The sequence below is a fragment of the Nymphalis io genome, chromosome 8 (assembly GCF_905147045.1).
Source record: "Nymphalis io chromosome 8, ilAglIoxx1.1, whole genome shotgun sequence".
Lineage (NCBI taxonomy): Eukaryota > Metazoa > Arthropoda > Insecta > Lepidoptera > Nymphalidae > Nymphalis > Nymphalis io.
Genome location: NC_065895.1, coordinates 6394220 through 6512308, shown reverse-complemented (window position 1 = coordinate 6512308; position 118089 = coordinate 6394220). Strand labels below are relative to the sequence as shown.

General features: G+C 34.1%; 1 protein-coding gene across 4 annotated transcripts; it reads left to right on the top strand.

The window, feature by feature from the left end:
* Positions 1 to 6385: 6385 nt before the first annotated feature.
* Positions 6386 to 90116, top strand: LOC126769910 (ecdysone-inducible protein E75). Of its 4 annotated transcripts, none has more exons than XM_050488884.1 (5): positions 6386 to 6880; positions 79241 to 79329; positions 84534 to 84678; positions 87885 to 88120; positions 88220 to 90116. In XM_050488884.1, exons 1-5 carry the CDS (start codon positions 6610 to 6612, stop codon positions 89774 to 89776), a joined length of 2298 nt encoding a protein of 765 aa, XP_050344841.1. In that variant the 5' UTR covers positions 6386 to 6609; the 3' UTR covers positions 89777 to 90116. The 4 variants fall into 4 exon arrangements, with proteins under 4 accessions (XP_050344841.1, XP_050344842.1, XP_050344843.1 ...); XM_050488885.1 differs by lacking the exon at positions 6386 to 6880 and adding an exon at positions 47791 to 47921; XM_050488886.1 differs by lacking the exon at positions 6386 to 6880 and adding an exon at positions 75900 to 76207.
* The last annotated feature ends 27973 nt before the right edge of the window (positions 90117 to 118089 follow it).

Sequence of the window (118089 nt, the reverse complement as noted above, 5' to 3'; positions counted from 1 at the left end):
TCGGAACATCATATCATGTAGTTATTTCTTGTAAAACAACATACCAAATAAATCTTATTAGAAATTTAGAAAATAATATAATATATAGGACTGTAGGTATCTACATAAATTAAAAAAAAGGAAAGGCAATGTACATACTTACCTAAATTGTTTTGTACTTTATACGATAGCTTGAATGAAATAAACCAACGCAACTGGCTAAACATTTACCTAGGTAATAAATATTTAATCCTCACTAATATTAGTAAAGGTGAGTTTGTTTGTTTACTCAACCGATCAGCATGATTTTTTGTCAGGGGTACAGAATGAGGACATATCCTACCCAACGCCTCTCCTTCACCAACCGTCGAAGCCATGGGCGGAAAGTAGATAAGTCTATCATCACAGCATTCATCTTATAAAACTCTTTTAAGTCGAAATATTGATAAATAATATGTACGAAATGAAATAAAAATTCACCAATAACAACAAGAACTACGACAATCAACAAATACTCTTTTATTGTACACCACAAACATATATATTATATAAGATTTACATACATAGGTACAGATTAGCAGAGGAAAATGTATAAAGGCGAATTGTGTATTATAAAAAGTATTCTTTATTTAAAGTCCTAAGACTCTAAACTTAAATAAGATTTATTTTAAAGTAAAGATCTCAAAAATTTAAGCGCCGTCGTAAGGTATAATATATATTACCTTTTTTAATACATTTTATAATCATGTATAAAAACATAAATTTATAAAAAATACAAAAAATATATCTCATTGTAATCAAATTATTAAATAGACTTTCATAAGCACATTTGAATCATTAAGCTTCCAGTTCCACCACTTCTTCGGAATGTAGATTTTAGCAAAAAGAACCGGCAAGAAACTGAATAGTCACTATTTTATTAAAAAATTACAAACTATGTAATGTAACAATATATTTACTACATGTCTTGAACTGTACACATGTCGTGGCAACCTGTAAGTGAGACAACACTTAGCTTTAAGCTTATCATAATTTAAACGACCTTCTTTCAGTGTATGTTTTATTTTATTAGCATCTCCAATAAGGAATATACATCACAAGCTTCCATTACATGATTACACTACTAAAATGTATATGTTCTCCATCAATTATAGGAAAACACAGCATCCATCTTATATAATTAAGTAACAGCTAATATTACTAATATTAAAACTTAAATTAAAAACTTTAGGAGTTAAAAATAATGCTTAATGGTCTAAAACAAAATCTTTTGTTGGTTGTCCTAAAATTTAATAAATATTTAAATAACATTCGGCTAATATATATTTTATTTTATTTTAATTAATTACAATTTTATTCTAACTTTATTCGTGTTTATTAGTTACAATATATAAGAGTCCGATAAATATTAAACCGAAATCTTTAAAAACAGAATCTAAATAGAAGTCATAATACTGCTTACCCGTTTGTAATAATTAATTTTAATTTGTTTAATTAGTTTTACATGAGATTGAGCAATTCGTTCGTCCAGCGTTTGTTTCAATCTATTTATTTTACTTGTCATATTATTTTTAATGACATTTTGTGATTTATTTAGTTCTTGTAATGTTAGTTTTTAAGACCCTACCTTTTTTGGCGTACTAATTATATTGAGTTTTGATGGAGGTTGGTACATGAAGCCCGTTCAATGTAAATATTACTTTAGCTAAATTAATGGTGCAGTTATCAAAATTTAGCGGCGTCCGAAAATACCATATTTGTAAGATTAAATATTTTTATATGTAATAATAATTGTAATGGCAATTATATAGATATATAATATATCTATATAAATTATTTTTCGGATTAACATATCTATGTTAATACGAAAAATAATGCTTTTTTTGTTTATATTTCTATCGACCACCCATCGTTTATCCGATTCTGTTGAAACATTGTACAACAGAATCTTGAAAGCTGTTGTCATAGTACTCAATGTATCGTAGGTAGCGAGCAAGATAATTGATTACAACAAAAAAATATACATTGCAAGACACGTCTGACATAAAATTATTTGCCTTAGATTGCGGGGATAATGCACTCTGTAAAAAGCACTAGGTATACTCCACAGCTTTTTTATGCAGTGTTACGTAAAAACATACAGCGTACTATTTACTTATTATAAGTAGGTGTATAAATAATGGTCGTCATTTATAATGTAAAAAAGGGCATACGTTTTACGAATTTACAGATTTAGATGTATGATATATCGTTAGAATCTTTTCATCATCCCGAGTGACACTGGCTATAAATTCATTCATTCAATCAAGACAGTCTTGTTTCAAATTAATCAGTTATTTTTATATTTTTATATTTGTTATGTTTTTTCATTATATCTTAAATCTTATTATCCTTCTTAAAAAACAACCATGAGTTATGGTATAAAACCTACCTTTGTTGGCTATAAAAATGTTTGGCTCTGGGTTATTATATTAACATGCTTTTATAGACTGGTTTTTATCTAAATAATATTGCCATAAAAGCTTGCTTACTAAAACTATTTACATACATACTAAGATCCAAGTAAATGTATTTTTATACGATTAAAACGTAACTATTATTTATTGTGAGCTTATCATTATGGTATATTTAAATATTACGTACCATTTATTAAAATTTGGCAGTAGGCTTCTCCTCCTCGTGATTAGTAATTACATATTTACTCAGTTGCATTCGGTTAAAAGAACCGTGCTGGAATGGGTTGTGGAGGAGCGAAGGAGGCAGGGTAGTGCGAGGGCGACGACTGGCACCTAAAGTCCGACATTGAAATACCCTTGCAAGGGCATTCCACTACAGTCTTCAAGGCTTGTAGGGTCGAAACACTTGCGATCTATATTCTGAACTGACTCGCAGGTTGCATCGATTCATTGTATTGTAATATATACCGTTTATATATAAATATTACTGTCTGTTTATTTTCCATACATTTTGAAATCTAATGTAGGTATTTAATTATTTTCAATTTCTGCTTTTTGTATTTGCTTGCTTAGAATATTATTTTTAACATTTACCTAAAATTCAGTTATGAACAAGTAACAACACATATGGCACTCAAGATAAACTGTCGTGGTATTTTTAGTGCCATCATTTAAATGTTATTTGGTAGTTTATATTGCCAATAAATAAATAAATAAATGTAGTGCTAATATCATAGTTACGCGGATAGCGTTTGCAGTTAATGTATTAACAACAATTTAAATTACAATTTTCATAATTTGTCATGTTTTATGTAAATGACAAACAAAACATAATATATTCTTAATTTCTAACCAAGACGTGACACTATTATGTACGATTTGATATCATTTATATGAATTATTTATTATTTTAAATTCTGAAATTAGAAAAATTATCAAATAGGTTTCATGTGATATATGAAAAAATTGAGATTGCCATTTCACACCGCCTCTGTTTCAATATTCGCAACGAACAGAAATAATTGAGCTATAGGGTTTTATCGGTATTCCTTGTATCCAGGGGAAGAAGTACACGTCTAGCCGGTGCATATTGATCGGCTGAGGTCGCGACGGCGGCTACGCCAGGCGAAGTAGGATGCACTTACACCGATACTGCAGGATAACAGAAATTCTTTATTTATTCCGTATGTCATCGACAGATTTTGGAAAAAAATAATTATGTACTAATATTTGATGAAAATATATTTTGTCACAATAAACATTACTTCTCATTATCTCCCTGATTTATTAAAAACTGATCAATTGAAAAAATCAATATTTGATTCATATGATTAGAGATGATCAGATGTAAGAGATTTTATTTTTAAGAATAAAATGGCTTTGGGAAATTTTGAGCAACATTTAATTTTAATAAAATGCATGTAAACTACTACTTATCCAAATCCTCAATTACATTTTTCGTCCATACCTTCTAAAATTCTGTAAAAATATATATATTAATGTTGAATAAAAATGAATTTATTTATATTGATGTATTTAGTACCACAAATGTTTTTAAACTTTTATATTTTGGAATGCTTATAAGTTTTAGAAATCAAATATGGGCTAGTTTTATAGACACCGAGTTCTGTCATTAAAAGTTAAATAAAAATAAACGAATCATTAATCTTTAGATATTATTAACAGAAACTATATAAACAAAATGTATGTGATGTTTACATTGCTTATATTATTATATTATCGATATTTAAATACATATGTAAATGTTGAAGATATTTCATATTTTGTAGTATGATATACAGAAATAAAAGCAATTTTTAAGTGAGCATTAAAATAACGATGAATTTAAGAAATAAATAAATTTTAGGCATGTACGGTGTTACAGCGGTGTAATGCACAATCGTGCATGCGTCGCGCATGCGGACTGCGCCGGATTAGATCGGGAGTCGGGACACCCTCCAACGAGCCCGTGTCCTCGTGCCCTTCCCGGGACAACCGACTTTCACTCTTTCAACCTTATTATATTAGTGAAATGTAATGTACCTACCTTTATTCCTAAAGCTTCTTCAAATATCATTTATTATAAACAAAAATTAATGCATATTAACAATGCATAACATTTCGTATACAATATTGTATACATATTTACTATGTATCAATTTAATACTTTGTCAAGGGCATAAAATAAATCTTAAAGATTACTCAAATAAAGTATAAATGATTAAGGTAACAAATCTAAAAAAAAACTCTTTATTAAAAAGTTTACAAATGTATTGTCTAATGGATTTATAAAAATAATTTTATTTTGGTTTCACTGAAATCTGTCATCAAAATAGACGCGAACATCAGAGGCGGCCGTGAGCCGCTGGTGGCAGTGACCCGATCGCGTCGCTGCACGTCCCCCCAGCCACCACCGCTCACCTTACCCCAGTAGACCTACCACGCTGCGCCCACTTGTCCAAATTGATAAATCCTAATTCATTTTTTCGGGAATATTTGGAAATGTTTATATTTAAGTCAAGTCTAAAATAAAACTTAAAATAAAGTTCTTTACATTTTGACCAAGTCGATTTTATCAGGGTTTTCAGTTTGTCGAAACATTCACTAATAACCGTTACATGAATTAAATAGTATGACACGTTGTTCATTACAATTATAAATATATTATATTTCTGTATTACATAAAAATTGCGAGTTCAGGGTCAAATAAAATTCTGTGTAGGCATCATTGCATGTAGATGAAGATAAGAATATCGTGTATTATCTTCTTTGAGCGATAAAAATTAATTACGGTTAGAGCACATATTTGATACATTCATGTCCAGTTGCTGTGCTATCTGTTAGATGCTTATCAACTGTTATCAGAGAGCGTGCCCTAACGTTCATTAGACATCGATCGCATATCACTAGTTTCTTTGCGGAAGCGATAGATTTGTAATGTTAATTTTGGTTTAATTTAAAATTATAGTTAAGATTCTTATAACCTTAAACCTAATTTCTCTACGCTAGTTTATAAAGCTTCAGATCTTAAAGTCGTAGGTTCAAAGTCTTTGTCAGGCCAATAAATTATTGATTTTTTTCCATAGTAAAATGTTCAGTAACTCCATATAGTTAGAAGTTGGCCGTATCTACATAACAAGGTACGGGAACCTTAGATAACACGAAAAGTGTTGTGTCTGACATAAGAACAGAGAGTTCACTTTCTCCGGCCATGTGATTACGATAGACTAAATGCCACCTGTTCTGTTGAGGAGTTAATGCTAGAAGCTTCTTCCATCAATCTACTCCACAGCGCATTGGTGGATGTTTCTGTTGCAAAATAATGCACATAGGCTGGTTTACACGCGACAAGTACGCGTTAAACATGAAACGACAAGTGTATATAACCTCTATTGTAAGGAATTATATACTATTTATTGTGTATATACCTTATTTATTAATTTATACTAATAAGGCAAAAACAGGTCAAACTATTAAGCACTTGTAAGGAAAATGAAAATGTTAAAATAATTATATATTTGATTTAATTTGTCAAATCACCAATAATCAGTAGTTTTTTTTTTTTGTTTAATTAATAGGTGTTCTAGACATGACCAGTATTTAAAATTTTATTTTACACATAACAGTAAAAAAAAAACAATATGGAATTAAATAGATGAAGCAAAGTTAGCAAATAATAAGGTAAAGATCAAAAGCATTTTAAGGTCAAATACACTCCTAAGGTACTTATTATAATAAATTAAGTAATGCTATACTATTAGAATTAACGTAGGAACTTTAAGAGCATTGCACTGAAGAGGTCAGAATATAAGGTTAAAGTTGACGTTGGGTATGGGTATGTTGCAGGCAACGTGGTGTTGAGTGTTGGGCGGGCGGTGCAGGACACCTGAGGGCGAGGGCGCGCGGGGACGCTGCAGATTCACTTTCGTCCGGCCGCGACCGCCGCCACGCCAGTGAGAGAAAGTTGGCCGCGGCGAGCGAACGAGTCCCGCGAGTGGAGCGGCGCGCGCCGCACCGACCCAGTACGCGCGATACATCGCCGCCCTTGTAAACATACATTGATATACACTTGTTAGAAAAAAATCGTGAGGCTGATGCATTGTGAAGATTTGTTGAAATTTTAGAAAAAGTAGACTTTATTTTTAAAAAAAAAACTATTCAGTATTATACAAAGATGCAGTGCTATGCAAAATTATCGCCGAAGCGCGAACCCTCGGACCATGGATATGAAATAGAGATTGTGGGTGGTGCTCGAAGACTTGAACTGCCGGCGCCGCCTGGCAAGGAGTTTCGCGCCCCGTGCTTGTTGCCGGCGCCGGCGCTGCCTCCTCCGCCAACGCACTCGGTTATTCAATGCATGCGACCGCCACCGCCACCACCACCACCGCAGCGTCTTCACAAGCCACCACCTTTCGAGGAACCTTCAAGCTCCATTCCAGATCTAGGTTAGTTCTCATTATTTTTTTTATTTAAATAAGTAAATACATAAGAGATAAAAATGATATTTTAACTTTTTGATTTGTAAATAATAGTTTTCACTAGGTTTTTATATTATTTATGATTTATTAATTCACAATTGATTTGGTTTATTCACGATAATTTATAACAAACTATTTCATTATTATACATTAGATACTTACTATACGTTTGGGATTTGGTGCCGGAATGTAGCATGTGCGAAAACATAACACGCGTAATGTAAAATCTGTTATTTGTCTATTTTAATATAACTATTCATTGAAGATTTGAAAGCTGTATTAAGAATTCGTTTAAAAGTTTCTATAATTTAAAAAGTGTAGTAACCATATTGAAATCACATTCCTATATTAGACCACAATTTTACTTTGCCTTGACCATTTCATACTTCCTGTTTAGGAAAATTGTAATACCGCGTTACAGTTACATATTAATTTCCGGGTGATGACGACGATTGATGAAGGTCATGTTTATTACAATTACATGTACATATACCGCATTGATTACTCTTGTTATACATATTTATGTAAACAAAGCAAAGTTATGTATTTCCACAAAGATAATGTCGATATGCGAAGATATCGAATGCGGATGCACTATTAAAGAATTTTTGCGTTTTAATTAAGGTATTAATTAAATTCTTAACATGCATAAGTTGTATAATAATATTATTAATAGGTCAGTTACATTTCGACTATTGACTCCATCCTTGATTTAGTGGCAAGATTATAGAGAAGAGAGCCGAGATGGCCGAGAGTGGTTTGAACGCGTGAATCTTCTTAACGGATAATCGTGAGTTCAAATCTGAGCAAGTACCACTGAATTGTCATGTGCTTAATTTGTGTTTTTTAATTCATCTCGTGCTCGATGGTGAAGGAAAACATCGTGAAGAAACTTGTATTTGTCAAATTTCATTGAAATTCTACCACATGCGTATTTCACCATCATGCGTCATGCATGCATTGGCCCAGCGTGGTGGAATAAGCTCCAAACCTTCTCCTCAAAAAAGGAGAGGATGCCTTAGCCCAGCAGTGGGACATTCACAGGCTGTTCTGTTAATTGGTTTATTGGTTAGCTTTTAATGCTGCAGATGCTGATGACCGGGATAGTAGGCTTGTCCCGGGTAAGTAAAATCAGGAGTTATTCAGTTTTTCTGACAATAAATTCTGAGTAGCTCGGAGTTCACCGTTTGTCAACTTCCAAACTCCGAAACTTTAGGAAGCACAGACATGCGCCTGAATTCTTTCCGGTGGTATCGGATTGACCGTCTTATCGGATTATGCGAGTGGAGGAATAGAGTGCTTGCGCACGCACTTGTTCCTAATTTTTACGGTTGACTATTTCTCTTGAAAATGGCCGCCATGACCATTCGGCCCTTATCAGGACATTTTGATTTTTTTATATTAAATACGAACTCGCCCCGCCCTAACTAAAATAATAAAGAAGTTTCATATATGAGATATGAAACTTCATTTCACGCTAAAACTACTAATGCTATGAAAAGCCCTTAGAAAAACGAAACAAATGAAACTCTTAACTTATCTTTATTATATAATATGAATATCTGATATATGAATATCTTTATAATATGAATACCTATATTGTGAATTATTTTGAAATGAAGTACTAACTTATTTGATCCATATGACTAAATATTTATGTATTTTAAGAGGAAGTTTTGTTTGTTTTTTTTTTTTTGACGATGTGATTTGATGATATTAAGATATATTAATATGTCATATGTCATAGTCTAAGCGGCGACCGCATTATAAGCTTAGCTTAGCTTTTGAATAAAATTGGTCTGACACGTTAATAAACGTTCTTCAACAAAATTAAAAAATATATTAAAAGGTAGTAGAGTGTATTTTTGTACTTATATTTTATAAACACCCTTTTTGCGGTCTCCTCTTAGCCTACCAACTTAAATGGCTCGATGTTATTTAAAAGATGGACTAGTAATGGCAGTAAAATAAAAAAATATCTAAAGACAAAAGAATTTTGATCATAAGTTATTTGCGCTAGAATTTTATGTGTCAGGAAAATGCTGGTGAATGAAATTATTGTGATTAGTGAAAATCGTTTTACGAAGAACAATATGTTAAACAAATTGTATCATAAAAAATTAGCAAAAGGCACTTTAAACAAACTTAAAATGGTACTTTCTTTATATATATTTTTTACAAATAGTAAATATGCAATAATAAGTTGCAATAGATAAGGTTGAAATCAGTTTATGTAAAATATCTACAGAACTCCATTTCTTTTACTAGCGATTTCATTCATATTTATGTAATAATTTTGTTAATAAGTTAATAGCTTTACTATTTTGGATAGTTACGTACTTAAACAAGAAGTAAAACATGAAACTAATTCTCGAAATATTTCCCGTGACCAATTTTGGCCACGGCGGTTTATATCAGAAAGCCTTAGCACAAGCTTGCACAGGATATATTACAGTGTACAAATGTATGAGCAAACACAGCTTCAATTTATCTTACTTTACATTTATAATGCAAAGACCAAATAATGTCTATATACATATTTTTCGAACACGGATGGATGTATCGCCAACTTCTCAAGCTTGAGCCTCTAATCGAGAATTTCTTGACGGAATAACTAAATCTTTTTTGGTCCGACCCTTAAATTTAAACTCAGAACATTAGATTCTGCAAGCTTATAAGTGGACTATATGATACTAGACCAAAGAGACAATTTAAGGGGCCTAAGGTACTTATAGGGTACTTGGTTGTCAATATTTTTATGTCACGATAACTAACTCTAAATTGTGTTTACCGCAATTTGTACAATTAGACATTTTTTATCTACTAGAAAAACACGTGGAAAAGATTAATAATACACATAATGTGCTGAAACATGATAAAGATTCGTCACATTATTTTGATTTTATTTAACGTTATATTTAATACCAAACGTTTTCATCGCGCAACTGTTCTAAAAAAGCCACTTGTAGTTTGGTGAAAATTACATGTTTTTTATTTCGATTCCTAAATTGTAAGTTCTAATAATGATATTATAATAATGCGATTGTATACTTGGGATAACCAAAGTAACCGTTAAGTTAAATCAATAAATAAATTATAAGCCATTCCACTTATAAAATTAATAAGTATTTCTCATTTACGATAAATAAAACAGTAGCGAGTAAAGATCGGGATTTTATGGAAACTTACTATTTTGAGATCAAAAATTTTAGTGCACTGTACAATGGTGTTCTTTTCTAATGTAGTTATCGGGTATGAAAATCTTTTTCGATAATTATGCCAATATTTACTTATTGAAATTTAATTTTTTTTTTTTTGTTGATCGGATTCCCCACTTCTGCGGCAATGGTACTTGACTGTTTATTTGGTGTACGTACTAAACACTGACGTGTATAATAAATTATTATACTAACAAAGTTTTGCGAATAAAAGATTAAATAAATATCGCAAGGTCAGAGCGACGAACGCGTGGTGACGGCGCGTCATTCGGTGTCATTAAGGTCACAGTGACATTGGTTCGATAGCAGTGACAAAATAATAGTCCTATCTTATCTGGCAAAGTCAGCAGCGCAAGCGCAGGTGCGCGCGACCCCTGCACCCTTATTGCACGGTAATGCTTATTGTTTCATTTCTCCCAACGTAACTTTTCTTTAAAAAATAGGAAATATGTTTTTGCGATTGGCACAAACCCTTAAAATTTCATATTATATAAAAATATTCCAATATAAATAAATTACTTACTATAAAATAAACACATACAATAAATTACTTATTTTTCAAAAAAAAATTAATCATAATGTAACTACATTTTATAAATAAATTGAAAAGCGTATTGTATGTAAGCAATCAGTACATATTTGTTGATTAATATTGTTTAAATATAAATAATTCATTCATAAATTTTTACTTTTGCAATAATTTACAACCCGGCTATATATAGATTAAGCCACTTATATGGCAAGTTTCAACGGTGGTATATAAAACGTTATCACCATAACCTTCGGTAAGAGAAAATTACTTCCTGCTGATATAAACGATCTATATCTATATAACATTTGATATTTTGAAGATAATAATATTATACATAAGCAAATAGTAAGTAGGTTTTATTTTGCAAAAACAACCCAAATAGGAAGAATTAGATATTAAACTAAATAAAAAAACGTTATATAAGTCTAACATTAGTAATAAATAAAATAAATTTCGCCGAAAGAAACCAAGTTACCCAAAATGGATGGGTTTATCAGTAGCCACTGGTGATTTCTGCTCTCCACTTACTGTCTGCCATCACCAGATCAGCTCCATGTACCAAATAATCGTATTGGCGACCTATATAAACTTGCAAAGTTTCAAACCGATACAGTTTGAAGAAGGTTAATGTCAACTTCTTAGATTTGTTTACATAATTATTTTTAGTTACGTCCAAGTAATGCGTGGAAAAATAATATCCAAAGCGTATTTTGCATTTATATTCTAATAATGGATGGTTTGCCCTTGACTCTAATAAGGACAACAATTTATATATTATTTAAAAACGAAATTATCTTTAAGAAATATGATACTAAAAACATTTATTTAGCAGTAGTATTTATTCGTAACAAATACTTGATTAATATAATGAATTGCGACTTCTCTATTTTCTCGTTCTAATTGTCGAATTCCTACGATGTAGAACAATCGTTAAAGGGCAAGAACAAATTAATAATAATTACTGTATATTTACCTTAGTCAGAAATATTTCAAATAAAAAAAAAATCTATTACTTTATTCCACTGCTAGCAAATAAAAATACAACCAATATTCAAATATTATATGATTGGATATATCGAATATCAAATACCTACTTAAAGTATGAAGGTTAAATATAAAATTATAGCTATAACATAGCTATATAAATATAATATGTTTAATACCTTGAGAGAATTGTCATAAATTACTAGATCTTCTTGTTACCATTATTTTAGTACTTTACTTAAATTAAATCACCAACAAAAGTTAAATGTAAATAAGATTTTAAAAACAATGTAAATTGTTAACGTGATGTATATATTATGTGTAATTACCTACGCATATTTAATATAACGCAAAATAACATACGAACGTAATAAACGATAGAATACACAGGGAAGTGTCGGCTCACAACCTTGCCGGAGGTCACCTCGCGTCACTCGCTACACTTATAATACATAAATTGCTTCATAACGCAAACAGTTACATCAAATCAAATTAATTGCTTATATAGGGTTTTAAAACGGTTAAAAGTGTATTGGGTCGGCCAGCAACAAATGAATTCGACGAGTTGTGTTCAATCCATCGACCCTGCCCCAGTCGGCCTTCACTTTGATCCCCGCGCCACCCCTTATTAATTTGACCGAGCAGAGGTCATGGCCAAAATTATTTAACGTTAGTGTTATTGAAATCATAGAATATAAAACAAATGGTACAATTTTACATAAAACTTTATATTTGAAAATTAATTTATAAAAATAGCGCTAACAACATTATGTAATAATGAATTAAACCGTTTGTAAGTATATGTAATATTCCAACACGATACTTTGATTTCAATCAAATTTATTTTTAGATTTGCGCATCCGTCATTGGAACGAATCCGTTACTCTCACGGTCAAAGAACGCGAATCATAGATACTGCCACTCTGTATAGGAAGTAAAATTAATCTATCATTCATACAACTCTGCAACAAACAAGGTCCAGGAACAATTGTAACTTCGTCACACGTTCGGCTAACTGTTGCTATTGTCACATAGGCCAAAACCCAGTATGAATACTGTGAATAGATGTATTTATTATCGTTTAATTGTTATATACCTACATATTTTAAACTAGCGTATGTAATATTGTAATTTTATACAATTATTGCTATGAATAGTATCTAATTTTTTTAAAACAAAAATCTTCATAAATTATCTTAAATAACAATAACGTAATTATTTATTTATTATAATATCAACACCAACAAGAAGTACACTAATAAATACAATTGAGTCTTTAAACGTGACGTTATACAAATCAAGCGTCCCCTAAATTTAGGTGTTGCAAAATATTTCAACATTTCGAGTTAACAAGAATAATAATTAAAAAAATTAAAATATTTATAACAAATAGAAAAGATATTAACAATTAAATTATTATAAAATTATCACATGATTGGTATAAAATGAATAAAATATCTTATATCTAATTTAAAGTCGTTTAATATTTCTAAAAATGCATCGTGTATTTCAAAAATTTTTTACTTGCAGTAAGTACCTACTCTTAAGTAATTTTGATTATATTTATTATTATTTTAAGACAATTCAAACTATTTTGTATTAAATATAATAATAATTATTTATAAAGCACAATTATGCTGTTTAAAATTCAATCGATACATTCTACCTATTTTAATTTGAAATAAAAAAAAGTTGTATATCTCTTTTAATATACTCTTCTAATATCTATAAAATTCTATTGCTTTTTATTTAAAGCCGATTTAATATCACTAGCAATGGAATTGGAAAATAGAAATATATCTTCTTATAAATCGGAATTGAACACAAGTATGAAAAGTATTATTGAATAAAATTGGTTATTACTAAAAATATTGTTTTTACATCTGCGTTGTTGCTGCTGGCGTTGCATTGAAGGTCACTGATAAGAAAACTCTTATATTGCAAACTGCATTCAGGTTATGCACGCTACAAGTGTAAGACTACATATGTATATTTTTTAATTTAATTGAATTATCTTAGAAATGACTCACATAGTAAGAAAATATTAAATAAGGGATAAAAGTTTAATCGTATTAACCATAGAAAAACAATTAGGTACGTTTGTAAAAACAGTTTACGTACATATTAAAACACGAACTGATAAATATACTAACATTTCCAAATCGTTCCTCTATTAGAATACATTAATTAATACAATTACATTTAGTACAATAATTGTCATTGCGACTTAACAGAAGGATAAAAATTATCCTTCAATTTTCGATTATTGAAACTGATAATTATTTTATGGTAACCAAATGAAATTAAAACAATTAATAAATCGCGGTCTAGAATGTCCAATTCGGAAAATGGTTATAGCACAAAGCGATCACGCCCATGACCCACGCACTCCGCGCGCGTCTCCATGGTCACGGTCGATCGATGCAGGGATGCAACCGGAAGGCTCTTTTACTCTGGATATTTGTTTATTTCGCTTTATGTAATTGTTATAACTAGCGAGCAAAACTTCGCAAACTTAATAAAAAATATATAATCTTTTTGTTAAAGTTAATCAAAGATCTATATACTAGACGTACAACAACTAAATTGTAAATAAGATGCAATGATGATTGTTTCCACTAGTTTCTATAGGCGTTGTTTACGAATACACCATATTTAGATTTCTCTTTATTTTTACCCGCGCGTCCATTGACCCATTCAAGAGTGAACATGTTATGTGAATAAAAACATCGTTTGAAATATCCAGATAACTTCATTCTTCAGCATATTAGTATAAAATAATTATAATTACTTTTGTGTATCTAATTCAGATGATTAATTTTCAAATTTGCATTTTAAAGGATATGTTTATTTAATTATTGATTTACATTATATCTTACTTTTTTTATAAATGATTCAAAATAATCTTGTCCGACCTTCTTAAACTGAGATAAAATTTTAGTCACGTAACAAATACCTGAAGCGTTTAGTCGTTAAATAAATTATTTCTTATGCACATTGCTGTTTTATAGTGCATTGTTAAATACACTGTTAACAAGGTTAAAAATGTGTTCATTACATAAAAATAAAATCGAAAATTCAGTCTGTGTGAAAGAAATGTTCAGTACTAGGACTATATAAACTACAAGGTGTTGATCGGTAAAGTGACGTTCTCGTCCCGGTTACGTCATTACAACTGCGCACTTAGTGGGGTCACTACACAGTGGTTTAATGTCAAATAGTATTAAGTTAAATTTGATCTTGAAAAACCGTTTGATATTCTGTGCGACATAATGTGATAAAATACACAAATATTCAATTAAATACTTGAAAAACAATGAAATTTACAACAAAAATATAAGAGAATCTAAATTATAATTTTTTTGTATAGAAATATGCAATGGAGAGCATACGTAGCTATTAATTCACATGCAAAACAACGTCATAGTTACAGCAGTCACACGTGTATGTTATACGACTATCTCTCCCTCTCGTTCACTATGATAACTCGGCTAAAATGCATACAATGCATCATGGCATTTTCTTGCCGTGTTGAGACTCCTCACTATTTCAGCTATCCTGGTTGATCATAATGACTTAAAGTTTTAAAAGTATATATTATTTTTAAATTTCATCGTTCGAAAAAAAAACACGCTTGCCCAATCCCAAAACCAAAGAGTATTTATTAATTTGCCCTGGAGTGGTAGAAAGTATATAAGTAGTATCTACGGATTTTTGTATTGAATGTGTCGGCTTATATGAATTTACCTTCAACATTGACAGGGTGCAGCGCTCCCCTTAAAATCAACATTTTAGCATAAACTTTCTTAGTTCGTCGCTCTCCATTACGAAACGAATGTCGCAAAATTTCAATATAGACCAAGTCTTAAAGATATTGCTGTGTTTATAGTTAGTCAGCCTTACACGAATCTGTATAAATAAGATATATTATATTATATATGTTTATTTAATTCATAATACTTTATAATAAACAAACAATTAATTTAATTTGCTTTGCAACCTCAAAGAGCAAAAAAGTTAATAATAAATGCACTTCGGTGCAACAATGTACCAGGCGAACATAAGACGAAAGTGATATGTATGCACATTAATGATATTCATTTCTGACAAGTGTATTTCAAAATCAGCAAATGTGTAAATATGTATGACAATATTATATAAATACACAATTATATACAAATATTGTATATTAATTTAATAATTATTATAGAGCATCATTTAAATATTTTATAAAAACCAACGGTCATGCACCTTGAATTAGTTATGCAAAATATTGTTGTTGATTTCACCAGACAAAATAAAAACTTTCAAGCCGAAGTAGTATTTTCAAAACTATTCATTGAGTATTGAATCGAAATGCTGTACATACATTTCGATTTGATTGATATGTCATAACAATGTCGCTTAAATAATATTTTCTTTGTGCACATTAAGATAACATAGTCATTGTATTGCCGCTATATAAAATCGTGAGAATATCTACTAAGGATCAGAGTGTTGTGTCTTATAATTGAATGATTTAAAGAGCGAGTAATTATGACATCTGAAAGCAAGATATTCCTCTCGCTTTTACTTGATTACCAACTGCACGCAGCACGCAGTGGTTACGTGTAGCATATCGTTGTATACTAAATGCAATAGATGTTGCTTTCTAAGCAGTGAAGGTGAGGTGCACGCTCGCTGCACTTGTAGTTCAAGTTTAGTGCAGCGCGGGCGCAGGCGCAGCGATAATAGAGATCGTTGCATCTAACGCCCTATGAAGGGGCAACGAACGCGCGCAGCTGCCCGGGAAATGGATCCCGTCTTGACTATTTCAGAACGCACTTGCTTAGATACCAGTCCCTTCACTGCTTGTCCTGCACCACCCGTAATACACGAAGCAAAAAATACACGTAATAAATTATAACAACACACTGATATTTCTAGCAAATATAAATGGTACCATAGTATGTACCTTTTATAGCGCTAGTCATTGGAGTCGAATAAATAATAATAAATTATCTTTTTTACAAATATCGAACTATATTTAAAAGCAACAATAAATTAATGTTTTAAAGTAAAAAGCATTTTTTATTCTTTATATTAAATTAATTTATTATAGTTTATCTCATTGATAAATACTTATAAATAAAATAAAATGAGCAGAATTAGTATGGATCCAATGTCACTATTCATATGTGTAACTCTTCTATTTACTACTGCGCTACCCACCCACTTAGCGAAGTTCAGCAGGACATTGCACTTTCGATGCGAATCTAATGCGCTCGCGTCGAAAGTGATTCACATACTCTCTCTCCGTGAGATGAGATTTCAAATCACGCTCAAATGTTTAATAACGAAGAATTTATATTACTAGTGTTAATGTGAAATCTAGATGTTGTTCAGGCTATTAAATAATTTAATTAGTCAACTATCATCAATGTTCATGCTATAGTAAGTATAGTTCATCTAAAACTTGTTATGTTGGTTTCTTACATAAATAAAGATATTAAAAGATTTATTTTAATATATAGAGAAATTTTCTTCCACATAACTTAGTGGTTATTATATTCATAAAATAATAATTAATTATGTACTGATAAATAAAAATAACATACATCTTATTCACAACATTGAATACGTTATATAGGGGCACACTATACTTTTTAAGGGCTATTTTGCAAATTCCGTTTGACTTTAATCTAAAGTATTAAATTGACATTTTAATAGTTGTTGTATGTATATGATTGTTTAGGTCTCAATTTCATTCACCCGATAAAAGCTATCTGCTGTTATTTACTAATTCAAAGTCGGCCAAATGAAAAAATTGTGATTTAGCCTAAGAGGTCGATTAAAAATCGACCGAAAACTATTTTCAAAATATAAATACAACTCAAAACGATATCTCCTTCTCAATAAATATATTTCTTTTTAGGTCTATTTCATTTTATAATAATGGTTAAACAAAAAACTAATCCACAAGCTTGTTGTTTAACCGTTTGCGCGCACAGCGTGGTCTTACGTGGCTAGTTAACTTGTTATTACTAGGTATAAAAGTGGCATGAACCCAGATGACTGGGCTGGGAATGTGGCGATAGAAAAAAAACTGCAATGTTAGAAGTATCTAAGTAAGCTGAGTGCAGTGGCCGAGCAGTGCCAGTGACCCGGCTGCTCGTGCAATGCACGCGCGTAGAGGCGCTACGGAGTAAGCTACAAATATATGTTGCGCGACAAAGCTTAATATGGCTATAAAAGGCTATAAACATAATAGTTCTCATACGAGCAATTTGATTTTATCGCTTGAATTTTTTTTAAGAGTATTAGTATAGTCCGTACATCATGCTATTTATTCAGTTATTCAAATACCTACTTCAGGGTAAAAATTTAAAAAATTACAACTTTAAGCGCTTTATTTATTAGTGTTCTTTTGTATTATTGTTCTGTATTATTCAGCCGTCGTAGACTAACTTTTATACAAATTAAGCAACGAGTCTTAGAAATAGACAAAAAGCCTATATCGTCCTCTTGGGAGAGCCCATGACGTGTCTCCAAGATCAATAGTACTGGGAATCCCTTCGGAGTGTCCTGAAATAGCTGTGACTCAGTGCTGCATTGTCGTCATACAAGCGTCACCTAATATTCATACGCGACACTTGAATAATTGCAATAATTATAAAATTCAATTTCAATAGAAAAGAACATTTATTCGTAAATAAAATAGTTGTAACTGAAATAAACAAACTTATACCGATTTCACACGGATAAAATTGATGTTTTCTTGATATTGATATTTTTTAAAATAATGAGATATAAACAAATCGTATAATGCAATCAATAGGCATCGAGCCAAGCTATCTATCCGACCCGATAATGTGAAATTTTACCGCAAAACCAAATTCTTTTCCACGCATTAATTCAAATATCTTTTGATTCGGTATATCAAATAGTCCAAATTGAAAACGAAACGGTTATCTTTAACGCTTAAACTAAAACGCTTTAAACTCATACGTGATTTATTTTGATAAGGATTTATACTGTGTGACAATATAATGAACTAAATTATAGTTTATTTCTAAGAAGAAGATGCTGTGATGTTTTTTTTCTGTTTTCGTGAATCTATAGTTGTGACAGTATTTGTTTGAAAACCAACCATTGACAATCGATAATTTTTTCTCCGACGACTTTGACATTGACATAACAAGCTACATAAAACATATAAATATATATTATTAATTATATTATAATGCGACAGTTACGTATTATTTACTGCGTAAATCCGGAAACAAATAAACAAACAAACAGTACGTACCTCTGCAATATTAATATGATTTTAAGTAGACAATTGTACGCTATGCTATTGATATTAATGGTAAATTTGTCTAACTTTTTATTTGTGATAAATTGTGATATATTGTAGAAATAATGACGTTGCTTGCAAATAATCTCATCTGATGTTATGATGAGCATCGGCTGATTAGAAGTTAGTTACATAAAAAGTTTTTATTCAATATAATTCAATACATTTTTATTAAGAATATACTACATAAAAGTTTGTAAAAACATGCATGCTTGTAAAACAATTACTTAAAGTTTTTTCAAAACAATGTTTTTATTATATTTATTTGCTATTCTAAAATTAAATATATGAATTGAGTTTTGATAATGTATCCAAAATAATTAATTAACCGTTGACTTTTAAGTGATAGATAGAGACGGCCATGTGATATTATAGTATATAATAAATTAAAGCAAATATATAAAATATAAAATAAATCTGTAGTAATATTATTGGAAATCGAATCACATATGGATAAATTATATGCACGGAAACACTAAACTCATAGCTCAAATAAAGAAGGAAAATCTACGATGCTATTTCGTTACATTAGGTAACATTAGCATTATTATATGTCACTTAATAATTAAAACTATATAAAAATTATTTCGTGTAATTTCGAAAAAAATCTTCTTTAACCTTTGGATATGGTTTGTCAGAAGAACGATGATAATTCATATTCAGTGAGAGCGAACACGAGCAGTTTTTGCTTTTCGCTGGAGTTCGCATACGAAATTAGCGATGCGATGCGACCGCGGCGCCGCGACCCGGCCGACGACCCGGCCCGACGCGCGGCGTTTGACCTCCGTTGAGCTGCCCTCTGCCACTTGATGCAAGCCGCCTGCCTGCCCTTGCTATGTTCTAGCCTTAAAAGTTAATTCCTCAGGACCGAATTACAACTAAAATTTCCTGAATTCAAATAAAAATATAATATACAATAATTGTTGTTGATTACAAGAAGAATAAATTCTGAATGTTTGTATCTTTTATTTAGTATTACGAGAAATATTTATTTTTAATTAAAATTACTCGTTGTATTAATATTAAATACAATCGCAAGCGAAACAAGTCTGCACATGGTATGAATTATTTACATTCTCGTTTCATTGCACCTTAGTGTAAAGGCTATATTTATTATTTTCTATTCAATAAACAAGTCAATGAGACAACGACTGCTCTTACTCAATATGAGAAGTTTTATATATCAATAGCATGAGAATAATCAAGGGAGGTACAAGGTAGTTAGTATGCGAATCGAAATCTCAGTTGTTTATCCCTTTTTTCCCGCTACAGAGCAAGTGAGAGGCAGACTGATGTATCTTGACTTCGTAATGTAGCGAAGAATCGTAATAGGGGCGCAGCACGGGCGATCAAGTCGACGGCCCCGGCCAAGGCCCTCGCGGTCAGGGACGCGCTATCTAACTCGATTGCAATTACCATAGCAGCTTCGCGTTAGAAATATGTATGCATACTTTTTAGCCGTGAATGTAAACATTATATTTGTATGAACTTTAGCTACTTGTCACGCTAAATTTTAATAAGAATAGGCAGTATTTAGATAAATTACTTTAAATTAGGTTTGTAAGAATAATATATGCACACAAAAACTAAATGCAGTTTGGGCCTTACTTGTTTAGTGGATCATTAGTTAAACAATGTTATGTCTTCTTCTTTCAAATGTCAAATCAATAATGACACAAAGATCTAAATCAGTGTTTAATAAAAAAGCTGCTAAGCAACGTTTATAAGTAAGGCCGTTTATGTTTTCGCATAAAAACGCTTACATAAAATGAAAAATCAGACGGTTATACCTAAAATGTACGAGAGCATTCATTTGTATCTTGAAACTTCGCCAAAAATGAAGCATTCATCCCGTCTTATTAAAGTACTAATGACAGGAAAAAACGTTCTTTTTACGAGGCATCTTAGGGACTCCGTTCAAATAAGCCCTTTAGGGTTTTGTAGTCGCACGTAGTACAGCCGTAACAGACGGCATTGTGATGTGTAATCACACAGCGTGTGTAATGCAAGTCTGGATGTATGTCGACACGTCGGTGCGGAAACGAGGTGCGTCAGGCTTCTCCCGTCTGGCCTCACACCCTCGCCCGCCCTGTCTGTAAGCCCCCCTTCGCCTTCTTTGCACCCGGCCCCCTGTAATTCACTCTCACTAACCCACTGCAGCACAGTCAATCATGCATATCGCACAGTCTAATTCAAGGCAATCGTCATGTCGTGAACAAATACAGTAAAGATACTGACACTATTGACTTACGATTTGTGGCTGTACTGGCGAAGTTCATAATTCGTTTACTATGCTCTTCATCAGCTTACCCAGTTAGTAACTTTAATACTTATATACATATTAATTCATCATTTGGATATTATAGTCAATTACAAAAATACTTGAATACTAATATTTTGATAGTACAGTTAGATAGTATTAAATAGGTTTTGTTTTTAATTTACTCTGCATCAATTACATTAATGTTAAAATATTACGCAACTCGACACTAGTGCCTTCTGTTTTTATAATATTGCATTTTCTCTATAAGTATTTTTTGTAAAATCTATTAACCAGTAGAAAATTAAATAATATTTATTGTTATTATAAATCCTGTGTTTCAAATTTGATAGTAAAAAATCTGTAGCAATTAAACCTGAAATGGGGTTTAATTCTTTATTCTTAAGGGTTTTTCATGTGACACACTACATAACTCTAAAGCGTCAATGCATTCTGTTTTTATAATGTCTGCAAGTCGTCGGTGAAAGCGTGAGGGTGGCAGCGGGGTGCGATGCGCGGAGGGCGGACAGGGGAAGTGCCCCCATGTCTAGACTGGGTCGGTAGTTTTCCGGGATTCAGCCTGCTTTAACTGCAGTCTGTTCACCCACTCACTGCACCATTATACATGTACGTGTACATTAAACCGTCTGAGGACCCTCGTCGCATCAGACGCAGTTTTTGTATTACTTTTTCTTTATGTAAGCGGCTGGCATATTCAGGGTGTAGGAATGAATGCTCTTGTCTAGAAGGGATCCTTGGGGCGGTAGGACAAAAAGAAGCCATGTCGCTCGCCAATATTTGCTATCTGTGCCATAAAAGGGGTAAATATCCAAGGAATGTTAAAGTAGGATGTACTTAGTAGACGTCTATAACGACGATCTATCTACTCTCAGACACATTTGTTTGTTCTCTTACTAAATAATGTCTTTCATATTAAGAATCAATACTATCTACAATGACTCTTTATGCAAAACTTCTTTTAAGCAATCGTCAAAGAAGTGCATATTAAAAATGTGTATATGTATATTTTTGCCTACTTCTGTAGAAAAAAATAAAAAAATTATTGTAGTTTACTTTTTTAATTCCATAAATATAATGCTTTGTGTTAAAAATAAACAGCCACGTGCCAATATGATTACATTATGCATTTTAAAAAAATATATCGAAGTTTTAACTTAACGTATAATGTGTTCATTCGATTTTATACATTCGCGCGAAGTTGGTTTCCATGAATTTTCAGTCACTAGAGTTACTACCGGATCTGTTAATTTCGTTGTAATGAGGTTTCTAGTTGCAGGCTAAACAATTCATAGTAATTTCATAAATAGACAGGTCCCATGAAATAGAAACAATAGCTCATTTACTCCTAATACACCTTTGTGATAATGAAACTGAGAATGCTATTCACTAAACTATTACTGCGGACATATGATACTACTGGCCTATAGATAAAGATTTTGAAATACTCTGTATATAAACAGCACAGATACTGTTTTTTTTATAATTGATTTATAATTCAGTTTGTATTATAATATAAAGTATATATTATTTGTACTTAGCAAACAATATCCATTAACGAATACACTTTAAATAGTTTTAAAGATTACTCCGGCGTGTTGATCCACTTATAGATTCGAAGATCGAACAGTTGCTTAGTCTTCCTGCCAACGTCGAACGATTACAGTCTTGAAATAGTCAGGCTAATTGTGTTTCATAACAGCGGTCTGAAGGGTCGTAGGAAGTATATTTAGACGTGCGGTGCGGTGAGGCGGGGGAGAGACGCAGGGGGTGACGCGGAAGCGTAGGGCGGGCGGAGGGCGTTGACCGTGAACGTGGGGCGGCATCGATCGGGCGGCCATACCCTCGCGCAACGGGAAAGTGTGCCCTCCTCGCGTCTCGATGCGTCTTCTAACATCACGTGATTGTTGCAACCGCTCCGTCATCAACTAATGATGTAATGAATGATATACAATATCGTGTAGAATGGATTAGACGTGTCGCCCATAAAGCTCTTGCGATATATATTTAATTATAAATGCCAAGTAATCGTCTACGTTTTAAGATTCCACAATTTCATAATAAAGCGCTTATGTCACTTGTCATTTCATTTTGTGTGCGCTTTCTTAAGGTTAAAATAAAATCTAATTTCTTAAAAATCATTTAAGATCGAGTCCCAATATGCTGTTATTGTTCATTCATAATATGTTATTTTTTTTGTAAATATATATAGACGAAATAGATATTTTTATAAAAACAAGAAACAACATTTCATAAGTTATCTTAGTTTGCAAGACGGCACCCTCTTGCCTTCCTTCCCTCAATGTAATAACGAAATTAAAGTAAGTAGGGTGCGTTGGTCACGGGGGTACGTAGTGGCTGTCTCTGTCTGTTTGTAGTCTAAGAATTGTATTTATAAAAACACGTTTTGGAACGAATATTTTAAATTTACCTGAGAATATTTAAAAAATCGTATTTTAACGTCTTGTTTTATTGTTTGAAATGTTAAAATAACTTAGTAAACTTAATATATTCATACTGATTAAAATATATAATAATCACAAATGTATTTAATAATTTTAAAACATGAAATATTTATAAAATCTTTAATGTACTAATAATATAGAGCGTTCTCAGTCGAAGCGGGGTGACAGGCGGACGACTGACCTCACTACCGCATCCACTTTGTTTAGAATACAATTACGATTGTGAAATATTCAGTTTTTCTTTATTCACGAATCATAAATAATTACAATTATTTATAATATATCTTTCGTAACATAAATAATTCATAAACATAAAGATTTCTTGTCCAGGATTTCAATCAAATTTAAATTCCGTGGAACATTATTGGATCTATTTATATCCTGACTAAGGTTATGGGATATTTTAAAATCAATTTAAAATATTCGAGTAACGCCTGTATTTATAAAACTACCTATAATTCAAGAAATAAAGCAATTTATTTCATCATTCCAAGAAATCATTTCAAGTACCAACGCTAACATTGCCACCGCGGCCCGAATTCCTTATAGACAGCGAGATGCGATAACATAACGCACGAGGGGCGAGGAGGCAGTAGGGAGTTGAATGTCGGGCAAGGGCGGCGTGAGTCACGGCCGCGATCAATACTGCAGTAGGAAGTGCGTGCCACCCGCCACCCGCCACCCACTCGACGGCTAGCTGCACTTTGACACTGCCTCTACTGCCCCTATAAGTCGATTTTGGCCATAGCAAATCATTTCTATGCTACATACGTAGACATGTATGTATATACAATACAAAACAAAACCAGCCCTTTAATCAATTAATTGAGGTAATGCCTTAAGGAAAACTGAAAGTAGTTTGTTATAAACAAATATTTCTATTTAATAAATTTAATATTTATGTTACATAGTATGTAGTGATGTTACACGAGTGCAGTTAAAGCTCGAGCTTTTTTTAATAATGAGATATTATAAGCACATTTATATTATAAAGGAATATTATTTATCATACGATCGGTATCGAACCGAGCCTTTCTTCTCATTTGATTTCTCATTTCAGCAGTATATAGAAACCATAAAATCTTTTAAGACTTATTTCTACGTAAGTTCAAGTGGTTTTAATTAGTATCGTAAATCAGTTAAAATTCTTAATTAATTATACTATAACTTGTCAAAATGTAACTATTATGATTACGTTATTTACAATAAGTCCGATAATGTCATAATAAGTTTTATTCGCTCGCTTTTTTATTCCCCTATTCTGCCACCAGTGCCATTGTCAGTGGAGGCAATACTGTAGGCATTATTGACGTTTTATTGAAAATAATTAAAACATGGAATTATTACTTTGATAAAATTACACGTATTATTTTTTGCCGATTCTTAGAGAATATTCTTCATACTCTTTCCTACGCCAGATCAAATCAAACAAAATTATTATAATTATAGATCAGTATAATGATCTTCCTAATTAGTCTTTATTATACAAAAGCATGAAATTTTATTATCAAAAAATATATCTGATATTTTTAGAATTACTATTCGGATAATTTTGTTGATAGATCTAAAAAAAAAGAAAGTCATTCTGTTTATTTAAAAAACTCGAAGTGTAAGGACTTCCTGGGGCTTTGAAAAACGTTTAGCCTTGCCAAACCCTAATAAGTATAAGGTATTACAGCTATATACATATGCATATATGCATACCGATACTCATTTATCGAAAATAACTTCAGCTGTAATCGTATAATTCTGTAACAGACGAGATCAAGATCGGTTGTTTAATTTATAAGCAACTGATCTATATAAAAGGAATGTTGGTATATGGAAGTTGGAACATATATGTTGTTTTACATATATTTCGTTATGGAGAAAGTTTTAATACTATTCACTTTGTTGTAACTTGCCGCTAGATGGCGCTGTGGTACATACATTTCTATACTCAACCGCCATGACAAATGTTAAATGGTTTTGTCAGTTATAAATATAATATATTAGCCCAGTGGAACACCTTTTGTAACTGATGATCGCGGGCTCAATTTCGGTCAAAGAAGACTAAACTTTAATTTATTTAATTATTAATTTATTTCAAACCTGCTTATGCGCCATTACTCCGAGAAGCTCCCGGTCGTTGACCAAGGAGAGATTAGGGCGGCTCTAGAACAGCTTAAAAACAACAAAGCTCCGGGAGATGACGGAATCACAACAGAGTTGCTTAAGGCAGGCGGGACTCCGGTCCTGAAAGAGCTAGCAAGCCTCTTTAATTCCGTCATCCAACATGGCAAGACCCCGGAAACGTGGAGCGGGAGTGAGGTGGTACTGTTTTTCAAGAAAGGTGATAAAACCCTCTTGAAAAACTACAGACCAATCTCCCTCCTGAGTCACGTGTATAAGCTGTTCTCAAGAGTCGTCACGAACCGTCTCGCCAGACGACTTGACGAGTTCCAGCCCCCAGAGCGAGCTGGCTTTCGATCAGGCTACAGCACCGTGGACCACATCCATACTGTTCGGCAGATTGTGCAGAAGACCGAAGAGTACAATCAGCCGCTGTGTATGGCATTTGTGGACTACGAGAAAGCCTTCGACTCCATCGAAACCTGGGCAGTGCTCGACTCATTGCAGAGATGTTATATCGATTGGACATATATCGAGGTACTGAGATGTCTGTACAACGCCGCTACAATGACTGTCCACATCCAGGACTGTAAGACGAAGGCGATCCAACTGCGCAGAGGGGTGAGACAGGGGGATGTAATATCCCCGAAACTGTTCACCGATGCGTTGGAAGACGTTTTCAAAACGCTGGATTGGACTAGGTATGGAGTCAATGTAAACGGCGAGTACATCTCACACCTTCGATTTGCCGACGATATCGTCATCATAGCAGAGACGCTGGAACAACTCACCGAAATGCTGCGTAGCCTAGGCGAGTCTTCCCGGTGTGTCGGTCTCGGTATGAACTTGGACAAGACCAAGGTCATGTTCAATAGGCATGTCGTGCCGGGACCGATATACGTCGAGGGGAAACCTCTCGAAGTTGTTAGTGAATATACCTACCTAGGACAGATAATACAAGTCGGTAGGAACAACTTCGAGAAGGAAGCCGATCGAAGAATTCGCTTGGGATGGGCAGCATTTGGCAACCTTCGTCAAGTCCTCAAGTCGTCTATACCGCAATGTTTGAAGACGAAAGTCTTCAACCAATGCGTCTTACCTGCCATGACATACGGTGCCGAAACGTGGACACTAACTGCGGGACTAGTCCACAAATTCAAAGTCGCTCAGCGTGCTATGGAGCGAGCTATGCTCGGAGTATCTTTGAAGGATAAGATCAGAAATGAGATTATCCGGAAAAGAACCGGAGTCACCGACATAGCTTGCAAAATTAGCAAGCTGAAGTGGCAGTGGGCTGGTCACGTATGCCGTAGGACCGATGGCCGTTGGAGCAGACGAGTCCTAGAGTGGAGACCGCGAATCGGCAAGCGCAGCGTAGGGCGCCCTCCAGCCAGGTGGACCGACGACCTTAAGAAGGTGGCGGGCACCAACTGGATGCGGAAGGCGGAGGACAGAGAGCTTTGGCGCACCTTGGGAGAGGCCTATGTTCAGCAGTGGACAACGATTGGCTGTTGATTGATTGATTGCTTATGTCAAATTAAATTCTGTCATATAACCTTCACACCTTAAGGGGAGAGACGGTATTTGCTTTGTCTAGCAATTGTTCTACTAGAAGGTCAGGCCGTTTTCCTAAAATAATATATGCTTATATTACATTATTACAATAACAATAATTAATGTGGTATATAAACATATCATACACACAACTCTGCTTGTAGGTATAATTTTAACCTTTAACAATGATCGTTACGAGGATATTCTTTATTATGCGTTTTTTTCCTTATCTAATATTATCTAATCTTTTTCAAGTTGTAATGTTTACGAATAAGGTGAGTGTCAAAATTACTGAATAAAATAACTGATAAATCAAAACACTGATTTGAATACAATAATTTTACTATTGATGGAAAAATTGTATTTACTAAAAAAAATATATAAAAAACAATAAGATAAACGAGCCGTTGAGAAAAATAGTTCGAACTCCAAATAGTCGTATTTCTGCCTGACCAGCTTTGCGCTATTATGCCACTAAACATACACAAGTATGTGTATGTTTAGTGGCATTGAGAACTAATAATAATAGGTGAACTTGACATTGAGAACAGAGGCTCGTCATCGTAACAACACTTGCCGTCTCTACCGCACTGCCCGATTACGCTAAGGGTAAACAAGGACAGATAACGAATCTTTCTGTGTACGCGACTGTTTGTAGGTCAGTCGTGTATTTGTTCCGGACGATAGTCAGAAAGTCGACTGGAGGTTACAGTACATAATACATATTTATTTTTATTATCACAATAATTTAAAGATGCAATGCGATGTATCATCAATTTACACTCTTAAGTACAATTTGATAGCGATTACTTTTAATTTTATGTTCATGTTTATAAATATTGTTAAACTGATTCTTCAATACGAAACGTACGTACATAGTTTATTATTGCATGCTTTAATATTGAATTGTTGTATAAAATACGAATTGCTAATAATATCAGTCACGATATTTTAAAGATTTTAAGTGAATTGATCGTTTTGACGCTACTTAAAAAAACATTCGTGAACTTTAAAAGTTGAAATAGTTGGTAAATTCAGAATAGGTTTACTCCTGAATTTATAGATAGGAGGTAAAATTTTTATTTTTATTTATAACTTTATTCAACATAAAACACCATATTTAACATTAAATACAAATAAGCAAATAAATACATTAGTTCTCGTCGCACACTCAAACATGTGTGTTCATCGAGAACAAATAGATGAATATCCTTGTCATTGATTTCTTCGAATATACATTTTCTTTTAATTACATTATTGGACTGAACTTAAATCATAAACAAAATTCCTGACACTCGAAAATGTAGTGGTATTATGTTTATTAATACACTTTTGATTTCCCACATTTTTCATATGAAGTGGAAAGTAGCATTTTGTTCCAAAATATCCGTTCTGAAAAATTATTTCATATTTTTTTAAATTTAGAATATTTTTAAATATGTAAAAATACTTCGTATCTTGTTAAATATTGTTTCTAACAATTCTCCACCGTAGTTCATTAAAAGCGTTATCTAGTGGCATTTTCGTGAATTTCTTTGTCATAGCAATGCTTCGAAGCCTCTTTGTTCCGGAAAATTCCGCTAGATGGCGTGCTGCCTGAAGCCTTTAACTTAATATTTTTAAGAACTTTCGTAAGATGGAGCTACTTTACTGGCATATATTGAAATACACCATCACCTTTTAAAACTTTTAAACAAATTACTGACATTTTTTTTGCGTTTTATTACATCATCATATTTTGATTTCACCTCTTTTCGATAATTTATTAAAATATAATGTATTTAACATTCTATCTAAATCATGAAGTCGTAAAGCCTGTAATTAAAATGTAACGATATAATAGTATCATTTATAATAAACATTTATCGCCATATAAATAAAACCTAGATTTGCACCCGCAGCCACAGTGACGATGACGCACGAACAAGCTGCTAGCGGTCGTCGCTCCCCTTACAGAAAAATGACGTTCTTGACTCAGTTTGCTTATTGCATATTTACCCGCGCTTACGTCACTTGTTATTTATGTGCGTTTATACCTTTCTACAAAAAATGTTTTCAATTTACTTATTTAGGTATTTCATAATTTATTTATGTATTCTATCCATACCTATACACAGTTTTTTATGGGCTTATATATTTATTTTATGAATAGGCTTACTATTTTATATCAAATAATAGGTTGTTAAAATTGTCAACGCGTTATTATTATTTGGGCTGATTTATAAAATATCTATTTAAAGACTTAATTATAACAATTTTGTTATTAATGTAACGAAAATGTAAAAAATATGTTATTAAATATACAGTACGTTACAAAGTTAGTTACAGCTACTGGATGATAGATGGCGTTAGAGGTAAAAACCACAAAAAATTGTGAGTAAATTATAATACAGCAGTAAACGATTTAAGATAATATTTTGTAATAAAAGAATTTGTTATTTACATTTTCAAGTAAATAATATACTTAAAATTATTTTTAAAACCCTTGAGCAAAATCAGTATGCACATCGAAATGGGAGTTGTGGAACAGTCGCTATTGTTTTCAATACTTGCATAAATAATATATAAACATCACCTTCACTTATTTGCTGTATATATTTTATTAAACATAAAAATAAAATATTATATTTAAATAAATAAAATGACATAAAATTGTTTATTACATTTAACCCGAGCTTTAAACAACAGATTTTAGATGGTTATGTTAAGGGCAATCGTAAATAATTTTATCTTTTTATAGAATAGGAAGGCGGACGAGCATATGGGTCACCAGATGGTAAGTGGTCACCAACGCCCATGGACATTGGCATTGTAAGAAATGTTAACCATCGCTCACATCACCAATGCGCCACCAATCTTGGGAACTAAGATGTCCTTGTGCCTGTAATTACACTGGATCACTATCCCTTCAAACCGGAACACAACAATACCAAGTACTGCTGTTTTGCGGTAGAATATCTGATGAGTGGAGGGTACCTACCCAGATGAGCTTGTACAAAGCTCACTAGTAGATTTGATAACAATTAAACAAATAATGAACAATTTTAGCCAAGTTTGTGCGTAGCCTTTGTGCGAGTTCTGATCAATAGAATCCAAAAGACCTTCAGTACAATATCGATATGATAGTAATGTAATAAAATAAAACGGTATGTTGGAGAAGGGCGGGCGATATCGTAACTGTAGCTAACGATAGCGGAGTCGCGATGCAACCTTGCAGAGTTTGTTGATCCGGCGGCGGAGAGCGCGGGCCGGGGTTACGGGGGCGCGGGGGGAGCTCTAACCTCCAGTGACATGCTCCTGCGACAGCAAAGACATACCACGATGCACTAATGCCAAAACACCCTACACCGACACTGCGAATAGGTCAAATATTCGCATAACTTAAAAACTATCAATATTTAAAGTTTGGCTTATGCTTATGATTGAAAAACATGTAATTATTTAATTTTATTTTATAATTAGTAAGTTCGTAGATAAATATGAATATTATTGTAATTGTTCAATTTGTTCTCCTGTTATTGTCTAAGACGCGCCTGCGTGACTAAAATATTGCTTTGTCTCTATTAAACGCGTGTTCTTCTATGCAAATTCATGGATAAACGCCTCTATCAGCTCGACCATATAATGAGATAGTTAATAACAAATCAATAATCGAACATCACTCGTACTTGATGAAGTTTATTGTTCCAATTATAGGTTGTTTACTGCAATCGTATACACTTTACGTATGCGTTTAATAATGAAATCATCAATTGACTGACAAGACTATGGAAAAATATATAGCAACAGATTACAAACTTTTCTGCGAAACTCCGCCGTTATTTTAGGTGAGAGTGGAGTATAATAATATCTTTTGGAATTCCGAGAATGTTCTTTAACAAAGTTTTACCTAATTTGATGGTATACTTCATTAATGTACCATACATTAGTGACTCTGGGAGGCCCATTTCTTAACAACACGTCTTATCTTCACTTTTGAGACGGAGGTTGAACGTTATATGCCTTAAAATAGAATATGTCTCTTTGTTTTCACCACAAATATAATTTTCACAGCTCTCCCGTTTGATCTCGTTGCTCATCCAATGACGTGACCTATATACAAATACAATAGAATTATTCATGAAGCTTGACACTCTAGTTGTTTTAGTAAACGTATGAGATCGCTGAGCGTAAAAAATAACTTATGATAACCGTTATTTAGTCAAATTTATTACTATTGGGATTCAGACTTATAATTACAGCTTTACCATTCTTTATTTTGTTTACTTCATTAACTGTTTAATTTTCATTAAATAAAAAAAAAAACTTGAAGGTGGTTGCGATTTCTATTTAATATTTAATTGAGCCTGGTGTGATGCTGGTTTATATGAGGCAACGACGGTCGGATCTCACGATGGCGATAATTGTGAAGGTCGCGTCGCAGCTGGATTCAGCGTCACACGCCCAACTCCTCGGTATCATATCAATACACAGTGTGACGATATACTGGCCGTCACGTCTGCATGCTAAAATATTATGTAGTACACGAGAGATAAGTTTTAATTTTGAATAACAGTCACCTCGGTCGGTGGCCTTACCTCATTTGAGTTCATGCACCCGTGCGAAACTAGGGCACGTACCTCGTGCGCCCCCTCCACCTGCGCTGCCCCTCGCTGTCCTCTTACCTACCAGCTTTCATTGAAATGTTACTATTACTCGAATTTGTAATCTCGTACTACGTTATTAAATACCGACCACTACATATCGTAATGTTAAATTGACCGATTTATTAAACCGATTATTCACTCAAATGTCTCACTCGGCTTTGCGGCTGATGTCCACTTGTTATAGTGTATCACTTACGAGAACATTCTTTGTTTGTTTCAACATTTGAAAGCAGTAGTGGCATTTCTGTTAAAAAAAGTAATTGGATAAAATTAAAATACGCTAACGGTTAAGTAATTATTTGTAAAATAAATGGTGTTTACTCGATCATTAGCGTCCATTTTCTACGTGTCTTTCATATGCTTCCTAAATTTTTAATATTTATTGTTACTTCAACGCCTTTTGACGATCAATATATTTTTTAAACTGGTATATCTGGTAAAAGTAATTAGAAAACAGCATATTTGTAGCTTTAATTAAAATCACATTCTCCTCAATTGACTTCTAGGGAAAAGCTGTCACAGCGACGAATCCACTGAACCAGTATTGCGCTGTACCTACAGTCAGTGGTTGCGCAAGCGCACGGTGAGAAAGTGCGAGTAAAAGTTGACGCAACCGGCGTCACACCATTCGCTACCACGTCACACGCATACAAGCGCACATGTACATGTAATGTTATTTATACACAAAATATATAACTTAGTCGTGCCATGCGTTGACGACACTCGAATACCATCGAACGAATTATACATTGGCGCTTAAAAAAATTGCATTTGCATTCATGAATCAATAAAATAAAATCAAGTTAGCTACAACTAAATCGGCGCAGCGAATCTAGTTTGATTTACTTTTTTTATTTGTAGCTAAACTTATGTATTTTAAAAATAGATCTCATTTATTCACGGCTTAGTTTTTCAACATTAGTAACAATTTAACGTATCGACATATTGTTACAAGTTTGTTATATTTATTTTATCAACATTTAAGCCAATAAATACTATATATTATATGATTTTGTAATTTGGATTTCTAGAGTAATACCTTCGGTTACGTTAGCATCTTCAAGGTGTTAACTCGCCGTTGTTTGTTGACCTTCCTTTGACACGACGTTAATTCGATAGCATCCACTTTTTAATACCTGGCCTCATACTGTTTTACCTTAGAACTATCAAAGAATCGCTAATACAGATCTTCATGAACACAGTAAAAAGTTATTTAACTTGACTTATATTGAAAACCAATGTTATTAATTCATAGCATATACGCCAGCGGTATAGCAATTGCAATTTCTAATTTAAAAGTTAGATATTTAAAATGAAATTATAGACCGGTAAAGATATTTGACCTGCATTTACACAAGTGGAAACATGGGAAAGCTTGCAAATCTATAAATAAAAAAACTTTAAAAATAATGTTAACGTGTACGTATAGTATATATTACAAAATATACTATTATTATGTTACTTCGTATTTAGTAGAAACCTTAATAACGAAGGAAAATGTAATGAAAAACATATAATATATATTTTTTCGTATTTTGAAGTTAGTAATTTTCAAATGGAGGGTTGTGAGATCTCGGATGAGGGGTAAGCGCTGTGGGGAGTGCGGGGTGCTCTGTGGCGACAGAAATAGGGCGCGGAGGACAGAGCAAGGCTGCCCCGGTTGCCGTTCGTCGACCCGCGCCCGTACCTACAAGAACGTATATCTACGGGTTGCCGTCTGTACGCGTGTGTGCGTAGTCGCTACGATTATACGGTTCGCGCCATATGCTCCGCCAAACTATTGTTATGAAGGAATCGGGATAATTAACCTCATAAAACGTATATTAATTAATTCGACATAAGAAATCCATTTAAATCGGACTCACAAAGCTCTATGCTAAATAATTTAATTAAGAGTGTTTTAACCAGCTTGTGAAAAAAAATGTACTAGGGGTAGATTATTAAAAAAAACCCAATGCTCGTGCGCCATCTATCGCAGAGTAGGAGAAACAATTATACTAAGAAACGCTTAGCAATGGCAGAACCGTCCTCTCCACCTCTCCCCCGCGATAAGGGCACGAGTTCGTTGCCCCGATAGAGGCTGACCTCAAAAACGAGGACACTGCAAAATTAGGACGGTGACAACGTAACGACTCGAACGCCACTACTCTGCAAACAATTTTAAGCTTTGCTTTATAACAATATGATTGATTATTCTTTGCCATTTACCATTGAACTACATATATTTGATCAATTAGGCAAATACGCTGACTCCGACAGCAGTGAGCTAGGTTGAGTATTTCACTCTAGGATAATAATAGGTTCGGTTTTGATAAAGTGCTCAACTAATCTCGTAAACGGCGTAAACATTTGCACTAGGAATATAAAAAAAATAGTATTATAAATAGCTTATGAAGATTTATATTAAAAAGAATTGCAAAATTATATATGTAGATTGATTAGAGAGATTAAGTTAAAACTTTGAACATAGGTGATTTAGTGTACTGTGCAAAAATATAAATATATTATACATGATCCTGACCTACGACAACCAACTTCATTTAGCACGAACTATTCTATAAATAATCATCAGCGCTCAATCACCGACATGATATTACAATTTTTGACAACTAAATGGCTATATATATCTTAGCATACAAAAATACAGCCATAGTTCTTCATATAACGTAAATCCATGTTGTATTTTCAGGAGATACATACAGAAAAAATATTTTATTAATTTGTAATTATGATTTGTATAATTAAAAAAATAATAAAACACCAGATCATAAATAAATAATAAGTCAATAATTGAAATGTCTAACATTAAAAAAAAAACAAAGAGTAATCTAAACGTGTTAAATATTACATGAATTATATTTTTTACCTGCTCACTTCACTCGTTGTAAATTAAATTTTGAATAGACATATCATTTTTTTTATCCTCTTCCGCTTCAGAATAGACTTCAAGTCGAATAGTGGATTTAATAAAAGAAAATAATTGAAAAACGCGTTAAATGTACTCGCAAAATTTTATGTCGATGGTAAAAATATCATAATCTAATATAGTTCGGCGGATATGATTACTTTGCCTTTGAAATTGAACTCTAAAACACTAATTTTCTTTTGTTTTTGTTACAGGTAAGATTCTACTGAGGAAAACAAAATTAATCCTTACTTGTGTACAAGCGTACATACGTCGTATACGTACTATTAATAGCAAATTAAATAACGCAAATAGCTACATTAAGTTATAAATGGGCAGTTAAAATTTGAAATTCACAGACAGACAGTCAGATGTATATAGATGGTCACGAGTAATATTTAGATTTACCATTCTATAAATAATTATTGTAGTAAACCTTTACTTTATAGATTTGCTTATTGTTTAAAAAAAAACTTTGAGATTGATTTTTACCATGATATTTGCATTAAAAAAATGGTTGTGATTTATGGTTTAAAACATTTTTTACATTTCTTTCAAGAAATTTTATTCAAAGAAAAAACCAAAATTCGAACAATCTCAACTCAGTAAATCTTTGGAATCTGTGACAAAGTTTAAAAATAGGATCACGTGGTATCAAGAATGTCATTAGACACGTGAAAGGAAACGAGGTTGAGGGGATTATTCTGAAGCGTTATGTGTGAGTCCGATAACGAATGCAGTGGAAATGTGTTGGATGCACCGATCAGAGCCCGGCTAAATATACAGCGGTCGTCGAACTGCAAGTAGGTCGCTCCCTACAAAACGACACAACCCTCGACAGACAGTCGAGGACGGAAAACGTTAAACTTTCGAGAATTGTTCGTTTTTTTCTGATGAATATATCGTGTTCGTACGAGATAGTTTTCACTGTTTTTGTGTTGAATAACAAAAGTTTATTTTCTAGAGTTTTAATTAAAAGTGCTTTGAACAAAGTACTTAATATGGGACTCATAATTTAAATGCTTTCTCTTTGTTTTTATTTGAATGTGATAATTACTTATATGTATAAGAACGGCCATTCGAACCTGCATATTCGGAATAGCTTCGATGTTCTTAACCGCTGAACCAGCGATTTGATGGAAATTAACTACGGTCTTTCCTTTAAGAAGAAAATGCTTTTATCTGAACTTGAAACAAATAACTATAGTAGTTTGTTTCAAAATAGATGTTTATCAGACAGTAACGCAAGCGAAGGTCTATTAAAATAAGATATTGCAGTTTCATTACTACTGCTCTCATAATTTCTAAAAAAAATATCAAAGTTTATAAAAAGTTAAATTAGGCTTCTTAATAAAAAGGCAATGCTCGACTTTACAATATCCGGATTCTGATCACCAAACGTTAAAAGTTTGATTTTATTGCAGATAGGTGTTTTTCCTACGGCTATATGGCTAGGTAGCTAGATGATTAGGTTTATTGTAGACCTAGGCATAGCGCGGGCGCTAGGCGCAAAGCGCGCTCCGCGGTGCGGGGCGGGTGTCGCAAGTGGGGTGCATGGCCGGCCGTCGGCACCGCGCGACCCTGACTGACTTATCTTGCGAACGTGAGCCGCGCGCAAATTCGCATTCTAATGCTGGCGAATTTTACAACCGCGGATTATTTATTACCAACACTATGCTCTATAACTATTCTTCGTGGAAAAGAACTTTAAAACGGCTAAAATATAGAAAAACTCAATGTTTAACTGTTTCAACTTCTCAAATTAAAAATCAGAAATTCTTACATATACATATCTTATTCATAATTTTCTAGAAAATAAACCTTTTAATCATATTTTTAACTAAAAAGCCAAAAACAAAAAACGATAATATGGGAAATGTGACTAAACTATACAATATTTCAACAAATTGTAGTTATATAAGCAGTATTTTAGTTGAGTTAGTTATTTTGCTATCGGTGTAATAAAGTGATGCATAAATGAAGGTCTAACTATGATTCACCAAAATTTTTGTAAATAAATATCTTACAAGTTCATTGATCAAATTATTAGAAGAATGAAATTTGCAATTCGAGTAAAAATACCCCGGCATTGATATGAATGCTTAAAAAAGCTTTATTAATGTTAACCAAATTATCATGCTCACAAATATTCATAAAGCATATGAAACATATAAGGAAGTAGTTTAATGGTAATGACCTCAATGAAAGTATCCATATAATTTGATTCGATTCAGCAATTATTATTCCGCGTTTTATGGTTTTTGTTTGTAAATAGGTGTTTTGTATTTTTTTTTTTTCATTCTTTATTTTCTTAATCGACAAAACATCTTGCTAAATTCCAACACATATAAAAAACTTTTTTTTATGTTATAAAGAAATACAAAGGTTCCTATCAGTCATTGCGTATTGATAGATAAGTATACCGTGTAAACTTAAGACCAAGATGGAGACTATCCCTTGATGTATTTGTAAAACAGATTTATGTACAAAAAATACTTGACTTTAAAATTTGACTTAGTAGTCTCATAAATATGCGTTTATAAAAGACTGAAATTATATTTAACATTCCATAAATATAATCTGTGCGACGAAGGCGAAGTTGAAACAAGTGGCGTCGTGTGTTGCCATTTAAAATGGGTTTATTTCACCTTGATGTAACGAACTACAGGTAGCCTTTAGGTATCGTAGTAAGAGGTGAGTCTAGGATCTCAAAAGCAGAGTGGCAGGGAGCGGCCGCGGTCGACTCGGACTTTGTAATACAATCGGCCTAGTCAGCGTTCGTTGCCCCGCGACGTCGAGGCCGCTGCTCAGCGCCGAGCGCGCCCGAATACCAACGGAAATCGCAGATCGAAGTGTTGGCGCTGAATTCAAATTTGCTTGCACAATGCACAGGTTGCACTAGGCTCCATAAGGTCCTCGTATGCGATACCACAATGATGATATGGACACTACTTGTTTGGCATGATCCTTTAGATATCAAAGCTTTATTCGATCTTAAGATTGGTTACGATGCGTTCTACCCAACAACAATTCTAACATATAATCTTACACCGTATCTGAAGTAAACTATCAGTAAGGATGTTTATAGATATTCTTTCGTAAGCTTTGACTCCAATCCACCAACCAATCCGCAATGGAGCTTACTATTTAACAGGAGAGGAAGACTTTACTAGCCGTAGTTACTAAGACTTTACTACCTGTTAATGTATTAACAGGCATTAACACTGATATTTTGTAAAACTGAAATTAATTGAAATACTGTTCAAAATATATCACAGCTCTTAATATGATGTTCTATAAAACATCCAACAAGCATTAATTAATGCTTGTCTAATTTCGACAGAGATCATAAACTTGATGAGCACCGCCTGAGATGTCTAAAATTATTTCATGTATTACATGAAATAGTTGCAAGATTTTATGTGAGTTGAGTGTCACCATAATTAGATGGGGCATGTATATTAACAGTTTTTTTATTATTTTTTTAAGCTACGGCACACAAATATTTCGGACACAAACATGAGCTTATAATATATATAGCGCTATATACAACCAAAATTTAAATATTTATATTATAGTCTTATTTACAAAAAGGCGAAATATAATTGACTAATATCTTGTTAAACGTAATAATACCGAGCATTAAATGAAAATAGATAAGGACGATATAAGTAATGAAATCTAAAGTTAAATATTACGTAATATCACTCAGAAAGCAGTCTCATGACACTTTAACCCAGTGCGGCAGATTCCGGAGACGGCAATGCGTCGCACCCGATCGCGTTCATTAGTATGGAGACAGTGGCTTGCCACTTTCACTCTCACCAACAACAAGTGTTACGCAAGCCGCAGCTCAACAACTCTCTACTCGGCTCGCTGCTATCTCCGCGACGCGCAGCCCCACTTGCCACGCGCTAAACGAGATGAGAGCATAACTCTCGCAAGAATGGTGCAACTTCACGAGTCGACGTAAGACGCATCCTCGTACCTAATGACGAACACAGAAATGAAAGTGTTTCGATTTGTTCATAGTAGGTCAGCGGAGTAGGGCAACTGGGGTCGACGCCCGCGCAGCCTCGCCAGGTGAAAGTGGCCCTCCTCGTCCCCGCGCCCTCCTCCTCCTCCAATGGCGGTAAAGCGCGTCGGCAACTTACCTGCGCACGCGCATATTTTTTTGCAACTTGGCCATGGGGCCTATTACGATAACTGCAAAACAGTGCTCCAGCTGCAAATATGTAAACTCATGGCCTTTATTGTCAATCACATGACATCATACAGAATTGTAAAATCACTAAGTTTGCAATAAGCGACTGGTAAATGGACTTCCTGAACATTACCAATTTACTGTTCTTATTTTAACCTAATATATTATTAGTTTGTCAAAGATGTTAATCATTTTATTGTTCATCAAAATAATAGCCAATATTATTTTAATTACTTGTTTTTAATTTTATATCAATAATTATGTGTCAATCAAAAAATAAATAAAAGTAGTGCTTAAAAATTAGTTAAATTTCTGATAAGCTAAACTTAATACATTCAAGGCTCATATCATATCAATGAGAAAAAAGAAAACTTCACGATTTCCTTTTTAGAATGTATCAAAACGGCAATAAAAGATTCCATTTCCTATTAGGTACAATTGTAACCGTAACCGTACGTACGGTTACGCTTACAATTACTTTAAAACAAATGAGGCAAAAGTAACATTATATATTTGTATAAGTTTATATGAAACTAACGCACGTTTTGTTAGAGTATCATACATGGAACACTTTATGTAACCGCCAGACGGCACTAACTAACGATTGAATAGACTCATCTTACGTAAATATAACGTACTTACATACGTAATAAATAAGCGTTACATAACTTAACGTATTCCAGGTGTTTTAATTTGATTTTATTACGCTTCGATTGTAATACGAGCGTAAAATAGTATTGTACTGATCGTACTCGTTCACCTATTTTACTCGTAAAATTATACTTTCATATTACTTAATTTATTAATAAAATACACTCACGTATCATTTAATTCTTTTGTTAGTTTTTTTTTTTAATTTAAGGTAACAAGGTTTTATCAGGTCATTATGTATTCCTGTAGAATTTGTACGAAATTTGCAGAAATATTACTACTATAGTGATTATGATGAACAGTTAAAAATGTTTTTTTATAAATTATTTATAAGAAAAAAAAATAAGAGTTGAATAATATGGGTATAGGAAAACCGATTGTAGTCGTGCTTTGAAACCTGCGTAAGTGTTACTATTATTGAAAGAACAATAATTACTTGTATTACAAAAATAATATGTTTTTCCATTCTTACCAAAAAATCATAAAATATGAATGAAACGAAAGAAATTACAAAACTGAATAAATATAAAATGGAGTAGTTATAACATTGAACATTAGAACACGTGGACTCTACTCGAAGATCGCGCTTTAAAATACGGGCAAACACCACTGACGAGTCACCTACTTAATCTGTGCTTATAATACTTATTTCGAGCTCAGAAGTAAAGGAAAACATCTCGAGGAAATCTGTAGGTGTCGGATTGACTTCTGCCACTGGAGCCCTATAGTGTAATTAGCGCCACCTTTCGTAAAATAACAGTAAGCCTTTACCTAATAGTGGGACAATTATGGATAGTAAAGTTTATTTTTAAAAAAGACTTGAAATTAAACACAAATACACATTTGCTGTGATTATGAAATTAACCAACGAGACTGAGTGACCTTATCGAAAAATGTGATTACATTCACATTATACCTTTGTAATGATGTCGGCGTATAAATATAACTTTTATTTCGTCGTGCTCAAATGGAAAATAACTAATACCTGAAAACCTGATCGACTAAACTTCTACTACTTCGACAATTCCTACATTAATTATTATAATATTGGCAGGGAATCATTCAACACATATACTATATTTTATATTATTTTCAAAAAATTTTAGATTGTAAAGTTTTTTCCAATTTAGACGTAAATAAAATTTACCAAGATAATAGGTAAAATTTAAATTCGAATAAACCAACTTCATATTGAGTCACGCAATATTGCATTTAAATATATTACAACGCTATTAATTTAATAATGTCTCCGATATACGAGATATTTAGAACATCTCAATCAAGCAACAGCAAAAGACATTCATTCGATATGAGAGAGATTATAATATTTACAAGCTGTGACTTAGATGGGTGAACGCTTGATAAAGCGAACCGAGGTTACTGCGAGCCCGTGTGGAGCGGGTTGCGACAGCTCAAACAAAGAAAGCGGCAACGGCTCGGCCTTGAGGAGTTCGTCGACCGACTTTTGCGCGTCGCAAGGTTTCGCCAATCGGACTTCTCGCAGCTCCAGGATATTGCCAATTTTATTCAACGTTCTCAAGGCTGCCTAGTCCGGGGCAGGCCTCTTACTTTTCAATTTTACCGGGGGGAAATTTAGTTTAAGAATACTTCATCAATGTACAACGTTATGAATATATAATTTTTGAATTTGAATTTAACTTATGTAATAATTGTACTACTAGAAAGCATATTTTATCGTTTTATGATTTGAACAGGTTAGAAAACTCATTAAATTGATACAAGCAAGAGTACCTAATGTAAGAATTTTAATTTAAAGTTTGAGTCAAAAAAAAAGTTTGTTGATATTATGTAAAAGTTGAGGATATATAAATGTCCTACTGCTGGGCAGAGCCTCTTCTTAAAAAGCTGGTTTGGGATTTATTCCACCAAGCTGTTCTAGTGCGCGTTGGAACTGGATAGACATTTGGCAGAATTTCATGTTACAAATTCAGGTTTTCTAACGATGTTCTTTTCATTTATTTTTTTTCGGCACAAATAGGTATTTCTGTTATACAGGTATATATTTAGTTAGCATATTGAATTTTGTGTAATAGATTGTTCTTAACCTCTCAGTTTATAATCTCATCGTTGCTGTTTCGGGTAGGAGTATAAAAAATAATTTAAACGTAGCCGTCAATGGCCTCAATACATTTTGACATACTTATACGTTTACATTTATGCACACCTACAAAATTACGTACTCAAAACCTAGATCCCGTCTAGCGACACGGTTAGCTTTATCTGGCAATCGGTCTTACTACTACTATATAATTTCGTTTCACCGTCAATATGTATTTTTACTTTTTGTAATAAATACGATTGGTACGAAGATTTCATAGACTAAATAATGCATCATCTGTTACAACATAATATTTCTATCGCGTTAGTTGTTGTTATGTGCACGAAAACTAACCCCATGTTTGACAGCTAGCATTCATGTTACAATAATTTCCATTACACATCACAAACATCAAAACAAACAGATAATTCTCGTTATCCAAAGTCATAAAATGTTATTAGATAAGACATCTATACTAACAAATGATCAAAAATACTTTCTATCTGCGTTTAAACATAGAAATTGAACAGATTGTATCTATTTAATATTATATAACAAGTTGTATAAGTGTATGACGAATTTGAAGAGATATCATTTTGTGGGACACTTATGTAACGGCGTCTAAATATCCCTCAATTATATTTCTGTTGCTCTGATCCTGCTAAAGTCCTTCTCTTCTCTTGAGCCTAGTCCATTTCAATGGAACGGTTTAACGTTGCTTTAATGTGCATCTAGCAAAATTTCATCCCACATATGCAGGTTTCTTCATGATTTTTTATTTCAACGCCGAGCACGAAATTTATGTTTTTCTTTACATTACATTTTTCTTTACATTTAAATTTGTTAATTGGTAAAGTTGAAATTTCGGCTTACGCTGAAAAATTGTACTTGGATAAATTAAATTAACTGAAAAATTTAAATCTAAATGAGACTGTTAAAATGTGGCTATGAAAATTAATTAGTGTTATCTATAAGGTTATTTGTTCGTACGTTCGTCATAAATTACGTAAATCAAAACATGTCCAAAGTCAATAAAGTTTTACGACGGACACGGTAAATTGTCCGTTCGACCCTGAATTCTAAACAAAGCGACCGTATAGTGCCGTTATTTACGAGCGAACTCTTATCTGTATATAGTTTACTTTATGTAAAACTTTGATTATGAAAATCTGAAGCGTTAATATGTATTTATTCTATTCAATGTTTTCTTTCTGTACAGTTTAAGGATATTTACTATTGATTGTAACTTAATCTTGCTATTTCATGCATATTTGTATGTGTATTGTGTTTGATAAAAGTATCTATCTAAAAATATATATGGTGGTGGTTATATTACTGGTGGTAGGGATTTGTGCTAGTTCGTTTGGGTAGGTACCACCCACTCATCAGATATTCTACCGCAAAACAGCAGTACTTGTTATTGTTGTGTTTCGGTTTGAAGGGTGAGTGAGCCAGTGTAATTACAGGCAAAACATCTTAGTTCCCAAGGTTGGTGGCGCACTTGCGATGTAAGCAATGGTTTACATTCCTTACAATGCCAATGCCTATGTGCGCTGGTGACCAATTACCGACAGGTGGCTCATATGCTCGTCTGCCTACCTATTTTATAAAAAAAATGTATTAAATGAGCAGTTCTCGTATATACATATAAACTAATTATATTAGAGCCGGTCGTTAAGGTTCTTTTACTATCAATGAAGACTAAACTACCGAGTTCAAAAAGCTGAAATTTGGAACAAATATTTTAAGCACCCGCTAAAAAGTATCTTTGGAAATCTCAACATTAAGATGTGGGAAATGGTAGGGATATCTCTGTATGACTTTTGATTCATTTATATATGTTAATACATTTAAAGGTCAATCTGTGCAAGAGATATATTGCACAAGTGTGTATCTAAACACATTAAACTTTCGAGGTTATAATAGAAAAGCCATTCAGTCCGACCGGATAGAGATCAAGCTCTAGGAAGTAAGGACCAATGGTTTTACATGCTTCCCGAGGTTCTATTTTGTTAACGTGTTAACTCCTGCTACAGAAAATGTCTGCCTGAAAATATTTTTCCCGGCATAAGAAACGAGGCAGATCAAGGTTAATTAGATGATCTTCATTATTCTCTACGCTTTATGAATAAACTAATACGTAATTTAGTTCGGACCTAATTATGTTAACTAAGGTTAACACTAACATGACAAAGTCATATTAATTATAAGCACTACTTGTGTCTCATAACGTAATTTGTATTCTCAATTATATTTCTATTAATCTTGAGTCATAGTCATCTTATAAAATACGTAAAAGCACAATAAATGTAATTTATTAGTAGAGATGTTATTACAAGAACAATTTATAGAGAACAATCGATTTTACATTAATCGATCTATATATTGAGTGGTTGTGCTATTAGCCTCATTATTTGTTTTTCATTTTCGTTAAAAACAAACAATAACAGGAATTTATTAAAAACGGCACAAACATATTTTCATTAACATTATATATGTCATGATGGAATTATTTAACGACCGAATATTTTAAATAGCGATAAATATTACTATGACTATGACTATGACGAGCCGGTTGGCGTGGTTGGTAGAACACTTGCCTTACACGCCGAAGGTTGTGGGTTCGATTCCCACCCAGGACAGACATTTGTGTGCATGAACATGTCTGTTTGTCCTGAGTCTGGGTGTAATTATCTATATAAGTATGTATTTACAAAAGAAAAGTAGTATATTAGTTGTCTGGTTTCCATAGCACAAGCTTTGTACAAGCTTAATTTGGGATCAGATGGCCGTGTGTGAAAAATGTCTCAGGATATTATTATAACTTGGGGGTAGGGCTTTGCGCAAGCCAATCTGGATAGGTTCTACCCACTCATGGCATATTTTACCGCCAAACAGCAATACTTAGTATTATTTTGATCTGGTTTGAAATATGAACGAGACAGAGAAACTACAGGCACAGAGACATAACATCTTAATTCCCAAGATTCGTGGCGCATCGGCGATGTTAACATTTCTTACAGTGCTAATGTTTGGGCGGTATTGACCTCTTACTATGAGGCGGCCCACTTGCCCTTGTTATTTTATACAAAAAAAATAATAATAAAAAAACGATTATATTAAAAATATATGAAATAATCTATTAATGTGAGCCCCACGTTTCTGTTGACGCAATAATTGTAATTTTATGCTTTTACAATCATAAAGCTTGTGCTCTTTAGTGTGTCTACAATTTCATCAAAAACATTTTCACAATGACAACCAAGAACTGTTCCGAGAGTCCTTGATTGCTAATGTTTCTTGAAAGTGGAGTACTTAGATGATCAATAAATGTCAGTCACACTGCGATTACAATGCAATTAGAAAGCGAATGCTACAAGTGCCATCACAGCTCGTAGTCGTATCAGAAGAAAGCGTGCAACGTAGGAAAGTTGGCTAAGGGGGGCGGAGTGGGGCATGCGCGCACGCAGCACCAAAAGTGGTACACTTTCGATCTCAACTCGCGTTGGTGAGAGTTGCGCGAAAATGAAAGTGGTGTGTCATTATGGTCCACTTTCCACGCCGAGGTCAAAAACCCCGTAGACCCGGGTATACTCTAAGCAAGTTAATTGACAGTCACCAGATCACCGCATTTTGTGACTACACCAACTTACTTTAGCTGCTTACACTGAATGTAGTAATCGCATACATGTTAACTTTGTGTAACAATTGTCAGTAATCGTGTCGTAATCGTAAATAAAATTTATAGAGAAAACATTTTTGATTTCAATGAAGCTTATTCTGTAAATACTAGTATTAAGATAGCGCTGGATGGATGGACTGAATTTGTTTATCAAGTTAAAGCTTATAAAGACATTAACAGCGAAAGGAACAAACCTGTCGCTATAAAGAATTATGATTTTTCATTTCAACGTAACGAGATGTAGGTGAAGTATCATTACTGAATATGGGACGAGGGTGGATACAGGGTGATAGGTGAATGACCTCGTGTGACGTCAGTGCGACCTCATGCTGCCCGGACTCTAGAGCGAGCTTAACCCGAGCTTTGACCTGATCAAAATCTATATTTACATACTTATTATATATATATAATATTTTGTAGAAGGCGTAGTTTGCTTATAAAACAATAATGACGAACACGAACACATAAAACATACTATAAATATTTTTTATTTAAATAACGTTATTGCACAATCACAAAAAAAGAAATAAAATAAAAATACAAAAAAAAAGAAAAAAAAAGAGCTTAAGAATAGTCATGCTATATAAACATAATAATTTTAATCAACTTACAAAACTGAGTTTATTGAATATTTAAAATTTCAATGTAAATGCTCAAACTCTCACTTTCAACGAAACGAAACAATGTAGTAGATCTTTGTAAATGATCTCATAGAAACAAATTATTTTATTGTAATTCTATTGTAAAAATGACTACATATAAATACGTGACCATGGAATATTGACGTACACCTTTTCAGTATTTATGAAAATGATTGAAAGGAATGAATTTTTTATTATCCAACACGAAGTGCCATAGAGGTATAAAAAATGGTGTATTTTTGTCCGAGTTAAAATATTATAAAAAACCCTTATCTTACTTAGAATACAAACAATTTAATATACGAGTCAGTTTACTTTTGAATTGTAAAATTTCTTATCAATGAATTAAGCGACTAAACACAATGACGCATACTATACATTTCTAAGTATTTTACGATATTTTTTTGATAAACGTATTAAACGCGACGACAATAGAATGTAGACTTTGTATAGATATACATAAAATTTCAATCAGTCTTATAGATTAAATGGTCGACTGACCTTCGAATGTGAAAAAAACTGTTAATAGTAGTTACACAATTTCTATTGTAGAACAAAACGTCAATATAACTAAGGTTATATCTGACGCATCAAAGGGATACGTTAGTGCTTCTTTTCATAGAATTATCGATGCTCATAAAAATGTCGTGTTTACGGCAGCTTGCGAGCTCTTAGCGGTAAATTAGTCGCCTTGGCCTAAAAACTGGTCTCCGCTCACCAACCGATTCGCCAATTCTAGATTTAGGTTTTCAGTTCAGTGGGTTGAGATGGACGCTTCCGATTCGGTAAGCGATGTTTTCGTGTAACGCATTATTTCGCCCAATCGAACGTTTATAGCAATATCACTTAGATTAAATAAAGGCAAGGCGATTTCGATTGAGATTGTTTGCTTTGTCTTCTTAAGATTGCGTCGTAATGATGAAGTTTGATCAGTGTGAATTGTTGACAGATTTAAAAATAACCTTATAATATTTAAAATATACTTCTTTATAAATGCATTTATTTTATTACATTTCGTGGTCATACATTTTGCATTCAAAAAATGAAAATAGATAACTGCAAGAGCAACCGTCTAAAAAAAAATTACAAGGTTGCAATCACTAATATAAAAATATATTTAATAATAGTAATTCAGACCTAGATTTTATAAAAGAACCAAATAAACGATTTTTGATGAGTCTCATTGTTATATTTTGAACTATTTCCACCGAATTCAGTGGTTAAACTAACTTGCAGTTAAAAAAAAATAGCAACACACTATACTTTCGTTTTAACACTCTCGATAACACCTCCAGATCCAGAACCTTCATGATAGGAATGTGTTCGATTTCATTAATCGACGAACAGGTGCATTTATGAAAGCAAACAATCAAGTTAAACATTACCGCTTACTATCTTGCGCTTAGGTAAAGCATCAACGTCATCAGTTACACATTTACAACACACAAAGTAGACAATTTTTAAATTTAGTGAAGGTAAGTTGAATATACCAAAGGGATTACGTAGGGGCGGGCGGCGCGTAGAACGTCTACACGCGCCCCTGCGGCGTGCGGCGGCGTAGCGCGGCCGCGCCATTCGCGCTGACGCCGCCGCCGGTCGCACGCGCCCCTCTCGCGTCGGCTCATGCGTCTCCCGTTAGATATGACTGTGACCGAGTGCCGCCGCCAGCAACTGGAACCCGTGGACCCACCACAACCACCTACCACCGATGCCGACGTACTGCTCGGCAGGGTCCTAGCAGGTGAGCCTTAATGATCTGATCACATCAATGCTACTGCCATTGTTTACCTCGGCACTTACAATGTTTATGTTGTTTTTTTTTCACATAAGTTTGTTTATAAATTATTCTTGCATTATTGGCAATAACATACTGCAGTTCATTGTTTTATTTTCACACTAGTCGCAATCGTCTGTCAGCATTTATTTTGTAGTAGTGCTTGTTTATCTAATCGTCGATCAACTAACGCGTCTTCTATAAATATTTTTTATTGCAATTTATTTAAAAATAGTTAAGGATGTAAATGTCCTTTTCACTTTCTTACGCGTCGAGACGTTCTGAGGGGGCACGAGTTGCGCGCGCGGGGCAGGCCGCGTATCTGGGTCAAGCGGAGTTCATTGCCCTCGGCCTTCCCAGCTATATATATTCGTCGTCGCTAGCTAATAACCGCCGCCTGTATCGCACTACTCACGTGTATATTAATAAGCTTACATACTTCAAACTTAAAATTAAATAAATGTCATTCATTTTAAATAATCAAAGTCAATTTATCTATTGAATGAAAATCATTTGAGAAATGACTCTTTTGTAGTTTCATTCTCTGGTTCTGATATAATTATGTCCTGTAATGAAGATTTCACTGTTTTTATAACAGCGAATTATATCATTTTTAAAGTCATAAAGTTATGCAAAAAAACATTCTAAACAAATTTGAGATAACAGTCTACGTCACTTTAATATTAAGCACGCTACATGAAGCTGGAAACTTATATGTGACATGTCAATGTATAATGATTACATTATTTGCAAAGAGAGTGAGTCTGCGCTGTATAGTCGACATCACGGTCGAGTCGGGTTTCGCAAGTAGACCCATCGCTGAATGCCATTTTATTTTGGAGGCCGTGTGCGCGCTCGGAGGGCCCGCGGTCAACGGCCCCAAGCGCTATCTAGGTCGCCTCAGAATAACCTAGCGCCGATACTCTAATAATAATCTAAGCCGAGCCTATGGACGTACTGTTGTCCTACTCTAGCCAGTTAAGCACAGCTCACACAAATAGCGAGAATGCTCGTTTCGCAATATCTAGCGTAAAGGCAGCAACTAACTAGGTTTCACTATCTCTTTCTCTCTTGAAAGCGAAGCTTACTTGACAGAACTAGTTGAATAAGATTCTAGACTCTTTCGAACTTAGCTAATCATGCAATTTTACATAACAGAAGACTTACGCTTAAATGATAATCTTATAAATATTATAAAAAAAATGTAAACACATAAACTGGTGCCGATTGTTTTATAATAAAATATAAATTGTAATTGATAGAATTATTATTAATTAACACAATGCAGTAGATTAACACATATACTCTTAAAACAAACATGTTAAAGATATAAATATTTACAATCATTCGAAGACTCGATATAAACTCACTTTTAAAACTAAGATTATATATTGAATATTAATTATTATTACAAAAATCACATGACGTAATTTTCTTTTATTTTAATAAGACGATCGTAGGCGATGTTACACGCGAATCAAATAACTACATATAACCACAAATGTGATCAAATATGATTACCAATAAGATTAAATATTTAATAAGCCGTGATTTTTTAAAAATAGTGAAACAATGCGCTCATATGACGTAGCCGCTCGCGCTTGTGGCGAGGTGAGCGGGCGCGGGCGCTGGCGGGTACAGGCAGCGCGGGGGGGGGGGAGCGTTGCGAGCGGCGCGCGGACTCAGTATTGCGATCAAGGCCTCGAGTTCGTTCACCCGCTTGCAATTGGGTCACGCTCGCTGCCCTGCCCCGCACACCCCACACAAATAACTGTATTAAACTCACACTAAACCGTCCCTGTAATGTTACAATATGCTAACAACTTACATAATTACCTTAATGATTTTGGAATTATTAAAACACTGCTGCCATCAATTACCTGTCTCTTAAAATCTAATCGATCTATATATTCATCTGAGGGTCAGTTTATTGATAAGTTATATTGTAAACGAATAAAAATAACTTCGGCCCGTAGAGAAAAAAAACTAGGAAATGTAGTTTTTATAGTCTAATTACATGATAGGATGTTCGACAGTGTACCATGATTAAGTATTACGTTGCTAAAGACAACTCGCGTCATCAATAGTTACATGAATGCTCATAAAACGGTCGTCGTCTTCAGCGAAAGTTGTCTGGGAAAAGTTGTAACTACTTGTCAGAAACATTCTACGAGTAGCCGCGGTCTAAGGGACCTTTTTTAAAAGAGGTTATTTGGAACGTAGCCCACATCGCGCTCGTAAATAGGGCGATTTCAAAATGGGATTCAGAAACTCCTGTACGAAATTGAGGCTTCATAATTTATCAAATATTTTATTTTATTACTTATTATACATACATTTAAAAATCGATTTATATAGTTGGAATAAAAATACCATTTAAAAATATCGAGCGCCATTCGAGCTGCATTGGAGCACAGGCATATATGAGATATCAATGGACCCAGTGGTTAGGCAACTGTGGCTTTAATTAGCTTAACTCGGTCAGGAGTTTGACTGCGTATTAGTTATTCCATATATTCATCGATTTTGCATTAATTTTCAGTTAATAACATAATTTTTAAATTATAAACTTTTCCCATTCTTTTTATATGTTATTAAGTATATGAATACAATTACTTTATAAATATTAAAGTTTTTGTATTATTTACGTTTTATATGCAAACAAAACGCTTATTATTCATTATGTAACCGTAATGTTTGAATGTAAGGGTAGAGACACCAGGGGTATAACCGCGTGAAGAGGTGAGGAGGGAAGGGGGACGAGGCTGTAGGTCGACGCCCGCGCCGCCCTGACCCCAATACATTCAGCGCTCGCGTCACACCGCGCGGACCTCGCGTCCAGGCACATTGAGCGGAAAAAACCCATTGATTGTTACCACATCGACATTTCATAAAACTATTGCAAAAACTTTAAGTAAACATTTTACTTGAATTTTACAAATTACTCTACTAAAATATATTAATTTACGATCGCTTAGGTCACTTGTGCAAGTGAATTTTTAGTATCAGTTTTCACATGTTTGTTATTTTTATAGCATATCATATGTATTTAAATAAAAAAAATGTTTCGTTGAAATTTTAAAATATTTACAAAAGAAATATTGTCGTATAGAAGTGAACGCAATGCTGTTAGGACATCAAAATTCTATGAGTTTCAAAAGAATACAACAAATTAGCCACTCATAAAATAATGCAATATGCCAAGGACAGCTGTATTGAAGGAGGGTGTTAAACAATTGTTTTTTATGTAATTTTTAATGAGGACACGTGTTGTCATTCTAAAAATAATGATGGTCTACAAAACTGACAGCTCGAGAACACTAAACGATAATAACGCCAAAACCGCACTAAGTGTGTCAGTGACCTTAAACAATGAGTTGTGGTTAGACATTTTTTAATTCTCATAATATTTTCCTCTTAATCTGCTTACATGACCGTTCTATACAAATTAGTTTTGAGTACTTAATTATCGACTTCATTGCTTTAATTCTTCATTATTTCTTTAATTAAGATTAGACGGAGCACACATTATCGATAAATATTAAATACTTAAATAATAACCTGATATACTATTCTTGTAATATCTATTCGTATAAAATACAACTGTATTATATAATAACGATACAGTTTCTTTAAAATGTTAGATCCTCTTTAGTATTTATTACTATTAGTGGTTTATTTTCAACATATTTAATTGTTACTTAACAGCTGACCCCAATTTATCTAAAATTTTTAAACCGATAAAATAAGGTCGTTAAAAAATACGAGGCCGGAGTAAATTGTTTATTCTAAGTATAACTATGTTACAATAGAATTGGTAGACAATTTTATATGTGCAAATATGCTTGTAAAAAAAAATTAATACTCATTACGTTTACGTCCAATGCCTTCTAATAGTAGCAACCTAATTTAAAAAAACGATCTATATTATATATATGACTATATTATTATCGTATGACTGTAATGTCATGTTATATGGTTTACCACTTCGAATATTAAATTGGCCCCATACAATTTAGGTTATATATAGTCATACGTATGGTTACATATGACTACGCAATTGTTACTCTTACACTAAGCTGAATTTGATGATTAACTCCGCTTGAGTCAGCGTTGACCCAGATGTGGTAGGCCGTGTTGACGGTAAGAGGGAATCTACGTGCTCCAAATACTCCGATAGTAGGTTAGGGAGCGGGGTCAACGAACTCAGCCAACTCTGCCCTCGACTGTTTCCGGGCTCTGTTGAATTTTGACATATAGGTAATTAGAATGTTTTTTAACACAGTAAACCAAAAATAAAATATGTCCTAGATTTAATGATATTTTTAAAACGGCGCAAAGTGATAATGTTGTAATTTAAGATCAATTTATTTTAAAAAGACGTTTAAATGCATCTTACATTAATACTATTACATTATTTTTTCATATACCTAATTAGAAAAAATTATTAACAGTAAAATATACTTTGAGAACTTTGTCGTTTTAACGCCATCTAGCGTCGAGTAGAATGTTGAAATGAGACCCAATAGATGTCGCTTGCCCCCAGTAAATAATCCGTAACGTTCGTATCAATTGAAAAACTTGCTTAGTTTTTTGTTACACATCCTACAATATTCTTCTAAATAGTTATTTCATATTAAGACCCTTAAAGTTAGTACTGTTAAATAGAAATAATATAACATACATATTATAAATAAATGATTGATTCCATAATCCCAGAAAAGAAAGTCATCAAGTTTTTTTTTAGATTTTATTGTTAATTTAAAAAGGTTTATGTTGTAAAACAAATCTTTTTAACTTTATTTGGCATACATTTTCGCAAAGTACGCATTGGTAAAATATAATAATCATTTTATAATGTTTCTATTAAAAAATAACCTAAAAATAGCGGGGTAAGAGATCCGGCAGCTGTGGGCGTAGGGTGGTAGCGGGTGAGGCGGCATATGACCGTGAACTCGGCCGACCCCTGCCCCGTACTACGTTCTACACATTTCAATTCCCCAACATTGAATCTACATTACAAGTAAAATACCGTTTCAAGATATAATTAGAACAATAAAGCTTTGTTTAGTTATTCATCATGTTGTGTGGGTTCTGATTTTAAATGGTATCAATAACAACATCATTAAAGTTATAAAATCAATATATTTAATATTGAATTCGGTAAAGTAATCGCAATAACAAAGATATATGGTGACAATCAAAAAGTTGTTCAATCAAACATAGTTGATCTTAAAATGGTTTTTGATGGCGAGGATTTATTACTTAGCTATATTAATATCATCGTATTTTATATTAACTTTAAATCAAAACACTAAGGGTCTAAATATAATAGGGGGTGTGAAACGAAGAAGGGGCTAATTATAAATTAAGGCAGATGGGGGTGGTAGGGGGTTAAATTGACGTCACGGGGCGCATGCGCGACGGTCGCCCACGCGTTCGCAGTTCGCACCGCGTCCTGCCACCGCTTTCGCGCCAAACTGTTGTCGGTTGCGCGCCGCGCGGCGGTCGTAACCAAAACTTATCCGTCAATATCATGGAAGCCAAACGCGTTAACAATAATATGTTGCCACCTAATCGAGTAGCAGGTAAGAAATAACATTTACAATTTTAAATCCATCGACAAGTTTGATTATTACTTGACCCGGCGGTCATTCAACTTCGACCTCGATCTTAATAGCGGGTTGAATCACGGTTTACTCTTACGTTATTTAGCATAATAATATTAGGTCTAGAAGGGTTTTCCGATTCTATGTGTTGCATGTTTTATTTAGTGGATACGGACTGTGTCGGTGTTTTCCCCGCGTGCAGTTTGAGTGCATAGCTTAAGTAAATCGTTTCATATTCATAGACAATGACAGTGTGGTTATAAATAAATATTGTTACATATATAAAAAAATTGATTGATGGTGATTTGTAATTCGTTTGACTAAGCTTTAAACGTACAACAAAAAATAAATTTTGTTTGTATCGCTTGAAGACTAGACGTATGAATAACAAATGTACTGTTGGTTCTTTTAAATAGATCATTAATGATCACTGATCATATTCTTCTAAAATAAATTTAATATATATTTTCATATATTTAAAATTAAATATATGAAATTATTGTGTAGATTAATAAAGTTTATTTATGTTGCCAAAATAGTTGTTTGTTATGGTAAAAATTGATATATTTATTTTTGGAAGCGTTGATCGAATATATACTGACATATGCATGTCGTATTCAGACCGGAACCTGCTAGCTCAGTCCTCAGCCCTGCAGCGGTCGCCGCGCTCCATCGCGCCCATGCGCCACGCGGCCATGCATATTGCATCGTGCACTCACATCCGTTCCACTTTTACGCATATCCTCTCCAACATATATGTAACTTCTAAACTTTGAGTATCGATTTATAAAAATAATACGATGCGTACCGGGTCTTTGCTCGCACCTTAATACCTAACACGAAGAAAATTAGATACCCACGATTCTATTTCCCACACGTTGAGCCTGGTTGCTGATATAGAAAGTGGTTATATTCATTTAGTAATTTCTGTTTAGATACCAAAAAAAAAGAGAATATATTTTTGAAATTCATAATTTCGGTTCTGTTTATATGTTTAATAGTACATCTCCTAAGTACATGATCATGCAACACGTTACAAATACGCTTAGATTAAAAGTAGTACCTATATATATAATTGACAATGGCATATTATTGTTAAATCTTTTATGTAATTACACTTGCTATAATGGGGTACGAATCTTGCAATTGAATTAAAAATCAGTTTCACTCAATCGATTGAGTTAAAAGTTTGCACACCTTTTAGTGCTTTTGAAAATAGGTAGATCTCATAACATGCTAAACATCGTTTTAATAACAATTTACGATTTCATTGTATAAAGTTGCTATCAGTCTCATACTACTTTTTATTATAAATACATCAATGTTGTAATGTAGTTAGTAGTAGTGTAGTAGTACTAAATGAAAACTTTCAAGCTTTGTATTTTAAACGAAATTTGATAAACTAAATCAAATTGAAAATAATTATTTTTAAACTTCATCCGATGATAAAAACATGTTAATTGAATAATTTACGAAAACACAAAAGTTTTTCAAAATATTTGGTTACAAAATCTAATTGAAATTAAATATATACTTTGCCTTAATTTATTACATGAGCGCTTAATTGATTCTTACAAGCATACCGACTATAACATAGAAGTTTTACTTTCTAAGGCGTCTTATATTTTAATGGCAACTTTATGGTCTTTAGAGGGTAAATTTTCCTTAAGATAAAGAAGGCGTATTGCACAGCATGGTTTCAATCTGCTTCAGCTCGAGGGCTTCTTTCAAGAAATTGTAAAGCGAGACTCGACGTCGCCCTACACAGCTGCAGAGGAAAAAATAGGTGTGTGACTGAGTGTGCGTCTAGTACGCGACTATGTACTTAGAGTGCATCGCTCCCGGGCGGGTGTCGTCGCACTGCATATAGGCCAGTGCACGCGGTGCCCGAGAACCCCCCCGCGCGTCTCCTCCTCGCTGCACCTCGCGATTTTCCATTTCCATCGTCCCGCTCGCTAATTTCAGTGCGCCGCGACACGCGATGTCGTAATGCAGAGAAATTCCACAAACCTTTCTCTGAACGTGTCTTGCCTTCCGCTTTAGGGCGCCTGACCCGACTCGGTTAGACAGGGAAACTGATGTTATGCAATTCGATTATACCTTCTTATTAGTTAATGTCTGTTTTGTATATATTTAGAAGCATTTTTCCTTTTTCTATATTTCAAGTATTGGTTTATCATAATATGTACTTGTATATACAAATCAAATAAAATTATTAATTGGCTGAATTTAAAATGTTCTGATAATTCTTATTAGGTACCCTCCTAGCACTATTAGGCAATCATTAATAAATGTATTACCTTTATTATTTTTTATTTTTACAATAAGATATTAGATATATCCTACTGCTTTGTTTTGAAATCGAATAAAAAAAATCGACGTGAAGATTAATTGTAACAATTAAAACTTAATTATCAGAATGGTATCGATATTGCGAAGAAAGCCTTTGCCCTGTCATATATGGGTTCAAAGCGCTCATTGACGAAGTTGCATGTCAATAACGTCGTATGAGCGCAGTCTGAGTGGGTGAGTTACGGCATTATGGTGACGAGTGCACGGATGTAGTTACAAGTTCCCGCGGTCGTTGCCCGGCCGATGCGTGCGCGACTCCCCTATATCGGCTAACTGTGGCGCGGAAACTAATTCTCGCGTCCCACAGTCGCCCGTCGGCTACGTTCCTCACACTCTTACTTTATTCAAATTCGAATCCATAACTTGTTGACTATGAATGAGACCTACATACGAGTTTCATTCCTCTAGTTCCGGCGATCCGCGCTTAAGAGGATTTTATTTTATACTGTTTTGAAAATTTAGTATGAAGCCTTCAAATATGAATAAGTAATAATAATGCAGAGCGAATGCGTGAACGCGGAAACGGTTTGTGCCGTTAGGTAACTGTACAGGTCTAGTCTAGAACAATCCTGTGCGGGCTCGGCGATAGGATCGGACGACACGTCCTGAATTGATGAGCATTTTCGTAACATTACATACTTTTAAAAACTACACAAGATACTACATAATGTTCAAACAGGTTTTACGAAGTATGTACAGTATGTATCTATACACATTATACAAATATCTTACTACTATTTTTCATTGCGCGGTATTCAAGTTACAGCGTTATTTTTTTTTACAAATGTCACACCATTTTATAACGCATAAGAAACCAATATGATAGACATATAAAGAAACACATTCGATTTCACATAAAATTGTACAAATTTCATATATGCTCATTAAAGTCAATTTATAAAACAAGTTATCCCTAGACCACAAACAAATTGTTTTGATAACTATATATCAATAAATACATAATTGAATTGATAAATAAGAATACATATATTTAAATCCATATCATAAATCTAGCCAAAAAAATCCACGTAATATCAACACAACAATTTTCATTTATAAAAAGTATTGTAGCAAGCAATTTTGAACTATTTATAGCCTAGGCAAAGGTAAGGGTTATAAACCGGGGTGGAAGGTGAATGACCGTGGTCGTCGCATTGTCGTACGAGTGTCGCCACAAGTGACACTTCACATAAGTTCTGTCCGCTGCATGCAAATTCATCCTTATGACATCATAAACTTTCTACCATATTATTCAATCGATTATAAATCTATAGTAAGAAAGCAACACAAAATATCTATTGATTGAATTTTCAAGTTAAATAATATTACCTTTAAAAACTGAATTGATTTCTAATGTAACAATAAAACATAAAAAACTAACGTTTTTTATCTACGTATTTTCTATACTGACGCAAATGGCGTCCTTGAAGCGATACAATTGAATAAATATCGTATACACAACAAGTAGGGTCAGTCACCCTTTTATTGTTTAGCAGTAAGACTGTCTATAACGCGCTATCAATGTAATAATTCCTTAATACTATTCTATATCTCATCGTCATTATACAACAGACGTATTCACCGACTTCTAGTAATAACTTTGTAAGCGTAGGCAACAATTAATAACATGCGGCCTGCTAGCAAGGGCATTGCCCTTCCGTAACGAGCTATCGTGCTATGATCATCGACTACGATGTTTAGTTTACTTGTACCTAATCTAAATTCAATACAAAAATGGAACAATGGAATAAAACAAAAATAATAATAATGTTCAGTAATCTAAAATTCGATTCAATATTCTTTTTTGTGTTATAAAAACTTTTAAACACACTTATTGAAAAAATAAGTTAATATATTAAAATATTATGATATAAAACATTTGTACGCTCATCGTTGATATTAATTTATAAAAAAAATCGTTTTCGTCTTTCCTCAAAAGTTAAAACGCGTGACTATAACTGTGATGTCTCGATGTTTCACGCGCTCCGGAACACTGACTCACTCTGCCATTTAATACACAGAGCAATAACACTTGGCTTTTTGAAATATTTCTCATACCTTTACTATTTAAATATTGCTTTACATGCAAGTTTTATTAAATTCAAAATCGATGCGAATTTGTTATTAGAGAAACTAAAGAACTCAGAACCCGCATACTGAAATTAGGTTTCAAGAGTTGGGTTACGAGCAGGATAAACCGAATCGTTCGACATTCTTTTAATATACAGAACTCCTTTGTTTAGTACAAACAAACGGTGAAGCGGCTGCATTATCAGTGACATACATAGCTCACTCGATAGCACAGCGACGATAAGCCGAACAAAACATCGTTTCGGTACATTGACCCAGAATTATATAAAAAAGCCCTCGATTTTGATAACGACGTGACAATGACATTTCGTTTTGACCACGCGTTTATTAAATGGTATAATAAAAGTCTTTGTTATCGAAATCGGATATTTAAATAAATAATTTTGCAGCCTTTGAAATATTTAAATATTAATAAACTATTACTAGTTCTAATATGGTACTGGCCATTTAATATATAAATTATTTTCATCACAATATACTGATGATGGTATTAAATAATGTAACACGTGGCTAATCTAAAACTGAGCAGTGCGTGGTGTGCGAGCGGCTACGGGTGTCAGGCGGATAGTCGGATACATGTCAACTTTCTCGCGGTTACGTAACGCGGCTCGCGGAGAGATGTACTAGAACGTTCGGAGTCATCGACCACGGAACTTACGACACTCACTTGTGTACATTCGAACTCCGAGAAATTCAAAATTAAATATTGTTATAATGAATTAGGAAGTAGTTTTAGGAAGTATTCTTTGAAATCAAAATAAATATTTGATACATGAAATTAAGTTATCTATTTTTATTTAGTATACAAGAAAATATTAAACAATTTAAAAATCACATATGCCAGTTCCTTAACTAACGTGTTAACAACAAAAAATAATTAGAAAAAATAATAAAATCTATTCTTACACCTTATGTATTATTAAACCAAGTCAGTAGAGTCCACATGATCGCATGTGATTTAGCGCTCTACATCTCATGATCTCATTCTGCAAGTTGCAACATCCAGAGGCCAGTATAATGGCAATAGCTCTGTCGACGTTTATACACTGCGTTGCGATGCTGCGTTGACAGAATGATGATAGGTGTAAGTCTGATATATGTTGGCATCCGTAACCGTAGCCCGTGGGTCGTCGCTCGCACAGAGGTCAACGCGCGGCGCCACCTCCGGATGAGCTTAGCTTTCAAGATTATATCAACGTTAATTATCAATCCTTGTCTTATTTATTATTTTCTTCGTTGTTTTTTATCTTATATTAATGCCAATTAATTATCAATGTTTTAGATCAATGTAATGTACATTAAAATATCATAAAGTTGCGGGAAGTACGATTTGATACTTCTAAGAAATATTTATTTATTTTGTAGCTAACATCTGTAAGTCAATGTCATGCTAACACATCTACTTCGAATATAAAGATATTGTTGTAAATAGGTCAATATCAAAACAATATTATTATTTATTTTGGGCATGAATTATTTATTTGCTTTGTTTATGTTCTTTGATATCTTTTATGTCGGTCAGAAGGAAAGTAAATATTCATCGGCCGCCCTTCAATTGTTATCTTTGTCAAACTTAGAAATGTTTAAAAGTTATTCTATATCAACAGAAAAAGAGCAAAGATAAAGAATTGATGAAACTAAGCATGCTTTTGGATTAGTTACGTGGACAGTATCATTAACATGAGCGGACGGCTAACACAAGTGAAGGGGCGGAGGTAAGCCATGACACATCAGCAATTATAAGTGTGGAGGCGTCATTGAACCCGTGTTATTGCGAAACAACGGAAACCAGTCCAGTGCCCCCCTCCCGCTACCTCCCCGCAAGACCCGCTGTTCCTCCCGCACTCCTCTACACCTGCTGCGAATTTTTAAAATCCTAGATTATAGTTGACATGCGGTCACCTCCGATATGACGTGATTGGCATTTATAGTATACCAGTTATATCACCTAAAGTTGTATTCGAGCCAGCATTTTTACAATATAGTCTAAATTTGATACTGACAGACCAAAATATGTAAGCCCAACTATGTCAATAAAAAAAAAGGTTTAATGAAAAGTAACAATAAGAAAAGAGTTGAGCATTACCTAATACATTCATCGTTTTTCCAATTAGTCATATAGAGCAACATAAGTTGGAGATAAGAGTAAAACGAGTTGTTTTTGCTCTGTAGTGTAAATAATAATTATGTCATAGAATGGTTGTGCTGTCGTTACATCGTACAGCAGCGACCTAAAAAGTGACGTGGCCGATAGTGGTATAGTCAGGGACAACGGCCGCGCTGCCTCATTCGCAGGAATTGCAGGTAGGCTAAGGGGTTAAAGAACTCTAGTGCACTATATCAAATACCATTGAACTCGCTCTGTCCCACTCGCACTATGCACCCCGATGCATCGCTCGTACGCCTCATCGTGCGAATCCTGTCCGATTACGCGCTACGCATGCGTATGACATGATCTACAGATACTTAACTACTAGGCACAGAGCAATGCGCCATACCTGTTTCAAAATAAAAAAAAACAGCCGCACATGTTAAACTTCATTAAATGAATCATCCTGTTACGCAATTTTTTACGCAACGAAATTGCAAATAACACTATTTGCAATATTGCACACATAATAACAAATATGAAGTAGCATATACATAGTATCCAATTCAATATCCTAAACCACTTACTTACCTACATTAGGTTTTACGTTCAAATTACAATATCAACTGACATTACCTAATTTAAAACATGTAAATATTTTAAGTGTGTATTTGTATTCGGTCGCTAATTGTTATAAAATGATCACGTAGGTACCCTATTATAAAAAAATGCCATAACCCAAGTAATTCTACGTCGTTTTTTTAGAAGTTTAGTACTAACCATATGTCAATAATCAAGTGTAACGAGTGGAAAGTTCAAAGAGGGCATCGACTTGAAGCTAGCCTGCGAGCCTGTCGGCGGTCTTTGCCGCGCACTCGCTAGAAAATCGAGTTAATTCGCATTGCGCACGACATTTGATCGCTCAGCGTCGATGTCCTTCGATCAGGAAGAGATACCCCGAGATAAACTCGCGATCAAGGTTGTTTTGCATAAAAATATTCAAGATTACCAATTACCTTAAACTATCCCACAACCTGTCTGGAATTCTTTTGAATAACTTAATATTGATAACACACTTACATACATTATATTTCGTAGTAATTATTAATTCTAACTTGTTTTGATATTGGTTCTTTACGTGTATAATATTGTCAGATCGTTAGTTCTATATATATTAAGGTATTTCCAGAAAAAGAAAACGGCTGTATTTTAGTGCAGTAAAAATGTATAATATCTCAAAAAAACCTTGTCGAGCCAAGATTTTTTTCACTCTTTTAAAATATAATAATAACGAAAATCAAAATTATTACAGTAGCAATGGCAGCCAACATACAGGATTCCTTAAATCCGCAATCATGGAAATTTTTATAAAGATATTTGGTAATCCTACATGTTCAAAGTGGGAATCAAAATCTATATCCTACATATAATAAAAGATTAAAAAAAATGAGAATGTATGTTCGTGAGATACGGTCAGACGAATATGGCAAAATCATAAGTCATGTATTGGGGTTGTACTGGAAACAAACAAGATTATAAAAAGTAATAGTAGTTGTAAAGGCTGTATACATAAAAGTATAAACAGCACAAAATCTTCAAGAACACGAGTATATCGTGACTTTAAAAAGACAATTTGATAACTTCAAGGCAAAATGATAAAATGTCAATGAACTTGATAAAGAGAAATTTAATTGCACGTAGGCGATACATAATACAATATTTTATTTGTAGCGATTTAATCTTTGTAAAATCAGCCGTTGAAAATTGTTTTAAAATTTTTGTTTCAAATTAGTTTTTACAAACTTTTTTATTTAAAATCTAACTGTTATGTCTGTTAAATCTTGCGACTGAATTTTAATCCACTTACACCCAACCGATAAAGCTGAATGTATGGATACTCTTTTGGTTTTGGTTACAATACAAATTAAAATACAACTAAATATTATACTAAATTTGATTTTAGCGCAGAGAAGAAATAAGAACTTGTTTTAAGTATTTTAAAAATCACCTTATTTTATTAATGTATTTACTTTTACATCAATAAACACATAACCTATATTTTGGAATAGATATAATAAACTCTATTAAAAACATTTTTTTTTTTCGTTTCTGTCAAATTTTTACTATCGGAGTCTCGATAAAAAAAGTCTTCAAAGATTAAAATAAGCCTTCTATTTTCAAAAATATTTTTTTCCATTTTAAACATTATTTAAAGAACTGTTTTAACATTAAATTTATTTAAATATGAATAAACTCCAAACAAAAACCGTAACTTATATCATTTTATTAACAATACGTCTATATATATTCATATTAGTATTAGTATAAAATATTTGAATCTATTACATTTGTCCTTGACTTGTTGGTTGTATAAGTTGATCTCGCCAACTCAGTGGAATACGCGTACTAGAAACTGAGAAACACGTAATGTGAAACATTGATTGTTTTAATTGTTATCTAACACGCATTATACTTTTGAATGGTTATTTTCATTTTTATCATAAAATAAAACCGGTAAAGCAAATTTTGTGCCCTAGTGATTGATTTTGTAGCACCGAACCATTTCCGCAAACAGCATTCTTCCATTTCTCAGAGACCTTAAAATACTGCTACAAGTCTTTTCTCGTAGATTTTTGCTTCGAAGCTTGTAACGCCTATTAATAATTAAATATTCTTAAAAATATATGTTACTTTTAATAATATTTGATATTTTAAGAAACACACTAATTCTATTTACATTAAAGTAAAAGACTTATGTTACAATTCAAGACCGGAGATCTTTTTAATCAAATTTTAATTATAATATTTTTTCCATTTTACTACCACATTTTGTAAGATTAATTCGTGTATGAATAAAATACAACTCGTTTCATTATGATTAGTCAATAGTTCGACGAAACACTGTTAAAACTAAATTAGATTTAAGAAAAAAAATTGGCAGATATCTCTGCCAAATATCCACTTCGGTTATGACGTTTGTAAATACGTGTTACTTTTTTAAATTATTCTAAACATAGTTGAAGTATGACTATTATTCAGCTCTATTTTGTCAAACGACTTCATGTTTAAGCAATCGCAAATGATTAGCATGCGTTATCGAACTTTCGATGAGACTATTTTCAATTCAAGGATATATACTTCCAAGTATTTGTACCTAAGCTGTAAGTAAGAATGTACATTTTTAAATAATAATATAATTCGGTATACAGATTGCGTGAAAACTATTAAATGAATACGTAACTCCAAAACATGGAACGTTATACATTTAATGGGACGTACGTATTAATGTACGTATGTGGTTGGAAAATCACTGGATAGGACAAATGCTCAAGAAAAAGTATATAATGCAAATAAAAATAAAATAATATATCTACAAACATTTTAAAAAGTAACTTTACTTCGTGCAAATCTATCTGAATCTATCTGAAATAACAACAAATTTATAAAAAAAACATAGGTTTTTATATAGGCCTGGTAGGTTGCTTTGATAGCGACTGTGTAGTGTGTGCAGCTAGTCGACTATCAACATCGACACTTGTTTACTACGTTGTTCGCAGACCTTGAGATTCGGCAGCGGTCACTGGCCCGAGCCTTCACGCCGATATTATACATTTTTTTATCAACCGCTCAGCTATTTGCACGGCTAAGCTAGAATTAGAAAATTGACTAATCTACCTATTCCTCTTATTTAATAATAACAAAATATTTATTACTTTTTGTTTTTAAACGTTGATAAAGTTATTTATATTCACCTAATCACGTTTTAAGTAAAAGACATAGTAACGCGGTTTACTTTTTCTTTGTCGTTTGTAAAAACGAATGTCTTATTAAATTAAATAATTTATTACATTGAATGTTTCGCTCTCTTTCATACATATTTTAAGCAAGTTAATAAAAAATTGCTTGCATGTGTTAATAAACGCTTTTAACACATTTCAGGCTACATTGTGTGTGTAACAATAACGAAAGAACACACAGACGTAGCCTCGTGTTGTGTTGGTCATTGCCGATTTTGGTGGAAGTTTCAAGGACGACAAGCTCGGGTTCAGTAGCCACCTTCGACTGTGAATGACACCATTTCGTGCATTGACCTTATACATTTCCTGTGCGGCAAATAAAACTCCGTGTTGATATGTTAACGTGACTTCATTTATAATACTTACTTAATGCGCCAAGTATTTAAATTTGAAATCATTCTGAAACAGAAATAACTTTTTTATTTAAATAGAACTAGTTAATTTAATTTTTATTACGCAAAAACCAAGATTGTTCCACTTGAAATATTTCAACATGAATTTTATGTATAGATACTTGTTGATATGCAACCTATTTAATTAATTTATTTTTATTTTGTTACAGGTAAGTGAATATGACGGCATCGAAGTTATCATCGTCCTATCTCCGAGTATCGGTGAGATTCGGCCGACGCAAGTTATGATTGCACGTAATGCGTTCTCGTTAGAGCACAATGCACCAGGTAGCAGCCTGCAGTGGTGAAGTCAGTCACCCCGTCCTAACGGCGCTCGCCCTATAGCCGCTTGACTCGCGAACAGCTACTCCCGTCATCGCACCGCAATTGTCGTGCAATCGCTTACTAATGCAACTGCAACTGTACTCCTAATGCATACTTAATATCTTCAGTCACATCCATTAATTCTCGCGCCTTCCCGGCCTCTACCTCCACCCCTAGAAATTGTGTATTCATTTATTCGTCATAAATCAAACAACTAAGTTAGATTATACTTTTAAAAGCGTTAATGAGGTCCGAATGTCCTGCTGAGTCCTCGACAGTAAACCGACCGCAAACAAAATCGCCACAGTCATGTATTGTTAAAACTGAATTGAACAATTGACGTCTGCGCTTTGGACGTTACAATTGTAATTTTTGTGTAAAAAAATGTATGACCCTGAGAATCATTTTCTTTAACATTAAAATGTACATAGTACAAAGAAGTTGTTAAAAATTTACTTGATTTATATCAGCGATTTATCATAGGAAGCACAGATTTTAAGATATCTTTTAAACCTATATCTAAACTATGACAATACAATGTTGTGAATATATTGCAAAATATCCCGCTGATATTTTATCATTAACACTAAATATTTGAATGAGGGTTCTTCGTCTATATCGTTTAGCAAAAACACAATGCGTCTTCAATCTGGGAATGTCGGTTACGAATGGTCCTAACAAAAGGAAGCTCAAAAAAGTAATCTTAAAAAGTTCAGACCCTCGTTTTTGTCCCAAAAAGGTTTAGATTAAACAATAATTTAATTTTTTCATCTTCACAAAAGAGTTGTATCGCGAAAATCGTAAGAAGATACACATATTTGAGGAAAAAAATTGGACGCGTTACCTGTTAGTGAAATCTGAGATGAAAAGAAAGGGTAGGTCGATTCGCGCCGGGGATTTTTTTGCGAGCGGTCGTTTTCGTACCATTCTTCTTGTAAAAAACTTATTAAATGATATCCTTTAAAAATCGAAATTAAAAGGAAGTCAGATTAAGGGTTAAAAAAATCTATTGAAATGTATTGTTCTCTAGGCAGATGGTATAATTTTCTTGATGCTTGATGCCCTAACAATGATATAGGTCAGAAATAATCATACTTTCGTAGGATTTTTTCTACAACATTGCGATAAAAAAGCGATTGTCATCACTTTGATATTCAAATATTAAATGACAATAACAACATGCACATAACATGAATAATAAAACTTCGTTTAAGTATGATGTTAATGAGTATCGCATGTAACAATAATAGTACTATATTCGTATAATGTTTTAAATACAAATATATAAAACAAAAACAATAAAAGAGGCAAATACTTAAACGTAATAAAAATAACGTTAATATTTTAATACAAAAAGTCTAAAAGACTATTATTTTACTTAAACACGTCAAGTCTTCAGTGGCGATAATAAGAACTTATCGCCCCATAGTACCTAAAAACCTAAACTTTTATGTTTACAGCGAATTTACTCGCTGTTTATTATTTAATGGTTTTCATCAAGATTTACATATTTTTTTAGAATCGAAATTATTTATTTATCGAACGATGGCAATGTGGTACAGACACGGTGGGAACCGTTACACGCACTCGCGGAGTTGAGTGCACGCGCGCGCGGTCGCCGACACCACTAGTTATTACCGTCCCCACTCCGTAACTATAGAAAATTCTTTGCCACTATTCTCTCTTACATAACATAAGACAGCAACTGTTGTTAAATAACTCCTCAAATATTACTCGTGATAAGATTATAGGGTAAGAATTTCGATCGACCATATGTGTGCCTTTTACTTTTCTGGAGACATGGCACGCGTAAACATGTGCACATGTACGCATACACGCGTACAATAAAATATCTTTCCGCCCCGACATTGTAGAAATACGAAATGCAAAAAACTTTCGTGTACCTTTCCACTTTTACTAACAACAAGATACCAGGAGGCGGCGACGTTTCACCGCCAGCTGGAAAACGAGGAAGTACACACAATAGTAAGCGAGCCACGAACAATTACCGATTGCCAAAAATCGAAACCACCCAAAAATAACCGAGGCTATACTTATTAAACGTTCAACCGTATGTTATTTAATCATATAAATTATTTAAGGTTTAACGACTGCTTTATTGTTAAACTTTTTTTATCAATAACTTTAATGATAGCAATTTAAATACTTTCCATTGCTTTCTTAAGGATAAGTTTTGGATAAATAATACTTAGCGCTGGTCATATAATTACAGATTACAAATTAATCTGATCCTTAGCAAATTACTCACAGGTCTAATTTTAGGGACTATAGATTTCAATCTAAACTTAACGTAATCAAATAAACATTATTTAAATTTCGTCTCAGAATGTTGTCGTTGGAAGTCGCATCTACAGAATTAGATATTAGCCTCATAGGAGTTATAGTAAAACTTAGGAACAAAGTAAATTTATCAATGTGATATATTATATAAAAATTAATAATATATATGGATATATAGGGGTATATTTATACACATTTTATAGCAACGCTGTACTAACATCTATATGCAGAACAATCTGTTATTTTCAAATTTTTTCATGGTCATGTTTATGATTTACAATAATTATACTTCAAAGTTAGACCAGAAAGTAAGACGTCATTTTCGTGTAAGTTCCTATGGACTCACATAAAATTTTAATAAATATTAATCTATGATTTGGCTCGTTACAATATAATAGTTGCGCATGATTTTTTAGTAAAGTTTATTAGCATATAACTTGTAACTCCTAAGATTTAGAGGAAGTGACTTTACACACATTGCATCAGAGTGGGGGCATCATGCGGTAGAAAAAAGTGATACAAACCGGTTTGTGATGAAATGAAAGTCGAGCTACCTATAGATATTACATATTACTTTCTCTTGTCTCGCAATATGCACTCGAAGTTCAAATAATAATGTTGTTGATTGCATGGATAAAAATGCACTTTGCAATCTATTGAGCACTTATAATTGTTGCAGCAATTTGTTTTTTACACATTATTTTAAGTAGATTTGAATTTGTCTATTGCTTGCATGTCTTTAACTATTATAAAAATACTTGTTATTAATTTTAATGTTAATAAATTGAGAGTATACGAATTATTTCATTTAACGATATATTAAAAAAAAATAGTACTTGTACATGCGTCACGTTCCATAATACCTAGGGGGAAGGTAGAATATGTGATTTAAATAAAGTCAAGGAACATTTGCGTCGCAAACAACGACGGGGTCAGTAGACTTCAGCGCGCAACCGCCGAAATTATCGCGGTTCTACACGCGCCGCGCGGCCAACGAACGCGCCAAGGCCATGGTAGGTACTCGCCCCTCGCCACGACCTCCTCGCGATTATCTCCTCACAAACCATTGCTCCAGCCCCGGAAACTGCGCACTTATAACTAAATCCCGCCAACCAAAAAAAATTATTCAAGGAAATTTATTCCAACCAGAGATACAGCTCGCATTACAGTGATGCCTTTAAAATAAAATATATTTTTATTTTAATTAATATTATTTTAGTAAAGAAGAGATGACCTTTTGAGCGATTAAATTCCATATGATTATATTTAACGTCATTAGGTGTATGAAATTCATATTCTACATTTCTTAGCAGACATTTAATAAATACATAGTATTCGTATTAATAAAGCCTACTGAAAACTTTTATAGTGTTAGCAATAAAGGACAGGGGGACTTGAGTTTATCAGTGTGGGCGAGGTGAGAGCACGGAAGGTGACGCGGGTGCGGAAGCGGAGGCGGGGAGCGGAGTGCGGGAGGCGGCAGGTGGTGGCGTCAACGCGCGGCCGTGAACTTTCTTCGGACACGTTTTCAGAAGCGAATGCTGCGCAATATTCCGCTCCACAGCCTCACGAAGCTCATGTGGCCCCTCTCCCCGCGCCTACCTTATCTGCCGTCAGTCTAATGATTATCTCCTAATTCTGAAAATACATTTAAGATCTCGGTAGTTAACTTTCAAATAAACAATCCAAGTGAGAAAATGTTGGATACAAAAAACAGAAATTGTTTTTTAAAAACACTGATCAAAATGTATTTGGTTTTTTCGCGTATGTGTGTCTTTTGCCAAAAACCAAGACAAAGATGTATTATGGGCTATTAAGAATTATCATTTTATTATTAGAGATCATTCAAATAACAAATAATTACTAAAATCTTTTCACAAAAGAGAACTAAGAAAAATCTTCATTTAATTTTAAAACATAATATATGACACTAAACTGTGCCGCGATCACTTGTTGTTATCTGGCTAATGAGACCAAGTAAATGTAACAGTAGGAAAAGAAAACACGATAAACTTCCTCATACTCGTCCCTGTTGTGTAGTAGTAAGTAATGCAACGTAACGCGCACACTGCGCTGGCGCATTATACAACAGAGTGCATCATCAACCAGCTCGCGCCCGCGCCGCTCTGATTACATACACCGCCTCGCAGCTCTAACGTTTACATGCTATTACATCTTGTATTATTGTTATATCGTACTCAGTCTTAATTCTAAATTCCCGAGTGTAGAGCCGATTTCAATGGTCCAGTTACCTTGCCGGTGTTTTATTTTCTTTCGCTCTAAAGAATTTATATAAAACATTCCATTTAATCTTTGACTAATTATTCAAATTTACTTTTTTGTTAAACTTTGTTGTTGACAACAATAAGTTTATTTCTATGTTTTATACCTAGTCGTCCTTTATCACGAGCAGGAAGTCTTACTTCGGACTTCGAAGTAAATATCAAGGTAAATTGCACGCAAAACGATGTATGAGTACGAGAGAAAGGAACTACTTGCATTTTTAATTAAGTTTCTAGCATTCTGGATACTTCCTCAAACGTAATTCAGTTAACATTTTATTTATTTTGCACATTTTTTCGTATCAGGCATATGGTAATTACATTTTACAGTTTATGCAGCGTATATACTATTTTATACATTGTATTTATTCGCTGTAAATAATGTATTATTACATGAAACCCTGCTAACATTACTGTGAATGCTTCCTCATGTTGATTTCGCCTTGACGATACCGACATTGCGGTTAATTTGGTGCTATGTGACATTGACACGTTCCTATATTTGCACCAGGAAATCTGACTAGATTTTATTCTGTTATGAAAAAGTATTAAAATTCTTAATATTTTTAATTTTGTCATCATTTAAGTAGTGTTTTCTTCATTTAGTTTATTTATTTAATAAATTTGACTTAATAACTATCTGCAATAAACAATTATATCAATTCACGTTTGATCATCTAAAGGTAGACAAAGTGTATAAATCATCAAGTCATTAAAAAAAATCCCTTATGTGTTTTTAAAATATTAAATAGTTATGTAATTATATAAATTTTATTTGCCGAAAACACATTAATCCCTTATTTTCCTATTGTAGGCAGAAATAATTATCAATAAGTTTCTGTTGACATCTGAAGGTCGATTACGTTAGAATTTATGTTTCGTTTGTCGGTCTGTCTACACTGTTGGCTCCTTGATGTAAATATAATTTGTTACCAAGAATTTAAGTATATATATGATTATCTTATATATATTTTATAACATCATGCTAATATATTGTAAGTAATAAACTGTAATATGTTTTACGCATCCTTTATTTTTTGATGATATTTTATGCAGCTAATGATGTTTTCTTGATATCGTGTAGAAGAATCACAAATTAATACATTGAAACATTGAAATAAGAATGTAGCTGCAGTGTTTCACACAAGATTTCTATATGCAAGTGCATGACTCTAGTGTACGAACAACTCGGGGCGCGGGGCCCCAATGTCCGTCGTGGAGTCATGTAGCTATTAATTGAGCGCACCCGACGAATTGACCTTGGCCTTGGCACGGGTTGCCGAATCGGCCGAGGTCGGAACGATTGAACGCGTCCGGATCACACGGCCTGTATGTCATGCTTGCTTATTTATTCTAATAATATTAACACATCAACTCACGTCACATCAACACTCGCCGCGCCAATTAGTCACCAATGTCCACTGTCGTGATGTATCAGAGCAACGTATTCGTTGCTAATTGCTGTATATACTATACTGTATATAATACGACATATTTAATAATCAGTAAAATTATTCATTACAGTCATGAATTGGAAGACCACTTTTATTGAGTACATGATTATGTGTTATTACAAAATAAAAGTCACAAGACAACAAAATTACCTGATTCGTTAATATTTGAATATTAAATAACATGAAAATACTCTATTTAAACGACATATGATCGTAAAATATGGTGTGCAAGCGCAGTGTCATCATCAACGGCGCAACAGCAACTCGGGGTAATTGACTCTGGCTGACCTCGCACTGCTTCGGAAAAACTCGCTGAAGCTCGGTACTCGTCGTCGCTCCCAAATATTTGTGCACGTTCAATGTCAATTGAATAAGATCTTTTCTAAAAACGAGTTCATTAAATAATAAATGAACAATCCGCGTAACTTTCAACTGACTATGCATATTATCATACAACCCATGTATCATTTACTTATTATTTAGTGACAAGTGATCTCATACTTTGTTTTAGTTTTATATAAAAACACAACACTTTCGGGTTCGTATTTCGAGTGCGCATCGGATCGGATAACCGCTTGTCTCAGCGAGGCCTTGACCGAGCCACTCGTCCGCACCGCAAACATTCGGCACACCAACCGACACGCGGCCGCGGACTGTCGACGAGGCACCACGTGATTTACTAACTTATTGCAAATTCTTCAAATGCACTACAGCCATCGTCCAATTACAACTTATTGAGTTTTTATATTGAAAGTATTTACCCAATTCCACGTGACCATTAGATTAAAGAATTCTTAACATATTACAACATAGAAAGTTACTTCGTTTTTTTTTTATTAGGAATATAGACTAACTTGTATTATTATAAAAAAAAATTCCTACCTCGTCTATACTAGGCTTGCTTCTAGAAACTAAAACAGAAAACTTTGTAAACTACTACGATGCTAAACGACTTAATTGCTATTTTATGGGTTGTGTAAAATACACAGTATAATATACACGGACCTGTTTGTCCGGTGCGGCCGGGCGCCGGGTATCCCGCCCCCATTGTCATCGTGTCCTTGGTCTGAAGAAGGCCGTCCAGAACCACAATTGTTTCATTCGACATTTCAAAGGGCGACTGCGTTAACAAGCTGTTTGAGAACATCAAATTCGACATTGTTATAGCAATAATAATAAGTTTTTCAATTATGTGTTATAATAACATTGAGTATCTCTATTCAATTTGAGCTATTTTAACATTTGAGATATTTATAAAGTATGTGTTCTTTTAGAAACTAATAACTATAAAAAAGATACATCCATTACTGATCCGGACATAGAAAAAACGGAAGCCGTAAATTGCAAACAATATGGTAGTCGTTCATTTTTTTGTAAATGTAAAAAGTGCGTCCGATCTATCAAGATCGTTAAAAGTGAATCGGCTCTGCATCGGCTGTGGTCATGATGAACAATGCCAACTAATACATGTGGCTACCGACAGGCACCAGCTTGTATTTTAAAACGACAAGCAATTTGAAACTCTACGTACTAAATAACTGAATCTAAAATGTTTCTCTATTAAATGCATTGTACAATCTACCGCGTAATTTGATATTCGCGTCCCGATATTAAAAAGTGAGGGCAACGGAAGGAAGTAAAAAAATTGGGCACCCATTCACTTTTACACATATATTCGAAGTGCACATATGGCATTGTTGTTACATTGTTTATTTATTCGTTTGTAATGTTTACAAAAAATATCATTAGCATTTTAGATTGACTTTGAAAAAAAAGTTTTAAACTATTAAATATAAAACTTATTATTTTTACATGTCTATAATTGCTGTTATGTAAATGATCAAAATTACACCGAATATTAAGGTAGCTGAAACGATGCACGCTACGTATAAGAGATTAGTTATCCAATAAAATTATTCAATAAACTATAAATTACCTTAGCGCTCTTAGATAGTATTAATTAGAATCCGGTTTAATTGTAGCGGGAAGTAATTGTCGCATTAAAAGATATATATATAGTTTCGTTTATATATATGTGAGTTAATAGAAAATGCAATGTATAAAATAAAAAAATGAAATACCAATATTTCAACATTGTACATCAGGTTTAATTTTTCGGATATATATTTAAGTTTGTAACCACGTAAGAGCTTGTTGACAAAAAACCTTATTTATCTTATTGCAATTCTCCAAGCACCCATCACGTGGGAGGATATATGCGAAACCTATAAAAAGCAGCTCTTTTGTCAAACTTTAAAGGGAAAGTATTGAAGCGAAATAATTTTGGCAAAAAATATAAATAAAAACCTATAAGCGCACCTTTCAATCAGATGTCGGGTGAACGCAACCCTTTTATGCGTTTTGCAAAAGTTTTTATCGACTGAGCATCTGATAAAGTTATAGTTATGCTATGTTACAGTTCTAACTTTTTTAATCTAAAATCAATACTAACAAAATTGTATCAACAAGTATCTATATGTATATATTATTACAGTAATAATCCATGTACATACAATGCAGAGAGATTATATATAAAAATTGCAGATGAAAATTGAGCAATTAATTACTTAGTTTTACATTTGTCACAAATTATCACCAAACAACAACAGTTAGTTTGTTGATGATAGCTCCAAATTGTGTTCTATCTTGTCTATAGATCTTTGCTTTCTGTTGTCTTCTATATATATAGTCTAGTATCGTGAATGGCCAAAATGACGGTTTCGGCCGTTTTCTGTCGAAAATTCTAGGTTCGATATCGGTTTCGGTTCCATCTAGAAAATAGATGCAACTTTTCTCCGTCCGGAAGAAAATCCAAATTGTCCGTCAACTCGCAAATAACAATAGATTTACTCCAATGAATGAATCTCCTTAACAGATGAAGTATTTGTCATTGCAATGGGAGAGTAACCACTTAATGCCCATAAATAAAATGTTTTATATATAGTATACTCCCCAATCCAAAAACCTCCAATAAAACAGAAAATAAGAAAAACAATGCAAATTCCGAACACGAATTATGTTTAGCAAACATTCTTCATTTTCAATGTATTCAACCTGGAGGTGTCTGTCACATAAAAAAATTGACAAGAAAACATATATTTTATTCACTCACAAATGGCATTGCCTACAAAGTGAAAATAAATTTTCAGATTCAGACCAGATCAGTGTAGTGTCTTAAAGCGCCTGCGTAGGAGTTGGCCTTGACCGGCCTGCGCCAAAATTTCCAGGTCGTTCACCCGTTCTGACGCCCACCGCCACTCGTCTTTATCTTACATAAATAACTTTACTCGCAAGGCAATTACAACTCTACGATAAATAATTTAAGGTCGAAATATTCCTGATATGTAGCGTTGAGGACGTTATATAAAATTAAATCATCTATATACCTATCAGATATAGAAACTTGTTTATCAATAAGGCTACGTGTTGAAAATACAGTTTTTTTTTGTTACAATTCTGCACCTCCAGTTACCCTAAAAATTTAATAAGTTCATTATGAGTATAAACAAATACATAATCGATAATAATTATGTTGAGAACGTCTAACATTCATTGGGTACATTTAACGCATTTTTTAATCTGTAGTTAGTATGTATATCTATATCTATAGTAATATCATAAAGAGGTAAAGTTTGTGAGGTTGTAGGGGGTAATCTCTGGATCTACTGAACCGATTTTGCCACCATTGCCATTTGATCACCAATAGAAAGCCACATTATTTGTGAGTGTCATAGGCTATTTATTAACCCGAAAAATGAAAAGACGTTTTCGTGGTAGTGGGATTTGCAAAGTTGGAGAAAAAACGGTCGAAGATATATGATTGAGTTCTAGAGAAAAGTTTTGGAGCTTGATAATGCCTATAAAAAAGACAGCGACAGCATATGTTTAACTTTTATATTTAAGCCACAAAAAGTAGTTTTTTAAATTAAAAAAAAATTTCATACGTTAGGTCATTTTTATTGGTCATATTATAAACAATTTTAAATTATTATCAAAATAAGTAAACTTATCGCCTCAAGTGCTTATAACAAAAGACTTTTCCCCTTTTACTACATATAATTTGGACGAATGGTTAAAGAGATAATACGACGTAGGTATTGAAAAGCCACCGAATTGTAATCTATTGAGTGATATTTCTATTAGAACGTTTCTTTCATATACAACATGTTAATTTATTTAGAAAGAAATTGCTTTATTACCAAGGAAATTTTATTTGTATAAAATTCGTTTTTTACAGTTTGTTTTTTGGTTGCATAGTTTAAGAGATAATTCAAAATATCAAATACGTGAGACAATTAATGTTCGGCTAATCGATCACAAGTAAAAATGTTTACAGTCCAACGAAGTGGGCACGGGTTAGCTAGTCTCCTATATAATTATGAAATATTATCTATTTTTAATTTAATATTTGTCAGTGTAATAAGCCCACTTATTTAATTTTTGTGTATTGTGTGGAGTGTATATTTTATAATGTACTACGAGGCTTCAGCAATATTCGCCTCCATCACCGGTAGAAGACAATCATTGTTTACTAAAGTGTCAGTATTGTTTTGGAATGAAATGTTGATGTTACATCAAATTATACGGTTGGTTAAATAATACGGTTGAAAGTTAAAGAGGTTCCAGGAAGCGAACACTGTGCTAGGCTAGGAGGCAAGCGGGCCGAGGCGGCAGCGGGTCACCCCGTCACGCGGCGACCTACACAGCACTCGCCATCCATTAGCTCGATTTCGTGTTCAAGTTCACTCGCGTTCCATCACCAAAAATATTTTAGTAGTGTGACGCAACCGGCACGGCCGCAGCTGCGTCCCACTCGAACGTTCGACTGCGCTCTCAGTCCGCACCGCTCTCGCGCGACCTTGGCCGCGGTGCGCCCGCAAGGTTCAGGTCTTCGAACTCGATCGCGCGGTGCGGGTAGCGGGAAACGGGGCTTGAGACCCTCCAATAGCTCGCCGCGCAAGTCTGCGCGCGCTCGCGATTGGTCTACTGACAACGCGGCAATGACCTCGGAGACCGGAGTTCGAAGCGCGCCGAGGCTCGCTTCGAAAGACAGACTGACAGGCTTCGTATGTTGATAAAGGCTATTTTCGTTCGGCGGTGTCCGCTACATAGTCGAAGCGATTGTATCGCACCGAGCGCTGATCATTTTGCAGACTTTCACTCTTAAGGGGAGACTCGCACGGTAACGAACAGAAGTGCGCGCGGCCCAGCTCAGTTCGTCGTTCGAGCTCGAGTGAGACGCACGCAACGCGTGCAGTGGCAGTTTCATTAGACTAGCGACCTTCATCCTTCGCGACGTGCCGAGCGCGCATTTCGGTTTATGCACTCCTATCCTATATTCTTCGTTACAGTGATCTGGACTTACGTTATATGTTTACGGTTTCAAATGTGGCTTTCGTGTAGTGCAGTGTGAAGGGACTGTAAATTATTTTTGTTTAGTTTTAATCGTATGACTATTAGTGATGTCTCCGGACAGCAGCTATGGGCGTTATGATGCGCCAACAGCAGCCGACAATGTGATGAGTTCAGCTCCCAAGGAGCGAGAACCAGAACTGCATATAGGTAGGAAATGAACAGACGATCATATCAACAGTTTGTTTACGTTTGGCTCCCGCCAAGAATACATGAGATTCACTTAGAATTTCAATTAAAAAGATAACTTGCACAATATTATCGATTTTACTGAAAATTGTAACAAGAATTATTATGGTACAGACAATGATTATCAAAAAATAATAATATGTATTGTGTTTATTTAAAAAAATTTAAGCTATATACTCTAACTTTGTTATTATTTGCTTTATATTTTATTATATTTAAAATCAAATTAAAGAAAACTCCAAAAAATTACCACAAGACGTATTGTTGTTGAATTTATTATAAAGAATAATGTGTCTAATATTCGCCGCCTATTTAACAATTTCAAAAAAAAAAAAAACAAAAATACAACTTTGCTATGCTTGTTACGTCTATAAACATAGCTCATAACGACATAGTTGATAGTCTTATTACAATGTTGTAACTGGAAATTGAAAATATGAAGAATCATTTTTTTAATCGAAAACGACTTTCACTACTGAATTATTTTATTAAAAAATATATGTTATGTAATTATTTATGAACAATTTTAACATTAATACGATCTGAAAAAAAGTCTCAAATGAAAAGCATTTAAAAAGAAAGTTAAAGTTACGCTGATATACAAGTTTTATTTTGGCAAAATAATGTTACTCGAAATGTAAACAAAACCTACATGTAATATGTTTCCCGGTATAATGATGTAGGTTTACGTTATGTAATAATCGGCACAACAACACAAACGATTATACACCGTTAACATTAATAATTGTTAATATTATAAAGATGTCACACGCGATTTAACAGTGATTTTTTTCTTCTCAACTCTTTTTGATTAATAGTCTCATAATTGTTAAAAAGAACGGGTATGAATGTACCTTTAGCTATTATTTCCTAGAGCCTGTTGCAGAACGAAAGTTTGATGGATTGATTGTTGAGAATAGCCGCTGCAGGGCTTGACAAAAACAATTAAAAAAATCATTGTGCGAAATATATACAGCACTTCAAAGAATAATGCCGTTTCGCCCTCTGTGCGAATCGATGGGGCTCAATACATCCACGGGGAGCCTACTCTATAGATTTGCGTTGGATTCCTAATGATCTTATCGATTTTTATTGATTAATTTAATACTTTTGAAAGTTAATAACAATAAAAGAGTTAATCGTTACGCCTGGGAAGTTAAAACCCTTTATATTCATTATCCATCCTATCAATTGTACGATTTGTTGTTGATATCATTTCGATTGTTATTAAAAAAAATGAAGATAATACATTAGTCGAACGGTGCGCCGCCGGCGGGATAAATGTAATGCTAGCTTCCGCCTCACTGTAGCTACCACTTTTACTTTTCTCTCGAGACTTGTTTCTCTAGTTCATTCCACCTTGTCATTATAACTTTTCTTTTATATATAACGTTTGAAATATCAAATATTTCTAGTCGCCTGCGAAAGTTTATAATCAGATTTTAATGCAATAAATTAAAGCTGTTGTTTGTATTAAATGCTTACCTTAATTAATTCAATAATTACTATTTTTATATGAATAAATATAGGTATCAAATTAAATATAAGTTTTCTAAAAAATGTTATTTGTATAACTTTCTTATCGAATACAAAATCGTACAAAATTTTATAATACATTAAAGTACGTGCAAAAATAAGAATTCTTCAAATGGTATTATTAATGTAGTAATTTTTAATATCTGAATAGACAAATTATAATGAATAGGACAAACGTGTTATCCGAATAAGAAACAACGTGTCGTACGTGATTATGAGATGTGGTGATCTAATTATTTACAAACAAACATCGCCCTGACACCGATCCGCAGAGACCGGTGCGCGGAGCAGGACGCATCACGCGGCCCACTCTTCGCTTACACTTGCACGCTTGGGTGCCATCACTGCGTTACGTGGAGCCAACACTTTCTAGCGCACTTTCCTCGCTACTTTAATTGACGTAACGAACGAGCTACTCTCACACACGCTCAGCAGAAAAACGCTCGAGTTGCATCACACGCAAAAAAATGGATGCACGAGCATGAATTGCTTGCACTAAATAGAGAGCTATCTAACTATCTAATGCGTTCTCATCGATCCCTGCGCTGTGACGCAACCCACTCAAACGCAAGATATGAAGCCGAAATATTCAGTCGGAGGCGTCCGTTCACTGCCACTAAAAAAAGAAAGTAACACCATAGAAAGCGACTGCGCCGAACGTCGACCCGACGCAAGTGGTTGACGCCTGAAATAGAAAGTTTCTTCCTAAAGGCCGGTACGCTCCCTTAACAAATAAACAAATATAGTCGAGGGAAAGTGAGAGCAATCGGAGGCACCAAACGCTCAAACCCGTTCCCGGCCGAGTTCCCGCCATCAACGACCTATGAACGTCATGCACGATACACCCATCCGCCATCTTATCTAACACTGCCCTAATAACAAATCGTTTCTGTCATTAAACATTTACCCATTTTAAATTTTTTAGTCATATTATCGTTTACTTAATGTATTTTTTAATTATATAAGAAGAATAATGATCTTATTGATACGCTTCTGATAAGAACGTATCAAGTGTAATTAATTAATGTTAACCAAATTATAAAAAGTTCTTAGAGCCAGGAAGAATGTGATTGTAGACTCGTAATGTAAGGGTCAACGACTTCCCTCAAGTGCAGTGGAGAGACTTAGCGCTTTCTAAAATAACTATTCAGTGTCACCAACGCACGCAACATGATGCGCTTGCGTCACTTGCTTTATTAGCGACGTACGAATACGTGTGTATGCACCTTACGTAACGTACACTAATTACTCATCTATAATAATCACAAAATTTTATTTTTGTTTAAAAAATAAGTATGTTGCTTTGTTTATGGACCCATGTTTTACGTTATTTGTTATCGAATTTAAACTGTCTACTTTAAGCTTTTACGCCGTTCAAATAAAAAAAACTTACGTCATAATTACGTGAGAAATTTACAACCAAAAACGTCCCTCAAAGTGTTTTCTCATTTGTTACAGAGTTCGATGGTACCACGGTGTTGTGCCGAGTCTGCGGAGATAAGGCGAGTGGGTTTCATTACGGCGTGCATTCCTGTGAGGGCTGCAAGGTAAATAATATTTTCTATTTATTATTATGATTCAATTAATTAAAAATGTGAATTATCGTCGCATTTCAGCATCCTCACCAAAACCAATAGGATTGATTAGCGTCGCCATATTCGTGTACCATTCACTTACCACAATATATTTATAATAGTTTAATTAGTGAAAATCTGTCAAGAACATATATTTTCTGATATACACGTTACTAACGACAGTTATCATGAGATAGCGGATAGTCTAAAAACACTTTAAAAAGATAATTACGTTCAATTATAAATAACTACCCTCCTCGAATATTTAACATTAATTAAATAAACCGCCTACTTCTACTTACGTACATATATATGAACTGGTTCAAGCTATATTCATTTATAAATCATATGCCATTTGTATATAAGCGCTACAACTGGAAGTGTCTCAATGTCCTAGAATATCAACGGCAAGGTTGCCTTACACGGAAGACAATCTCTACAGATAACAAAGTTCGACCGTGATATTTTTGATGCATTAATATACGATTCTTCGCCAGTTTATTTTTGTCATCTGTACAATCCAAAACGTATTAAGTACATACTTAAGGGCTTATTAATTCAAATATGTACTTGAGTTAGATAATAATAAGGGAACGTAGGTGAATTATTTACATGTTTTGGGGTCGATGGGTCCGTGAGGTACCTGCTGGCCTCGGTTCAGCGGTCAGTCCCTTGCGCCCTCATTTTAAAAATCTTATTTTTGTTGTCGATACCTGCTCGACCGTTTGTAACAATCACACGGGAACTGGTCCGCTTTTCAAATGTTTCGTTATAAACTGCTCCACTTTGTATTTTTTGCAAAGGGGTCGAGGTCAATCCAAATATATAAAAGGTTAACCGGCTTCCTTTACTTCTAAGTCGATGTACATATAAAATGTACGTCACATACATTAAGTGGTTTTACAGAGGTTTATCGAGAAAATTTTTATTTAAAATTTAAGGCCATTGAATGCGGCAGACACCCGCATATCTTGAGCTTTTTGTCTCCAAATAGGAGATTTCCTGAATTAGTTTTATTAAGTGCACTTAAACTGTCTGAAGTTTTAACAAAAAGTGCAATCGTGTACAAAAGTATAACGTCGATTAAGTTGACATATATAATTTATATATTATGATATACCATGAATGATATTTTGTTTCGTGTATTTATGTCTATTTTAAATCGCATTGAAAATATGTATTGATTTTAAACTTAATTGCATTATAAATCGTAACATAATAGTTGCGACTACCGTTCAAGTCGCGACCGGTTAAAGGTCAAATGTATGAACGTGAAAGCGATTCGAGGAAGACGGGAATAGAAGTGCAAGTGTATAATAAAACCGGTTATAAATTACAAGTTGTGTCGGTAAAGCGCGGGACAAAGTGTGTCCTTGTGGATCGCGGTCGTCTGGACCATTGTAGTCGAAATGAACTTTATAACTATACTCTATAGATGACGAGACGTGAAAAGACATATTCCTTATCAATATTTCTTTTATAAAATCACGACTATATTGTTTTTTTACTTTATAAATTTTAAATAGAATTAAAAAACATATTCTATTTAAACGTCTCAAATTTTTGGCAATTTTTTTAGCTACACAAAACTAACGAACGGATTTGTTTATATTCAAACAGACCAGAACTTTGTTTACTTAGTCTACCGTCACTCCTAAAACGCTCTATATATTTATATTTGTTAAAATGTTATTGGACAAAAATGTTCATAGTTGTTGATATGAAATAATTCTAGCGCCAACTAGTGGCAGAGATATAAATTCCGAAACTATAGTTCGGCTATTCGCCGCGCGATGGCGTTGTATTGAACAGTAACAAAGCGGCCTCACATATTCAACTGCGAACGAAAATCGTGAATGAATGGTTTTTACGGTCTACTACGAGCGTGGCGCGTGTCCATACGCACAGATGTCATCGAACTCTAGCTTATTACTATAGCACGTTTATTTTATATTTTAATCTAGCTTAAACGCCATAGTTACCTTATTATTTAATACTTTTATTCGTCGATCGGATAATTATAAAATAGTCGTACGTCTTGTCTTTGTATTAAACATAGCATACATCGAGATATTTCTTAAAATACTTGTTAAACATTAAAATTATATATTAAACTTTAAATATATATTTTTAATGTTTTAATTAAATATATTATAATATGAATTATAATAATATAAATAAAATCATAACTCATGCTTCAATTTATGTAACCATTCTTTATTCTTACTAATTGTGCACAGTGCTATGATAGCTATAGCCTACACGTATATTACAAACACGCATATTTTCATAGCTATGCATGTTCTTTGTTCGTCGTGACCGACATATTTCATCGTGTTGTGGGTCGCTTATTTTTCGGCACCGATCTGCAGTGCAGGGCGCGCGGTCGACGACCCCGAGCCTCACGCCTCTCGTACTGCCGCAGCCTCTCCTTGCCGTAAGAACTTTTACGGTCAACGAATGTATGTACGCAACGTGAACGTAACCCACATTATTTTTGAACTGTCAGCTTAAAAGTTCGTTGATCTCACTCCGTTCATTTTTAATAAGCACATCCCACGGCACATGGTTACCTCTACAAATGAATCCGATCTTTTCAATACATGGATCTGTCAGTACGACTTAGCTTTATTACTAAAGCGAATTGAGAACATTCTAGAATATGCAAGTTACTTTAAATTAAAACCGTGTAATTTTATTTTCAAATAGGTAAACGTGTTTGGGATTAAAACATTCGTATAGTTTTTACTCTCACAGTGTCATAATACTTCGACTTAAATAGTTTGTACGGGTAAAATATCCAAGTCTAGCGATACTTAGTATTACTTATCGAATATAGATTTGTGATATGACGGGAAGTGAATCACAAGTGTGATATGAGTCAGTGGCTTTGTTATCAAGTAAACATCTGCACACCGGCGGGCACGTAGTGGACTGTTAGCTAAAGCGGGGCCGGTCATCGGTCGCTTCCTCGGAAACCCAAGCAGTCGATGCGTCAGCGTGTTTTCTTTGCAATGTTAAGTCATTGTCCGCGACACCGTTAGCCGCAATACGTCTCGCTGCCGCTTGTAGTTTCTTAACACTTGAAGAAGGAAAACTAACTTATTTTTATTCGTATATACGTATAGGTCAAATAAATTCACCTATTCTTACTTGATATCGTTTTGAAATTTCTGACAAAGGCAAATTTAAACAACATTTCTCTTTTTCCGTTTCTGCAAAGGTTAATTAGTAGAATATACTTGAGGTATCTAAATGCTGATAAATTATTAAATAATGCAATTGAAGTGTAAATAAGTATGTCAATGTAACGTTCATAGTATAATTTATTTTTTAGTTATTAACGAGCGCTGTGCGAGTAACGTCGCTATCGAAAAATCTCGAAGGTTGCTTGACCTCCTTCGTGTTTAAGAAAATATTGTCCTATTTTTGCATAGTATTATATATCACACTCGAAACATATAATATTTTTATACAATAATGACATAGTATAAACTACAAACATTATTACAAATATACATAAATAATAAATTATAAAAAATATAATCAATGCTAAATACGCTTACTGACCTCAATAATATAACTTATGTGATTGTATACTTTAGGCGTTATATAATCACATAAGTTTTAAATTTAGGATTATTGGTTTTTTTGTATTAAATACCATTACCATTAAAATATAAAGCAAATTTAACAAATTTTGTGAAATATAAATATATTTTTAGTTATAGTTCGTTATATCTAATATCTGGGTATAATTGATAAATAATAACTTTATTTAGATTGATTAATAGATAATATTAATGAATATTAATTGTTTTGATGTTGCCTTACTTATTGTTAAACGATTAATGACATAATACTCATAATAGTGTACTTATAAATAAATTATTTTGGGAAAAACTTATCAGTTACTTTTATTTGATGTAGTTTACTCCTACGTTTTAATCGGGTAATCATGTTATAACGTTATGTACCATCAGATTTAAATATTATGGTATGTAGTATGACGTCGTAGATCTTTCTAGTCATACACGCCAGTTGTGAACGTTCGAAAAAGGTTTTGTTTTCGAGTAGCAAGTCAATGACCGTACAGCCGGTCACTGCCCGCGTTGCGACCAATTATGGGCCACTCGTACAGCGCACAATGGATCGATGGCAGCGCGAAATTGGGCCAGCGACCCGAGCGCCTCTTGCCCCGCAAACCGCTCTTTCCGACACTTATCGCAGCCTCCGCTAGCCACTTAAACCTAGACAGTAGTAAACTGTATCATCTAACAATAAATTAATCGTACGCCTTAGTTCGGATACTTCCAAAAATCATGCAATTATAATATTGTTTTTAAAGGAGGATTTGGATAACTATTTTGACTAATATCATAACTATTAAAAATACGGCAGTGAAAAATTTATATAACCGATTTGGATGCATCCGTTGCATAGACCTATAAATTAAATTAGATCGGTGCACCCCTAGGTGCAAGGAGCGCGCGCGCATTGAGGTAGGCCGTGACGCATAGCTGACGTCACCGGGCGTAGAGCCGGTCGTCGCCCCGAGCTGCCCGTGTCCTAGCTCCCGGGCGACGAGGAGTAAGAGGAGCGAAGAGGGGCCGATCACGGCTGTTGTGCAATCGAACGGTCGACGACCCGGGGTGAACGGCCTCGTGCCGCGACGCCCGCCGGGATGCGCCCGGCCTATATCCGGCGCACCGGTGCAGTGGCAGCGGCGCATTCTAGAGCGGCGTGGACCGTTAGGAGCGCGATCGGACTGAGGCGACGCGCGGGGGCTGAGGCACTCTCACTTTCTCGGGTGGGTCGGCGGCCGGCAAGTAGGTCGCGCGGGTAACTGTGCGCCGTACGCCGCAGCGCCCGCACAGTCCGCTGTCGACCATCATCCGTGTCGGTGCAGTGCAACTATCGCAAACTTTAGTCACGAGACGCGTTTACGTACGATTGAGTTGTTAGTGAGTAGGACGCGCGACGGTGCTAGTGTCGAGTGAGTGGTAGTTGCTTGGTAGTGAATGGTGCTCGGCATGGCTTGCGGCGCAGAGTTGCGCGAGCGACATTCGGTGTTGGTGAGCATGCTGGAAGCGCGCCGAGAGTCCAGTGACTCTGGCTGTTCTAGCGACGAGAGTTCGGATCTCGAACGTGACTCTAACTGTAGCTGTAATCCTCAGGGCTTCTTTCGTCGCTCTATACAACAGAAGATACAATATAGGCCCTGCACTAAAAATCAACAGTGCTCCATCTTAAGAATAAACAGAAATCGGTGCCAATATTGCCGATTGAAAAAATGCATCGCCGTCGGAATGAGCAGAGATGGTAAGTTTTAATAATTATTTTTTTAAAAAATTGGTTAAAAAATAAAGATTAAAAAAATTCCAGTAAATATTTTGATAATGTTCGAATATGTTATATTAATAATGTCAATGGAATAAAATACATCTCATTACTTTTTAACCAATATTTTGTATAAAGTATCGATAGTACTTTATTTATATCTTACTCCATACCGTAAATAAACAAGTGTATATTTTATAAATCAATATATAAGATAATATATAAGATATATTTTTCTGTATACATTTAAATTGTATCGTTATGCGCTCAACCAAATTAATCCATTACAATATATATGTGCAATTTGCTTAGTAAGGTCGATATTGCATTATTTTATTCTAAAATCTGAGCGCGCCAAGTGGGTCGCGCTCGCAAGTTGCGAGCACGGGCGCGATTGCTACTCCGCGATCAGATCCTATTTCGCGTTGCCGCAAGCGGGGCAGAGGGGCACGGAGTGCGGGGTCCGGAGGACGTGTGCGGTGTGGGAGGTCGGTTATGCAAGCGCGGGTGAGCGCACGCTAAGCGGGTCGACGCCCGACGGCCGCAGGCCGCTCCGCTCCGCTCGTTGCGACATTTCATCGCTTATGCTTGCCACTTCGAGCCTAAACGCACGGCGCACGGAGAAAGCGGAGAAAGGTGCATTTCGTAAGCGCGAAAGTGAAATTTGTGTTTTCACTTTCATAATATGCGGTTCATCGTCCTCAAACCTTTTTCTCTCATGTAAATCGCCAACGTAATAGACCTAGAATTTAATGTTTTAAATAATAAATATGACTATTTTCTATCTGTTCGGAAACTGTGTCACACGGCAATAATATCAACTTATGGATGTCACATAAAATAATATGAACTAAAACAATAAGTAGAAACTTTATATGTTATTTATTCATTTTAAATATTTCCAAAATTCATGAGAAAAATCACGTTTACTTTTAAAAGTATTTACTATTAAGTTAAAAATACTTTGTACGGTTAAAACTAATAAATTGAGATTTATAAGAATAACAATTTGTTATGCATCCAAAGTATTAAACATAATAAACGCGTTAACTTAATTTATAATAATATTCTCACTGCACTGTTGTTTATTTACTTTAATTTTAAACAGGTTCGGTTCGTATCGGCATCGACGTGTCAAAAATGTAGTTCCGCCACTCGATAGTAGATGGCGCTAATCACTTAGTCTTTGTGCGCAATAAAAAGACCGTTCCGTTCAAGTGTTATGAAAATTTGTTATATTATCTCTAATATAAATAATATATTGCTTAATTATTATTATTTGAAATAATTTACTCTTTTGATATTTAAACAAATATTCACAAATAAAGAAGTTATTATAATAATCTTAATGTCGACTTCTACTACAGTTTGGGACTTTTAATTTAATCTTGAATAATATGACAAAATATTTACATTATAAGCACATATACTTGTATTATGTTTAAACACACATAACATTCGCTAAAATCATAAGTTACTAGTTATTAGTAAAAATGTAATATATATATAATATATTACAATATATTTTTTTTATTTCATAATAATGAAACTTATGAACAAATAAAATAAGAAACTATGGTTATATCAAATGAATCGAATAATAATTTTAATTACAAATACTTTGGGTATCTAATTATTGGATAATCGATGATAGCATAGGTTTTAGGATCGTAGAATTAGAACTATCAGTGAGGAGTGAGAACGCGCGGAGAGGTATATGCGGGGGCAGGGGCCTGCGCGGAGTTTATTGACGGCGGCCCCCTCCCACCTCCTACCGCGCGCCCTCCCTCCTCAAGTTCAAGGTTGGCGCGGCGCGCGCCGCGGCGCAGTGCGAGGGAGTCCGGCCCGCGCATCGGTCGTCAGCCCTCTTTACTATCGCTATGTCAGTGCGTCGCTCCGCAGTTCGCCACGAGAACTCGAGGCTCACTCACAGTGGTCGTTCCGTTGCAAACCGCTGACTATACCGCGGTGAACAAATATAACAACAAAACATTGGATTACTACTGCACATTCGGATTACAGTGCTTGTGCTAGGTCTTATTTTCGTGCTATGTGACACTTGACTTAAATTAATTATAAACAACTATAGTTACCAAACTTATTTATTAGTGGCCTTTGGCTGTGAATTACTTAGTTATTAGTGAAAAACAGATATGGTCTCAGACATGGGTGAAGATTTACCGATTCTTAAAGGGATCCTAAACGGAGTCGTGAAATATCACAATGCTCGTATGTATTTCTTTACCTATTTTTTAAATAAAAAAATCAATTCTCTTATTAATATAGGTTAATTTATTAAAGAAATGAAGATACTTTTTTTTGTTTTCATAACATCTGATATTGCTATTTTAAAGTATTGACAATAATAAAAATACTAATTATGTTCATATTTAGTTTTAATAATTTTGAGTGACATTTTCAGTATAGGTCATTTAGATTTATCATCATTTTATAAATTATTAATTTATTAAAACATATTTTTCTTAGTATAGGTAATTTATTCATATTTAGCTATATAGATTTATAAAGTGCAATTCAATAATAAAAAGGGATATAATCAAATATCGTATGGTAATACTCTCATTATTTGAACAATAAATATTTAAAAGGAAAATATTTGCATCAACAACTGCGAACAATAGGTCGTGCATATGGCGTGACACACTTAGCGCAGGGAAAGTCAGGAGAAATGGCGAGAGGGCGCTCTCCGCTTTCGTTTTCAATCGTGCGCTGAGCGCGCAAACACTTTCACCGGCGCGCGGGCATGAATGCCATAAGCGGCGTGTCCGCCCCCGACGCATACTGCCTTTCGATCTGCAGCATACCTAGCTCGAGAAAGTTGTAACACTTTTTCACATGACCTCGCGGTTTGCGCATTGTCATTCGTTTTCGAACTAGTTTACTCAATTGCAATAGGCGAGTGCGTTAAGTCGGAATATTTTCAATTCAAGGGTTGTTCGTTGTGGCGACGGCCGATGAACTTTACCCTCTTTTGTCAGCTGCGCGTGCACATGGCTCTATATGCACTCGTATTTATGCGCATGTCCTGACAGCTGCAGTCCCACTGTATGTGTATACCCTAGCCGTGACCTTGCTTAACAATTTAGAAGTTGAATTGCGGCAATATTTTGAATATTGAGTTTCAGTTTACTGAAATACATAATAATATGAGATTTCTTTTGTTGCAGCTGTACGATTTGGGCGCGTTCCGAAACGCGAAAAAGCGCGTATTTTAGCAGCAATGCAACAATCTTCTTCATCACGGGCGCAAGAACAAGCAGCAGCCGCAGAACTAGATGACGCCCCGCGATTATTGGCCCGAGTGGTGCGCGCTCATCTCGATACCTGCGAGTTCACCCGCGACCGCGTGGCCGCCATGCGTGCCCGCGCACGTGATTGTCCCACCTATTCTCAACCCACTTTGGTGAGTTTAAACTTTTTAAATACGTTTTGCAATAAAACATTACATTTTTTATAAAAAAAAAAATATGGAAAAAAATTTATAACTTTTTTTTTGTCGTAGGCTTGCCCACTGAATCCAGCGCCAGAGTTGCAGTCTGAGAAAGAATTTTCTCAGAGATTTGCCCACGTTATTCGCGGTGTGATTGACTTTGCCGGCCTCATACCTGGATTCCAGTTACTCACGCAAGATGACAAGTTTACTTTGTTAAAGAGTGGACTTTTCGATGCTCTATTTGTGCGGCTTATTTGTATGTTTGATGCTCCGCTCAATAGTATAATATGCTTAAATGGACAACTTATGAAACGTGACTCAATTCAAAGTGGAGCCAATGCACGTTTCCTCGTAGATTCTACATTTAAATTTGCAGAACGCATGAATTCCATGAATTTAACAGATGCCGAAATCGGTCTTTTCTGCGCTATTGTTTTAATTACACCGGACCGACCAGGTCTTCGTAATATAGAATTAGTAGAGAGAATGCACGCGAGACTGAAAGCGTGTCTACAAACTGTCGTTACTCAAAATAGACCAGACAGACCTGGATTCCTTCGGGAATTAATGGATACTCTACCTGACCTTCGTACACTAAGTACGCTTCATACCGAAAAGCTTGTCGTGTTCCGAACAGAACATAAGGAACTACTAAGACAACAAATGTGGGGCGATGAAGAAGGGTGCTCCTGGGCAGATTCAGTCGTTGACGAATCGGCTCGCAGTCCTATTGGATCTGTATCTAGCAGCGAATCTGGTGAAGTAGTAGGTGACTGTGGCACACCGTTGTTGGCCGCAACCTTAGCTGGACGCCAAAGGCTCGATTCTCGTGGCTCTGTCGATGAAGAAGCTCTCGGCGTAGCTCACCTAGCGCATAATGGACTTACGGTTACCCCGGTACGTCCACCACCACGGTATCGTAAATTGGACTCTCCTACTGATTCTGGAATCGAGTCTGGCAATGAGAAACATGAAAGAATCGTCGGCCCCGGTTCGGGCTGTTCCAGTCCGCGGTCATCACTCGAGGAACATACGGAAGACAGACGGCCACCTGCACTCGCGGACGATATGCCTGTTTTAAAGCGCGCATTAGAAGCGCCACCAATTCGTCCATTTGATGCACCACGTCCGCGTTCGCTTATGGAAGAGGCATATAATCGTCATAAAAAATTCCGTGCTATGCGCCGTGATACTGGCGAAGCTGAAGCGCGACCAATGCAGCTGACGCCGTCGCCGCAACCCCCGCAGCATCCGCACCCCGCCAGTCCTGCCCATCCGGCGCATTCGCCAAGGCCGTTACGAGCTTCTCTCTCCTCTACGCACTCGGTGCTGGCAAAGAGTTTGATGGAAGGTCCTCGTATGACCCCGGAGCAGCTGAAGAGAACAGACATTATTCAGCAATATATGCGACGCGGTGACGTTGTTACCGGTGGCACGACAGGCACAGGCGTAAGCGAGGGCTGCCCCCTACGCGCTGGTGGATTGCTTACATGCTATCGCGGAGCCTCACCAAAGCCTGAGCCAGTACTGGAGCTACAGGTTGACGTCGCGGACGCGCCTCTTAACCTGTCGAAGAAGTCACCGTCGCCTCCGCGCTCTTACATGCCGCGCATGCTGGAAGCGTGAGGCCGGCCCGCGGAGCCACACGTCTCCGCTACCCCACCCCGACCTACTTTAAATTGAATAAACTATGTAGTTAATAATCGTTCGCAAATCGGTTTAATATATTATATGTGATAATTCGTTTAAGACGCGTGCGTGTGTGGCCGGTGCCGGACGAGGAGAGCGCAATAGACTGAAAAATAATTTAAGACTATATAATTATAATTATTTATAATGCAATGCAGCACCGGTCGTGGTGTGTTTGTGAGTGTATTGTATGTACGTATGTGAGCGTGCTCAGTCATTTGTTTGTTAATATAATGACAGGTTGTCAAATTAAAATAAAACAAACTTGTAAAAATTATGTGTCGATTTTATTTTATTCTTCATTCCAACAAAGACATTAAATATACATTAATTAATTGCATTTACTAGTAAAAAAGTATATTATATATAAACAAGAATTATTTACATTGATGGCTTAAAAAAGCTATAAAAACGAAAAAGATATATAAATTAATATGTAAAAACGACTACCATATTGAACAAAGGTTCTACACTCATGCATTACTTCTACGTAAAATAATATTCATTTACTATATAAAATAATTCCATCAAGATAAAACAATAATGAAAGGAAATCTTCTTAACTTTTAAATAACGAAAATTCAATGCATTTGATGAGATCGACGTGTTATATAATTGTAATATGTTTACAAGAACATTCATATGCTTTGAGATAATTGAAAAAAAAAACAAATAAACGTATCTTACGATTTACTTCGTACTTGAGATCATAATAATTTTAACGCAATTGCTCTAAATTTATAACTACTATAGTAAGAACAGTTCAATGGCCGCTCTAGGCCTAATAGCTGCCGCGTTTGGTGACCCTACAGAGAGCTTCCTTCTTCCGCACACCACGTGACATCGCTGCGGCCTGCAAATACTTCCTCAAACACTTATTAGACATTTATATAACCTGCTTATGACATATGTTATCAATGTAAACGCCGCTAATAAATATAAATCTTAAAACATATTATAGTACAGTACAGTAATATATTCTATTATACTTATAATATGTTCTGTTTCTCAATTTTAATTAAAATATGAACATTTGCCATATGTCAATTGAATATTTGACAATACTAGTATATGGTACATTATTTCACAATGAATCCAACGATTGAACAAGAATATTTTGTATACAATAATTGTATATTTATATACAATAATAACTTAATGAAAATACTAAAAAATTATGAAATTTATAGATTAAACAAAAATGATGGGCGAGAAGTTAAATAATAGATTTTTTCAATACTTTTATAGTAACTGTAGTTGAATTTGTTTAAGTAATTATAATTGTAAAAGTTATCCATTTAAAAAAAGCATTACATTAAAGGAATAAAATCTTCAGCTACTAGCCTACTGACAGTCTATCACGTCTGCTGACATTCGTCTTTAGTGTAAAGCTAATGACCAAAGCTCTTTTACTACTTATTATACAAAGGTACCGATAAAAATAAGTTGAAAACAATAAGGACAATTATTGTTTTCCAAGAAGTCCACAATCGTGTAGGTATTCTATAATATTATGGTTTACATAAAAAACTACATATTCAAAGTAAAAATGCTAAAGACTGAAAATTTGTAAGCTATGTACGTTTTAGAATTATATTATTATACATTTCAAAAGAAACAAGAAAATAAATTATTTGTTTATAAGGATTCAAGTTGATAAGAATTTAATGAAAAGAAAATCAGTTTTATTTTGTACATTGTATTAAACAATTATATATTTTTTTAGGTAATCTACGTTGTTTTGTTATTGAGTTTAATATAAAACATAAGACACATAGCTTCATTTGTGTGATTCGATCAACGATGTATGAGGTAGTTTGGCTAAGAGCGATGTGATTCGCCTTGTGACTTCTCTTGTCGCCAAATTTCAAGATTTAATAGAATACTTTAGTTACATTAATTAAAGTATTTATTAATAGTATATCAGCACTTACTGTAAAAAAATAATATTGAAGTATATTGTTTTAAGAAAAAGGCGTTTGAGCTGTTTAATATTCTGGAGCATGTTATTATTAAAAATCAATAGTACATCATTAGCTTTCAATGAATCAATTCATTGATTTCCATTTTCAACAATCATAGTATCACAAAGAAATCATGGTTATATTTTTAAAGATAAAGATTTGTTCCTTTATTACAGTACCGAAATAACAAAACGAATGTTTTAAACAATATTGAAACATGCAATTTAATTTACTATTGTGTAACTTGTACCGGAATGGTATTTGATAGTGGCTATTGACCGACAGCGGAGCGCATGTCGCCGGGGCCGGTGCATCGCGCAGTGCGCGGCGGCGCGGCCCGACCGTGCACTTGACTCCTGCGGACGGTGCATCGCCCGCCTGCACTCCACTCACACCACCACCGGCTCCGACCTGGGGTGGCCCAACAGCCTCCATGCCACCCACATAATCCTTCGAAAAGGTCATCCCGCAATAATGTCATGAAAACATGCCTTCTACTATGATCGACGTTCAGATATTTATGCAATATAAGCCGTTGGTATTTCAAATTTCCGTTCTACGAAGCTGATTCAAATATAACGTTTTTTACTTCATAAAATATGAGCTTAAGTATAATTAAAATAAGATTAACTACCAGCCATTGTTCAATATAAAGTAGATACCTCAAAATGAAGGTACGCTGTAAATATAGTCAATGTGAGAGACCTTCAGGCGACACACGGAAAACCCCGAATGGTCGCCCGCGACCTTGTACGCCGAGGTCGCGCCCGGGCGACGGCTCACGCGGAAACAGGATACCTTATTAAAATAATACTTCATATCAAATTGGCTTATTAAATACTATTAATGCATTCAATACTATTTTGCATTTCATTTAAACCCCAGATGATGCAAAAACCATCGTCTTATAACTTAATGATTTTAATTTTTTTTATTGATTTTATGACTACAGTCATCGTCTTTCGTCACGTTTTTAATGTTTCTAGACAGAGTAAAGTTATTTTATTATTGACCTTTAGTAATAATATACTCAATAAAAAATAGCCCAAGGATATATAAAATATATGGAACTTATATCAGAGAAAACCAAATCTTAATAATTCCTTAATAAACTGATTTTTTTTTTATAATTACAATAACAGCAATGATTATTTTTGCTCATTTACTATAAAGCTTAAAACTCACGAAGGTCACTAGTAACCCTGAACATGACAATTTGTTAAACCCAATCTTATCTTACAACAAAAAATTGGTAGAAAACGATCGAAGCTTTTTACATCCTAGCAATTCATAATTCATACATATATGTATGTACCTATTATTGTCCAAATAAAAAGATTAACCTTGTGTGAGATTAAGAGTATTTCCCTTAGTTAGCGTTTGGTGACCGAATGATCCCTGCTCTCAAGCTAATACTTGAGGGATATTAAATTTTGCAAATGGTGGTAGCAATGTAGGGAGTCGAGGGGGTGAGAGACGGTGTGGGCGGGGTGGTTATAGGGGTGCGGGTGAACGGGTGCGGGAAGCGGGCGGTCGGCTCCAAGGTCGCAGAGTCACAGCCGGGCAAGGTCGCCATGCCCGCGCGTGCCTGCTCGCCCCCCACCGCCGCCCCTCACACCCGATATCACCCTAGATTTGCGTGGGACGCGACCTTTATCCACGCTCCGGAGAAGTAATTGTATACATACATAAATATGTACTTACTTAATGTTTTTTTAGGATTACGTAACTCACCCTGCAAGGTTATAGGTTTCTGGAAAATGTGTGAATAGTCTTTGTAAATTATAGATAATCGGTTATTATCTATAATTGAAATGGGCGCCTGCGTATCTTCTTCTTATAATTTAAAAATAAAAGAATAATTATGACCGAAATTTTTTGCTTAAGAAAATAAAAAAAATAAAACTACATCTGTTTGCTTGAGAATTTTTTCTTATCAAGATGTGTTAGCAGCTCAGGTTACAGATTTCAGAATAGAAAATTATTAGAATTTATATTTCTATGTACTATAGTAATATTGCAATAACCAAAATATAAATGACAAATTTTATATCAAATAAGAAACAGATTAATATCAAACGGGCTGGAAGAGACGGTTTTTATAATTTAGTGTGTAGTGAGTCATATTGAATAAGTAGATTTTATAGTTTTTTTTTTTTCATTTATAATGTATATTAACAGGAATGTGTACGTACATATATATTTTAAATATAAGTATATACATATAAATATATTTAAAACGCTTAAATTTTACAAAACATTAGTACACGTATACCAATGCTCTGTTAAATTTTAAGTTAATTAAAGATTAGTATTACAAAGAAAGCTAACGGGAAAAGAAATATAGCGAGTTTTACGAAAACTATTTTATCCACAAATAATTGAGGTCGTTCGAGTTACTCATAAAATTGGCATCAGTTGCATATATGTTACGTGTTACGTCGCTACTAGTACTGCACAATCACCGACAAGTAACAATGTACTACAATACGAGAACATATTGTAGTCTCTATCACTAAAACTACTCCAGAAATTGAAAATATTGTATAAAAATAAAATATAAATCTTATTTCAGCTGTTTCGACACTAAATATCTTAACTTATAAGTATTATAAATGCAAAAATGAGTTTTTTTTTTATTTATTTGTTACGCTTTTACGTCTTAACCGATCATGAAATTTCACATACACGTTGTCAGGGGTACAGAAAAGGACGTAGGATACCTATCACCTATCAAATGAAGGCGAAGCGTGTAGCGGAAAATAGTAATTTATAATTAAAACCGTAGTAGTAAACCGTAGTAGGGATCTTATTTGAATGACGTAATTTTACATAATATATTAACTTCTTTCTCCAAAACTTTGTAATTTAATTCCTATTGTATGTAAATCCTAGACTATTTATTCATACAAGTAAAACTAGATTATCTTCAGAAATAAGTTACGAGTAATAATTAAATTTTTCTAAGCAGTTGATTGATGGCGTAAACTGTACAGAAAAATATGATATGTATACGAAAAGTGAAGTTAAAGTTTAGGCATCATATAAACATTAGTTTCCTTGTGATGACAATAGGTTTCGCAGCTTATCTGTTACATAAATATACATTTATCTGTTCATATCGTTTGTGGTGGCTTGTCCTCGAACTCCAAATCTATTACGTTACGTATGTCGCTAATGATTGCGTAAGTACTCAATGTATATTATTAACCTTGAAAATGTTACACTCAAATATTGTTTCAATAAATTGCGTACTTAGATATTGAATTACGTGAGAATGTTTTCGCAGGGTTAATTAAAATAATATGTACATAAATACCTAACATTACCAGACATTAAACCGAAAAAATGTTTTATCATATCATATATGTTTATATATATAATATTAATTGATATAACAATTTTTTAAGTTAAAATTACTTTCTCAAGTCTCAATATTGCATAAAATTTCACTGCAAATATGTAAGTATAATGGGTACCTATGTAAAATGTCCTTAACGTTCCCTAAGGCCAGAAGACCTTGATGACAGGCTGTTCGAGTCAGAATCTAGGTTACCTCGTGCGAAGGGATCGAGGACAAACGAAATTATAGCGAATAATGGGTTGGCCCAGATACAAGGAATAAGGATCGTGAATATTTAAACTAAACAGTTTCTTATGAAAAAATAAAGATTGGATGAGAAATCTGGTGGTCTTCCATAAATACGGAAAGACTGTAACGCAATTTTATTTTTGCATTGAATAGATATGTGAATACGTATTTTTTAAGTCTGGTTCCATCAGTAGGTACCTATCATCTAAAAAAGAAAAAGGGACGTATAATATATATATTATATGTCCCTATTATATGTAGGTATATATATAAAATTTTAGTAAGACAATACGTTTATGAATTCCTTATAATATTGACACAAATTAAAAAAGAGAGTTATAAACTTAATATGGTGGAATAAAAATAGTGTCATTGTCTACTATAGTTATGTTAATATTAGATTTATTGATTTTAACAAAATGAATTCGCCAGAATCTTGACTGTTAAAATTATCCCATTTTGCTATAATCGTGTATTTTTAAAATAAACGAAATCGGTCGATACCATTCATAATTTAAACAGATATTCAATTAAGCGTCTAGGCTGATAGATGATGGAATATTACGTTATTTTGGGTCTAGGAGGGATGCTGGGAAGGTCACGGCAAGGACGCGGGGTCACAACGCATAGCGCTTGTATCCAAGCCCTTATAATTAATGATTAACAAAGTCTGCGGCGTTTTAAGAGCCCTATTTTAACTTAATGCATAAATATAAATTTTAAATAATTACGTAATTAAATATGCGATTAAATTATTCGTTAGTTCGAGTATTTCTTGACGTTTCTTCTATAATACTTATCTACCTACCTACCTAATTTGCATATTCAGATATATCATAATGCAGATAAGATTTAGGTATTTTATTCATATTATATTCTGCAATAATAAAAGGTATAATAGTTATATGAAAAGGCACGTGTGTAATGGGCAAGGCTTTGTAAGGGCGCATTAGCAATTAGGTCGGTGAGACTATTCGCCCTTGACCTACGCCAAACCTGCGCCTCTCACAACATTTGCGCTCCAAATACAGTAGATGCCAAGACAAGGACTTCCTGAACTAGGAACAATACTATTGAACCACTTCTTTTGATTCGATAATAAAAAAATCGTATATATTTAATACGTTGTTGTCACAAGTATTGGGATATATAAGCCCTCAGTGCGCATTGAGTAAACAATTATTTTTATTAGGATTTTTTTTGCATTATCAGCGTTGAAAGAAAAAATAAAATCTCGTAAGTCATGTAAGGTAATATGCGACCGTGAAAAAGGAATAGCACACAATCCGTACTGAAAATAACAGCTTGACTTACCATGACCTTGCGCAAAAATACGATTGACGTCTCAGTTACCTACTTGTGGTACAAAGCAAAATAACGTTTTCGCGAATTATTCCGGGAAGTGTTGATAGAGGCGAGTAACGGGTTGGCTACGATTATTCAGATACCACAACGCACACCAGCGCGAGTTTTATATCTTCTTATATATATTTAATTCGCAAAGGCGAGATGCTTGTGTGCATATGTGTGACATTGAACTTCACTCTTCACGCGGCAGCGCATGAGTTGCGTAACCAATCCACATTGCTCCGAGTACTTAGCGAGCTACATCGACTATCGTCTCAATTTGCGAATAAGTGGCAATAAGTTCTTTTTAACGCAAAACTAAGACAACGTTTGACTGTATTTAGTGTGATTATCCTATTGTATACAAAAGTAATTTCTATTTATAAATAAATGGCTGTATAAATAAAATTTAGAGCGCATATCTTAGAAAATATATTTTTATCGTTATGATTTCTACAATTTATACATATAAGCTACTGATATAAGTAACATAATTCTGAAAATATAAAATAAAGTATTTTAAATGAAGTCAACTGAAGTCTAAAATTAAAATCTTGTAAATAATCGAGGTTACAGCAACAAAGTGCATAGTTTCTTTTTTATACATAAGCGATGAAACACAGCAAGCTTAGCCTAATATAGATTCCACATACATATCAATTACAAATGTTATGTTTCGAACGCACATAGTTTGGTCGCGTGTCGATTGTGATAGACATTCAAATTGAAAATGCATTAACATTATTCAATTTTATAAAGCCCTGAATACCTCTGCCTGTACCTTATATAAACGATCTCGTTTATATAAGAAAAAAGCAAAAATAATATAATTTGTAAGACCACAAATGCCACTTGACAATTTAATATATTTACAAGTTATATTTTTTATAAGTTTAATAAAATAATAAATTTATAAGTTTACCTTATATTTTAGTTTAGTTTTTAGTTACAAATCAGAGTCTTTAGAACTACATCTTATGAGATTTTAACATTTACATATATAATGTAAAATATTTCAAAAACAATATTGGGTCTATAAAAATAATTTAAATTTCACACAACAAAGTCATTAATATTTGTGTGATGATAATTAAAAAAGCTTATATCCCTGTGTATTTAGTTTTAACGAATTATATAGAGTCAAGTTCGTCCTTGAACAACATTTATTTGCAAAGTAGCGCTGAACGCTTCCGCGACACAGCGAGGCCGTTTTGCGTAATAACAATATTTGCAGAATTGTCGACGCCTTGGCGCTCAGCGTCTCGGTGACCGCGAACTTGTCTTTTATCTCATTTGTTTCCGTATACGGCTATACATTTCACAATATACTTGATTAATAAAGAAAAATAAAGTGACTGCGAAACTGAATCGTTTCAACGATATATTCGACGAAGCTATGACGACGAGAAATTATCTCCTTGTAACAATACCTTTTTAAAGATTTCTAAAATCATAATTAAATTATAATATTATTTAGTAGTTTAAAAGTTACTTATTATTTATTAATTACCCTTAATTTTATAGTGTAAAATGACACATTCTCCGGTCATTTGACATGCGGTTTCCATGAATAAAAAAATAGTGACGTGATTTTAAGCGCGACTGGTTGTTGCGAGCATGTTCGCCTATCTGACTGTACAAATAGCAGCAACCTTGAGATTCGGCGCGCGCGACAAGGTCACCGCGCAAATTGTTATCACAATGACGTCAGTGTGTGACCTCCGAGAGACCTTCGTTGAGGTGCCCGTGCGATAAGGCAAGCCGATGGCGACCGATAGCGTCTCGCACATTACCGTCCGCACCGCGACCAGCGCGCCTTGCTGTGTTTCGCGCTCATATTACGCGATACCACACGAGCAAGCATCCGCCAATACGCTATGTGACAACCTTACACAGCTCGCCCGTCGACTCTAAGCAAAACGATGCAAATTGACGTGATTAACGTGTAATAGAATTTTAATGTTGTTGATATTTTGCTAAATTATGAAATCTTATCAATCTAATCTAATTATATATTTCAAAATGTTAACAAGAAAAGTTAAGTATTTTAATATATTATATAAGTATTATATATTATGTATGTATCTTACATTATTAACAAAATCAAATCAACTATTACAACGCAACTTGGAAATTAGCCAAAAATAAAACATCAGCCGATCGAAATCACTTTCTACGTGCTTATCGTTGCCGTCCGCAAAAATATATTCGGTCGGCCTTGTAATTTCATGGCCGCGCAAAAATATCGACTTGACATTCTAAGCGATTTTCCTATCTTGAGTGGTTAACCAGGAAACACTGATTAACATCGACCACGCCTCGAGGCTACACTCGTATTGATATAGTACCGACATATAATGGACATAATTAGACAATAATATTATAATGTAAGATTATACAAAACTATAATAGTATAATTATTAAGAGTAATTTTTAAATATTTTGAGTTTTGTTAATCTGTAACGAAAATCACTTTTGAACCGACGTTACCTAATGAGGAATTGAAGAAAATCTTCAAATGTTATAAGCATATATATTGGTATTTTCATCAACAAGTCAAGCGATACATTATCACTGAAGTGAAGTGTAGAGAAGTGAAACTGATTAAGAAAAAAAACTGCAATATTTCAGAGTATAATTTAAAATCTTTATTAGTTGTTTGTATTATTTTATTTATTAATTTTATAATCTAAATATAAAAACGTTTAAAAATTGTAATTAGCATGACATTGTTTATATAGAGCTGTGTTTGGGCGAGGTGAACTAGACCTGAATCCGAATACGGACATGAGAGAAATCTTAGATGGCACGGATTCTGTGCGCGAGAAAGGCATAGCGACTTGCACAAGAGAAAGGACTTCGTCCTTTATGGTCAACTGGTATATAAATTCATTTATCGACTTCTGATGATGAATGGAATTAATTGCCTTGAATCAATAACATATAAGACACTAAATGCTAAAAAAATATACCTTCTATAAAGCTACACTAAAACTGACTAAATAACGTTCTGGAAGACTTAAGTATAAAATATTTGTTTAGAAATTTATTAAGAAAAGAATATACTAAACTATTTTTTCAATGTATACTAACTTTATAACGTTATGGTTTCATCAATTTATATAAAACGTACAAGGGAATGTACAAAAGTAAAGTATGTGTAACATCTTTGTTGGTCACTAGGGCATCAAGCACATGTAGAGTTATATTATAAGCGATATCACCTCAATTTCTCTGCGCCAAGCTGGCGAGTGCGCGACGTGAGGCGATCTCATCTCAGGGACCTTATGTTAACTGATAATATAGGCGGAGAAAATGTATGGAAGCTGTCATCACATTCTCGAATCGCTTGACTTATGACTTACAAAATCTACATACAATAATCATCAAAGTGGGTCAGGGCAGTGGGCCGCACAGCCACGCATCGTTGCCCACCGCGCTGTAGAGTTGTTTCTAGTATTCTAAAATAAACATAAAACAAGTTTTTTTAAAAAAATACACCAAGTTATTTCGCTTTCTTTACGAAATGTTAACTCGACCTTATTTAATTTATCTCGAAACAGAGTACCTAATTTCTCCTCATGTCTCATAGCGTTACCTCTATATGGTATTCTCTTTCATTGGTCTCTGACCTGCTTTTCTTGCTTAATTCGTAGCGTCGGATTTCTTCAATTCGTGTGTCCGCTTACTTGAGCATTACTTTCTTTTATGAGCCGTGTATCAGATAGGACACTAAGAGAAGTCCGTACGATGACCTTTTTTCAAACATCAACGTTTAAAATTAAAGAACATTTACCGAAACGATTAAGAACAATATTTCAACAATAAATTTAGAATCTGTCTACACTACATTTAGACCGATTTGTTTTATATTTTAAAAGTTAAATTTAAGAAAACTTTTTGGCATTAAAATAAGTCTTAAAGATTTATGAAGAAAGTGGTAGTTGCTCGATTATTTTTATAATTCTCATGATTCTGATTATGTAGGTATGAAATAAGTTACAAGTGAAATCGTAGGTCCGTAATCCATCAGCAAACTCTTTTTATCGGGGACATTTTATATCGAAATTTAAATAATATTTTTGACGCTGTTTGTTTTAATGAATTGAAAAAGTCTAAATTTGAAAACATAAATAATAATAACCTACTAGAGGCGGAAGGCGGAGAACAGGGAGCTTTGGCGCACCTTGGGAGAGGCCTATGTTCAGCAGTGAACAATGATTGGCTGTTGATATAAATAATAATAATTAGTTACATTTTAAAAATCAGATAATAAACTAAGATCTTCGGAGTTGCTTATTTGTTTCTTTACAAGATAAGTAGAGCAATATCAAATTACAAGTCTAGAAAATAGATAAGATGATATTTTTGATCGCCGCAATGGTTGCGCATCTACTTTCTACGTCGATTTGTCTTGGATTCCTTTTGAACTGGTATTTGGACTCGCGATATATATATTCGTTTGAAATTGTATGTTAAATTTGTACACGTTAAGATGTAGTCTGTCACGGTTGGTATCATAATCGTCTAGTAATTGAGTAGCAGTTTTGGCTTTAAGATGGAAAATATTGCACTTGAAAACATATTAGACATAAATTTGGAAAAAAACTTACTAGAACAAGACTTTTTTCAATGAAGTAAATTTGATACATGCTCTTCGCCACTGTAAAGCTTATATTAATACAAATAAATGTAATAAAGAAACGTTGAAGGTGAAGGATAACTTGATATGTATTAATGACGAGGTGATTTTAAAATATATTGAAAGCTACCTATCTATTCTCTGTAGTATGATCAAATTTGTCATATATTTTTTTTACAGTAGTACAGTAACAGCCTGTTAATGTCCCACTGCTGGGCTAAGGCCTCCTCTCCCTTTTGAGGAGAAGGTTGTGGAGCTTATTCCACCACGCTGCTCCAATGCGGGTTGGTAGAATACACATGTGGCAGAATTTCAATGAAATTAGACACATGCAGGTTTCCTCACGATGTTTTCCTTCACCGTTAAGCACGAGATGAATTATAATCACAAATTAAGCACATGAAAATACAGTGGTGCTTGCCCGGGTTTGAACCCACGATCATCGGATAAGATTCACGCGTTCTAACCACTGGGCTTATTATTTTTTTGTATTTGTACATATTTTAAAGAAATAAGCTAAAATAAATAATTCATACATACACATATGTATTAGTAATATAATTTCTTAAGAATATAGTGTTATTCTGATTAATGTTAAAAGAGCAAATACGCGAGTTTCTGACCGACACTTCTTGCTAGAGGTTGCTTTTCGAAACGGTGGTAGAGTTAAGAAAGTGACAATTTATAAACGCTTTAGTGAAGAAAGCTTACGTGAATAAAATGTATTTGATTTGAAGGTCAATAAAATATTTGCAACATTAGTTAATTGTTTGTAATTTGTAGGTTTATGCGGATAATTTTTCTTTGTCTGAATTAAATTTTATGAATACATCATTTTTAACATATTGCTACTATAATACATGTAATCAAATTTAAGATCAAATTTAAGATTATGTGTCCGGTTTTTGATAAAGTAAATTTTGAAGGAAATTAATATTTCACGTTTTACATGAAATGAGAAATATACTAATAAGCGCGTCAGTTTTTTGCACCCAAACATCCACAATTAATGATTATTTATTAGCTGTTAAACATTGGCTCTGAAACTCGTTTACAAAATTTTCAACAATGTGACTAATATTCGTAAGGCGATCTTCTTTTATTTGACGTTTTCGCAACAAGTGGGCGGGCGATTTGTTTACAATTGCGATGTGTGTGATTTAGTACTTTAAACACGTTCAGTAGTACGGTAAGTACGGTCTGCAAGGTCACGACTTATAGAAGAAATTATTACAATATATTGGATAACACCGCAATAGTTATTAATACGGGATATTATAATCTCATGGATAACATCTAAGATGTATTGTATTAGAATAGAAGAAAATCTATATATCTAAATATCCTCATTAAATATTATTGAATGTTACTTTACAATGTATCATGGTAAAAGTTTTTGACATAGTATGAACTGCGGGACACGCTTTTGTTAACTGAAAGATTTATTAATATAAGGTCAGCGCTACACGGTTTTGTTCATATGTATGTGTATATGTCTCATCAAAACATACGCTCCTTACTTTCAGAACTCAAAACTTTTACAATGTAATACAATTAAAAATATCCCTTTTTTACATATTATTTCAGAATACTCATTTATTTACTATTTATATTTATCGAATTATTCGAAAAATATGATTAAATAATTTAAGCTAGTGCATAATTATAATGACATGAAATATTTTGCAGACAGTCATAGTACAAACAAAGACGTACTTGTGATATAGATTATCACAAAATCAACAACGGGACAGACCTTGCAGTCAGACTACTAGGAAATGTCTAGATAAATTGTAATACTTAGTATGGGTATTATAAATTGATAAGTGATTCAAATAACTCTAACCCGGAATAGAACGGTGACTCTAACAAGAGAGCGTAATGCATTATTGTGACTTGAAACAAAATAACATTCTCGAATTATAATCATTCGTATATATTTATTTTATCTTAACCGACAAGTAGTAGTCAATTATTATAATTTTCTATATAAGAATGACTTTTCTCAGTATCGAGTTGTTTTGTAGCGTATTTTAAGAGAAAACTTTAAATTCAATTTTAGCTTTACATATTAAATAATCTAAACTTTTATGATGTCATAATGTGGATTGCATGAAATGGACCCGTTTCGTAGATTTAGGTCCTTATAAGGTGCGTACGGGGGAGGAGTGTTGGCGGCCTTGTGGCAGCATCATGCGATATTTTCGCTCTCTGCGTTAATGCGGAAGACTATTTCAAGAGTCAGGGTCGCCGCGGCGCCCGTCACCCGTACTGAGCTCCAATCGCTTACCGCTTGTATGACGCTAGTATCAGGTTTCCTCAAACACCATCCCCAGGAAAAAGAAAATCTAATCTTAATTAAATAATCTTTTATTAAAATTAATCAATGATTAAAGTTATGTTTTAAAAATCGAAAAATTTATTGTTATTTGAGCATAATGATCTAACGATACATTTAAAAAAAATTCATTTCCTAATTCTCAACAACAACAACAAGAATTAATCTATAATAGCATGTGTAATATCTGTGTACTTGTAGACCGCTGTTCAGGTGGCCTTAGCCTATAGTAATGTAAATAGACAGGAAATCCTTTCAATGTCAGGAGTCCAAACCACAAATCATCTTTTGTTCTTAATTCAGAGTTCCACCAAATTTAACGCGTGAAATATTCTCGCATTGTTGTTTTGAAAAATGTACTTCTTTTATTCATTATATACATCGACTATCATTACTCATATGTTTAATTACCTTTGGTGAGAATATACAATAGGTATATAAAATATATACTATATATGCAATAAATATAATACTTACAAAAATAACCGTTTTGTTTGAGATGGCAGAAAGTAAAAAGAGTAACATTTTACTCACAATTTTAATTCTGTAAGATATAAAGTCTACCTGTTCTCAGCCACACGCATTAAAAGAAAAAAAAGGCGCGAATTAGCGTGAAATGTCAACTTACTACAATTTAATTTAATTTTGTTTGAATATTAAATAATAAAAATATTTTTGATGAATTAAAGAAATGATCTATTAATTTATTCGTCTTACAAATTGCTTAGTTGTCAACGTGGATCGTAAATGTAATTAATATAATTTATACCATTCAAGACAAGAAGTTGACATGAATACAAATTGAGTTCACTTTACTAGAATGTCTGAAACGTAGATTAATTAGTTATTGATGATTAATATTTTTTTTTATTAAAATAAAAAATAATGATTATTGTCGCATTATTTTAATTATTTTATATCTTCATATTTACAAAGAACAGGTTGAGAGGATTAAATAATTAATTAAATATAAGCTTGTGATCTTTCGTAATATCGTGTGATTTTTTATGTCAATCAAATGTAATTATGATGAAATTTGTTTTGCTTCTTTATAGACAATTCACATTTAAGCATTATATAAAATTAGTTGAAGGACAGTCTGGAACCGGCTTCTAAACCGCTGGCTCACATTGCCAACTAATGTGCCCTCGAGGCAACCTCCACAAGAAAAGTACATCGTTCTACAGTTGTCGTTAGCCAGGGCCTTGAACTTTGAGTGGTCGTCGGTAAACATGTTTGCGCAGTAAGCACTGCGCACTCGATATTGCTCTGACGTCTCACTTCACCCTATAGGTTATAAGTACATTTGTATTTGCTTATATTTTATTTACCGGTCTATTCTGCCACACGTCCGCACGTGATCGTAATTACAAGGACGGCTTTGGAGCTCGCTTGAAACGCCTACTTTGGATGTTTATTGAGATTTTATAAGAGTTCATATTGCTTTATTCTTTTAAGTAACAGTTATTGATATCGTAGAAAGGGCAAAAAAAGTTACTATTTTTTTTTGTTAGCTTATTTTTAAGACGAAGCTGTACCTTCCTAGTATTCATTTATAAGATAATAAATAAGTATAAATAGAAATACATATCGCAATTATGCGACTTCTTACTTCACAATAATCATAAAAAGAATAAACAATGATCAAGGAAAACATTCCTATTTGTATAGTTGTAGTCCTTTGTGACGTGATCCACTGTGGTGACCGCGCGGCGGCAGTAGCATGGCGGACGGCGGCGGTGGCCGAGATAATGAGCGAGCCAAGGCCGACGCGTGCTAATTACAATTACCGTGAGTGGACATTCTTTGTTCCAATAATGATTAATGCCGGTCGCGAGTGTCGAGGAGTATCGCAATGAGATAACAGGAAGCGTCCGTGCTCGCCAATGTCACGCGACAAGGTCGCACTGTGCAAGTGTGAAGCTGTGCGTATGTGCATCCATGACACGATACTACACACGAGATACCGAGATACCCGACACGAGTTTTTTTATCAGATCTTTATTTTTAAATAGGTATAATTGTTTTAATTCTAACCGGCATACGTTTTGTTAATAAAATTTAACATATTTTAAAGAAAGCTTTATCACGTAATTGTTTTTGGGACTTCCGCTTAGTTTTTAACATTAATCCTGATATATAATATAACCTTGCTAAATCAACAAAACAGCAATTTTTATTTATTGTTTTTAATTCTTATATAAACAGCAACGACTGACGAAAAATATGCTTTATTACGAATATAAAAGATTTTATATTACACTGTTCGCCTCGTTCTTATCGCCATAGTTCTAATCAGAGAAGCGGTAAGACCTTGAGGCTGACCCTGAATATTTTTATCCGGATATTTTGCAAATGTTTGTAATATCTAGATACGAACACGACGTAATATAATACTTTTGACCTTAGACGACACAACCTGATAAACTATACACTTATCGAAATTGATTCGATATTACTATAGGTAACAATAAAGTCTTTCAATATTTATTTTACCATAAGAATAAGGATCAAAAAATGTAGTTAACTATTTTATATTTCTTTAAACAGTCTATTAACATAGACGTTTTTAAATAATTCTAGTGTTTCCGGGTCTCTAAATTTTCAAGAGTAAGCATCTCAATGGCGGCCGATGGCTGGCGAGGCCGGGCTGATCTAGGAAGTCAAACGATATGACCTCGACCTTGCGTGTGCGAAAAATATTCGGCAGCGTAGCCCCTCCTCCCTCCGCCCACGCTGACTCACATCTCTTCTAACAATTTGCTTTACCGCTCTACATACATCATAAAATTAGCCAAATAAAGTCGTTCGGGAACTAAAGACACAAATATATAATTAAGTTATATAACAGTATGTCTGTGTTTTAAGTATAAATATGATGATAATACGTAGAACTAAAATTCTCGTGTAGACAGATATAAATAAGAAAAAAATAATAACAAGTTTTATTACGGATAATGTGTGCTTCATTGCAAATTGAAGGTATCAGATTATATACATTACATACGTACTCGTTCATAAATGACGTTTGTGACAACAAATAAAAGAATGGCTGATAATATCCCAACACCATCTTGGTAGTGAAGTAACTAGTTTTACGGAAATGAGTGAAGGCCGATCATATTTGCGGAAAATAACAGGTTATAGTTACTTATAAATTATTTTGGCATTACTTATTTTTTATGGTAAATAAATATGGGTATATATTTTAAATTAAATTATATCTCAGATTTCGGAAAATTTAGCATATTAAGATAAAAGACACTGGGCGTTTCCTGAGATAAAACATACTAGAGGTCGATTCATTGGGAATTATATATTTTTATTGTAATGGTATTATGATATTTAAATTTGTTATAACTCTAATGCACGTAAAAATATGTTTTTATTTTAGGACTTATTTAATTTTCCCAGCCTATATTATCGTTGCCCACTTTTAACGCAATTGTAAGACAACTCGACATACAGCTTTAGACATAACTGATTAATAAGAATGCAATTTGGTTTCTTAACAAATGAAATAGATGTGTTTCTTTAGAGAGATATATAAAAAAAAATTAACACTATTTATTCACAGTTTGTATCTATTTCAAGTAATTTGCGCGCCTCATTAGTTTCTAGAACGTGTTACATATATATAATTCATTGTTCAACTAACTCGATGGTTTTCGAAGGAAGTACAAGGTGCGAATGTTATGGCAATAACTCTCCATTGTCGCCATTGTTCTGGTTTTATTGCGCAACGATATTTGCCAAACATTCGCGTACCTCTCGATCGATATCGCTGGCTATGTAAACAAAGCTGGAATGACTTATAAACAATATAGCTATTATTATATTCACCCTTAAGTTTATTTCATTTCATTGGTACAAATTAAATATTAGTACGCCACGTTTTTTACGCAGAAATATTACGACGTACTCGATTTCTAATTTTAATTTCACAAAAATGCTAAAAAATATAAATTTTTTTTAAATGTTGTTCATTAATAATTCGTTTTTGGTAAAGTCAAGTTAATTAACATAATTGAAAAAACGCAATTTTTACACATAATAAAATAAAAAAATATAAATTAATAATAATTAGAGCCAACTCTCTAATAATTGTTTATTACTATAATTTTTAAAGATGCGGAACTATGTTTTAATATAAATATATAAGAAGTATTATTACTACTATTAATTTAGCCGATAAGAATTTGTACTTTCCTTGTCTCACTGTATAAATACGGCACATACGATAAAAAATAAAGATATCGTACTTAGTTAGATTTTTATAAAACATTTAACAAAAAAATAATGTAAGCTTCTCTTTATCTTACATATAATATTGGCATATACATGTATAAAAGTTATTTATATCAAGAAATAAACTCTGTTTCATCATTAATATCAACCGTACAAGTGTGCAGTAAGACGTCATCGATTCTACCAATGTTGTAATTGAACTAAAAGTTAAACAAAGTAAATAGTTTGCGTGTTTGTGTAAGTATCGTGTGCAGGCAAGAGGTAAACATGCTCTAACCTTAGGATGTGATACGTACATAGATCGGTCGACCTTAATCTTGAACGATAGAGTCGACGCGTCGGAGCAGCGCCCTTACCTTATCACACTCGTTGTCACATTATACAAACATTAACAACGTAAATATTATTTAGGCTAGTTAATCATCGAATCTGTTTAAACGAATATCGTGAAAATAAAAACGCCGTTATTTACTGTGATGTCCTTATTGAATTACAATTAAAGTTCGAATTATTATTAAGTACCTACTAAACAGTCATGGAAGAGCCTTATGTTCGATGGCTAGTTTCTACCAACAAGCTAAATTTTCGGAAGAATAAAATAAGAACTTACAGCTTTAGAACTTGCAAAGGCAAAATAATATAATTCATATATAAAAACTAAGCAAGTCAGACCTTATGCTTCAATATAATATTATAAGTTATAAGAAGAAATGATATTTTAAGTTGTTATAAAATGTTTTATGTTGTTATCAATAAATTTCATAACTGACCATTGACCTTGGTACCCGTTTAAGTTTTTGATGGGATATTATTACTTTTTGTACAGAAATTATCTAGGTACTGCTTTTCAAGAAAGGTGATAACACCCTCTTGAAAAGCTACAAGGCAATCTCCCTCCTGAGTCACGTGTATAAGCTTTTCTCAAAAGTCGTCACGAACCGTCTCGCCAGACGACTTGACGAGTTCCAGCCCCCAGAGCAAGCCGGCTTTCGATCAAGCTATAGCCTAAGAACCACATCAATACTGTTCGGCAGATTTCAATCAGCCACAGTGTATGGCATTTGTGGACTACGAGAAAGCTTTTGACTTCATCGAAAGAGTGTTCGATTCATTGCAGAGATGTCATATCGATTGGAGATGTATCAAGGTACTGATATGTCTGTAAAACGCCGCTACAATGACTGTCCAGGACTGTAAGACGAAGGCGATCCAACTGTGCAGAGGGGTGAGACAGGGGGATGTAATATCCCCGAAACTGTTCACCAACGCGTCGGAAGACATTTTCAAGACGCTGGATTGGACTGGTTATGGAGTCAATGTAAACGGCGAGTACATTTCATACCTTCGATTTTCCGGTGATATCGTTATCATAGCAGAGTCGCTGGAACAACTTGCCAAAATGCTGCGCCTAGGCGAGTCTTCCCGGCGTTTCGGTCTCGGTATGAACTTGGACAAGACCAAGCTCATGTTCAATAGGCATGCCGTTCCGGGACCGATATACGTCGAAGGGAAACCTCTCGAAGCTGTCTACCTACCTAGGACAGGTCATACAAATTTTTATCATTTTATTATAATTTTTCAATTAATTGATTCTATTAGGAAAACTTACTTATAGTGCTTGTAATGTCAGCAATCAAAATTGATGACGGCCGGTCTTTATGTTGATTTTAAGGTCTTCACGTGAATATATAAAGAGCGGAATACCACCCTTATTTACTCACCCTTATTTTTTTTTAATCCAAACATATCAGTATTTGTATTTAAAACTACTTATAACTAAGAGTGTAATCGACATTTGTATTTATTACGTTATTAACTGGCATTTATTTATTATTATTTATTATTTCAATATTTAGCACACATCAGTAGTGTAAGATCATTACTTATTAATAATTATTCATAACCTAATAAATACGAAAGTCGACTATACCCTTAGTTATTATAAATTATAAGTAATAAAACTTTGGATACGTTTGGATTTCAAAATAATTAAGGGTGGTATTCCACTCGTTATATATTCACGCAAAGATCTTCAAATCCACATAAAGACCGGCTGTCTTAAATTTTGATTACATACTCTTTAAGTAAGTGTTCCTAATAGAAACAATTGATTAAAAAATTATAATAAAATGATAAAAATTTGGAGCACATATGTATCTTGCAAGTCTCAATATATGAGCCAAATTTTAACTCCTTTCTTTGTCGCACTTCCAAAAAATGGAATTCCTTACTAGCTCACGTGTTCCCCTCCTCTTACAACCCGGGTTCCTTCAAACGAGGCGTGAAGAGGCATCTTGCGGGCTGGCAAGGCGAAGGCGGCTAGTGCAGAACGTTTTTCCCGTCTGTACTAGCCGTCGTCGCGTTTGGACTCTACTACCACTTACCATCAGGTGGAGTAGAGTCATTTGCCCTCCCGGCAAATATAAAAAAAAAAAAATTGACATGTTTATGTGAAACAGTTTTTGAGTTATGAGGGGGTCAAAAATGGCTCCAAATGCTTCGTGAAACATTACACACGCGGTGTGCTCGCCAGTTCTTTTAGCTTGAACTTGGCTTGACACGCTACCGCGTGTCTAGATAGCAAAATCAGACAGTAATAAATTGTAAAAATTTTATAGCTTCTAGAAAACCTTGGCCTCTAGGAGTTTGCCAATTGTTCTCCCTTGATATTTTTTTCTCTTTTTAGGCTTCGCTTAGTCGACAATATATATATTTAGTTAGCGTTAATTTAATATACACAGACTACACGGCTTTAAAATTGTCTCAATTTTTTAATTTACTTATTTTTTATATCACGTAAATTAAATTTTATACATAAAAGCTAGATGACGATATATATATATATATATATATATATATATATATATATATATATATATATATATATATATATATCGTCATATATATATATATATATATATCCCAAAATCATCTTACATTAAACATATTCAAAATAATAAAAAGTGATTTATTGACTTAAAAAAATAAAAGGTAAAATATAAAAAACAAAAAAATTTACTTGGAACTGGGAACAATAAATTGTTATTCGTATTCAGTATAAATACGAAACACAAAGACGTTATTGTGCATTTAACAAATAATTGATGTTCTAAAGATATCATATTTATAATTCCTTGTTACAAATGTTCTTTATAACTTTATCACTATATATTATGAGTTACTACATTAAAATGTTTTAACGTTATTCCCCGGTCTAGGTTATATATAAAAGTAAATACTAAATAATACAAATTCGATATAATATATTATACTAATTAAACATGCGGATTCGCCTAAGTATAATACAGTTTTTTCAAATATTCAAACAAACCTTCTTCCCTTATTGCACATCCTCGAGGTGTGATTTATAAAAAATAAAAATAGCGTATGTATTTTGTTAGGGTTAGTTTATTTCGTACTTCTATATCTCTTCATAATTTGATCAAAATCGGTTCAGTAGTGTAGCCGTGGAAGCGTAACAGACAAACAGGCAGAGCTACTTTAGCATTTATAATATTTGTATTGATATTTATCTTTGTTAGATATTCGTGAAAGAGGCCGAACCTTTTTTATGTTATAGGCAGGCGGAGAGCAAATAGGACACCTGATGGTTAGTATACCACCGCACACAGACATTGGCATTGTAAGAAATAATAACCATTCTATACTGGTGGTACATTCTAACTTTTACTGGTGGTAGGGCATGTGCAAGCCCGTCTGGGTAGGTACCACCCACCCATCAGATATTCTACCGCAAAACAGCAATACTTGATATTGTTGTGTTCCGGTTTGAAGGGTGAGTGAGCCAGTGTAATTACAGGCACAAGGGACATAAAATCTTAGTTCCCAAGGTTGGTGGCGCATTGGCTATAAGCGATGGTTGACATTTCTTACAATGCCAATGTCTAAGGGCGTTTGGTCACTTACCATCAGGTGGCCCACATGCTCGTCCACCTTCCTATTCTATAAAAAAAAAAAAATACACTGCCAATGCGCCACCAACATTTTGAACTGAGAAGTTATGTCTGTTAAACCGGAACGCAGCAATACTAAGTATTGCTGCTTAGCAGCAGAATATCATATGAGTGGGTGGTACACACCCAGACGGAACCGTACAAGACCCTACCAACAGAAAAATAGGTATGTAGGTTACTAACTCGTAGCTATCAATAAGAACTCATGTAATGTATTGCAAACATTACTCACTCCATCTGTTACGATATCGACGCTGCATAATGACAAACATGTGCCAGTACCTACTGAATCATAATAAGTCTATAAGTCCAAACGTCATTGGCTAGAAGCTTACGAGCCTCAATCAGTTCCTGCCTGAATCATTCCTTGCGTCGCTAGATTGTAGTGACCCTGAAAACTAAACGGCAGTAAAATAACACATCTACATAAAGTTCAATTAATCGCTTCGCAAAATACCCGAGGACTTCCTTGTTTGTCGTTGTGATATTTTACTGTAAAAATAATAATAAAAATATAATTTACCATCAAGGTCACCCCGACCTTGTTTACTAGGAACCGAAGAGTCAGAGTGTTTTAATGTATATAGTATCCATCGTATATGCTAAGAATTTTTCTTACGTTCGTTGTCGGCATTCAAATATAACAATGAGATAATATAACTTGTAATACATTGTTTTTTGGTAAAGGCAATAAAATTGTCAGTTGTCACAAATTTAAGATAATTTAGCATGTTTAGTTTTAGCTATTTTTTCTTTAATTAGTAATAATAATTACCGTTACTTTAAATAATATTTAATGTTTATCAAATGCAAAATTTTAGAGCTATAGTTCCCGAGGTCTTATTAAAGCCCGGGAACAGGCCAATAAAAACGTATTGGGTGTTTTTGTAAATAAAAAACAGTATAAGCAAGATTTAGAAGTTGATACTCGTGTGAACAGTTGATATTCGTGTGCTTCGAAAAGCACGAAAAGTGGTTGTTCATGATACAAACAGATAGAAATATATAAATCTAAATTAGATTATCGTGTGAGATCTTTTTGATCTTAAATTGGGGATATTAAAAAACAAAAAGAAATAGATTTTTTAAACGGCGTGTTTTTTCTATCAATTTATAATGCATGTAAATGACTGTCTATGTACAGTAAAATAAATAATTATAAATTTTATAAATGAAAATTAATAAAAAGAAAGAACTGATAAAATCCTTTAATATTGTTACATAAAAATAAAATTTTATGTTTATATTAAAGAGAACAGTTCAACTATAAGATTTTTTTAATTTATCTTAAAATATCATAAAACATAATATTAATGAACCTAAAAATAATATTTATTATCGAAATTAATAAATATTTTTCAATTATTATTTTTTGAATATAGAAACTATGTAAAGAAATTTTTATAATATATAAAATTATAATAAAAAAACAAAATGCACATTACAAATTTATAGCAAAAACACGTCGTCTAAAAGATTGTACTCAAGACGCTGGCACTATTGCCTCTCTGCACCACTAGAATCAGCCTTTGGGCTAAATAGGCGCCAACTCTAGGGTCACCAGCCTTAAAAAGATATTTTATGTTTTTTTAGTATCAGACGACAATGGACCTAATAAAAAAAAATTATGACGTTTTTATAGTTTTTTTTATAATTGTTTTTCCTTTTCTTTCACAAAGTACTAAGTCTGTTATATATTAGGTCCTTACATATGAAATTAGCGTTTTGTCGTACTGACCACTTTGATCTGAAATATCTCCTCTTTGGTTAAGAATTCGAAAATCAATTTTATAAATTCGTTTAGCTGGTACATTTGAGTTTTAAAAACAGTCATTCATTTGTTTTTTCCTCATTATTATTTTCTTTGGCGTCGCTTATTACCGCACAATGGAAAACATGAAATATCGGTATATTTACGAGTACTAGTTCTACCGTAGCACCAGTGCTGCAGAAACAGCTCAAAGGATTAATAATGTGTACGGCGCTGGTGTCGCAAAAGAAAGCACTGTACGTTTTTGGTTTGGTTTCAACGTTTTCATTCTGGAAATTTCGCCCTTCAGAACCAACCCCGTGGACGGCCGGAGATCGAAGTGGAAAATGAAGAATTAAAGGCTATTGTGGAAGCGGATCAATCACAAAGCATAGCTGCAGGCTTCGGGGTAAGTGATAAAACTGTATTAATTCACTTGAAGTAAATCGGGAAAGTAAAAAAACGAACGATGAACGATGGGTACCTCATGAATTGAGTGAATCGAACTTGCAAACACGCGTCGACTGCTGTGTTACTTTGCTCAACCGACACAATAATGAAGGTATTTTAAATCGAATCATTACTTGTGATGAAAAGTGGATACTGTACGATAATCGGAAGCGCTCTTCGCAATGGCTGAATCCTGGAGACCCTGCCAAATCCTGCCCTAAACGAAAATTGACTCAGAAAAAGTTACTTGAGAGTGTTTGGTAGACTAGCGCCATTACAGCTTTCTAAAATCTGGCCAAACGATTACGGCATATATCTATTGTCAACAACTGCAAACCATGAAGGAAGAACTAGCTGCTAAACAACCGAGATTGTTCAATCGCTCTAGGCTACTGCTACTTCACCAGAACGCAGGACCACACACTGCACAACAAACAACCACTAAGTTGGATGAGCTACAATTGGAATGTCTGCGATATCCACTGTACTCCCCGGACCTTGCTCCAACAGATTACCATTTTTTCCGGAATTTGGACACTTCTTACAAGGAAAAAAATTCAACTCCGATGCGGCAGTCTAAACCGCCTTCAAAGAGCTTATTGATTCTCGGCCCTATGTTTTTTTTAGTAAAGGGATCAATGAACTACAGTGAACAGCGGAGAGTGGCCATCTGCATAGTGCGGGGATATCACACGATATCCTACGAAGTGGCAACCGTCCTAGCGCGCTTTCCGCCCTTGGATATTCTGGCGGATATGGATGCGAGGGTCTACCAACAGACCCGCATCCGCATCCCGCCAGAACAGTGAAAGCGCGCCCACTTCGAGTGCGCTCGAGGCGTTGAAGCGGCAGGAACACCGGAGGGCTCTTGCGACGTGGCGCGACCGTCTCTGTGAAGAACGGCACACACGCAAACGCGTCGTTGAAGCGATCCTGCCAGCCTTCGAAGCCTGGATGAGGCGAAAGCGACGAGTCACCTTCCGACTTACGCAGGTAATGACCGGTCACGGTTTTTTGGAGAATACCTGTGTCAGATCGGACGCGAATCGACGGCGATGTGTCACCACTGTGGCGCGGACCGGGACACCGCTCAGCATACGTTGGAAGTGTGCCCCGCGTGGAGTGCGGAGAGGGAGATCCTGGTCCGTGAAGTCGGACAAGACCTGTCCCTGCGAGCAATCGTGTCGGCGATGCTTTGCAGGGAATCGGCGTGGAGGGCCGTAACTTCCTTCTGTGAGACCGTCATGGTTCAGAAGGAGACGGCGGAGCGGGAACGGGAAAGGGCCGATCCTGCTCGGTGGAGACGACAACGGCGTTGTCTCGGCCCACCCATAGCCCAGATGCCCGGGGCTTAAAAGATAGGGCGTAACCCTGGGGCCGTGGAGGCGTGAGGTGGGGGCCTAACGTGCCCTATTTCAGACGGCCCTGTGGAGGACGGCAGCCGTGATGGCCTCGCGCTGGCGTACGCACTTGCGAGGAGTGCGGGGGGGCGAAATTCACCCCCTGATGAGAGCTCCGCCGAGCCACGAGTGGAGCAAAGCACGGGAGAGGCCGCGGATGCGTTATATCAACACGATCCCGCAGCCTCTCTGATCCGTGCTGAGGACGGCCATCGCAGTAGTTATAGTGGGTTAGAATCCCACATAACCCGGTTTCACCCCCATAGGACCCGGGTAACTTTCTGAAGGTTTCCACTGCGAGAAAAAAAAAAAAAGTACCACTAAGTTTTCACGTGCTTAGTAAAAACCTGAGCTTTCACTAGAAGGCACTAAACAACATTTAAGAAAAAGTTCACACAGGCGAGAGTATCTACCGTACAGCAAGTACGGTAGATACTTAAACTTTTAAACTCTATTCTACTTCTTGTTAATTTTTCGTACTACTTAAAGAGAAAATAAATGTCAACTAACTTTTAATGCAAGGGTAATCAAATATTGTTAATGATTATGGTTAATATTTAGTTAAAAAGTTATACAATATAGGAACAAAAACAAATGTATTTTTCTTCAATACAAACAAAAATTTTCAGTAAACATTGTAGTAATAATAACAGCAAAATTGCAATAAAAAAGTGAAATTCTGGGGATTATATATCCGTCGTTATCTCGATTGAATAATGATTGTTATGGGATCAGTAATAACAATCAGTTATTAATGTTCAAAGCTGTATACAGTATTTTAAGAATATAACCCGATTCGTTATTTTTTTAAATTTTATTTCTTTTTTTAAATATTTGCAAGTTACATGCTACTGTTTATTATTAAAAGAGCACATTCGCATGTTATACGTATAATCCTTAAGATCTTTATTAAAAGTTTGTTATGTGTAATATTTGCTTGCCAATAAAATAAACTATCATATAAAATACACATGAGTGTTACTATTGAGTTGAGTTTTACTATCATTGAGACAAATCTGAATTTGTCTCAATGATAGTAAAACTTTTTAATGGTGATCTAGGTTGATGTAGCCGGAAAAGATTCCCAGAGATTTTACTTGTAATTTTATTTAATTACATTATTACTCTATGTACGACCTAACAATTATTAAAACAACAATTATGTTTAAGGGTAAAAAATATTTTTTTAAGGGTTGATGAACTTAAAACAATAAAAGTTTTTTTACCTATTATTGAAAATGATATTAATTCAATAAAACTTTACTACTAGGAGAAGTGAATACGGAAGAAGAAGTTGTATTAGTAGAATGAAGATGTGGTTCAAGCGCTGAAAAAGAGGTCAACGTTCTAAGCTATTGTAATAATGGCCGGTAAAAATTGCACGTTTTATTTTTCTAAAATTAAGTTTATTTCATTGATTATATGCGTCGCATATATCTTAATAATGTTATAATTGTTTTTATTTAATTTTAGAAGCTAAGGCTTGAAAAAACTTTATATCTCAATTATTTTTTTATCAATTGGTACGTGAAGGCATTGGACTGATAGATATGTAATCAACAAAAAATAACTTTAGAGACATTGAATGGAAATCCGAATGTGTGTCAAGAGTGCGCGACTGGTCGGCTGCGTACGCGCGTTGACCGTCGAGCGCACTGCATCTGCCGCATGGAGCCAGGGCCGGGGGCGTCATTGTTACTACGACCGTTCGTCGAAACTTAATTGGCCCGACCTAGCTCGTAAAAGCGTTGTAAAAAGTGTGAAGGTCTGGCGGAGGTAAGGACTCGAAAAGAGGTCAAGTGTAATGCTTCGTGTTCCACTGACCTCATTTAGAACCGAACGACGCCGACGCGGCCGTGCGCCTCGCTTGCTCGCCTTTCGTTTTAAATGTGTGTAGATGAACAGTTTCCTTTGTTTTTGTACAATGAAGTATTATACTTTATCTTATTAACATTTTTCTATATTTTCGAATTGCTCAATAAATCAACCATCATCTAAATACCTAATTTTAAGTGAAATAAACTTAATTGATTGGATATCTAATAAGACATATCGTGTAATAACACGAAACAAATAATAAATTTCCAAATCTTGCTTTTCTTTATATGACCACTAAAAAATAAGTAGGTCCGTTTTTTTTTCCACGACTTTATATTAAAGCCAATTTTTATTAGAATCCATCCAGTAGTTAGAAAAGCATTTATATTCTTACAATAAGTAAGATATCATTATTACTTTATAAATATCAATTATAATAATAAACTAAAAATAAATAAACAGTTCACCGCTTCTATTTTATATCTTTATGTTAGTAGATAATTAAAGATACTTTTGTGCTTTTAATTAAAATATACGGAAATTGGATTATAGGAGAGTAACCTCCCGAAGTCTGACGGGACCTTCAGCTGCTATAATCATCGGTTCGGCCGCGAAACATGAATACTGACACATATCCGCGCCCGAATAATACCATAAACTCCATAATTCATAGAAACCTTGGCCTCGATGCCTCGTGTTCAAATCTCCACAGAGGCTAATAACGAGA

Excerpts from the sequence above, each read along its gene's own strand:
- LOC126769910 (XM_050488884.1), top strand. The coding sequence starts at position 6,610 with ATGCAGTGCTATGCAAAATTATCGCCGAAGCGCGAACCCTCGGACCAT. Across the intron at positions 6,881-79,240 it reads AAGCTCCATTCCAGATCTAG|AGTTCGATGGTACCACGGTG; the intron begins GTTAGTTCTCAT and ends CATTTGTTACAG. Across the intron at positions 84,679-87,884 it reads CGTCGGAATGAGCAGAGATG|CTGTACGATTTGGGCGCGTT; the intron begins GTAAGTTTTAAT and ends CTTTTGTTGCAG.